Here is a 117841-nt window from a genome sequence, read left to right on the forward strand (position 1 = left end):
TACTGAACAAGCTGCCTTCTGAAGATTAAAAGGGCTTTAAAAAAATAATGAATACACCTGGGCTTGTGCATTCAGTTGAGTCTTAAAACTCAAAGAATCTGAATTAGCCTCATTTCCTCAGGGAAGATAATTTTTTATAAGTGTAGTTTATACATTCTAGAGACTTAATCTCTCACCTGCAGTGCTGTGAACCAATTCCAGGGACTTGTACACGAAAGGCTGGGGAAAAAAATATCTAAGTGAAACAGCCTTTCAATACCTCATTTCTGATTGATTGCCCTTGAAAATACAGAAAGTAAAGAAGAGCAAAAAGGAAAGAAAAGCAAGAAAATCTTCATATGTCCAGTCTTACTGGTAGCACACATCAGCATTTCCTCACCTTTACAGCTTTCATTGCTATTTGCATTTTTATTAGTTTTGCATGGTTAATTGCACAGTGAGGCAGAGAACTCCATAGCATCCTGATCATCAGACGTTAATCCTAGGTTTATCTGAGAATGTAGGTAGTGAAAAATAAATTCACCTACTAGCACTGCAATAAAACCTACAGAGAGGCATTATCTGATGCATAATCAATTGCAAAAGAACTGCCCTTACAACTAGAGGGACACCCTGTGCTGTCCACATGGAGCAGTCCCACATATCTTATCCCTTGACTTCAAATGGTCATTTTTTCTTAGAGATGTGCATGCTGCAAGTCACCCTGTGCCACCCATCCCCTGGCCTCCCTGCCTGATCTATGCTCCTGTGCCAGCTGGCCCAGTACTTAGGGTGCCACAAATGCCAAAGCACAGACATTATTTGCTGTTACATGCTTTCTGCATTTCAGTACCCCTTTTGCAAACTACAGACCCCCCCGACATGGTGGCCCTGGGACAACACCCTCCCAACCCCCCAGAGGAGAGTTCCCTTTCTCACCGCAGCACCCACTGGGCCTCACTGTGCTCCACCTGTGGAACTTGGTTCTGGCTCTGCCCCATCCCTGCAAGAAGCACATTTTTGGAAAGATTGTTTTCTACTTTCCTGTGTCAGAAGTACGTAGCTGTCACTGCCATCTGCACTTTGAGCTTCAAGTAGTCTTAAGTCAATACATACTCTTTCTACAACACAGAACACGTGTACAAGAAGTACACAAGAAGTGAAGAAGTGTCCTCCTTTACTGAGTGATGCAGGGTTTAAGTATGATAGTAATGTAGCTTTCATTCAGACAAAGCTTTCTAGCATTAATAGCATTTCTCAAATATACTACGTTGACTATTTCTATGTTGCACTGACCCTCAGTCTTATCTTCATTTTTCAGTTGCCTTCCTCCTTGCTACTGCTCCGTTTCCCTCCCTAAATTTTCAACTAAATCCAAGCCATTGATGTAATTCAGGCATCGAAAGACAAAACAAAACCCACTCTTGATCCAGAAGTCTTTAAAAAACAAACTGAGGTGAAGACGTTAGGATTGCTCGACTGGCCAGAGGACCATGTGGAAAGAGCACCCGGGTGCTGAACAGCTCAGGAGAGAAAATACTGTTTCTTAGACTACAACACCTTCTGCTTTAGCAGTGAGGGCCTCAGCAGCTGCCAACACCAGTTGCTAAAGATGTCTCAGTCTAACATAGCAAAGTGGGATTTCACTTGTGTAACGCTTGTAGAAATGAGCAAAAATAAAATCCTAAATACCTCTCACTTCAAAAATCTATGCATGAACAAGCCTTAGAGGTTTAAGCTCTCTGTTTCCAGACAATTCTGTCCCTTCCTTCATCTAAAGCAAAAATAAAACTACCCTCAGGGACTTCCCATTTGACATTTGTGAGAGATTATCAGCACTAAAGCCATAATCTAAACTAATGCCAGATTTTAGGTTCAAATATTGCTGGTCTCTGCTTGTGTCTGAGTTTTGAATCTTCAATATCTGCCTTCAGAAAGATGTATCCCTGATGTTATTATTACTGGTTCTCCACTTTGAATATGATTTGAGCTGTTATGGAATTAAAGCTTGAGATATCTGCCAGGAAAAACAACAGAGAGCAAGAAAAGCAGAAGTTAGTGTTAAGAGAGAATCAGAAAATTTGTAATTGAAAATAATAGCATCCAACCCACATTATAACTACATACCCCAACTCCAGAAGACAGCACTATAGAAATTTTTTAGTATCTTGGCTATGAGCAGGATTATATGCACAAAGCTGTTTATAAAACGATTTGAAACAGCAGCATTTCAGTAGTCTCAGATCTCCAGTGTTACTTGCAGATTATCTAAACCTGCAACATTTCCTGTTTTAATAATCTGTCAATCTTTGCTTTACTACCTTTAGTAATCAGTGCAACACCAGCAGAAATATTAACCTTGAAAATTGCATGAAATGCAAAACTAGGCATATATTTTGGCAGTTTAACTGCGATTTACTCAATGCAGTTAAATAAGCTATGTGATTTCCATCTGCTTTATGTGACCGGCATGCTGGAAAGATGTTAGAACAGATCTTTTCTGCATCTGGTAGATGCATTCCCTGCTTCACCCAGACACGAACCAAGGTCTTAACCAAAATGCCAATAGTACTTTGGCAAAAAAAGATGGCTGATAGCAGGTGAGCTAAGCTACTCTTGGCAGAAAGCAGATCTTCAGGAATTGTTAAATTGCTAAAAACAAGAATGACAATAATTCAGAATTTCATAGATTACAAATTTGATCCAAGGAATAATGCTCTTACCTGCAATTTAATGGAAAAAAAAAAAAAAAGGAAGTTTTTCTTATTTATGTCTTAGGAGCATCTTCCAGTTACGTTTACTGAGACTGCTTAAACTAGCAAGCTAAGATACTCACTGAGCATGCTGTTAGCTGGCCGTGTTACAAGCCCATGGGATGCTTGCCAGTACTCATTCAGAATAAAGCAGTCAGCAAATGCAGCTTCAGACATATCTGTCTGCATCTTGGCGTGACTCGTCATCTGGATTCCACTACCACAATGGGGTAAGAGACTGGAAAAAAAATTGTCTCAGGAGAAAACAGTGGTTCCACCAAGCCCAGACACTATCTCCAACACTCAGAGGGCTAAAAGACATCTGGGCCCCTTGGCAGCCTATGCTGCCCTCAGCTATGAAGCCCTTTATCCATTAAAACTGCTCTCTCACTGATGAGCGATGTTATTCAGTTATTCTCCAGAAATCCACTGCAACCCTAGAAAGACCTGCATGCTCACAGCAACCTGCAGCTGACAAGCCATTACTGTGATTAACATCCAGATTTTACATTACTATGCTTTTGGTGCAGAAGTGTTCAGCTCCCCACGGGTCACGGTTGGGCTGGAGGCAGTCAGCAGAAAAAACAGCCAGACCCTGCAGCAGCCTGACCCCAGCCTGCTCTGCCTCTGACACAGCAGCATCTCCCTCCATCAGCCCCACCAACCGTCCCTGCCAACAGCTCCACTCATCATTTGCCTGCTCAGGCCAGATAGAGCCCAACCTTGTGTCATGTGTGGGAAACCAGTCCCTACTGTGTCCCCTACCCCAGCTTCAAACCAGAAAATAATGAAAGGACAGAATTTTTGTCATGACAACTTCCACTTGAGATTTCACTCTTACTCAAAACAGGTTCCTTGTCAGTTGGTTTTAATGTGATACTAGTTGTTATAGTGGTGCTGTATCACATCATACTCTTAACTGCTCCCAAAGATTGAGAAGCTTTTATCTCCCATTGCTGAAACTGGGAAAACGTGGATGGAAATTTGGAAGTTTCCAGATAACTCCCTCAGCTCTGTGCTAACCTGTTTCAAAAAATCTTAAGCAGCAAGGCTTCACCATCACCAGAAAAAAAAGATTTTCCACTAAGGAAGGATCAGGTCTTTACCAATGATGATAGATTGATATCACCAACCTCCTGGTGATCAAAGGCACAGAGTCTAGTACCTCTGTTGTACTACCGTGATTCCCTGAAAATGGGTCCAAGTCACAAGTGGCTTCACTTAGAACCAAATCAGCTCCCTAAGCATTACAAAGACTACATTTTCAGCAGTATTTTTTTTCTCCTCAGCTCTGTATTCAACAGTCTAATCTTCTACTGCTGCTGGAGCAGCTTGTCTGGTATGAATACAGGCCACTGGGAAAGTCCTTACAGAGCCATTAATCTGCTAATGTATCTTCCAGACCTCAGAGCCATTTGCTCTTCTCCCTGCTCCCCAGTGCCTCTTATCAAAGTATCTTACCCCATGAGACTCAGTTGTAGCATCATGGTTATGCTCTAAGGGATGTGTTATTAAGCACCTAGCTACTTCTCTCTGAATTTCACCGCTTCCTCTCAAGAGGCAAGATGTGGATTCATGCTGGCTGACTTCAGATACTTCAGTTCTGCTTTTGCACAGCCCTGACAGTGTCCTGGTAGCAACAGCAGTGACCCACCAGCACAGCCTAGATCTGCTCTGGGTGGCAGCTATGTTGCCTGCTGCATAACTAGACAGGCCTCATCTCCTGGGCAGAGGGCTCCTCTCTAACTCCAGAGAGGGGAGCTGACTACCACACAGAAGGGACTGCAGATCGCAGCGTTCATGCTGCCTCCCACAGACTCACTTCAGTCAGCTTCCTCATCCCTACTTCACCTTTTGAGGCATCTGATTCTCCATACACCCTCATTGCAGCACATTTCACTGTGCCAGACCTAAGCTTTAGGAACTGCAACTGGCACCAGCTCAGCCCTGCATTCCTCATTTGCAAAACACAGATATTCTGTTCACACCACAGAAGCCCAGACACCAGAAAAATGGGAGCCATTACTTGCCTTCAGCAGATTGCCACAAAGTCTCATACATCGCAATGGATTACACCAGCCTGCTTCCCTGGAGTGTCACGGAGCTTCTCTCAAGTGTTTTGTGCTCTGAAAGGCTTGCTTACAAGTACTTTACTTTTAGCCAAGAAGTATGAATTCTGTTTAAAGAGTTACTCAGTTATTTGAAGTGCATTCTCAAGCTACAGGCAGACAAGCCATTTCAGCCACCACAGTAAGCTACAGGGGTTCAGGAAGAACAAAGAATTTTGATTCTAAATTTTTTTTTGAAGCTATAAAAAACCAAAAGCCAAAGAAGATCAATGAGGTTTTCCTGATTAGTACTCCATCATGCCAATAAGACAACAGGATTTGATGTGAAGGAAGCAAAAGGCAATGGCTTTGTTTTATAGCAGCCTTTACTTCCCAGGTGAATAGGACTGGGAATAGAATATGAAAATAATCTCACTGGCCTAGGGACCACTGACAGCACTCAGCAACTCACTGGGCACTGAAGCTGATACAGTGATGGTTCCCAGGGGTGGCTTAAAGGGTTATGGCCACGAGAAAGGACCAGGCTTTTGGAGAGCAGTGGAAGGGTCTTCTTAATACACAGGGGGGAAGAAAAAAAAATGTAGCTATAATTAGTAGTGCATACAGACTGAAAGGGAATACAAGGCACTAATAATCGTATAACAAACATTCTTTTAAAACATGATCAGAGTATACCTAATATATCCTTATATTTATAAAGGTAGATGCATGCTGGGGTTACATTGAACACAAGATGTCTGTCCACATAGGAAATGATTTTCTTAGCATCTACATATCTCACTATCAAGTAAACGCACCTCACCAATTAAGTGTAGGCATTCATTTCCTACTGGGCTATTCAGCAGGAGTACACCATCAGAACAATTCCAGGATGCACTGGAAATGATGCAGTACTCTGTGATGGAGGAAAACCAGATCCAAGCCAAAACTCTCAGTAGGTTTTTATGATACTTAGGTGCCTGCACCACCTTCTACCTCTCAGGGAGGGAGGGACAGAAATAATTATCAGCCATCCAAACTCCCTGCTACACAGAGGGCTCCGATGCTCTTGTCAGCTATGACAACAGCCAGTACTCTGTGGGCAGTGCCTGCTTTATTTCCCTGCCAAACAGCAACTGAAAGAGGCTGGTTTCACCAGTCTGCCTATACTGGCATGGGCAATGCTCACGTAGATTACAAACTGTAATGCTCAAACCAAGGAGCAACTTCTGAGCAATCCCTAGAGCACTTTGGAGAGACCGAGCTGATGACTACCAGTCTCAACACTTACATGCACAACCTGTAGAGATCAGCTTGTGGGATCACATCTGGCCAAAGACTGTCTGTCAGCAGACACCTCCCAGCCACCTCTTCCCAAGCACAGCACAGCAGCTTTGAAAAGAAGTTAGAAAGGTAGGATTGCTGTCCTTCCCCCCGTGGGCAATAGCTCTGCTCTCTGAAGTCATGGGATGGCTGCATCCAGCCTCAAGAAGCAGCAAAAGCAGAACAGGTGTCTTCACTCTGTGGCCACAGATTTCAGGAATCAAGTTTCAGTCAACTTCAACAAGGGCAGAATGGTTTTTTCTTCATCAGTTTTTTTTCTTCCAATTGAAACAGGTGACAGCAATTTGATTGTCAGTTTTAATTAGCATTTGCATTATGTTCTGCTCTGAAGAAGTTGTTCTGTTTTGACAAACAAGGGGAAAAAGGTTTAATACATAACACTAGCCTAGAATTTAGGATGTCAACATGAACGGGAAAGTTAATTAAGATGCTCCACAGGAGATCCCAGCATTTCCCACAGACACCAGTGACATGATGCTTGAGACAGGCATTCTGTACATATGTATATATACAAACACATCCAAATAGTCAAGGATTCACACAAGGAAAACTGACATCAATTAGTACTAGCAATGGAACAGAGCCCGAGACTTGCAGCTAAATTCAAGCCTAATAATACTGGATATTGTTGCAACAACACAGCAAGAATAAATCCCTCTTTCAAATAACAGAATGTTATTTGATAAATATGTGAAGAAAGCATTACCATCAGCAGCTAACAAATGGAAAACTGATACAAAAGTACAGATTCTCCAGAGCATATTTGGTTCATATCTCCTGCTGTAGTCAGTCAGTATTTCATATTGATATACCTCCAGGGACACCAACAGAAATATAAGCATAATCTTTTAAAAAGTTATTAGACTTATTATACTATTTATTTGACTCCAAAACAAGACAAAATCAGTTTTTTCCTTTTTTTGGAAACATCTAACTTAACCAAACTTGCAGGAGAAGTTTGCAGCCAGGGCAAACCCATATGCAAGTACTAATTCCTTTGTTTAATGTTTATTGCCATTTCTGACACTGCAGAGCATTGCTGGAAGCATGAATGATGTAGATCATCAAGGAGCATCACTGGAAGAGTCACTGCCAAAGCATACTTGGAGGTTCTTCACAGGACTTCTCCAACCCTTCTCCAAGAAGCTTCTCAGCTCTTACAGCAGGAAAAGGCCCAGAATGTAGGAGACATCTTCAGTCCCAGAGCAATATTCAAGGTTGCAGTTGGGTTTGGACTGGCCATAATTTAGATGTCACTTATGCTTTTAAATCTAGATGAAGCGCACACAGGGCAGCTCTGCACAACAGAAACAGGCCACATTCCCAGCAGCATGTATTCCTCTCTGCTCCATCCCCTGTTCCCAAAGGCAGGAAGAGACACTGCTCCAAGCAAGGCTTCCCACAGGCACAGGGAGGCAGAGCTGCCCAGAGCACAAGAGCTTAATTTCTCCTATTTTATACTTCTGGCACTACCTGGCCTGGAAACAGAACCTGACAGCATTAACTAAGGCATGAATAAAGAGAGATGTAGCAACTTTATTGAAATACAACAGTGAGATAAACACATTGAAAATGAGAAAAAGCTACCTAAAATGAAAAATAGTGCAACAAAAACATTGACATACCCGGGGAAGTTTCCATTTTGACTGGAAAATTAGAAGCACTAGAACAGCCTTGTAGGAGCTGGAAAGGCAACAACATCCTTTCTGGGTTTAAGATAGAGTTTGTTCTGCTTATGATAGTCTGTGTGACATAGCTGGCTGCAATTATGAGCGATGGGGACACAAACAGGATCCTCCATGACAGAGTAGCCTCTTGAACATTCCTCCTGCTAACAACAACTGTTTACTTGCTTGCAGTATGCATAAATTTTGGAAGGAGTATTGGGGAAGGGCTTGGAGGGCTTGGAAAGGAAGAGGGAAGAGAAGGCATTCATATTTTTAAGACAATTCCTCAGTTTAACAGGACAACAGCTATTTGTTTTGCAGGCAAGTTACGAGACTCCTGGGAATGAAAGTTTGTACTGAAGTACCATCTGGCCTTTGATTCCAGCATTGCGAACACTACTGCTCTAATAAATCACCAAAATCAAAGCTGAACAATGCCATGAAGAGAAGATTGCAGAAAGAGGATTTGTTTTGTTTGGATTTCGTTTTTTGAATAGCTGTGACCTGATCAGAATCAATTAGCCAAAAAGCAATTTTTTTTTTTTTTTCCTGAAGAGAACAGGAAGAAGAGTGCAGACAAGAAAGGTAACTCAGAAAAAAATGGAAGCATTTGGGTTAATAGAAAGGATGGAGTGTTTCAGTGAAAGAGACAAAGTGTTTTGGTGCATCTTCATCTTCTGCCACTGCCTCTCCCCTCAACATCCCACTGTGTTAGGACCAGGGCATGTCAGACAGAAGACATACTCAATGACACTGTAGGACTAAAGCACCACAATTCCTTCAGTAAAGGCTCTCTGCCTACCTCAGTGGACCTTGCCCCTGCAGAAATCACCAGGTTTTATGTCTCCTGCCTTTTCTGAACCGCTCTTTCCCTTTATCTAGATTCAGTTATAGTGCTAACCAACAGAGGAATTCAGCCTACTCCAGGGATTTAAATCCCTCCTCCCCAGAGCTAGAATAAACTACTAAAATTCAAATATAGGCTTATAAATTTGAACACATGAGAGCCAATATGATGGCCAGAACAACCACTTCCATCTCATTTGTCAGATGAGATCATATGACCCTCCAAGATTAGACTCTGAAGATTAACAAGACAACGCCTCTGAAGAACTCTGCTGGGCTCTGTGACCTGTATTTCAGTAAAGCTTTCCTCTGGACACCTACATTATTTGTAATTGTGTGCACAAATAAATCAAAACTGAGGTGCTGAGTTGAACATCACCCAGGATGGGATCTGCTCCAGCTTCCTGCTAAGTTAACAGCACGACTTCCCATCATGTCTCAAGAGCTCCGTGTCCTCTATCATATTTACAGGAGGAATCTGCACCACGATGAGGATCAAGCATGGCATGGTCCCATCATCTTGTTTTAAAGGTCTTAACTGTGCAGAACAACTTCACATGAATCAAGTCCATGCTATCAGTCTGTTTTGAGTTAAACTTCCCTAAATCAACACAAAATAAAGGAGGCTTAAAAATCTCACCAGGCTCACATAAATGCTTCTTTTTCACCATGAAATATTGATGTTAATATAGAGCATGAATAATTGAGCTTCTGATCTTTTTGAAGAGTCTAGCCTTACTGAATGTTACAGGACATGTATTATTTGGATAGTAGAGGAAATAAATGGTTTCACCTCCTAACCCTGCCTAATAGACAACCTTAAGAACACCAAAGTAGAGTAATTGCTATAATGGCAGTTTGCCCAATTTAAGTCTTAATAATGTTATAATTAAAAGAGTCTTTTTGACTCTTCTTTTTACGATTGATTCACCCTAAAAAGTAATCAATAAATGCAATTTTTCACCTCCTCACTGCAAATACCTGCTTGGTATTTCTTAACATTTTCTGCACTCAGCTTTGCTGCAGTCCCACAACAGTAAAGCCACCTGGTTACTGATGCTCCAGGTACCCCCTCAATCTGGAACTGGCCAGAGACAGTCAATAGAACAGAAGCAGAGACAAGAAAAGACTGAAGCAGTAATTCTGGCATGTTTCAGTCTTTATTCCAGACTCCTTAGACCCTGTGTGCCATCACTAGAGTCCCAAGCATATTTTTGCTTGACAAGAAAAGACCTAAAAATAAACATTGGATGAGCACTGACCAGAGTTTTGCTGGCTACCAAAGCCTCTTCCACTGACTTTCCCAAGCAGTGCTGTATGCTTCAAAGGACTCTGTGGCAGAAGTGCATCCCACAGGCCAAGCCTTCAGTCCCAAGCCAGGAGGTTGGTGCTACTGGCATGATTGCAGAGCTCTGGACTGACCAAACACGTCGATCCCATGACCAGGGAGCCCTCAGAGCAATCACTGTTCATCTTCAGCTTCGCAGGCTTTATTGGTGTTACTTTTCCCTTTTGACTTATACCCTCTAGTGCTAAAAGAATAGAGGGCATGAAATGAAAACCTTCATTTCACCTGAATTAATAACTGATTTAACCAGCTTGTTATTAGAAATACAACAAATGAAGAAGTGATTGCACTTCCCTTCACAGAAAGAAATATCATCATGCTAATTATTCTTTACTGGCATAACAATAATATTCTGATATCCCAGTTAGAGCCAAAGGCAGTCCAGTGGGAGCCAGGCACGTGCTCCAAGATGCCTTGCCCAGCCTAGTCCACTGCTGAGGGGGTCTCTCAACTCAGGCCCATTTTCTCAGGATTCTTGCCTAACACCATTGGAATATAGCCTTTTAGGGCCATATTTGAGCACTGAAATCACCCATGCCCCAGTGACAGGGCAAGGGATAGAAGCAGGTATCTAAGACACGTGGCAAAGAGCCAAAGAAGTCACTGTATGAATGAGCTGCTTGACTGAACCTGGCAGTAATAAAGACCAGGCACAGGGATTTAAGTGGAATTCCACACAGCTGACTATGGTCCTTTAAAAGCAGTTAAATCATTTAGGAAAGGATGGTTACAAACGCTCCAGGTATCTTTCTGAATGATGAAACCCAGCAGGTAATATAACTGAATATTTAATTTCACAGTAGCTGTGAACTTGTCTGCAAAACATTTACCCTTTGTGTGTCTGCCCTCTGGGCTAATGCGTTTCCGAAGGGCGACCTGAGGGGAGGAGTGGGGGCTGTGAGGAGGAGTTGGGAGGGGGACACGGCTCCCTAAACACCCAGGCCCGACTGGGCGAGGAGGAGGAGGGCGACGAGGCAGTGCTACCGGAGCAGAGACTCCTCTCAGCCGGTGGTGAGAGTGCGGGCTGTCCCCCTGCAGCCCGGGGAGGTCCCAAGTGAAAGCTGTGCTTTCGTTCCCAGCTACAACACAGTTTGTAGTACAAGGAAATATACGCGACACAGTCCTTCCTTCCATTGCGTTCACTTGTTAGACATAGACACAGGAAAGGGAAAGGGCCTTAGATGGTGTCAGAGGTTTTAGACCATTCGTGGTGTGGAGAAAGATTCTTCCCTGATGAGGAATGCCATAGTCCAAGCAGGCAACTGGCTCACAGCGAGGTGGAAGAAAAACATATGAATCCAAGGAGATGTTCCAGATGCACTGGGTCATTCTCTTGCAGGTCAGAGCTGGGCAGATGAAGTATGCCTGAACTCAGTTGCATTCATCAGTTCAATCTGCTTTCTTGGAGACAACAAAACCCCAGCTGTTGTTCAAAACATTTGTTAAAAAAGAGCTACAAGTGGAAAAAAAAAATCAAGTGGTCCAGTGGCAGATTTATTACAGTTTTAACAGGTAAAGGGAATGAATCTACACTGTGAACAAAAACAGCAATAGGAAATTATACTGAAGGTTTCTTAATCAAATGACAAAATGGAAACAGCATATGCAGTATATATTTATATATAAATATACTGGTTACTTTCTTCTTAAATAAACCATATTCATTAGCAACAGCCAAAAGTATATCTTTGTGGCAAGAGATTCATCTTTCTTCACAGCAATACTGCCTCATCATAAATTTATGTCCACCTAGACAAGTTTAGAGTTTGGGGCTAGAATAGGTATTTAACACCACCATGTCAAATCCAGAGCAAGTGATTTAAAACTAGTTTATAGGAGATCTCAGTGTTATTTCTAAGACTTAAGGCCAAGTATGCAACAGGTGGAATAGGCAGAGCATTATTTAATTGGTGGGATCTCCTTGAAAGCTCAAAGTTTGATTAAAGCTAGTTTCTCAATGGGAAACACTGACACTGCTCAGGATTCCCAGTTTAAGACACACTTCCCTTTATCTGTAAACAAATGTTAACAAAATAAACTCTCTGTACACTGTTAATGATTTCTTAACATAATAATAAGGAGCTGCTTGGGTAGTTTTAAAATAAGTCAGTATAAAAATCTCTCTTATCCTAAGCACCGCCCTGCAGGGAGCTGCTCAGGACCCACCTCAGCACGGCACGTACTCAGCCTGTCCCCTTCAAAGACCTGGGCAGGAGTCGAGTTCAGACCCTGCAGTGGAGGACGAACAGATCCCCCAATCATTTTGCATAGTTTGGTTCAGCAGTGACTCTCTGTGAGTCCTGGGGAGATGCCCTATCGTGCTCCTGCTGCTCTCCTTCCTACCAGGTACTAGCAGAGACTCCCACAGCTTGCCTGTTCGGGACCTCTTTGGCTTACTTTGTTTAGTTCAAATGCTCGCTGGCTGTTACTTTGGAGCATGAATGAGAAATAGTGCAGATATAAGCTTAAATAAATAAAAAAAAAAAAAAAATAAACACATTGCCTTCACTGATCATTCAGTTAAAAAGACAAGGATCCATAAAATGAAGCCCCAGTTGTGGGGTATTCGAGATACCTGGCAAACCTGTACAAGATTCTTCATGATTGAAAGGAGCATGTTTGGCTTGGCACTAGATGCTTAAAATTATTTGCTAATGTGATTCTAACTAACACCATTGTGGCTAATTGCCACAGGCTTTGAAGGCTAGTCACAGAACACAGGTCATCTCCTTGGCATGACAGGACAAACACTCGGTGCAGTTTTGGATTCCACAGTGCTTTTCTTATCCAAGTTTGACTAAAAATTATTTCGTTTGCATGGAATGGTGTGAATTCATCCAGGCTGGTTTTGCTGGAAGGCAAACGGACCACATTATTTCCATGGGTCAAGATACCTTTATTTGGCCATGCTCAGGCAGATTAAGAGGCCAAAACAGAACTCAGATTGATTCCTATTATGGGAGGGTGGCTGCAGTACATTTTAAAATAATAATCATGTGAAGTGGCTATGTTCAAGTCTGAAACTTCATGAAGTGCCAGTCTGCCCTGTAAATGCAGAGACACCTCCCCCTAATCCCCCCTGGCCACTGAAGCAATGCACCATGCAATGTTTCTTGCCCCACTTCATAAAAGGATTTCATTTCACTGAACTCCTCTTCCCCCAACCCAAAAATCAGCAGAAGTATCATTCAGGAACAAGCTGCTTTCAGCAAGCAGTGCACAAATGGCTTGTTAACTTCACTAAGGAGTAGCACTTAGCTCAGGGTTTTTGTAAATCCTACATACCACCATCTCTAGGCACATACATGCTATTGCAAAGTATGGTTCTTGGTGTTTCAGGGTTCAGCCCTGGGAACTAGTCCTGCTTTGACTGATCAAGGAGAGAGGACTGCACTCTGATTAGAGGCAGGGCTGACTGCTACCCTCATTAGACCCACAGGGCTCAGACCTCCTCCTCTCCATCACTCGGCTCCTGCTGTGCCTCTCCCACCAGCATCAAACCAGGTCTGCTAGCTTGAAGGTACAGTTGCAACCAGGGGAGTTTTACCTGTTGATTTTATGGGACTGTTTCAAAGCAAGATACACACATTTAAAACCATAAGGAGATGAATTCACAGTGAAGTGAAGGAAAAAAGAATTCATGTTTGCAGACAGCTGCTGTCATTCTCCCTCACACTCCATTAAAGAAACAGCATTCTCTTTGCACATGTTCTTGTTACTAATGTGATACTGGCCTTCCCAGCACTTCAGGACATTGTTTCCAATGACACAGACAACATAGTTCAGGCTTTAACTGAGAATTGATGCATGAATATGCTTAAGTAGCTTTCCTCTCCCAGCTTCATGAATTAATTATAAATTTGTACATGCATAAAATGGAAGAAAATTCTCCACCTTTTTTCCTCCCTGTGAAATTCATGCTATGTGGTAGGCAAAAGGAGGTATGTTTGAAACAAACACTTCCTTCTCCTTCTCCCTTTGTCTGCAAGGGTAAATATTCCTGGAACTTAAAAGCCAGCATCTGCATTAAACAGATGGGACTCTGCTATGCTCATCTTTTTTTATGATGTTCATGTAGCAGGGACTTCTGAAAGGCATTTGGAATGAATGCTGGCCATGACAGGATACTACCTAAATTAGAATCAGGCTCCAAGTATCTTTTCGCAATCATATGTTATATTCTTATTCATGGGCTGGGAAGAAGAGTGCAAGGGTACTTAATATCTGTAGATATTAAATTAAAATGAGTGCATTAGACACTCACTAGGTCTGGCTTTTTCCAGCCTCACATTTAGCCAAGGCTAGCTTCTAAACCTTAGGAGAAAAGAAAAAGGAAAATGAATGCACACGCAGTGGAAGTCATCAATGCCCATATGTAGGCCTGCTGGCTAATACTGTTACATAACTGAAAGCGTAAAAAATCATGCAGTTTACATTTTGTTTGCTATAATTTGGGTTTTGTTAATGCTAAAAAAATAGAATTCATAGGGAGGGAAAAAAGGTTTGTCTGAAATAAATCGTGATTTTACCAGTTCTTAAAGGTTGCATTTCAAGCATAACTGCATTTCTCTATGCACCCTGTACACTTCCCTTTCCAAGAGTATTGGCATGCTTGTGGCAAAAGCAACCAAACCAATTAATTAGGCACATGGTGAAAGATAGCATCTGAAAAAAAAAAAAAAAAGATAAAGATCAGTCATTTCCATTCTGAAAATCCTTACTCAAAGCCTTGATGTCGCAGCAATAAGCTAAACATGAAAGGTAGCAGACTCCTTCCTTGCATGAGGGGCCCAGCAACACTAGCTGTGAAACGCACATGTAGAGAGGCTCTTAAATATACAACTGAAATCCAGAATAAATAGTACTGTTCTGACTCATAAGTGTATTTCAGCTTGGTAGCTGTTGTTTGTTATGGCTGGAGATGGCTTGCTTTTCATCCCTTCTGTCCCACCCTTAGACACATCAATGAACAGCAACCTGGGAGTCTGGAGTGTCAGCAGTATCCTTTTATACTCCTTCCGGAAATTCTTGTTAAGAAGCCCATAGATCACAGCATTGAGGCAGCTGTTAAAATACGCCATAAAATAGCTCAGGACAAAAAGCCATTCTGGAATGTGTGGCTGCACTTTTAAAGGATTAATTGAAACAGCAAGGCCAATAAAGTTTAACGGTCCCCAGCACACAGCGAAAAGAACAAAAACGACAAACATAGTCAAGAAATTCCGGATGTCAGCTGCTCTGAGCTTCTGCTTGCAGTCTTGTCTCACCCGGTGTTTGACTTGAATCACTAAAATCCAGATCCGTAGGTAGCAAAATGTCACAATGGACAGTGGGATAATGAAGTGAACCACCACCACTATGATGGTGTATGATGTGCTCACTGTCTGGGCAAAGGTGCAGGAGTAAATCCGGGGATCATACTGCAAGGAGCCAACGAAAAAGTTTGGCACAATTGCCACTACTGTGAGTATCCAGGTCAGGCAGAGATAGCAGCAGGTGTTCTTCAGATTGAAGAGTTTATCATACCAAAGGCTGTGACAGATGTAGCAGTAGCGGTTGATTGCAATCACTGTGATGTTGAAAATGGACCCGATGACACTTAAGCCCATCAGGAACCCGCTTATCTGGCAGTGAACATTTCCCATAGTCCATCCATTGTGGAAAATAGCACTCAAGATCAGAGGGTATGGATAAACTGCAACAACAAGATCTGCGACAGACAAACTGACGACAAAGATGTTACCTACAAAAAAGGAGAAGATACCGTGAGAGATTAGCATAGGTCCAAATAAACAACTCCAACTCAGAACTCCTCTTTAGGCCTAACTTTTCTCACAGGCTTCACTCTATCCTCTATTTGGAATTTAAAACCCTAGAAAATAAGACTTTGCTCTACTCATGACAGTAATGGAGAATAACTAGGTATGATTAACCTTCATATTCCTTCTTAAGAAAATTCTAAACTGGAAGCGTTACCCTTAACTTGGCTATAGCTGTGGGTCAGGTTCCTGTATTCCTCTAAGTTGTGCAGGAGAGAAAGATTTTGCTTGCCTTGTTAATCAACCAGCATGACTGTAGTCACCAGGCAGCCACTAATGTTTGCTGTCCTGCAGAGAATTAATTCCTTTAAATGCTATATAGGACACAATGCTTTCTGTAACATCACATAGTGACACATAACATCAGCTCTGTCCATCATGGGCCAAAGAACTGGGGCAGGCAGGTTAAGTTTTCAGTGGTTTATTCATTGCACTGACAGCAGTTGCACAAGGAAGGTCTTTTGCATGTGAACAGGTATATTTTCAACAGAATTTCTGCAGTGTTCATGCTATGAAGCATTTCTTCTTCCAGGAGCCATGGTGCATCCAGCCTTTACGTGCTTATGTTATTGAAAGATAGCCACATTCAGTACCCAGTTCTGAATCAGGCAAAGAAGAACAAAGCTGGATATTCCCTACTTAAGACAGCACATCAGTGGATTTCAAAGCTTAGCAAAACCATAGGGAAAATTATTAGCCTCACCACATCACTGCCAGCTGCTGGGAGAAATGAGTGGTCTCTGTCAGTCTTCCTTCACTAACTCGAATAGTTAGGAGGAAGTCAAAATACAGGGGGGAAAAAAATTTATAAAAAAATATTCACAGGATGGACTTAGTAGTTTGTATTCAATCCAAGAGCACAGTATTGTGTGTATTATTTTGACACCACTTCATTGCATGTTGCTCCAGTAGCGAGAAAATGAAATGGTTTTGTCAAGACAAGAATAATCTCCTCCTTTACTTGGAGAGCAAACCTGCCATCCTCTGCTCTGTGCTTCCACCTTGCAGTCTTGGGTCTCCTGTTAGCTAGAGGGCCTGTCGCCCTGGCAGGCTGTCAGATCCCTGAAAATAAGGTCAGAAAGGTTCACTTGGTACTATTTCACAGAAACAAACCCATCTTCCCTTTTATTTGGCAATGTGGTCAACTTCATATTTTTTTTCTGGTGAGATGACCATGAAGGTCAGACTAATATAATAGCCACTTGTTAATCAGTCCTGAAAATCAGTGCATTTTTAATGACTGAATACTAAAAAAAGGGAGCATACTGCATGACTCCAAAGCAGAACATGCCCTTCAAAGTATGGGAACTGGCTGCTGACTAATTATTAAAATAAAAGTAACTTGAGTTAAGCTTTGCTTCAGCTTGGCAATCCCTGGTTTGCTATGAGACCACCACGCACACAGCCCTGAGGCCCAAGGCTCGTGTCCTTGTCTGCTGTAGGATGAGAATGGACCCTCAATCCAAAAAACAGTGCAGGATGGAAAGCCACCTAATGTGTGGCTTTTAGGGAAGGTAAAGAGCAGTCTCCTGCCAATGATCTTCACTACTGTGTATTTTTTTACATTTTTCTACTATAAAACAAAGGAGTATCTGCTTCTGTGAAACTATTTTCAGATGTATTTTTTTCTCTTTGTTAGCATGTAACTATATTTCCTTATTAGCTTTCACATTTTCCATCCTGTTTTTAACTTCTACTTAGTATAGCTTGGTTTGTGTGCCACTGTGCTCTATCCCCCCAGTTATGGAGTCATACATGAAGAAGAATGAGAAAGACAGTCTGTTACAAGCACACTGGTAATACAGACTTGGCCACCTTTTCAGAGAAACTTTAAATCTTTTTACATTACAGAGGTCCAACAAAAAGCTATAGGTTTAGAGGTATGATACACTGTTCACAGTGTAATCTACAAATTGTTTGGTCAAAAAAAAAAAAAAAACCACAAAACAACCTGAAGCCCAGCAGCAGAGCAGATTATAAGCATGTGCAAGTAATAAAAAAGGGAATTTATCCCAGAATGTCTTCTGCCCTAGTACTCCTGTCTTTGAGTTCCCCTCCTCCCTCCCACACTCCTATAATCCTTTTCCTGATCACTACAACAGGCTGCTCCTGTTCCTAGCAGTTCCTTGGCCCTGCCTCTCATTTTGCCCAGATTATCCAACAACACAGACAATAAATCTGAGGATTTATTGTCAAGTTCTGGTGCTAGGAAATGTGGAAATACCACAGTGAGTTCTGCAAATCACTAAACTGCATATGTAAAGGTCTTCAATGACAGGCTGCCTGAATAGCACCTGACTTTCATACAAAAGGACATCATTCTTCTACAGAGATTAACTGAGCATCGCTATATAAACACAAGGGTCATTGTCCCTGCCTGCCTCAAGGGGCTCATGGAAGTCCTTTGGTGCACAAGATCCAGCTGCGGAGATGTAGCCTCTCCCTGCTGTTTCCACACAGCAGCTGTGGGCTGTTCTCTGCCCATGTGTGCTAGGGGTTTAGGTATCTGGAACCTAGACATAGGGTTAAGAGGTGGAAGGGGGGGCAGGGAAAGAAGCGAAGGAGATAAAATATTTTTCTGAAAACTGGATATTTTTCTACATCTTAAAATTTCCAAAGCAAGTACCCAAAACTCCTGTTATCCGTATAAAGGTCTCTTACACTTACATTCCTTGCTGAAATATCACAGAACTGTTTGCTTCAGGTTAATAAGATACAGATGCTCAATGCAGCCTGAAGTTAAGTGTGATCTGTAAATCCAATGCTGAAATTGAAATGTCCTGAGTGACAAGAGTTGCACCAAAGCAAAGAGGCAGTTTTGCAGATCAACTTCTGCTCATCTGGCAGAGTCCAGCTGCAACTGAGGAGGAAAAAGGGCTTCACTGTCCAGTTTGCCTCTTTCTGCCAGCTGCCTTGCAGGCATCCGAGTTGCTCCCAAGTAGTCAGTGCCCAGCACAGCATTTTAAGGCAAAACCAAAACCACATACAACGGCCTCAAGGCCAGCAGATGAGAAGCTGACCCACAAGCATGATGGACATGAGTGCCATGGGGGCTCACTGCCTGACCAGTCCCCCCACTGTCCCAGCCTCTTCCCAGCAGTGAGATCAGATCCTGGCACCTGTCTGGCTGCAGCCAGAATAACTGACAGTTGTAGAACAGTAGGTATAAAAACCTATGTTGAGAAAAACATACTAAAATACACAATGACATAAGGCTAAGAGTTTATTGGGGTGACTGGTATGTTTGTGGTGATACCTTATTATTTGTGGCTTATAGTAAAAAGCAACTTGAACTTTATGTTTGTCCTTTCAGGTTTTGTGAAAAACTCAGACTCATGTCTACAAGGAGATAAACTGGAATTAAGACTCACATCAACCTTACAGATATATATAATAAGGTTCAAGAAACTATTTAATAGGCCATGACTATAAAATAAGCCTCTGATGAGCACTTACCAGAACGTAATACTCTGTTTAACCTTCCAAAGTTTATGCTCACTGCAAAACAGAAACAAAATGTACTGTTTGCCCCAAGCAAAATGATAAAGTCATAAAAACTTTATTCAGCATGCAACAAGACTATTAGCTGTGATAGCCTCCTTTTCTTGTTTGTTACCTGCCACTGTGCGTTTGCTTGTATTTCACTAACCTCCAGTCTGCAGATACAAAGTGTGTGCTTAGTTCTGCAAACTAAGTGGCAGCTCATAGAAAACTTTTTCAGCCCAATTTTATTCTTTTTAGAATATAAAGATAGCGTTGAGCATGTGCAGTCATATTGATCATACACTGCTGTAATTTAGATGGATAATAAAACTGTGATGTTGGGGGATCCTAATCCTGCAGCCCTCTGACAAGAATTTCTTACATCATAAATTCTAAAGGATTACTCTGGGAAAGACAGTGTTTACCCCATCAAAGAGCATTAAGAACCATCCTTCTATAAGGGACTACGACCCATGTCACTACTTCATGCAAGCTCTTGGCTTCCAGGGCACAGTGAACACCACACACGCAGCAACAAGATGGCCCATGAGAAATCCCAGACTGTTAATTGTTGTCACTCTTCAGCATTCTGATAAGCACTGATCCACCTGACATGTCCATAAAACAGCCCAGTGTGTACTTACCCATTTTGACAACTGTAAATATTTGACAGGGGAGAACAAGTGAAAACCAAAGAAAGTCACCCTGAGATCCAGGCAACCGGAAAAAAAACAAAACAAAACTAAATGTCTGTTGTTCAATTCATTAATCCACAAATTTTAATTGAGGATTTTATTTGTGTATTTTGGGAGTCCGTTCAAAGAGAGGAATAAACAAAAGAAAGGAAAAAGCATTCAATCAATTATCTGTTATCATTACCCCATCAGAATTCAGAGAGGGATAAAGTATGGTTTCCTGCAGTTAAACAGACAATGCAGTTGGCTGCCAGCTGGTCTCAAATTCTGACTGTGCTGCATAAAATGACACCGAGGGTAATGAAGAGACAGGACAGACGGTATTGCCAGCTCACAGCATCCTTATGATGTAAGGTTAGAGAACATAGAAATATCTAATTTAAGGACACCATGAAGGTCCTAAAAACTTGTAGTGGTTTGAGCCAGGTTAACAGCCAACCACCACAGATGGTCACGAGCAAAAGGCAGACTCGTTAGGGGAAGGAAAAAAAGAACATACATTTATTACAGACACTAACAACACATAACAGAGTAGGACAGTGAGAAGCATTGCCACATCTTGAGAACACCTTCCCCCCACCCCTCCCTTCTTCCCGGGCTCAGCTCTGCTCCCGATATCTCTACCTCCTCCCCTGAGCGGTGCAGGGGCAGGGAATGGGGGGTGCAGTCAGTGCTGCCGCTTCTTCCCTCTTTGGTGGGGGGAGCTTCTGGAACTTGTTCCCCTGCTCCATCATGGTCCCCCTCTCCCAGATGACAGTCCTCCGCAGGAGTCTCTCTCCCACAGCTGCAGCCCTTCCCGAGCTGCTCCGGCGTGGGCACCCCCGCATGCTGCAATCCTCCCAGCGCTGAATTACAGCAGCAAGGTCTACTTTTTCCCACAAGACCCCGGCCTTCTTCGGGCACAGAACCTTGATCAGGCGAGCAGGAGCAACAGGGCATAAATCAGTGTCTGCTCCACCGTAGATCTTCATGGGTGGCGGGGGGGGCCGCCCTGCTGTCTCACCACAGGATACAGGGGGGTCTCTGCTCCGGCACACCTCCCCCCTCCTTTCTTCCTCCGTTCCTCCACTGACCTTGGTGTCCATGCAGCTGCAGCAACTCCTCCTCACAAGTCCCACGGCTCATCACCACGTCCCTTCTTAAATACGTTATTGCAGAGGCGCAGCTGATTGGCTTGGTTTCCAAACAGAAGTGGAGCTGACTTGGAGCTGGGAGAGCTTTGAGAAGCTTCTCACAGGGGGCTGCCCCTATAGCCCCCTCCCCCGCCACCAAACAACAACAACAAAAAAAAGCACCACTCACTCAACCCAGGACAAAACTCCAGAATAATTTAACTTTTTCCTGGCAAAAATCTTTCAAGATCTCTCATCACAGTCTCTGGCACAAAGCCAGAGAACAGCAGCATGCTGCGGGCTATCAACCATTACCTGGTTTACTGGCATCATTTCCTACAGGAAAACTGGGCACTTAGTGCTGCTCCCCGCCTTGTGCCAGCCCTGTGTCCGTGCAGGAGCAAGGCAAGGCAGAGTGGGAGGCAGTCTGCAAAGCGAGCTCTCGGCCTCCTCCCTGTGCCCTTCTGTGACCAGACGTTTCATCATCACTCTGGCATCGTGACCACAAGCTTCATTAGCCACCTCATCGGTATACTGCCACGGTTGCGTGAAAGCTGCCTTTCCCCCTGGACCTGTGAGAAAGAGTTGCTTCCAGGAGGAGGAAAACCTCACAGTGTTTACTGAAGTAGAAAGGACCAGCAGCTCCCTAGCACTTCAATTACATTTATTTTATTATGCGCCGTATATTATTTTGGCTGACAGTTAAAGAAAGGAATTGCTTACACTGCCAGATGGAGAACTAGATTACTGAATTTTAGACTAACTTTTAGGTCATGACCTTCTAATTGTATTGCTGTCAAAAACATCTTTGAGCCATGCCTTCAGCTGCTCTAATTGAATGCAGTGAAGGGCAATCATTTGCAGTGTTTATACCCCAGAGATTCATAACTTCCATTTGGTTAAGGCCAGCCTGATTCAAAGTTGTATCTGAGCTCTGAAGTCTGTAGATGGGCAGGAAATTCGAGACCAGCCCTGCTCCCATGATTTCATATCTTTCCTTATATCACCTACCATTACATTGGAAACAATGTAAAAAAGGTGATTTTTGCATTGGTGTGATGCAGATGGTAGCTGGACATTCACTTTCAACGGAATAAAGATTATTTTAATTACATCACCTTTTAGACCTTTAAAAAGGGGTCTGACCTCTTGGCACCAGTGCAGGGCGACTTCCCCATTTTCAGAGTTTCATATACTTTCAAAGAAAAAAAGAAGTTTTAGACTTCCCAGAGAAACATTGGCAAGCTTTCCCCTGCTATTCCACATTAATCCTAACACATCCTGCTCATTTTAGGCACATCTTCCCAAAAAGATAATCTGAAGATATTATAAGGAAAGGGAAAGTAAGTAAAGTTGATGTTTTACCCAAATTCAACAATTTTCAACTTTTTCAAAATACCATTTTATGTTAATTTATGTGCCTTTTAATGACTTCTTCCTGGGTTTTCCTGAAAGTTCTGACCCTTTGCATGAGGGAAATCCATGATGCCACAATTCTTCTGTATTTCTAGACTTAGCTCTTGTTAGTGTGGTATTTTTCCTGGATGCAACTATGGCAACTGGATCTGCTAGCAACGGAGAAGAAATAAGTGGTGGTCTTGATCTGGATCTTAACATATAAAAGTGCTAAAAAATACCCCTTCTGGTTACACGCCCCAGACTCCTGTCATTTAACTCATATCCATCAAACTCATAGCCTGCAGTAAGCCAATCGACTTAAAAACTCAGTTCTTCCCCGTCTCACTTCCAAATGCTTGGGGTAAAGATGGGCTTGGATACACCACCTGCCTTCACCACACACCCCAGCAAGGCTGATGGAGAGCAAGTATCGGAGGCACGAGGCCCTTGGGGCCACCCTCCGACTTGCATCGAGCGAGAGCAAGCCTCAGCACCTCCATCAGTGCCAGCTGAGCCCGCGCAGCACCGACTGCGGTATCTGACTCCACAGGGACAGCACAGCTGACAGCTACCTATTCCCTATGGCAGCTTCTTGTGGGAGACAGCAGGTCCTTGGGAAGAGTCTAAACAAAACCTCTTGCAGCCATGAGACAGAGAGTCCAGGTACCCAAACTCCCACTTGACACCTTGGCTACCTGTGCCACTCTCTGAATCCCAGCTGTTTACCCTCCTTTCCTGCCTGAAATCCCTCTTGAGTGGTACTATGTGTTTTTAAGCAGCTGTCTAATTCCATCCAGGCTGTGTAGGGAGTGCAGACTGATGCCCTTACGTTTATCCTCAATCATTGGCCACACGAGCACAGAGGTGAGCTCCACCAGCCCGCATTAACTCCAAGCCCATTATTTATCAACTGGCTTGTAAAGTGCTCTGAAACAGGAAAGGCCCTGTATAAACATAAATGTGAATTATTACCAGCATCCATTGAAATGACAAACCAGCATCCATCCTCTCCCTGTCCCAGCAGCTGTACCGACACCATTTGCCATCTGTTACTATTCTTAAATAAAATCTGTGAAGTCAGGCTTAATAGATTTAATAATGCTCTTTTGCTACTCATGCTGGTCAAAGTGCAATTCTGACCTGGAGAGGAGTTACGTGCAAGCAACCGATTCCTAGTCATCTGTCAGGCAGAGTGTGTAGTCAGATCTGAACACACAGCTGATTTTAGTGATAAAAGTCATGTCCGACTGCCCTGGTGAGCCCTGCCCGACGAACACAGCTGAGCCCAAGAGCTCACTCCTGCTCCTCCTTGTGCTTCACCAGCACAGCTTGTTACCTAAACCTCAGTGACAGCACCAGTCATTACACCCTTGGACCTCCACTGCAAGGAGCACAAATAACCACAAATAAGCACCCTGCCACAGATAACAGCTTCTTTCAGCCTCCCAACCTTGCAGTCCCAGGGATGAGTCTCTTCCAGTCACAGCTCTTTCCAGTTAGTTGGCAGGGATGGAAAGCATTTTTTTTTCCTTATAACTCCTTTGAATTGTATATGGAAATAATGAAGCTATTAAAAAAAAAAAATTACTACACAGAAACATCTCCATCAGTGAAGGACGTTTAGCTTTTAACTCATTCTAGACTGTGAGATGGGCTCGTGAGCCCAGAGAAACCTTATCCGCCTTTCCCACTCCAGGTTGGCCTAAGGAAGGCTGTTTCCCTTCCCAGCAAGTCTTGCCTCCGCAAGGACTTCATGAATTCCTGTTCTCCACTGCCAAGACAGATTAGGCTGTGACATGCAGACTATTTAGCTGAAATTCCTCTCTCATCTGTTTTGGAGAGAGTGAACAAATGCCATTCCTTGAACGAGAATCTGATCTCACATAGGTGGGGCAAATCTGAAACAGAGTGCAAGTAGCCTTGTCAACCTGCTACCTCTGCAAGATGTCTTGAAAACCATGAATTTGCAGTTGTACTGGCTTGCACTTTTCTTACAGTATTATATGGCAAATCTTTGGTTTATTAATTAAGAAAAACTGTCCTGCAAGCACGTATCAAAGCCCAAAGAAAGGGCAGTGCAGGGATGTAAGGAAAAGATCCATCATGCAGAGAGCTGCAGGATGCAGAACTTGCAGGGGGAAAGCAGACTTGCTCACAGGCAAATTAACACTCCAGTTTGCTGTAACAGAGCTGCATTTAATTTGCCTTAACTGTTAAATCTGTCTTCACTGTAATTACACAGCACCCTTCTCCTCTTGCTATCAACAATGTGTTGAGTAAACTTGCTGAAAACGTGGCTGGTAGGAGATGGAGAAAAAACAGGCCTGCTTCTCTCCATCTTTACTCTCCCCTTGGTGCTCTTAGGTATTCTCCAGACTTAATCTACTTGTAGCTTCCTGTCTGACACGCCAACTTTGCACCCTGACACCCCATGATCTGATCAGTCAAACGCTGGATACCTTCCTAAACCAAAGCTGACCTTCTAAAGTCACTCCTCGATTTGGGCTTGGGGTGAGGAATTCACTGGCCAAGCAAAGACCTCGCTGACCATGACTCCGTGGGCAGGGGTCAGCACACCCTGGTGTCAGTGGACATGTGCTAAGCACATACCAGTTTTCTCATAAATGGCCTTTTTGCCAATCACTGTAACAAACCAGCTCCTTTCTGCTCATCTTTTCAGCACTGAAAACAGAGGGTCTGCTAGTTAAGTACTGAACTGAATAGAGGTTACCTAAATAAAAGCTCAGGTGTTAGAGCAGTAGCAGGGTGATAGTCAGAGTAGGACATTTATTCTGCTTCTGCACAGCAGTTGCACTAGAGTTAGGAAAAAGAAACGTAATTGGGATCCCATTTATCTCCAAGGTGATAGCCTCATTGTAGGCTACAGCATGGTCCTTGTATTCCTTACAGTGCCGCACTCCAATTCATTGTTTTTTCTTCTGATGACTTTAATGTATTTTTTCAAACATCTGGTAGCTGGTGTTATAAAAGCAGGTCATACAAAAAAAAATCCCATGGGGGTAGATTTAGTCCACATAACTCCTTCCAGTCCATATTTTTTTCTCCTGTGGCCTCACACTGGACCTGCCAATGAAGCAGGTATTGCTACAGTATGCACATGCAGTGAGGATGAGGCTGGAAGAGAAATGGTACCATGAGGGACAGGAAAGGAGCATGTCGGGGGAGCTACTTACACTCTGTGCATAGTCAGCCCAGAATCCAGCTGCATGGCAAGGAAGAAGATTGAGCTACCTGAACTGCTGTTCATCCAGCCTTCACAATCGGCTAGGAAGAGGAGTAACATTCCTTGCATTACAGATGGCAAAAGAAAGAGACCCAAGGTTTGATGGCTTCGTCAAGACCACGTGAACTATGAGAGAAGTAGTGCATGTAGGTAGGAGACTAGAAAGCACAAGAAAATATATTCCGGACCTCCTGGCTCATTTACTAATCCCATTGGAAATGGAGAGTTACTTTCACCTGAGAACACTTCAGGGACTCTGATACAATTGCATCAGCAAAAGTCCAATATATACAGTTGACTCAGTAAGAGTAATAATGCTACTGGAAAAAATTACCTCAAAAAAACACCGCATGTCCTAAAGGACCTTTTTCATTTTCACAGAAATGAGTCCAAAAAACAGTGTTTCCCAGAACATCAGCAAAAGCTTCTCTCCAGATATTCCACAGGGTTTAAAGGACTCATGTCAAGGCTGAGTACAGGATGGGCAACAAGAAATGACTGATGATATGAGAAACTTGGACTAGAGAGTCCCAAATGTATTGCTGGAAATCATCTGCTTCTGTTTTCTTCCTAATGACTTTTGAAACTTAATCATCTTTGAGGTGCAATGTGTGGTTATACTAAAAGAGAAAAGATGTTTTTGCAGTAAGTCTACAGTAAACATGTTATGACACAAGCCTGTGCGAACAAATGGTTGAAATGGGTGTGTTCTAACACTGATCTCAATAGGGAGTCTAATATCCAACTGGCTTGAAGAAGAATAAGGTTTCATGGGAATGACACCTAAATTACTGGAGGAACCTCTTGAAGAAAGTAGTCATACTTCTAGGCATAAATACACATATTAAAAGGGAGATATTGCACTTCTGGATCGTAACTGACAAGGCCAGCAGACACCTCTGCCATCGACAGCTTCCAGTACAAGAGCATCACTGGATTCTGGTCTTATACAAAAAATGTTTTGCCCTCAGAAAAACCCACCAGAAATAATAAAAAAATGCTGGGGGAAAAAAAAAAAAAAAAAGAAAAAAAGAAAAAAAGGCCATCCATGTAAGCCAAAGAAAATCTGATGTACTTAGCTCAATTGCCTAATGCTGAAATATCCCCAAGTCCTACTTTCTTGTCTGTAGTGATAAGGGCAGGCCTACTTTTAGAGTTGCATAATCACCATCAGTTGATGGTGCTTTTAGTGTCTCCTTAAACATTTTCCCCCCTTTCCCTTTTTATCTCTATTGAACTTTTCTTAGCAAGAAATAAATCACAGAAATTTCTTCTCTCTGAAACTACTTAACATCCATACCAGGACACTTCAAAGTGCTAATGTATAGCTTGAGCCTTATGACTCCTGTTAGGTGCCAGGGAGGCGTAGAGGGCTGCATGCAACCCTTTAAATGCTAACCCCATTGGTGGTTGGTAAGGGAGACTCTGCTTCCCCCTTCTGTGTCTGTATGGCCAAAGTTATGACTATGAAACCCAAAAGCAACAACAGAGCTGGAAGGGACCCTGGGAGGTTGTTTGACTATATCCCTCAGCCATAGTGTCTCCTCCTAAAAATTACTGACAAGAAGGTGCATTTCTAGATCAACATTGTCCTTATTCAAATACAAGCTGCTTTCCATCCTGCTTGCTACAAAAAAAAAAAAGTTTTAGGTATGTGCTGGTTGAGCAAGCTCAGAAACAAAGGAATAATTCAACAGCACCTTAAGTCAGCATGAGACCTACCCCAAGCAGGAGCAAAACAGAGGAAGAGCTATGGCTTTTCACACTACCTTTTGCTGCTGAAGTGCTGGAATTTCTATCAGTTTTAGAGGCCACACTTTCATTTGCCATCCTCTCCAAAGACAAGAGAAATGGTCAAGATTCATAAATTTATAGAAGAAAAATCTCACTCCCTCTGTGCAATTTCTGAAAACCCCTCTTCTCTACTCTTAGACTTTATCTAACAGCAGCATTTTTTAAAGAGCTGTCATTCGTTAAGCATAAGATATTACTTCCAGCCTCCCAGTCCCTCCAGAACCATTTGTGACCCTCCATTTCCTCTCCTTAGTAGGATTCACTGATATTTTTCATTTTAGTGCTGAAATCTCATGTTGTTATCTGTCCCCAATTAGTATTTTTGTCTATCAACAAACTCCAAAGTAACAGAAGATTTAAGAATCAAATGAAGCATGGGCTTAATACAGAGTCTTCTAGCGAGAAGTCCTTGTGTCCAAATGCAAACACCGATGTCATACTTTCATCGTGAAATCTTAAGGGTATTTACAATGTCACAAATCAGTAAAAATAACTTCCTGAGAGGGGGTTGATTTGACAGGGTTAGAAAGGACAAGAATTTCTACTTCTCAGCAGGAGTGTAACACAGGCATGTCAAGGTAGGCAACAAAAACTTACAGCATGTTGCCCACCTTCTTCATAGGGAGCCTCAAAAGCAAGCTGTTAGAAACACAGGACAGAGATATCTAAGGTGATCTTAGCATGTATTACAAAAAGCTTTGCAGAAATTCTGTCCAAAAGTTTGCTTGGTGCATTGCTAGAAATGGGTAAGAACTTTGCATGTTAATGAGAAACGGAGCAGAGTCCAGCAAATGCTCTCTGCTTTCTGAACAGAGCTGGCAGCACAGCATGATATGGTGTGCATTTTCTTGTCAGGCATGTGAACATGCCAACATTGGTTGCACATTCAGTTAGGCACCTCAAGAAACACCTCTGAGAGCAAGGAGGTCATCTTCAGTCCATCAGAACTGCCCTTTCACAATGACATGAAGTTTTTAACAGACTCAAATATCTCAGCAAAGCATCTGCATATATTCTAAGGAATCCAGGGAGATGTTTGTAACGTCAGAGCTAGAAGGAACCAGTATTTGCAGCTTTAGTAACAGATTTACACAAAATAACCGAGACCAGCTCTTGAAGCAAACTCGCCAGTCCGAAACACCCAAGAAGCTCCCTAGGGGCACATCGTGCCCAGGCTGCCACGTCACCCAGCTCTGGCTGTCACACCTCCCCAGCTCCACGGCGGGGAAGATGCACTCCAGGGAGCGTGGGCCCATGCCTGCTAACTCAGCAGATGTAACAGACTTCATTTGGGAGCACAAATGAAGCAACACACAGTGTTGACTTCTTGTGGATTAAACCCAGCCATCAGCCAAGCACCAAGCAGCTGCTTGCTCACCCTCCCTCCGCCCCCGAGAATGGGAGAAAGAATTGGAGAGGTATCTCATATGCTGAGATAAAAACAATTTAATAATTGAAATTATACAAAATTATTATTATTATTAATAATAATAATAATAATAATAATAGAAATAATATAATATACAAATGAGTGATGCATAATGTAGTTGCTCACCACCCATTGACTGATGCCCAGCCCGTTCCCAGCTAGCGATCGCAGAGGAGGGAAAATCCTGAAACCACAACCCCATAAGAGAGCAAGCGTCCCAGCCAAACTTCATCTATATACTGAGCATGATGTTACATGATATGGAATATTCCACTGGTCCATTTGGGTCCAGTGCTCTGGCTGTGCTCCCTCCCAGCTTCTTGTACACCTGCACGCTAGCAGGACATGGGAAGTTGAAAAGTCCTTGATTTCTTAGCAACAACTAAAAACATCAGTGTATTATCAGCATTCTTCTCATACCAAATCCCATACTGAATACAAACACAGCACTATTATAACTACTAAGAAGGAAAACTAGCTCTATCCCAGCAAAAACCAGGACATGACTGCACTACAATGAAAAACAAACCTGGAGCGATTGCCGGAAGCCATAATCTCAGCACCAGGAGTGCTGGGTGTGGAGTTCAACTGCTAATTAGGACAAGGCAGTGTAAAAGGGCAGAACAGGGGAAGAGGACAGCTTTAGTTCCCTCAGGAGTTCAAAGTCTTTCCCAAATTCACCTACATAACACATCCATTAAAAGGAGAGTGATGGCTTCTTTTACGTTAGCAACGAAGTAGAAACTCTCGTGCCAGCACTGTCTTCTGATACTAACTGCCCTTTTATCATTTATTCAGGAATAAAACTGCAATAAGGCAGATTTATATCAAATGACAAATAACAGCTGTGGGGAAAAGAAAAAAGTGTTGCACTTCATTAGAACTCTGTAAGACTCTGACAGCCAGGAACAACTGCCAAAGTAGCAAATACAGCCAAAAAGACAAGACAGAACTCACAGCAGCTGTTAAACCAAATGGGAATTTGTTAAAAATAAGGGCCATTTTCCCTCTTTCATATTTAGTCTCAAAACACTGTGTAAAGAAATTCAACCTCTTATAAAGACAGGCTGAGTCATTAGCGCAGAAGTAACACTAGACCTTTGCAAAGATTTCAGATTAAAAATTAACTGTTAATACCCAAGTGGTTCCTAAAACCCTATGAATACATTAACCTGGTATCAGCTGGAACCCTCCAATATTAAAGTAATAAATCTCACCAGACCACATTTTACCGTTATTCACTTGGTGCTACAGTATTCCTTAAAAACATGCAAGCATTCTACATGGAGGATGCTGATGGGTCTGTAGCATCAATAACAATGCCATCCTGGACCAGACCAAACATTTCCTTCTTCTTAGACAGGTCGAGGCCATACCTGTCCCCAGGTATCAGCACTCTCAAATTCTCTACACCACCAGGCACTGGTTTGACCCATGAAGGCTGCTGGGATTGCCAGGAGGGAACAAGAGTGCACAAGGCTTACACAAGTCACCTGAAGTTGATTTTGTAGAGGTACGACGGCAGCCACCAAGAAACGCTGGGGACTGAAAGGTATCGTGCCAGCCAAGCTATACATTTTGCTTGAAGGATGCTGATTACCAGAGGGGAAGAGATGATTCTGCTTCAATCAGGCCCAAAATAAACATTGAAAAACCAAACAAATTAAGCATATAACCAACCAGCCAGCCCCAGATTATCCCATAGCATGAGGGTGCAGTGCTCACAGGTTTTATTCTGTATTTCTTTAGAGGGCAGGAGGTGATCACACTGTGCAATTCTGCATTTAATTAGTCAGAGTTAGTCCCATATTGGAGCAGTAACTCCAAGGACAAACAAGACGCCCATTCTTGTTTTGAGCAAGGACTTTCCCAGTTAATCACCATGTAGCATTGAGCAAATCACTGTATCTGCATGTTTTCGCTTCCTGCTCTGCCAGCAGATCATCTGCCTTCATTGCATTCACTGATTTTTTAAAAAAAAATACAAGGATGTTGTTCAGTGGAAGGCAGAATAGAAATAGAAATTAAAATATTTTTGACGTGCTCAACTTTTGGAACTCAGGCAGTTCTCCCAAACTGAACACTTCATTTTGAATCACTTTGTGCAGAACAATCTCAGGAGCCTGTGATATGCAAGAACCACCAAAAGAAGGCTAAAACTGGCAGAATCACAGCCCTATTTACCTGTCCTGGCATATCCCTCAATCCCCCAAACCGGGAGGGGTTTAGAAGAGAAATGCTGAACTGCAGCACATGCAACTGTAAATTCATTAGGCAACAATCTTCCCACACAACTAGATGGAGTTGTTACCCCACCATGGTACCAGAAGCACATTTTGCTGCTTAGAGGTGCTGTGACTGGAGCTGCTGGGCCTGGAAAAGGACAGAGCTAGCTGGGTTAACACACGAGTAGAGATTCACAAGTGTGGTCTGAATCAGAAGAGCCCTTGACTAACTCCTAACTTGGACTGCTGCATCCAGCAGTTATCCTGCAGCTTCCACTTGGAAATCTTTCATGCTCTAAGCTGGAGGCAATTGAATATGGTTATGGTCCATTCCTGGACTGTCAATTCTTCCATGCTTGCAGTCTGTGTCAGTTTGCAAAGTGCTTGATCTTTTCCAGAAAAACCTCACCAGCTGATTTCTAGGGGATAATTGGAAAGGTCCATTGTAAATCACACTGCATGAGAACAAACACACTGTTATCCTCCTGGCAGAGGGTAGAAGCTGTCTACAGCCTTGCAGGTCAGCATCTGAGAAAGCAGTGATGCGGCTCATGAGTAAACTATGAGTGTTACCTGTTTTAATTTATGCTTGTTTAGGAACAGAGGTGGTCACACACAGCCTGCAGACAATTCCCTCTTTGTAACTGGAGCCCAAAGCTAATTCCTTGTTCTCAGAGACTGTGGTCTCAGGAACTGAGGTCCAGTCTTGGTTTCCCCTTCAGGCTCCTGCTATCTGCACATCTACCAGTGGGTCTCACTTAACAAAAAGCTCACACATACCTCCTGGCTTCCCAAAACTGAACATTTGCTTATATGCCATGAAAAAGAACTTTGCCGTCTACATACAAGAGCATGGCTTTATAGCCCTGGACATTACAATATCACTATTAATAGCCAAGAAGACTGAAGCAGCTAGAGCTACCAGCAACTGTACAATATATTGCTATATGACTGCAACATCTACTCAGGAAAGGAACATGCAAAAGCCATTGAAGTACTAAGAGCAGAAGCAATGAAATTTTAAGCAAAAGAACAAAATGCCCCCTATGCCTCCTGATACACATGCACAGCACAACACACTGCAGGACCCTGTTCCCTGGGCCCAGCGTGGGAACATTTAAGCATATGTGGCAGAGTTTCAAAAGCGATGTGGCTCCATGGCAGCGGTACTGACTGAAGTGTCTGCAAAGAAGCCTTTGCACCAGAACAGCTACAGCTGCACTGTGGACCTTGGAGTGTTTTGTGACAGGAACACACCTATGCACTTTACTCCACTTTATTATTTAGGTTTCTTTATCAACATTTCTGTACAATCCTCAGATGGTCTGGTATTTATGGAAGACAGAGCACTGGGAATCACTGTTACGGTAAATGCTACAAGTTTCTCAGGCTGCTTAAAAGACAGGTGTGGACTGAAGCGTATGCAGAGGCTGCTTTGGGATAACGGCAGCATTTACAAGAAGTCAGCTTCCAGCAAGTCAATTCTGGTGATCACAGAATCACATTAAACAGGGCTAGCACCTTCCTCCTCAGGAGACAGGGAAATATCAAGAACAAAGGTGCACGCCTTGGAGACTCCAGACACCAACAAGCTGTTCTCATGAGCTCCATGAGCTAAACCACCCTGAACCTCCACACAACCATCCTGACTGTTCCCCAAAAGGCCCTGTGTTGAGGTAGACATGAAGTTGCTGCTACATCATTACTACATAAACCATAAATTACAAATATTCCCAACACATTAAGATGGCTTTCACAGTAAAAGGACCTACCAATGACAGCTGGACACAAATACATTTTTCTCTCATAGGTATAAACCTCAATATCAGTGCTGCTCTTCTCCATTTTTCACCCTGGTTTCCTGGAGAAATTAAGCATGTCTAATCACATTGCCTGTTTTCCCCCAGTATTTTTTGTTCCTGAATGCCAACTTCATTCACATTTTATAGATCAGATGATTCACATGGGAAAAAAAAAAAAGTAGCTACACAATGGAAACTGGTTCCCAGCAGAGCAGGGGTAGTATGAGTGACCACACTCATTAGAAAAGGTATAGGGTGGCCTCAAGTTTTCCAGAAAACTGGGCAATTCAGTTGTTACAAACCCACAGACTGGAATGAGTTTCAGTCAAGTTCATACTCATACAGTGCAGAACTAGCCCATGGGAAAACATTTTGATGCTCAGTATCCTACTCATTTATTGTACAAATGATGCTAAAGACCAAGAAAATCAGAGGTAATATCACAATACTGTTGAGACATTGCTGCTGGCTTCAAGTCAAACTAACTCATCTTCCATGTCTCAGCCTAGAAGAGGAAAACTGAATATCTGTGGGTAAGGAGTTATTAGCAGAAGTCTCCTCTAAACCAAGACTTTTTCCACGAAGTCCTGGCTGCTTCAGCAAGACTAACAAAGGCAGGGATAATAGTTGGCATACATATTTCTTGGTAGAAACTGCAAAATCCAAGACCAGGAAATTAGTAGATGTCCTGGTTGGGGCTGGCCTAGAGTTCCCGTTGGTCTGGCAGCGGGAGGAGCTGCAGCCCCCTGAGACCCCAGGGGCTCCCCAGGGCCCAGTGCCCTCACCTGTGTGCGGGGGCGGGGGGAGCACAGCTGGAGGGCTGGGCTGGGATTGGCCGATATGCCGTGTCATGTGACATTATGCTCACTATATAAAGGCAGGAGTGGGCCGGGAGGGGCTCTCACTTCCGGGAGTGTGGCCATGGGGCCTTGTGTTGGGGATCACTGGCCGGGAGCAGGCGGGTGTTGGTCGGCGGGTAGTGAGCAGCTGTATGGTACACTACCCGTTGATACTGCTGTCAGTGTATTGTTCTGTCACTGTTATTAAACTGTTTTTATCTCAACCCGCGAGTCTCCCTTTGCCTCTCCAATTCCCTCCCCATTCCCAAGTGGGGGGAGGGTGGGTGAGCGGCTGCGGGGCGTTTAGCTGCTGTATAGGCTCAAATGACGACAGTAAAGAATCCACAAAAAATAGACATTATAAATATCCCATAGGTGGAAACAGTCTCTGTCAAAGGTTAGACTTCAACTGATACCAGAACCTCTGCCCGTGAGGCTCCAATCAGTAGGAAACTAAAATGAGGAAAACAAAGACTGACAAGAAAACTACAAGCAGGCCCAACATGGAGATGAGAAACAGGTCTCCTGAAAAACGAGCTGACACTGAATAATAATGGACACATATACATGTGCAACTAATAGAGGCAACTCCTTTATTGCAGGCATATTCTGCAGTCGCCTACAACAATTAAGATTGCGTATTCCCAGAAATTAAGTCCCATGAGTTTTCAAATAAGCAGTACATTCTCATAAGAAGAAAAAGTTGCCATGAAAAAAATAAAACTAGACTAAATCTGCTTAAAAAATGTTAAGAGGGCAGGAAACCTAGTTTTAAGCAGAGCAACCATCATGTAATGCTGCAATACAGCAATGAGATTGTGGGTTACCTAAATTGCCACTGAAGGGAAAAAAAAAAAAAAAAAAGGCAAGACAGAGGCTGAAATGGTGTTAGCCAACACTGATAAATCGGTTCACTAATGGATTTATGCTGACTTAATCTTCTTACTTGGCAGTGCCCCAAACAGCCTGCTCTTTTTGCCTTCTCTTACCTAAATGAAATGAACCCATTCCAGAAAATTAAGAACAATTTATCAGACCACTGAAGGCTGACTATGTGTTGGATCTGGATCTGTGTTATTCTATCCAAGAAATAAAAGAAACTTAGTCATTTAAAAAAACTGAAAATGGGAAGATTGGCAAAGTGTCTCATCTGGATTCTCACTGCTCTTTCCTCATGTGCTTTCTGGCTGCTCAGCACACACCAGTATACAGGTTGTACAAACAACCTTTTGTTTGGAACAAGAGTGTTTGGCTCCTGCTACAACACAATTTGTTCTTCAGTACTTCAGAAAATTTAACTTCCAGTACATTGACTAAGAAGAAATTTCTGAATTAACAAAATTGCAATAGATTATTTCACTGTGATTTCAAGATCTTTTACTTTTTTGATAAAACTGAAGTGGTTTTATTTCAGATAAAGTTTTACATGGAAACCTTCTCTGAAGATGTCAAAAAACACTATTTTATTCTTCCTCAAACCCCAAAAGAATTGTTTTTTACAAAACTAATCTAGGAAATGGATGACTTCACTTTTCACCAACTAGGTTTTCTACTGTAAAACATTATGATCTTGCACTCATGTTTGAGGACATGCAGTCCTGCTGTTGCCCACTCCCTGGAAGGAAACACAAACACTTGCATCTCAACATTTCAGAAGTCTCCTGGGTTTGAAAGTCAACAGGAAAAAACCTAAGAGTAAGAACTGAAGGCCATATATTCTTCAAGTATTAACTGGTCGTATTCTAAAATAAAAGCCAAGAAAGAAAATTTGCCAGAAGAATTGGCTGGAGCCAGAATGCTCCATCAAGAAGGAAGCCCTCTCAGGCAGAACTGCAGTTTGGTGCATCTTTCTTCCCAACCTTTGAGATCTGCCTGCAGGAAATAGTAAAAATAAGCAGTTATCTGTAAAACTCTTAATAGTTATTTTTAACTTTTTAATTCTTAGGAGATGAAGTTGTACAGGAGGAAACACATACAAGAATAACAAGAAGACAACATAAAGGTTTTAAGTGAGAAAAAGCCTGAGGAAAACACTAGGTGCACAGTGCATCCTAGCAGTACAGCAATACAACTGTCTGAGTGGATTTCCTACTTTTTTGCAGTACTCACAGATGTGACTGCAAAGGCTGGCATCACAGATGAAAGCAATGGGAGCTGATGAGTAGTGTCCCCTCCTACTGTACTGCCTTCCTGATGCAGAGCCAGCAGGACAATTCCCTCTCTAACATAAGGTTGTGTTCAATGAATAGAGAAAAATCAGGAGCAAGAGCAGGCTGATGCTGAAAACTGCTGATAGTTCATTTTAAATTCAGAAGCCACCCTCAAATTCACTCTATGACGGATGTGACATCAGGGGCACAGTGCTCCTGCCCTCCTGGGATGGCTCCAACCTGCAGAGCTGAAAGAAGGAAAACGATACCCCTCCCATTTCTCTCTCCATTGGTTGCATGTAAGATTGGTCTGAAGGAAGAGCAAAAGCAGGAGACAGGTTGTGTGTGAGGAAGGGAACAAAGAGGGAGCACGGGGGAAATCGAGCAGTCAGGGCACTGCACACTCCCTCTAGGAACCTAAGAAGTACAGCTTGCTTTCCACTTTTGACAATTTGAACTATGCAAGAACCACATAAGCAGCTGTAGAAGGCTCAGTCCTGCTCCTGTGGATATCAGGGTGAAGCAGAACAGCACATCTGCATTTCACGTTATCCATTTAAGCCAGTATTCACAGATTTATTTTTTTTCTCCCCCTCGGATTGCCATGTCATAGGAAGCCAAAGCCAGTTCTCACTGAACCTCTGCAAGGAGAAGCAGCGGGTGTTAAAACACATGCTACTTCATTTCCCCATAAGCAAAGCTGGAAATTAAAATGCTCCATTCACAACAAGCATCCCTGAGCCAGGGTAAGATGCTAGAGACTGCATGAGGACAAGCCCTTTAAAAACAAACCCAAGTTTGCTGTTTCTTGGAAGTCCAGCACCTTTGGGCAAACGATGAGAAAGATGTTTTGTGCCTTACCTTGCCACGCTGCATCCTACAACATGTCCGTAGGTGTCCATATCATACACACACTAGCTTCAGACTATGAGAGTACCTTTTTCTTCTCTGAATGTTTACCCTCCCCCGCTTGTACATTCTTCTGCAGTGTGCAAATGGTTTAAAAATACATCAGGATTTAGTGGAATTATTATCTGTGTAGAGGGTTTTGTTGTAAAGGAAGGTGAAACTGGCTCTTCTCTGTATTATGAAGAAAAGTGAAAACATGTTGGGAAGGTAACAGTTCTATGCTGATGCTATTTAAAGTCCAGGGAAGAAAAGCCCTACTTCATTCTGCAGCAAAGTCTTCTGATCATTTACAGATTTCTTTCCATGGATGTGGTCATGTGTTTACATCAATATTTGCAGCTGCTGCAACAATCACACAAACACTGAGAGGACACAATTTCAAAAGCTCAAAAAATGACATGCCTATAATTATGATTAATGTTCATTACAAAACATCCAAGAACTCTTCCAGTCCTTAATAGAGGGCAAAACAGAATTCAGAATTTACCAGTACTCTGGAAACTTGAATGACATAATGTGAATTACCCACATAATATCCTGATATTGCTGTAGGCAAGCCCATCTGCTTGGTACTTCTCAGTACTGACAAGTCTCAGAGATAAATCCCCTCTTTCACCTTTCTTTGCTACTTGGGACATCCTTGACAGGGCTGATCCTGGTGTACTGAAGTGAGCGTGAATGCTCTCACTGCTTTTGTGGCAACATCAGGGGCAACACTTGAGGAAATGGTTTTGAAGGATGTATTTAACGGGGGTTTGTAGGCAACACTGCAAGTTAAAAAGTTGCTCCTGGTGCTTTTCTAGTCTTTAAACTCTGCCTCATCCCATCCCAAGCCATGAATTGTCCTGTTTTCAAGTTTTAGGACTATAAAGTGCATCAAGCACCATAAAAAAAATAAAAACTGCAGAAAGTACTTGCTCATAAAGTAACTTTAAATTCTCCCTCTTGATTGGGAACATACTTGTATAAATCTACAATGGATTAATACAAATAGTTATTTCCAACATAATAAATAACAGGCTTCACCAGAAATGACATAGAGCACTAAGGCAAGGGGTCACAATACACGGTATCTTGGACAAGCTGTAGAAAGCTTATATTTTGATTGTTTTTTCTTTTGCTTCAGTTCTCTGATTTCAGCTCTCTAAATAATGTCTTGGACTTTCTGAGTGCCGCTAGAAGCAAAAGGTGTTCAGAAAGCCAAGTAAATAAGATCAGTATTTACCACATTGAATTACTCCACAGAGGTCTGTTATGGTAACGCTTTCTCATACCTCATGGAGATCAAAGGGTTGATGAACACTCTCAGCACGAGAACAGCCACATCGAAGCAGACCTGAGGGTCACCTTGTTCCGTGCCCCATCGCCAACAGCTGCCTGGAGGAGCTGCCTCAGAAAAGTTCAAGGAAACGTGTATTGGGCAACAGGGAGATAATGTGCCTTAACCGAGCGCTCCTCCCTGACACACAGCCAAGCACACCAGAGTCATATATAATATTAATAAAACATAGCAGCTTTTCTAATAAGAGAGTTCAGTTTTAAGCACTGCCACAGTGAATCTGTAAGAAAATCTTACAAGACAGTTGATGCACAAAGCTTTCACTTAACAAGTTACCTAACTGGAGAAGAAAATATGCCAGAAAGCAGTGGCTGAGGCTAGGCAGGGAGGGAAGATGCTGTGCCTGGCACAAGCTGATGCTGTAGGAGCCCTTGCTTGAACGGTGGCCAGAAAATATTTAGGACATATTCACAGAAAATGCATGCTTGCAAATCTGACAGATCTTTACAAGTCTCCTCCAAGATAAGCCTACGTCATTTAAGACTAACTTCCCGGTTAGCCCAGCGATCTCCAGGAAGGCCACAACTGTGCTGCCTGGGGGAGCTGCACCGGGCACGAGGCTCCAACAGGTGACAAACAGCACAACTGGTGGAAGAAGACACCCATACTTGCAGATAACATAGTGTTTTGACAAGCTGGAATCAACCTTCTTCAGTCTGCAGGGAGTTTTGACTTTTCATTCCATTTCCAAGCACCAAAACCCAAATCTGGATGTGGCAATTCCCCATAGAAGTGAAATTAAGAGTCAAAGCCATTCTCTTTCTAAAACAATATACAAGGCCAAATTTGTCCTTTGACTTTCCCCATTCAGCACAGGGGAATAATCCCAATGGCATATGTCTGATATGATTGCTATGGAGAAATTAGAAACCTACATCTAGAGAAGTGTAAATCCTGCATTACTGAAGTTTCCTCGGCTGCAAGGGAAAGAAACATTGCCTCCTGGTGATTAAGAATGTAATTATTATTATTAATTCTGAAACACTTTGAATTACATGATACATTTTCTTTAAATTGGCACTTTCATTAGTGCAAACTGATTTGAACCAATGATTTATTCATGGCTTAATAACCCTGCTTGTTTCATATGCTCAGCACATTTTGCTCAGTATATGGTATTACTGTCTGGTTGCTATAAACACTCCGTTTAAATTTAGACAGAAGCTTTTGGAAAAGTTCTATTTAGCTCAGATACGTGAATTAAAACACTTACTACATTGATCAGTAACTACTGGTTTCTCCTAAACTCTTAACATTTCTGTGTGTGCATTAGGATCTCCAGAAAGTTCACAGGTAATCTCTAGCTGAAGTTCATTCACATTCAAACAAAGCTTTCTACTTGGACTGATTCCGATTTGAAAGTCAAGAGGAAGCCTGCCAGACAGCACTGCCAAATTGTGACATTTCTGCAAATAAATTAGAATCAGGCTTCCCCCATGATTGTGTTAATAAAATACCTCGAGCCTTGCCAAGTAACCTGCAGTACCTTCCTCCAGAAGTAAACATGATGGTGAGATGGACACAAACACATCTTCGCTTCTTCAAGGTACCACAGCTCTAAATCTCCTTGTCTCAGACAGAGAGAGCAGCACACAGTGGGTCTAAAATGCATTCATCTAGCAGCAGTCCCCTGGAAAAGATGCTTCTGTTACAGTCCACAGCTCATCACCACACTAAATAAATCACATCTTCTGTCTTACTTTCTCAAGTGTGAAGGATAAGAATAAAAGTTGCCAGGCCCAGTTTGGTGGCAGGGATATCAATAGCATTGGGTTTTATTCCCAGCTCCCCACAAAGCCAGCATGAGAGTTTTCTAACTACTCACACCCTCCACAAGAGGAAATTGAAAACCATTTTTGACAAATACATAGCCACAAAGATCACAGGTGGAGATACACTAAGGGGGCTGTATTCAAGCAAAAGCTACTTTCATCTCTTTTGCAACTGAACAATATTTCAGCTTCAGGCTGTCCTTCTATCAACTCTGCAGGGAATTTCAACTCCCGTTTCTCCTGTTGCTATTCCTGTGCCACTTCAAGCCCACCCCAGCAGATACCTCACCTGCTTCCAAGTCGGCACAAGTCAAAACAATAAAACGTGCCAAATCAGAAGTCTTTCATGCTGTATCTTTTTAGCATGATTGCAAAGTACCTATCTTCCCATTACAGCAGAGGTGTTCAAGTATTTTGAGCTCTGGGATGCCCAGAATGGAGAGAGTCATTCTCTCTCCTGAACCCACTCTGTCTTCCCCCACTCTCCTCCCCCCTAGGAACACACAGTGCAGCAGAACAGGATGGGTGCTCAATACCCTCTACACAGACATCACACATTACATGCATCACCTTTGGATCCTGGCAGCAATGTGCCAAGCTCTGCAGTCCCCATTGGTGGGGCAGCTCATACATCAGTGCTCCACCACAGCGATGCTCCAGCCTTCGGGTGGGGCCGTGGGGCAGCCAGCCCCGCACACAGCACCAGCACAGCAGCCTCCCCTGGCAGCCTCCAGCAGCACACACGGCCAGGACTGTCTCCTCTCTGCAAGACCAGTGCAAGCAGGGACAAACGTGTCCTCGGACCAGCACTCACTCTAACTGCATTACTATTAGAATGAAAATGTCAACACTCATGCTCGAGACTCACAGGAAGCCATCTGTTCCTCTAATGCATTTATGCTCTGCTAGCAGCCTTGCAGCCAGGATGCCCCAGCAAATGCAGCTCCGCCACAGTTACTTATGGTCTTTAGTGGACAGCCAATTCAAATCCCACTCAATTACTTTAAAAAGGATTCAGCACACACTGAGAACCCTGCTTCGAGGAAAGACCAAGAGTTAAAACAGACCCATCAGAACAAAAAGGGCTGCTCCGTTTCCAAAGACAGAAGTGCAATAAGCTGCCAGGCACCTGTCTGCGCTGGCATCCTCATCCTGCAGTCAGCAATCAAACACATTTAGATGTCCCTGACACAGCACCTTTCCCCTCCCTTCTTGGTCTCCCCAGTGAAGGAGCAGTCTCAGCAGAATTAGAGAAGCAAGGGTGTGTGGAAGGACATGCACAAAATTAATGCTTTGCAGGAATTGGCTTCTCTCACTATTCTTCTTTTCTTAAAGAAGTGCTTTTCTTGGATGACACATTGCAAAATAACCAGCCAGCTTTCTATTTCAAAATGAACTTGTCTTACATGTCTATGCAGAAAGCTAAACCTGACAAAGGACTGCTCAGCAATTTCTCTTCGTTGATGTGCTATATCCTTCTGCCCCAGTTTGGAGGGGATTTTACCACACGTAAGGACAGCTCACGGCTAAGGGCTTGGCCCAACAACTCACCAGTGTTGCAGTTAGGACCCTTACAACAGAGGGATGTCACCCAAGTCCTACAGCCATACAGCAACAAACACAGGACCACAGTGCAGAACAACTTTGCAGCACAACCACCCTCTCCTTAACACCAAAACTACCTTCATGCTAGTCACCTCTCTGCCAACTTTTATCTTCTGTGAGCACAAATCTTTAAAACCTCATAAGCAAACCTCACCAGCAAGATAAACACGTGTGCATGCCCATTGACTGAGTATCCCACGTGCATATTAAACCATAGGGTAAAATCTACTCGGGGAAGAGAGTCCCTTACAAAGTAGCATCTACTATAAATCAGTGAGAGCAGAGGCCTGACACATTCATGGCACTGCAGGAGTCCTGGTGGCATGGCATTCAGCAGCACCCTCACGGGAGAAGCTTCTGCCACATTATAAACGCTATGGAGCTGGAAAAGGGGATCACAGTTTGCCATCTGAGTCACCTCTTTGTAGCACAGTTTTGTTGACTGCTAGAAATTGAAACTCTTTTAAAAAGAGGGGAGAAGAAAATAGAAGGGCTGATTACAAACCAGGATCACATTCCAGAAAAAAAGTGCCAGAGTTTGATCATTTGTCTTTATTCCACCTGGGAAGAAAAGTGGGTATCTTTTCATGTTTGTTGCAAACGGGCAAAAGAATCACTTTCAAAGGTAAGAAAAAACTGTGAGAGACTGGTTCATCAAAGCAGTGTGAACAATCCAGCAGCAGCAACTGTTTTTGTAAAGCTAACGATCAATCAGAAGAAATTCAGCCTCTCCTGGGAGAAGTTTGTCTCAAAAAAGAAATAAATGAGAACTGCAGTCGAAATACCAGTAAGGAAGAACAGATGCTGCCACAGGAAGGCTGAAACACCCTAGGCTCCTTGTAAGACCTGGTTGTTGCTTGCCCAAATGCTCTGCTTCCGTATCTGTGTAATTTATTCCAAAGCAAATTTATTATTTTAAAGACTCTATGGAGAAGGCAGAGAAGGCTGTGTGTCTACTAAAGAACACAATGCTGGTGTTCATCCAGTGGTTATTTCTTGCTCTCACACTAATCTCAAAGGCTTTGTCTAGCCTGGAATTTAGCAAGACTTTTAATTAATGGCTTCTGATGGTACATCCATACAGAGAAGGCTTTTCTCATTAGCTAATTAGTCTATTGTCTTAATTAGGCAGTTTTACTCCGTCATTGCTTTGCATGGGAAACCCTACTTTTCCAACCTAGGCCTTCCCTTAAGTCAGTTCCCAGCTCTTCTTTCCTGACTTGCCTTTCAGAAGGACTTAGCTAACTGGTGGCAGACAGCATCACCTCACCTCTCAATACTAACCTAGGCCAGGCCAGCAATGTTTTGTTCACTGCAGCTGCCCTCCTGAAAGCAGAGCCCTCTGAATCTCCCAGCAAGGTCTTGGGTCATTAAGAATTGGCTGGTCAGCATCTGTCAGGAACAACATAAGTTCATTGCCTAACAGGTTCCCTGTTTTCCTATGAGAATAAAGCTGGTGTATCTCTGAAGGACCAGAAGACCACTGCATATGCCTAGATGTTCACTCCGCTCCTAACCTGGGTGAGAAGCGCCCTGAAGGAAAGCACCTTGCAACAGGCTGGGTTTGTTGAACCCTTAAAACACAGGGTCCTGTGCAAGGACACAGCTGGCACGTGCAGAAAGGCCCTGCTCTGCACCCTGGGCACCCAGGTGCATCTCAGCAAGAAATGCAAGCAGATCACCTGCGGAGCTGCGAGCTTGGGTCTTGTCTGAAGCAGCACAGAGCTGTGACTCCTGCTGCTCCTCTTTGCTCTAATTGCTGGCCATGATAGCTCTCAGCAGGCAGGACTGCCTGCTTGAAGGCAGAGCTCAGCTTGATAGCCTCCCACTGGACACATCCTTCCTTCTCCCACCGCACGGGACTTTTTCTGTGAGTCCTTGCACCACACTTCTGACTTCCCTACAGAAACTCCCATGGAGGAACACAGGAGAGGCAGAGCTTGCAATCCATGCTGCAATATCTGATCATTTCAGAGCCTGTCAACTGTACCTACTCTTAAATGGTTTTGTCAGCAAGCTTTCAAGTTAGTGCAATTAGTTTTGCCTAATCAGTTTTGATTAGTAGAAAGACTGTTTAAGATGTAAGAACTCAGACATAAAGGGAGAGCTTGCTGCTGACTTAGCACATCTTAGATATGGTAGAAAAGGTTTCTTTCGTTTCTAGTCTTCCCTTGAAAAAGCCAAGATACAACCTCTAACTTGACAACATCTACTTCTGCATAAAAGGGAACAGTATACTTTATTCTAGCTTAATTTCTCCCTGCAAAGCAGAGAACTGAAAAGTCCAGAAACAGTGCCAATACTTTGGAAAAGGACAGAAAGAAAACAGGCAAAACTAGTGATGGAAAGCAGGGGGTAGCTAACTTTTTTACTCATCTTCATCTTTGCTGCTGCTGTTTATTGAGATGCTGAGATCATACTGGCCATCTGTAAATAAGCTAATAGTGCAAACCTCAGAAGAAACAGATGTATTTTCAATCAGATATTAGCAGATACCATTAGTGTGAGCATCATCTGTCCTCCACCAGGAGTCAGAATAGTGGAGGTGGGAGGGAAGCATGAAAGAGAGTGTGAGAGAAAAGCAAGAATATTAATTTTGTCAACTCCAGACTGCTCCAAATGCTACTGGAAGCCTCTTCCAGGGATATTTTATGTTGTCATGTCTTGCTTTTAGTCTCTATACCAGGAACTGGAAAGGGTGTTTACTATGCCTAAGATACAGTTAATGCACCTTATGCCCATGTCCTCGTGTCACCATCAGCCAGACTCTTCCTGAATTTCAGTTCTGACCTCCTCTCCAACCACACAGAAAAGCCTCAGGCTTGGCCTGGAGGTCCTGTAAGGCTGGACTACCTCACTTGGCTGGGGAATCCATCGCAGGAGCCAGGGTTTGATTCTATTTGGGCTGGCTCAAGTCAGTGCTGCAAAGAAGACACCAGGCCAGTGCCTAGAGGCCTCCACCACCTTTCCAGCTCCACCACAACTGAGGTAACTTCCAAAAAGTTCTACAGCATCTCAGAGTAAAGGATGAGAAGGAAGGACCTTGACACATAGAGACCAGAGAACAGACTCTTTAGGTGCAGAGACTGAAGAAAAAATCAACCTGGAAAAAGTGTAGTCCTAGAGGAAGGCTACCCAGCCACTCAGGCCTGGCTCTGCTCCCCAAGGTGACTCTCTAGAGATGTCAACACAGAGGTAAGACCCAGGAAACTTCTGTGAAAAGCTGCAGGTAATGAATGGTACAACACATAACTGTTGTCCTCAGACATCACAGGGCCAAAGCTACTGACACAGGCTATTGTTCTCCCCTTCTATTCAAAAGAGTGATGACTTGCATGAATGTTGGCTTTGGAGTACATGTTTGGCAACCCCAGCAGATAAACAGACAGCATTTCTATGGAATACCATAAGGTTCTGAAAAAAATACATTTAAGTTATTTTCACAATATTAATAAATCCAGGAGTGAATATTTTGAATATGGTATAATCCATTTTCCTAGGAACCAGCCAAGAACAACACTAGGTTTTGCTTAGAAACTGGCAGCAGTGTGGAGGAAGTGCCACCACGCTGCCTTCCCTGCCTCACTGTTCCCTTGGGGACACAAGCAGGAGCCCCACATGCCTACCCCAACATCCCCAACTCTTCCCTCCTCCATCAGCATACCACAAAACAGCTCCCATCAGCTCTTCCCTCGCCTGCCACATGGGTGAGCCCCGATCCCTCCTGCCAGTGCTGGTGTGACTCTGCTCTCCTCCCGGCCAGGGACTCTCCATTGGTCCAAGGAAGCCCCAAATCCAAGTGATGACCAACACATTGGGAGGGCAAATGCCAGGCAGGAGTATTTCAGCAACCTGCAGTTGGGACTTGGGGCCAAAGAAGTGGGAGGACAGCGAGATCTGTATGGCTCCTGCCACTGGAACTGGCCAGCAGATACAAGCAGGAGAATCAGTAGGTGGATTTGCTATGTACGGAAGAACCAGCCCTGAACACAGATCATCTCCTTCCAGTCTCCAGCAGTTCCACCCTAAAAGCAGAGCCCAAACCCATTCCCATGCACCAGGAACTCAGTCTTTTACTCCCTCTTATCTTCTCTACCTGCTGCCCACTCCACAAACCCTCCTACGCTATGTTTGTATGCAAGTCCCAGGACTGGCTTAAGCTGCTGTGGTCACCTAAATCAGTAGTCTCTGCTCACCCCACTGCATGTAGGAAAGCATGTTAGTTACCCTGCACAAGTCATTGGAAAATCCTGGACCACATGGAGAACATCTCCTTTTCCTAAATCCCTCCTTGTGAACCTCCCCACAAGTAGGACAGAGCTAAAGCCACAGGAGAACCCTGTGCCCCCCATCTTGGCTTGTGGGGGCAACCCATGCCTGGCAGGAGCCAGGCAGTGGGCACAGCAAAGAGGCTGCTCCCTCTCGCCTGGCTGTCAGGCAGCGTTCCCCTCTGGCAGCACGGGCCAGGGCTCCAGTTCCTAATACATCCAAATGTGACTCTGCTGTGGGTTTCACTCACCCTCTAAGATTCAGTTTGCTCTACTTTCTACTGTAATATTTGCAGAAATAAAACTCACAGATGAGATCTGAAGGCCAGAGTAAAATGAAATGTGTTAGACTCCATTTAACCTACGTCTCATAGAACCCATGGGACTGCAGGCTGTGTGCCTGCTCAGCACCCGCAGGGCCAGCTATGTTCCTTCCCAGAAAACATCAGGGCCTCTTGAGCCCACCTATCTGTACCATCAAGCACAAATGTCTGCAACAGGCAGAGCTGTCAGTTCTCCCCACATTTCCCCTCAGGATGGGGAAGATGCACAGCCCAGTTAGTCTGAGAATCCTACTGCCCACCCTTGTTCGCTTTTGGCTGTGGTTGGCACATCCCACCACCACTCCTCCTGCTGCAGCCGGATTCTCACTACTCCATCAGCATGGCCTGAACCCCCACCAAAGCTGGAGCACATAAAGGTGATGCTGTCAGAGCTCTCCAAATCAGCTTGGCCGTGGGGCTGTGCCCTGCGGCTGTGACACAGACCAAGCAAAGCACCATTCCTCCGTGTCTCACTATGCAAATCATCTTCCAGGAAAAAACAGGTTAAGACTGCTCTTCACTTTACACTGCTATTATACTTAAAGCTCACATTTTACCTTAATCCAAATTAATTTTCTCACAGGTTTTATCCCACTGTCACTCCCACTTCTCCCACCTCCTGCGGCTGGTGGCCCCGCTCCAGCACTTGCCTGCAGAGCAGGGGGCTGCTGCAGAGGGACACAGGGAGGGACCAACACATCCCCACTGCCATGCCTGCTCCAGTGCTGCTCAAGCCCACTGGGTGCACTCGGGTACAACCCCACTGCTCACCCAGCAAACCACTTCCAGCAACTCCTCTGCACCAACCACACAGCCCGTGCAATCACCGTGCCAAGCCCCAGCCACAGCCGGGCTTCTCTGGAGCAGCCCTACCCTGCAGTTAACATTCCCACGGCTGATGGCACAGGGAGCGACTCTGGCCATCCTCCTGGTATGGCAAATTCATCACCGGCCAGCTGAGTGAGTCAATAGCAAAGCTGAGAGCAAACGCTGTCATGGATTATTCCCCACCAACAGCAGAGAAACAACAGCCAGACCGTTTGTCAGCATCTCACCCATCTGATGTCACAGGCCTCCAGCTCCGTTGGAGAGCAAAGAGGGGGGGGTGAGTGTCACCCTTCCGCACTAGAGGACCTGGGAAGTGGGGAAGGGGGTGCAGCTCCAGGGTCCCCTAGAGACCCAGCAACCTTCAAACTGTTTCATCAACAAACAGCACATTTCCCTCAACAGAGGCCACCAGAAAGCCAAGACATCTCCTGCAGGGCCCCCGATACTTCAGAGGGTCAGAGGCTGAGTAAATCAGAAGCACCGGTGGGAGCTTGCTGTAGACAAATGAATCAGCGGAACAGATGAGCAGCTCCTGAAGCATCTACTTGCAGTGTACAGAAAGAAAAGATGTGATTTCAGGCTTGTGGCAGATGCTGGAGGATTTTCAGTGCTAAAAATAAAAAATAACTTTAAAAATAATAATCTCAATACACCTACCTATAATAGACAGCTTTCTAGGACAAGGAAATCCTGCAGTAGCTGAAAGAAAACCAATTACAGCTCTCAACTGCATTTGAGATAAGGAAACAGAACATGGTCCAACACAATGTCTCTAACAGTTCAATCTCCCAAAACTAGAAACAATCAGACACAAAATAATTGAGAGAAAACACCTAAATATAAGCAAATGTGACAATGCTTACTGGGAGGTGTTTAAGGATGCCTTAGCAGAGCCTTCTTTTCGCCCCCAAAAAGCAATCCTATATTCAAAAAGAGTTTATTTGCCTTAAAATAGGAATTTTTTTTAAGATGAGCCAAATTGAAAAATAAATAAAAAATGTAATAAATAAAAAATCCACTATAAAATTAGCAGCTAGAAATCAACACATTTTATAAAGCAAGCTAAAAGATATCAGAAAACCTAATGGCAATAGGTATATCAGGAAAAAAAGCAACAATATTTCAATACAATAGGCTTGATGCTAAAAAAGTACAGTGAAATTATTCTGCTACAGAAGATGTAGAAAGTATAAGCATTACTTTTTGTCTTTGCACATAAGGATGACTTAGATCTCAGCTATAACAAAATTTTCAGAGAAGCATGTTGGGAAGATACCCAACACCATTTGCTAACCATTTTTCACATCTGTAACTAGAAAACCTGCACATCAGAGTGTATGAAGGAACTCACCCAATCCCTAACACAGACGTTAAAGAAAAAAAAAAACAAAAACAAAAACAAAACAACAAAATAGAAAAACATGTCCCAGGCCAGCCAGGAAGTTCCAGAGGTCTTGGAACAATAAATTCAAAAACCCACTCAAGCAAACAAAAACTTGGGGTTATGCCAATACTTTCAGAGGGCAAATGGCCTGACCTGGGAAGTGCAGGCTGGTTCCCCTACCTGCGGTCCCCAGCGGAGACAGGGAACGGGCAGTATTCGGAGGTGGAAACATGGTTAGTGCTAGTCAACAGTTTTTTGGTCGGAGGGCTTGTCAAACCGATCTAGTATTTCTTCTAAGAGTACACATTTGGCTGACAAAGGTAACTGTGTTGACATAATACATGCAGACTTGTGTGTGACACTTCACTTTGGCTGGCGTGACAGTCTAAGAACAAAACCCCCCGCGCTATGCAGACATCAGTGTATAGTGTATATCCGGAGGATTAAAAGCTGGTTGAGCCCAGTGACCTCATTAGAGTTATACCTGCACTGCCTGCCTCCACCGAGGTTTTGGCTCCCCAGAGAGACATTGCCATGAGAGAAAAAGGCCCACAAGGCAGCAGAAATCGCTCTCTGCACATGAAGCTCCAGGCAGCACTGGTGGGAAATGTGGGTTTTCAGTGAATGCACGTTTTGGCTGTGTGCCTCAGTTTGCAGCAAGTTCGGGAGAGCTAGAGAAGGGTATTTCCAGAGCCTCTGCCCAAAGAGCAGGCTAACCCATTGGAAAAATACTGGCTGTTTTTAGTGCAGATGTTCACACTTGTAAAGCTAGCAGGACCCACAAAGGAGAAGTTGTAGACTCAGCCACACCAGCAGACTTCAGCTGGCCATGATCCTGCACTGGCCATGTAACACACAGCTCACTCTATTTCCAACACGGGTCCTAATCTGTGCTCAGCACCCTGAGCAACTTCCAGCAACAGCACAGCACACACCAACACCCACCCAACATGCCTTACACCTTCCCAGAGAGAAAGAGGAGTGGCGTGATTTCTCTTGGGAAGTTTTAGAGGTCAGGTCTTTTGCTTTTAAACCACACCAGTGTAGGGGTAGCAGGGTGGCCAGGTTTGCGAAGGCTTTCAGCTGCCAAAAAAATTCATCCCTTCTCACCTGCCTCCCATAAAGACATCTCTCCTGAAAAAGGAGCAGAGTTCTTCCCACACCTTTCACCCTCAACCATCTAAACGTCCTGCAGTGTGGACATATGGACCAAAGCTTGGAGTTTTGTTTGAAGCTCTCAGACCATACGAGCAGCTGGATGTTACTGTAGGAAAGCTTCATGCCAGCAGTTCCCCAGCATGACTGGCTGAACAACCAGCAGTGGATCTGAACCATCTACCACAGAAGCAGCCTGGGGCTTCCAGTGAATCTGGATTTCCTCTGTCCACAGGCATCACTCGCCTCCTTCTGCTCATTCGGCTCCACATAACTGCTGATCTCCCCGGGCAGCTGACCACACCAGTGAGGGTACTCCCTGCGAGGCCCTGCCTGACAGCCACACTCGACCTCTGCCTGTTGTAGCTGCAGGCTGAGCAGAGGTGCTGGAGTGTGCCAAGTACTGCAGAGAGGTCCAGTGGGGTGGACCAAAAACCCCACCCCCCCAACAAGAGATCACCCAGCACAGCTACTGAAGCAGTGCCAGCTGCACATCCCGGCCTGAATCCAGAGTACCCCAGCAATACAGTTTTAGCTCCAGCTGGACGACCCTGTAGCTGGGCTCTTGCTATGTTCCCTGCGAGTTTGCTCCAGAAATGGAAGGCTTGGTGCTCCCAGGGTTTGGCAAGAGCTGACACATCCATAATGAGTGTCCTTTTCATTTATTGGACTGGCTTAGTGTAGGTCTGAACATAAACAGAGAAACTCCTTGTCCAAAGGACTTCAACCTGGCTGCTGTGCCCCAGCTGAGTCCCCCTCGTCCATAGTGTTGCTCACATCAGGAAGAGCATGAATTGAGCTGAAACCCCTGACTTCTCGTTCTGCATCCAGGGAAGCAGACAGCCCCCTTGCTTCCCAACATGGACAGATGCAGAATATCGTCTCAACATCCTAAACACACATAACCTTTTCAGCAGAACAGGATGACACCATTTAGATGCTGGTTAGACGTTTTACCTTACTGAACTTCAGACCATCACCATCAGTCCGACCCACCTCACTTTCCTGCTGCTGAGTTGTGACTCAGCAAAGACATTCCCAGTTTAGGCTGTTGACTGAAGAAGGAATGATGCTCAGGTCAAGAAAGCAGGATGGCGCTCTCGACACCTACCACCGCTTCAAAGTGTGTAACACTGAATTCCCCACTAGTCATGCTCAAGTTATATGTGCAACGAGAGCCACCTTCCCTCAAAGCAGGAGGTTAAGGACTTCCCTTGTGTTGGTTTTACTCGTACATCTCGATAGCTTGTACATAGAGCAGACAACAGGCTACTGACAAGGATTAAGATTTGGAAAATATCTCCATGGTCACTTCAAGGGAAAGCTGTTCTTTTTCACTTTTGCAGGAACTTGAACTCAATTCACAGCACAAGCAGTCTTAAGACATGAAATACATTCAAGTGGATAACAATTTGAAAAGTGATAAAAGCAGCTAAATAGTTTCAAATCTGCTTGCAGCCTAACCAGACAGATAACATAAAAACCACTTTCTTGGGGAGAAGGGATGGGGGTCTCTATTTGTCTTTCCCAGAACTACGAGCTCACAGCACTCACATTTTAAAGCAAAGCTGAAAAGAATAGAAAACCGCTTTCCCTACGATATTAAAGTTCTCATAAACCCAGCACAGCACATTGGTTTATTGTGGATACTCTGGGCCACATTTCATGTGCCAGTTAGAGAGAACTCACTGGTCGAGATCCCTGCATCCAGCACCTGCCCAAGCCAAGAGCTATTTGTGTGCTATTGTTTAAAAAAAAATAAAAAATAAAAAATCAATCAAATGTTAAAGGCACTGGGAGGAAATTGTCCCATCAGTCTTACCCATCAGCTACTTTTACTGAACTCTGTTGAATTACTCCATATTTACAGAAGATTGTGAGACACAGAGAGAGATCAGCATCTCCAAAATATTTACGACTTTGTCTTACACATTATAAACACCGGAGATATTTCATTAAAACCATTCTACAGGTTGTAGAACTAAAGGTCATTTTATGTCTTTTGCTGTAAAAGTGGGCAGTGGTGTGGTCCTTAGCAAAACATACTCTACGGTACATTTTAAGTGCACTACATTGACTATCTGATACTCCTTCTAGAGCAGTTCATATCCAGTGTTATTTCGTTGCTAAAATAACAAGACTTTGAAAACAAAAAGAAATTACACCCTCAAAAACCCCAGCCTTCTTAAAAATGGTTAATATCGATATCAACTTGACAATTTTCCTAGATTAATCCACTAGGGAGGTCAACACATAAGGCTCCAAAGCAGACTTTGAAATTACCCGTCGAAAAAACATTGAGTATCTTCACTCTACTCTCAGTTGGTCATATAAAGCAGCTTCAAGATTAAAACGCTAAAACACACACAAGGCTGGGACCTAAAAGCAAGTGTCCAGCGCTGCAGCGGGCTCGTCTGAAAACCACGAGCGGTCAGTCGTCCCCCGCACCCGACCCCGGCACTCGGAGATCCCCTCCTTCCCGCCGCGGCTCTGCCGGGGGGGCCACGGCCGTTACCTGCGTGGCGGGGGGACTTCGGGCTCCTCCGTCTGCGGCTGCCTCGGGGACACGCGCGTTCCGCGGGACGGGCGGAGGCGAGTCGGGACCCCGCGGTAGCTCGGCTCACCGGAGAGGAGAGACGAGCGGGCGCTCCCGGCCCCCCGGCAACTCGCCCCCCCCCCCCCAACCCCCCACTTCACCCGCGGCTCCCGGGGCAGCGGCGCCCTTTACCGCTCCGGTGCTAAGAAGAGCGGCCGCGGTTCCCTCCGCGGCTGTCGCCCGCCGACCCCCGCGGGCTCTATGCCCCGCCGCGAGTGGGGAGCGCTGCCGTGCGGGGGCCGCGGGAGCCCCGGGCGCTTGTGCGGGGCCGCTCCCCTCCCCTCCCCGCTCACCGGCGTTGCGGAGCTTCTTGTTCCTCAGCACCGAGAGGATGACCAGCGCGTTGCCCAGCACGTCCACCACGATGGTGAAGATGAGCGCGGCCGCCAGGACGGTGGCGGCCCGCACCGACGGACCCCGCTCCGGCCGGCAGCCGGGGCAGCTCCCGTTGCTCCCCGACCGCTCCATGCGCGCCTCCTCCTCCTCCTCCTCCTCGGGCAGCCCCCGCCGCCGCGGGGAGGAGCGCAACCCCGCGCCTCTCCCGGGGGGGGCGCAAACCGCCCCCTCCCCCGGCGGGGCCGCCGCCCTGCCCGCGGGGAGGGGGGGGGGGGGGGCCGCCCGGTGCGGGCCGCGGGGCCCCCGCCGCGGGGCCCCCGCCGCGCTCTCCGGTGCGATGGCGCCACCGCGCGGCGGCGGCGGGAAGCGGCGGGGCGGCCCCGGGGCTCACCCCGGGAACGGCCGCGCCGAGGGGGAAACCCAGTCAGGGTGAAGGGTTGTTTTTATTTTCTCTGTCCGAGGAAGGGGTCGGGGGCAGCCGCTCCGGCTCGCACAACCTCGGCCGGCACGAAGGGGTGCTCCAAGGCAGGCCCCGGGGAGGCGGGCGCCGTGGCTGCCCCACAGCCGCCGGGGGGGGGGGCCACACGCAGCTCCTGCCCCCCGACAGGGCGACCAAGGAGGAAGAAATTACAAGGTGAAGTCTTGCAGATTTTTTTTGTTACAGAAGTGCTTGCTTCGCCTTTGTCTCCCGCTGCAACCACTGACCCGTGGCTCTGTGGCCAGCACGCCACCAGCCCCCCACTGCCAGCCCCCCTTGAACCAAACCCATCCTCACAAGAACTTTTTCAACCAGTTACGTCAGAACAAATGCCTTCAACTGTCATTATATCACTTTTTACTGCTTCTAACGCGTGAAGAAGCAGCGCTCAGCGGGGGTTGCCACCTCTTTCACAGCTGAGGCACCCAGGCACCTCAGTGCTTTACTCCACACCAGCACTAGCAAGAAGAGACCAAGCCCCGGTGGTCAGATTGTGGCTGCAATACTGCAACCGCGTGAATTCTCAGCTTTATTTAGAAAATAAACACAGAAAATAGGTTTTATGGGCTGTGGACATTGGCTGTGGTGCTGTGCTAGGGCCTGGGTGGGGGCAGGAGGGAGGGCAGGGGTGCGCTGAGGCAGCCCACCTCCCCGGGGCATCTCCCCTGGCTCCAGCCCCACGCCACTTCTCTGTGTGCAGGTCAAAGTGCCCGAGCCAACGTAAAGGCTGTGTCACAGTCCAGCCTGGGGGTTTTTACAACTGCCTGGTTGAGTGAGTCAAGACCAAAGCTAAAAGCAAACGCTTTGAAGGCTTATTCCCCGTCAGCAGCGCACGAGCAGCAGCGAGGCAGAGCCAAAACGAGCAGCAAACAGGGTCTGCCCCAGCCTGGTGGCACAGAGTCAAAGCCAGACCCGCATCTTTACCCTTTCCCCATGAGTGAAGAGCACTCAATTTTGAAACAAAATGGGGCTTTTTTTAAAATAATGATCAAAATCATGCATTTTCAAATTGCCAAAGAGAGCATTTTGGCTTGAAATCTGTTTTTTTTTTTTTTTTGGTCTTAGTTGACACTCTGCACTGAATTCTGCATAGTTTTGCAAATATTTTCTCTGTGTAAACCAAATAATTTTGTTCACAGACTTTCAGCTGGTCTCTGTTCAAGACATACCTGCAGTACAGGAGCCGGACAGGAGCAGCTCACATCGACGCACCCTTTCACACCTTTCACCTTCATGCCACTGTGCTCTGCCACCTGTTTGCACCATTTTTAAGCTGCTCTCAGATGTACTTCAGATGCAGAAAACTGGGAGGTGACTTCAGAAGACCTTCACTTTATATGCAGGTGTCTTGGACTTGCTAGTGGAAACATGGTTTGAGACTAATTAAGATGATGTTTGAAGTCAAGGAAAAAGCTTCCTTTCCGAGTTCTTTGCTGAAAGCTGTGTGCAATGCTATTGCTTCTCCCCTGGCTCTGGAGGCTTTCAAGAGCCCCAGCAGACCTGCACTCAGAACAGCTGTCTCCTGTTAGGACCAAACCTGCTAGTGCTGTCTCTTCCAGCCCCTTCCATTGTGGAAGCCACCAAGCTGGGACATCCCACAGGGAACTGGTTTTGCCTAGTGATAGCAAACAGTAGTCGATTGCTGAATAATGGGAAGGGTATTAATGCAAACTCTGCTGAACCCCACTGACCCTACACCAGCTGCAGGGCAGGGGTGATTGTACTGGTGCTCTCCAGGACAAGAGAACTGATAGGAGCACCAAAGCTGCCCAATTATGATTTTGGCCTCACATTTAAAAAACCCCCAACTTTCTAGCACAGCAGTGTGAGGTAGAGGCAGGGTCACATTTTATGAGACTGCTGCAACCAAAAAAACACAAAAATGCCTTCTCATCTGGTAACTTCTTTTGGTGCATAATTTATACCTGCAAAAAGCAGTCTTTTTCCACGGCCCAGGGCAACTGCCCTAGATGAGAAGGTCTACATAGCTCTACCAGGCACGTGTGCATCTGTATAGTTATAGCAACTAATCTCCCGTAAGACACTTAGAAGAAATTATGATAGATGTAGTGAGCAACTGTTTTCATCGGTGGAGTGATTTAGATGAATGATTTTCAGGCTGTTTCCTCCCGCCTTTCTGCTAAATGGACTCTTCACTGCTTCAATTAAGAAAAGGCTAGTACTCTAGGAAGCAGTGGCAAGGAAAAAAAATGAAGGTAGGGGTATTAATAAGACCTTTTTAATTACACTTTACCGGAACCTCTGACGTAAATCATACTGAAATAAAAATATCCCCAGTGTACTAGAAGAATTTAGGCTCATTTGATTGTGCAAGGGCCATAAACGTGATCACAGGAGTATGCAACTGAATTAGGGTAAGAAACCACAGCCCTTCAGTACCCAATCCACAGTGGGAAGGGCATGTACATGTGCACAAACAGGAAGACCAAGCAGAATGCAATCAGTGCAAAATATTCAAGCACCACAAATTATTTTCAAACACTCCTTTTGCAAAAACGTATTAGCTTTACTAACGGTGAGTCTGAGGGGCAGCACCTGGCACCCTCCTGCCGTGTCACTCGCACCCATCGCAGCAGCCACGTGCAGAGAATCACTCGTCCCTCGCTGAGCGTGGAACACCCCCCTTCCCAACCCTACCTGCCAAAGCATGCAGCTTAGTAAGAGTTAATCCAGGTAGACTATAATAAATGAAACTTGCGTAATTGAAAAATAGCTGAGCTATTAATCTTTCTTCCCGGTACCTTGAGTCCTCTTTAGAAAGATTATTTTGTCTTCAGAGACAGCTTTAATGCTACTTAGTGAATCGCTTATAAATGAAGGATTTCTACCCCACACCCATCAGCCCCATACAGGGACAGGCTGACTACTACACTGATTTTGTCAAAGAGACAATTAACTTTTGTCAAATATACAAAGGTAATGGAATTCGGCATATTTAAGGCCAGTTTGTCTTGTTGTTTTGACTGAGCCTGCTTAGTGACAGTGACATACCTATTCCCTTTAGCTGGACCTGGGGAATTCCTCATGCTTACCAAAATAATTAGAAGCCTCCTGAGCACCCCCAGGAACAGGTAGGTTAATGCTGGATAAGGAATACCAGGCTGGAAAATTCAGAATCCCAACACAAGCTCGTTCAAAGATGTTCTGGTGTCCAGCTTCAGAGGAGGGAAGTGGCACAAGAAAGGAAAAGAAACATAGAAAACCAGGGCACCGGGAAACCTTCCCCTGAACTTCTACGCTGAATGTCTCAGTTGCAGACAGGGTGCAGGCAGGTTTTCTTTGAACCGTAACTCCCTCCCTGTAAAAGCAGACACCGGGCAGGACCATGGGTCAGGTTAGTCATTTCCCTGATGCAAATAACCCCCAGAGAGCTGCAAAGGCAATTTTGTAGCATGAAGTCGCTCCTAACACAGAGGTTCCCCAGCAGAAATACTCAGTTGTCTCTTGCCTGGGTCCCACTGAGCTCCTGCTCCCTTCCCTGCACCCACACACGCAGCGCAAAGATGCTGAATGAAGCTGAATCCCTCCTCTCCCACCACACCAGCCTGGCCGAGTACACGTATTTATTTCCAGAGAGAACAACAGGCAATAAAAGTTGTAATTTCTTAACAAGTTGGCCTTTTGACTCAAGCAATGGCCTTTGGGAGAGACACACAAGCAGATGCAGAAACCGGGCTAATAAATCCTTTGTCACATGGACTACTGCTACGCTGTTTAGCTCTGGACAGGATGCAGAGGAGCCCTGCAGGGCTGCTCCCGGTGATGGGCAGAGCAGGTTTCCCCCATCTCTGAGCAGACCAGATGGGGGTTTAGAGGTACCCCCTGCCACCCATATCGATAGCAGCAGCCTGCAGCAGTTTAACACCCCCAGGATGTGGTGCTCAGCCGCTGGAGAGCTTCAGCACGTGCCTTTCCAGCACAGTCTGTTTTTCTTGTTTAAGATTCTGGTCTAGACCCCAGACAACAGCGGTTCATTCTCTGGCACGGTTTTAGACTCCTTGAGCTGAAAAACACAACTAAAATAAGCCATTTAGTCCCAATGTGCATCATGGCAGTTAGTTTCAAAATAAGGACCAACACCTTTTTTACCACTCCTTGTCTCAATTCTGCCCTTAAATTCAGCATGTGGCCAGGAGACAGAGTTATTTCCAAACCATTACCAAAGGGGGAATCACCATTCTCTGCCCACAACTCTCTAGCCAAACACATACAGTAGTAGTTCCTCTTTTCCAAACTTTTTCCTTGTCCATTTAGGACTAAGCAGCTATTTACTGCAGAGGCAACGCAGCTGTACTGTGCATGGCATAAGAGAATCCCAGTCTTGGGAAAAAAGCACTAGTTGCTTCAGCAATAAATAGATGAATACAGCAGCTTGCCCTGAGCTGCCATCGCAGAAGAGATCAACAAACAAGCGGCTCTATTTATGCCATCGTGCTTGCATAAAAACTCCAGACAAACTAATAACCTCGTGTTCAGCCACTTCCCCTCTTTGTCCCTGAAGCAGTAGCCTCACGCAGAGCGCACAGCTCACTCGCCCAGAACAGGCTTTTTTGTTAATCGCTCAAAAAGCTGTGGACACAGGCCTGTTCATTCAGCTCAACTGCTTAACACTGCAATTTAAATAAAAAGGAAAAGAAGGAAAACTTTGTATTCCTTTCGTACCCTGAATATTAAATGACACCATCAGTGTTGCCTTGGGATGCAGCATCAAACCACTTCCTTTGCTCCGAGATGGGATTTAAGAAGAATGACTTTGAGGCTGACTTGCTGTTTCAAATCTCCCATTTTTTCCCCATCTCAAACTCGAGGATGCAACATGAATGAAATCAGAATTAGCCTTGTTACAAACAAGCAAGGGGGGTGACCTAGATTCACTTTGCCTCTCCGAAGGAAGTGATGGCAAAAGTTTAAAACCCACCATATGGGGCTGCCAGTGGTGGCACATTTAGGTCAAAGTTTGTTGCGATCAGATCACGCTTTCTGAAAAGGCTTTTACTAGCGGGATGATTTGTATGGCAGTGGCTGAATTATGCATGGGATTTGTACAACCTCTGCTAGCAAGTAACTCCAGCCCTTCCAACATGTGTAGAGAAACTCAAGCTCTTCCCTGCAGCATCTTCAGTGGCTGGAACCCAGCTCGGTGGCCCTGGGGATACACGTTGTGCAGGGGTGTCAGCGTAGTGCTCGCCACCAGCCACATCAGGGAGCATCCCGTTCCGTGCCAGGCTGGAGCTGGTCTTGCTGCAGGTCTCGAGGTGCTAGAATAAAATGTGGGGTTTTTTCAGTGATCTTATTGAATCTCACCCAAAAAAATCCAAAATCAGAGGGCCTGCTCCCAGCGAAGGCAGCCTGGTTGCTGTGCGGGCTGCCGGGGCTGCTTGGATGACAGCTGAGTGGTAGCACAGGATTCTGCCCAAGTGACAGTCACACTGAAGGAAATACATGGAAATGATCAGGCTGGTGGGGTTTCTTGTGATGCACTGGGAAAAAAACCTCAGAGAAGGCCACAACTGTTTACCCCATTAAGCCAGGAAGATTCAGTATTTCATGGCTAACAAATCCTAAAGAATTTTAAGTGTTTTAGTATCTGAGTAAGAAACTCCTATATTGCCTAACAGGCGGCAAGTTACTCAAGGTGCTGCTAGCTCAGTGCTTGTCAGCAAGGCAGTGAATCTGAAAAAAGGAAAAGCAAAGCAAAGAAAGGAAAGCTGATTCATGACAGACTGGTCCCTCCAGACAGGGGTCTTATTTGTCTTCAGCATCTGCCTTTAACATGAGCAAAAGAAGGAGCTCATCCTCCTCACACTATCCCCACAGAGCATGTGCTCAAGCAAGTGTGGACAAGACTTTCTGCCTCCCTTACACTGACACCTCCTGGGGCCACAGGAGGGGAAAAAAAAAAAAAAAAAAGCACTTACTGGTTTTCCCATTGAGATTCCTCATCCAGTCCCTTTTTCTACCAATGAAAACCAACATCAAAACCACTCCTGATCTTTTCAGGTCTCCTTTCAGCAGTCCCTTTCCAGTCCATCCCTTCTGCCCCGACACGCCATGCACACAGGAACCCCCCTGATCCCTCAGCCTCTCGCCTCAGCACCTGCAGGGATGCTAGCTGGGTTGCTCTCAGTTTTCCTGGTACAGCTCTCACAGCCTCCCTTTCTCTCCCCTTTCTTTATTCCCGGTCCCCAAGCCTGGGGTTTATCTCAGTTAGGGGTTAGCTGGCGGTGGGGGGTCAGGGCAAACTTTTTGACACACCAGGGTATTACCCAGTTTAACACTGCTGGTATGCAGAGAAGGGACCTAAGCTTATCATCTGGCTGTGCTTCAGTTCCAATAAAAAGGGCTAGTTAGTGCTTCACAAGAAGGTAAGACTAGTTGCTCCCCTGAGAGCCTGGAGAGAAAGCTCTCCACTCCATGCGTAGTGCCCAAGCAGAGGGGGTTGCTCTTTTCTCCAACACCCCCAAAAGTTTGTGCAGCATCTCAGACATTCAGCACTGCTCACCAGGTGCCTGTCCTTGCTGTGAGGGGACCAGTGTGAGATGGGAACTTCCAAGAGGCTCTGGGGACTCTCCCCTCCACACTCCCCCCCCACTCCATCCCCAGTTTGCATTGCAGTTCACCTAGATGCACACCCACCTGCAAGCATTTTGCCCATGCCCACTCTGCTGGCCAGCACTATGCCCAAGCTGCTTTTCCAGCCGGGGACAGCATGAGCCCAGCAGGACACGGGGCAAACCCAGCTGGGCTCCAGCCAGTCCAGCTTGCTGGTGCCCGTCGCCCACCCAGCCGCACTGTCGCTGTGAGGACACTCACAGTTGATGCCACTCTTGTCAAAATCACTCCATTGCCATTGGCATCTGCTTTCCAACACTAAGGCTGAAATTTCCACAGTTGTCCTCTGCAAGTGGAGAAATAACAGTCTTAAGGAAGAAAACAAGGATACTTCCCTCCCCTGAGCAGCCCCTCCTGCAGCCTGACTTGTGGGAGCTGCGACTCAAGCAAGCTTCAGGAGCGCTTGGCACTAACTTGTCACAAGCCATCGGCACAGGAAGGACAGCACAACACACCGTACTACAAATATTGAGCTCTTAATTACACCCCAAGCAGCACCTCTGTGCCTGCGGTAATGGGGGCTCAGCTACATCCGCGGCTGTTAGTGAGATCCTGTTTTGCTTCGTCCTCATTACAGGAAATAGCCTGCTTGGATCCAGCAGCCAGTGGCGATGTTTCCTCTCGTGAAGTGGATTGCTTTCTCCTGTCAATTATGAGCAGAGAGCTCGACAGCCTTGCACAAATTACTGGGTGAAAGCATAAATAGGAGTACACGGGAACCGATTACAGTCTTGGTGGCAGGCTTGCTTAAAAACGGCTGATGGAAACACAGAGGTCAAGAAAAATAAAAAGCGTAGAGGTGATGGTGGACATGGCTGGCATGGCAGTGCCATGGAGCTGTGGGGACTCATGGCCCCTGCCTGCCCCTGCAGAATCACAGCCATCCGCAGTGCTGGTGTGTCAGGAGTTAACAGATAGGCTGCAGCAAGTTGACTCCAAAAACAGCTTTTTTCCCAATGCAGAGTTTCCCTTTTCTCAGGCTATTGCTTTGGTATGTATCAGCGGTGTGTATCCCACAGCTGGGAAACTCAGCACCCCTAGGGGAAAGGGAAACGATTCCCCCCTCTCACCTTACTCCTACCAAAAGCCCCAATTCCACCAGACACTCCAGCAAAGCCCTGCAGGATTTCAAAGGGATGAGTGGCCAGGTCTCTGGGCTGAGGTTGTGCACCAAACCTTTACCCAGTGCACAGCACCAGTGCTCACACTGCCCACAGCAACTGCCCTTACCTGGGGAAGTCCAGGGTGGTTATATTTCAGCTGAGCATCATAAACAGACCCTTGTCCTGATGGGTTCCCATTCCAGAGAAAAGAATGAGAAAGTGTGCGTGCATTTTAACCAACGGTCTCAGAGATGGTTTCTTCAGCCCTACAGACTTGCTGGCTCTTCCTGGGCCAGGTTCACAGCCCCCACTGCCCCTCCAGCGTCTGCAGCTTGCCTTTACTCCCTCCTTTGGGGAAAGAGGTAGCAACATCTATTCTGCCTGTAGGTCAGCCCTGGTTTGGGGTCGGTTCAGCAAAGGGACATCTTTCCTGCCTGTTGCTGACAGCAAACGAGGTGAGTGCCCATCTTACAATGCTCACCTTGCTCTGCCCTCCAATACATTGCTGCTCATCAACTGCCACTGGTCTTCAACACACTCCCCATTACCTGGTCTGATCTTCAGCTGTCCCTGGACCTTCAGGCTGTCACCATAAGGTCCGCACCAACACCCAACAGAAGTGAGAAGCTTCACTCATGTTTGTTCCCACCCTGCCCATCTCTTCAATAGCTCTATCGAGAAATCTCCTACTCAGCATCAGCTCTGCACACTCACACCCGTCAGTATTTTTGCAGGCTCTGCAGAGGGGTATTGATTCCTGCTCATAGACCAGTTCTGCCTGAAGAAAAGCCGTTGTGTTTGCCTGGGTGAGCTTTGAAAGCTGGCTCTTCTATGCCATGCAGACCCCTTCTTCACCTTTCCACTCCTGCTTCCCCACAGGCCCGCTGGGAAGTGGGGTTTGTTCACCCGCCTCCCCCCAGCTCCCTTGCTTTCCTTCTAGATTCCGAGCTGCCTATGATTTATTTCCTTGTATTTAATACTGCTAAGTCAGAGGCACCAGAAACCTGCAGCTGGCAACTTCAGGCTTCTTTCCAGCTCCTCCATCCAGACCTGCCAGCAGACATTTTCAGTTTTGGTTCTCAGATCTCCATTACAGTCTGGTCTCAAAACAGCAAATCCACCAGCCCTCCAACTGTGCACATTCAACTCCACAGCCTCAAAGCTGTTACAAACGAGCCGCAAGTTCCTCACGCTTCTCACGAGAAACGGGTATCCCTCCGACGCGTCTTTCTTTGGCGGAGAGCGATACCCTTCAGATCTCTTTAGCACAGTTTGGTGCCTGGTTTTCCCCTCCTACCCGATTGTAGGCTGGTAAGCAAAGACAGCTCTCCTCAGATCTGGCAATATTAAAACTCTTCTTGATCAGTAACTCCACTTACCTCTGTGACGAGGTGAAAACTGTGCTTGAATTTTTGCTGCTTTCCTGGAGAACTTAAGCCATGATGAACTGTAGGTCCTCCTGTTGCCTTTCCCTTGGGTCTCTGCTCCTGAGTGTGTTTTGTCCTTCCCACAGGGGTTTCTGTGCCCAGGTTTTATTTAGTCATAGGGTAGAAGTGAGAGCTGTGGTTCATAATTCATAAAAATTCACTTCAAGTTGAACTAATAACTTGGGATAAGAGAAAAGGGAAGAGAAGAGAGGGATTTGCATGTCTCAGGTTCACCCCACTCTTGTAAAATCTGGCTGAAGAAAGCAGATTTGGAGATGTTAAATCAGTTATGATATTTAACAGGGTTGTATACATTTAAAACAAAACCCCCAATAGTTGGAAAGAATCCCGCGGTCAGGGTTTGTCCCTGCTCCTGGCTGGGGGCTGAGTGTTCTCCCCAGGCGGAGGGGACTCGAGCCTGGCATGCAGCATACACAAAAGAGCCCAAAGGAGAAGGCAAAGCTTCCTGAAGGAAAGCTGGGTGTAAATCCTAAGGAGCAATACAGATCTGAAATACACAGAGCTTGAAATTAAATATAAAATCAACAATGAAAAAAGTTGCCAGAGATATTTAGGGTTTGTGTATGTATGTTACATATATATACACATACCCCCCCACACACACATATATATAAAGACCAACAAATCCTATCTGTATGCAATGTGAGCGAGATGTTGCTATAGTAATCTTAATTTTACATTCCTTACATTAAGAAGATTGCAAGTTGTTTGGCACCCAGACTGTCTTTTTGTTATAGCATGTGCTGCATTTAACCCAGTGGGGCTCTGTTCTCTGCCTCTTGGAGCTATGGAAATAGAAATAACTGCTAACAATGATATCATCACTACATGGCAGCCTTAGATTCAGTTTCCCTTTAGAAAAGGGAAAAAGAAAGAAAGAGGCAGGCAGAAAAAGAAACTGCCCGTGCACGTTAGCATTGAGTTTAAGCTTGGACATGGACGTGTCCTCAGGGACTGGCAGGGACACGGGGAGCAGTGTTGGGAGCTGGCAGAGGAGCAGGATGGAACAGGGGTGTCCTGGGTGGGAGTGGGCGAGCAGAGGGCAGGAGGACCAGCGTCTGCTTCAGATTTCATGTGACACCAGCTGTAAATCAGAAGTGACTCTGCCAAAGCCAGCAAGGCACAGGGGTCCCGAAAAAGACAAAAAAGCAAAGTGAGGCACCCACACCGCAAACATGCTGCCCGCGCTGCAGTGGGAGGCTTCTCCAAAACCTGATGTGCCAGCATGGGACAGGGGTTTTCTGCCCATGCTAAGGGTCTCCACCTGCAAAATGGGGAACTAAAGCTAAAATTCAAACCCTTTTCTCAGAACATTGTCTCTCTCTAGTAGGAGCTCAGCTCATCGGGAGGTGGTGAGGGGGCACCCAGTGCTGATGCTGGCTGCACCCGTGCCAGCTCCGCACAGCCACGCAGGCAGAGGCCCGGCTGTGCCCGTTTTGAGCACGCGTCCACCCATCACTCTCACATGAGAAAACTTTAAGCAGAGACACAGCCATGTTCAGGGCTCTCTGTCCCCCAGGCAAGAGCTGAACAGCTTCACAGGGCTGGTACAAATCTCCAGCAGAAAGTGCCAAGGAGCCGCACCCAACACCAAAATAGTAACATCCTTCTTTCATCTCCCACAAAGAGCAAAAGCAGGTGGTGCATTAAGGCCACCCCTCAACACCTCTGCCCTGCCACAGCTAACCCCCACCTGGGCTCTCCCCTTCCTGAGAGGGGCTGGGGGCTGCACAGGGGGCTACTGGCCTCCAAAAGCCGGGGACCCAAGCCTCCGGGGGAAGAGGAGAGGCAGCGCTTCTCCTCCCTGGGTTTGCTGGAGCTTCGGGTGGCAACAGACTCAGGGGACCCGAGGTTGAGGACCCACATGGCCCATGGACACGTCCCACGCACTGCAGAGGCAAGCACTGCCTTCAAACATCCTCACCCGACATCGGCTCCCAGGCACATTTGTTTTTTCCAGATTGATGATGTTTACAACTCCAGGCGTCTTCTCAGTCATCTATGATCTCTGGCCATGAGCAGGTCTCTTTGGGACACTGAGTGACAAGTATTGTTACAGTGCCAAGGAGATGGGACTCTCAACTGCCTGTGGCAGGCAGATTGCTGTGAAATCATGATTTATCCAGAGTTAAATTAAGTTATGTCTCCCTTCCCTGCCTGCCCTGGCAGTGGCTGCATACAGGTGTGCTGTATTTCTTCTTCTAAACAGGAAAACACGGGGCCATTTACCAACGGCTGGAGATCAGAAGGTGCCTGAATGTAAACTCCAGGACAAAGCTCATCTGAGCATATTTGAGGGAGGGAGCTGACAAGTGACAAACAGCCAGAGCTGAGTTCGCTCTATTTTGGCTTACGCCATTGCTTGGGGAATCGTGGGAAGGGAAAACAAGTGAATTATTGTCACCTCCAGACTTAAACAAATGGAGGTTTCAAAGAAAATTGCATTGCTTAGACATTCAGAGGGGGAAATATTTACCTCGTACAGAAATAAATGTTATAGTTTATGAGTCATATAAAGCCTTTTATGCTGAAAATCCCCCTCTGGATGAGGATGGGGATATTTCTCATTGTGGTCTTGATCCATCCAATTTATTTGCAGAGCAAAAGGATCAGTGAGGTCCTTATTCTCCAGAAAATATGGCAACCGGAAAAGTTTTTCCAGTGGGGGCTGGATGCCCATCTAGGAGAGGCTCTGGGTACCTCTTTGCACCAAGGGTTTTGGAGTTGTGGTGTGCCCAGCTGCAATAACAGGGTTGCTCTGCCACATGGCTGCTCCCCAGGGCCAGGAGATGGAGCAGGGCTGCAGCACCTGGGGCTCCTCCAAAACCCCATGTTCACAGGCAAAACCAGGCTTCAGTGGGGCACAGGGCCGTGTTCGGGGTGCATGAGAAGCAAAGTGAGGTGGAGCTCAGGGGCAGGCAGGGTCAGCAAGAGGAGGGTGCTCTCTTTCTGCAGCCCTGGGTGCCTCACCTTGCTGGGATGCAGGACCACAAACACTGGCACCTGATCCTCTCCCTTCAGCCCATTACAGAGATGTGTGTGCACGCCAATATATGCATTAACGGATGAGCTGAAGGTGGGTGACCCTAGCCCTTGGGGTGCACGACGCCCCAGCCGCTGGAACCACATCCCAGGGAGACAGCTGGCAGCAGATCCTGGGAGCAGCAAAGGTAGGAAAAATGCATTCGGTGTGCAAGGGTCTCAGGGCGACTGGCAGTGAGTTCAGGCAGTGCAGCAGTGCAGAATGAGCCTGCCCCAATTCCTCTGCCTTTTGGGAAAGACGTTGCTACCACCAGAGCCTCATGCCTTCTGGAAAAGCACCATTCCCTCCGTTGCTGATGATTTATTTGGGAAGAAGCCTCATTTTTCACTGATCATATTAGAAGCACAGAATGGATTACAGCATGGAGTAACCTTGATAGCTGAGAAATTCAGTGTATGCAAATGTGAGCCTTAAATGACTCTTTCTGTGAAAGATTGCCTGTAGCGGGGACGCCTTTGTGATATGGCACCAATGAATACACTGATATTTAAAAGCAGAGACTTTGCCACAAGCTACAAGGTCTACTGACATCTACAAACAGCAGCATTTCCCTGTGAGCACAACTTGTATCTCTGCTCTGCAAACCTGCTCATTTTGCTGCAAAACCCCATGCCCTTTGGGATGCCCAGTATACCCACACACATGCACCAAGGGATGCCAGGCTGCTAAAAGCAAACCACTAAGTCACCTGCAGTATCCACGAGCTCCCAGGCCCACCCATACCATTCCCTCACACTTAAACTGCAGCCCAAGGGCAGCCAGGAGGGAGCACCAAGGGCCTGGGGCTGTTTCATCCTCTCCTGCCTCCTCCATCCCCTCTGAACTCGGGTGTTAGAGGGGAGCAAACACAGGTATGAAGAGGGATGAGGTGAAATTTGCGTTTTCCATGGACTGATGCTGCCTGTTACCTGGGGCCAGGCTGCAGCAAGCATCCTCCCTTGAGCATCCCTTGTGGCACCCAGCCTGTACCTGCCACCTCCAACCAGCACAGGGATGCACAGGGATGCACAGGGATGCTGTGCAGTGTGTGGCAGCTGCCTGAAGATGGCAAGCCAACACTGTAGTTTATAATACATGCAAATAACCCTGCTGGAGGAAGAAGGGGGCTCCCTACAAATAAGAGGGCTATATTTTCTTCGCAGCCCATGTAATGCCAGGGCAGAATTTAAATTGCAGTGTTTATCAAAGAGGTCTGAGCCTTTTTTCTTTCCTCCTCTTTGTTAAATGCTACCCGTCTCACTGAATTTCAAACGGTACTCCTGGTACTGCACCAGTCCTCAAGCCCAAATGCAAAGTCTGAGGAAGAAATTGCAATGCATCCTTTGGCACCAGGGAGCCATAGAGCTAGTGTGTGCATGCAATAATTTATCCTAAGCCTTCTAGTGGCATTTTATGTCTTTTTGCTGTAGTGCTATTACAGCTTTGATTACTCCATTTTTATGTTTGTCAGCACAGCATATGGGCAAGATAATTTGTATTCAAAGTATTAAACTGGTAATGTAAATTATTAAAGACCCAATTCATAAAAGCATTACACACCATATGCAGATTCCTTCCCCTGAACTCTCCCCTCCTCCTCCTCCTTCCCATTTTGCAGACCTGGCTTCACACAGTTTGAGTGGGACCGGGCCTGCTGCCAGCTCCCACCCCACGGGCACCGGTTTATCTGAGCGGATGTCAGATGAAGACCCAGCACCTTCCTCTTCCTGCTGCCCCCTGCACAACTCATTTATCCCCAGGCGCCTGTTGCCCATCAGCTCATCTCATTTCAGCATCTCTGAAGACATGCTAGAGAAGAAACTATTTTCCCATTCTTACCCCAACCCCGCCTTGCTGCAGAGCACCCTCCAAAGTACGTCCCCGACTGCAGCCACTGCAAGGACGCGTTGGAGGGGGCGCAGGATGAGGAGGTGAAGACGACTGCTGTGGGGGTCCCATCTCAGTGCCCATCTTGGGTTCTATGTACGCAGGATGATGGGAGCTTGCCTCTGGTTTTGCGACGGGGCTGCCATGCCTGCAGGCAAGCACCCAGCCCTCACAGGCAACAGGTCACCTCTCCCCGTGCCCAGCTTCAACAGCATCCCAGCAGCTGCTCTGAAGGGCTGGGGGTAGTGAAACCTGCCAATCCTGCAGGGAAATTAGGTTTTTCAGCTGTAACCCCTGCAATAACGGGCAACTCATTTCAATAGCTGTTTACCAGACCATCATGTTGAGCAGATGCCATCTTCTGTTTTTCTCATTACCAAGATTTACCGTCTTATAAGCTTATTATTGACTGAGGCTTTAAGCTTTCTTCAGGGCTAAGGCCAAGGGGAATGCAAACGCCCAGCGGCTCCTGTTTGCAGGAGCATCTCCTTCCAAAGCCATCAGGACTGACCTGGTGCTCGAGGCTGCCCCCTCAAACCTGGATCCCTCTACCTTGCAGCAAAGGCTTTGGCAGCCCAGAAGGGTAGCAGGGAGCTGCAGCGAGCCCTGTCCCTGCCATGGGGTCTCCCTGACCCCCCAAGTCCCTTGGGTAGCCCCCCAGGCTCTCCATTCGGCACAGGTCAGTTCCAACACACAGAGCTGCCAGTGCTTCTGAAAAATGGCATTAAAACAGAGCAAGAATTAGGGCCATCATGCTTAACTGCACTTAGTCTGCATAAAATCACCAAGTCTCCTAACCCATAGTCCCCCAACAGCACACAAATGTTTCTCTGGCCCTGCTTTTTGGGAGAAACATACTCCTCCTCCCATCCTGAGGGGGAAAAGAGGATTTTGTAGCCAGCTTCCAGAGGTTTGGAATCCAGAGGGCCCATGGGTGACCCCTCCAGACCTCCTCCTCTCCAGCCAAAAACTGCTGCTAACTCAGACCAAGATGCAGGCTCTCCAGTATGCTGGCATTGAGCAAAGGAGCTGCTTTACCTGTGGATCCATGAATCACCTGGCGCTCACAAATCACTCTCAGCACCCGCTCCCTAACCTCACATGGAAAAAATGTAGGAACATCATATTTCAAACCCAGTAGGACACACAAAGGCACCCAAAAAGTAAAAATGCTGCTGGTACCCACTAGGACTCAGCTTTGCTCCCCTTAGGTCTCTCCAAAAAAAGAAAAGGTAGTTTTGCCCCCAAAAGACAGTAAAACAAGGTAGCACAGCAGGAGCTGCTGGCCACTGGTACCACGCCGAGAAGCCCACAGTCTGGGTCAGTGTGTGCACAGCTAGCAAGAACATTCCACACAAAATACAAAAAATGGAAACTTGGTGCTTTTCTTTTCTCCCTCAATTGTGCATGTCTTTGACAGGACACGGGCATGTCTCACCAAGTCAGCGCTTTCAGCAGATGCTGCCACATGGCTGCACTGGGCTCAGCCCTCAGTCCCACTTTGAATTCCCTGGAGCATCGTGTCCGGCAGCTACTGGCACGTATCCTTCAACCACCCTTTACTAATGCCTCACCTGGACCCCTGCTGCCCTGGTACCTGCCTCTCTTCTACAGAATTGATTGTTTTTTTTATTAAAAATCCCTTTGCTTTTATCATCCCAAGCATGACCCAAAGTACCGCCAAGCTCTTATGCATTTGTGATGCATTTGTGCATGGAGGTCCCCTCTTCACCTTCTCCTAAACCATTTCACTTTGGCTTTGCCAGAGATGGGGCAGGGTGGGAATTACACCACCCACCTGAACAAGGCACCTATCCCAAACCTCTTGGTGCTGGCTTGCTCAGCACATTTCCCCCCCTGGGAGTAGATGTGATGCTGTTCAGGCAGCAGTGGATATTTGGTGGGAGCACTGCAAGGCTCCAGCTGTGCACAGCTGTGTTTTGGCATGTAACAGCTGTGGCCAAAACTGAAGCTGCCAAGGCAGGTTGTCCAGGAAGGGGATGGAAACATGAGCAAAGCAAAGCGCTGGAGATGGAGGAGGAGAAATTGAGCACATGCTGAGAGGCTGGTAAAGAAATGACTTCTGAGGGAAAAACAAAAGCAAAACAAACCACTATTTGGTTATTTCTGTTCACAACATATTCGGAATTCCCTCTCCAATACTGTGTTTTCAAAAAGGCAAAAGCAGTTTTCAACTCACATTTCATCATCAAAGGAAAAAAAACCCACTCATCTGTCCCCAAGTCCACCCACGGCTCTGCACCCTGCGCCACGTCCCCGTGCCCGCAGCGGGATGGGGCGCGGGGCTGGGCGGGGGGCAGCAGGACGGGGGAAGGTGAAGCTGACCCCGGGTGGACAGTGCTGCCCACGGCAGATGCTGGCAGCAGCAGAAGCAGCCCTGTGCTGTAACAATGGGCTAAGCCGTGGGACAACTTGGGTCTGCACACAGGAAGGGTTCAGAAGCCCCAAGTTTGGTTTCTCTCCTCTCCCATACGTTTTCTTTTTTTATTGGGCTCTGCAGAGCTGCACCTGCCCAAAAACACAGGGAGCACCGTGCAAGGGAGAGCCCGAGCATCCGCCATCTGTGTAACACTGTCTATGGGTGCATGCAGTTTCTACCAAAAATCTCAAAGCAGTAGGCAGAGGTGAAGCATGCAAACAGTGCCAAAAAAACCCAGACGTGACCCTCCAGCTTCAGAGGGTGAGCTTCTCCTGCTCTGCTTGCGCTGGTGGTTGGGTTTGCACTGAGTGCACAGAGCTCTGCTGGGGACAGTAGGGTGTTCTGTAAATAACAACAGAAATTGTTATTTCAGAATACATCCACAGAGAGCAACCGCGATCCCAGCACGCTGTTCATTTTCGGTGCATTTAACCCATATAATGAAGACGCAACCCACCCCAGCAGACAAGCTAAACAGCAGGCTTCCAGATGTCCATCCCGCTCACCCATCTCAGACTCCTAATCCCCTACTTTGTCTGAGCTCTAGCTCATTTCTGATGCATTCAGATTATCCAGCGAGCATAACTGCTAGTGAACATCTGAATATTTCCCCCCTCCATCTCACATTTCACCTTGGAGGAGAAGCACTTTACAGAGCCCAGGCCCTTCTTTATCAAGCCAATTAGGGTAACACAAAAGCAGTGAATAGGACCAGGCAAAGCTCAATGGCCTGTAAAATCCTCAATATTTCGAGATGGGCTGAGGCCAAATATAACTGTTTTTAAAAAAAAAAAGAAAAGCCAAGGGTGAGTAACCAGAGGACTGGCCTTTCCAACTGCATTAAAAAGAAAACCCAGCAAATTCGTCTAACATCCAAGCCAGATCATGTATCATAAAGGAAAGTTTACAAACAGAGCAGCTATAATTCCTTCTATAACATTGGAGGACCAAGGTTTGCGAGGAACAAAAGGAAATGATTAACAGGGGAAATATGCATGGTACAAAAAAGACTTTTTAGTCCAAAAAGGGATGTCCATATTTAGAAACACTTGATTCCTGTTGTCAGGGCCCTGCTTTTTCCTGAATGCGTTTCTCCCCCGTGAAAGAGAGAAGTCACAAAGGGAGTTTGTGCGCAGCCATGTCACATGCACACAGGGCACCACTGATTTTTCTCCAGGATTAAGGGAAAAATGCAAAGATTCCAGAGCAAGCAAATAAATAAATAAAAATAATTGTGTCCATATTTAGGAGACGGCTTCTAGCAAACTAGCAGCTCCTCCAGTAGGATCCCCTCTCCCACCACGGGCACCCTGAGCCCTTGTCAGGGTGGGCTGCCCCCATGGGACCCTCGCCACGGGGCTGCCTGAGCACCCACGTCCCCGGGAAGAGGGCGGCCCTGGCCTCCGCTGCGCTGCGGGGCCGGAGGCAGTCCCGCTCCGGGGAGGTTTGCAGCTCTGCTTTGGGAGAGGCTGTCGCCTGGAAGCTCTGCAACACGCTCGGGCACAGCCCTGCCACCTCCTGCCAGAGCCTGGAAGGGGGTAAGAGACCCTACCAGAGCGCCTCTGAAGGGCGGGAAACTCATGTTTGGCAGGATTAGAATATATATGATGGTGCTTCCCATCCACACGTTAATTAACACCTTATCTCACCCCACAGCAGCCTGTTCCTGTTCCCTGCCACGAGAAGGTATTCCCAGGCCAGCCCAACAAGCACGCGACAGAAACGCAGTACAGCCTAACGTATTTCACTGGCCATAACCACCTCCACGAGAGACCCAAGCACAAGCAACAGCAAACATTTCTGAGACCACTCGTTCCCTTTCATCTATACTAGCTGCCGAACCCCATCACGCAGGCCCGGCTGTGAAATACAGCACCATATGGTCCCCGACACAGAGAGAGACCCTGTGGGCTGGATGCCGTCTGCTCAAGACCTGGAGACCCGCATCTCTCAGCCGCCTCCCGCCCCCGTTTCCCACCTCCACCGCCGCCGCTCGGCTCCACACGCGCCGGCCGGTCCGGCTCGCTCCCAGCCAGCGGCGGCTCGCGCATCGCCATAGCCTCCGTCCTCGCCCCGACGCTGCCGTGAGGAACAGAGTCTCGGGGGAACAGCACCGGTGGGTGATCCGAGCTGGCACAGAGCAACAGCCCGCACCGGCTGACGATCTTCCCTAAAGCATCCGGCTCGCGGAAAAACGTAGGCCAGTCCGCTCCCAAAATTGGGGAATAAATTACACCACCTCAAATAAAGCATTGGGTCCGATTTTCTGACCACAGCTGCTTCACTGGGCAGAGGGAGAGCTGGGGCAAGGAATGGGAGGAGAGAAGGTAAAAAACAGGTGAAGAAAAGGATCTTTAAAAGCTAAGAGATCTGCGAAACAGCACTGAAATTAAGCACTGTGGGGGCATTTATTTGGCAGCTTTGGGGTTTTCTTTCCACTTCACACTCGGAAAGATCAGCCTGAACCACTGTTGGTGAGTTGGCTTCTTAAGATGTCACCTTCCAGTAAATGAGGAACGTCAAGGGTGATCTTCCCTGGGTCTGCACGAGTGTTTCGTGGTGCTCCCCCCAAGGTGAATAATCACATTAGAAGAAAAGGTGAAGGGCTGAGCCTGTAAGGGAGACACCTTCACTTTCTCCCCAGGCAAAGCACTAAGAGGGGATGGTGGCACACTGCAGAGACGTACAGGGAATGGCAGAGAACAAACAAGGCCAAAACCATCAAAGGCTTTTGCTAGTCACCCTCAAGGTTCAAAATACCAGGCTAGTCCAGCTGACTTTTTTGCTAGACAACTCTCTCTGATGGGGAATCACCAACGAATGAAACATGAGCAACAGTGAGGAGCGAAAGATCTTTAGATAGTTTAACGCTATTTGGTCAGGTTTTATTCCATTCTAGATGAGCCCCTGGAAGAAAGGGTTCTCTTTAAGACTTTTACTGACACCTTGATCTTTGAGCTTGGTTTGAAAAACCTCCCAGCAGCTTGCAAAAATTAAGTTACTGTATGAAGCAACAAAATAAAGCAATAGAAGACCCAGTGCATGTTTCCTTTTGCTCTCTCTAATACTGGGGAACAACATCCACCAGGAGCGGCAGGTAGCAATACCTTAAATAACTGCAGAAGCCAAGCCCAGGAAAGATTCCCAGCCTGAGCTCCAGAGCTAAAGAGAACAAAATTTGACTAATATTTTTTAAGAAAACTGGAGACCAAATTGCCCCTCCTTCCACCTTTCTCAAGCTTCTTTTGCAAGACCATGAATTATTGCTGGTACATCCCAGGTAACACACAGTAAAAGAGCAATCACACAGTAATTAGCAGCAGGCAAGAGGCATTTGTCTCAAGCAATCCCGCAAACCACTTCACCCTTCTACACATATTAATTTTCTAAACTAACATAAAGCAAATCTTAAGCTTCACAAAGAAGCAGTTAAAAACACTTACAAATAATAAGCCCTTAGAACAACAAAGTCAGGCCATGTTTGATTAATATTTTTAAAAAGAGCATTTTTCTGCTTTGAAATACCCAAGGGAGCTTTACAAGGGGAGGGGCTGGGAAGAAAAAGCAACTCTATCACTCGTAGTATCCTACCTGCCTCTCTCCTTACACAGGCCTGGCTACAGCAGCGTGCACAGGCATGCGACACCCATGCAGGGGGGCTGCTCCAGCTCCTCGGGTGTCTTGGAAGGGAGCACCCAGACAGAAGCAAGATGGGGTAGCAGGTATGGGGGCAGAGCAGTGGTACTCTGCACTTCAGGGGCTCAAAAGTCAGTTGCAAACACCAGCAAAACACCCAGTCCCACAGCAAGGCTCAGTTCCCAGCTGTGATTTTCCTGGCTGCTGGATTCAGCCAGGGACATGAAGTCAACTGTGTCAGGGGACACAGTTACAGGGCAGGCATCCCCTTACCATGGTTAATGCATTTTCATCTCCCAGCATCAAGACAAAGATTGCTTTCATACATTCCAGCCTCCAAAGGTCTTAACCCCACCACAGCACCAGTTTGTTGCTCCACACAACACCCAGTCCTGGGGAGGTCACTTGCCATCTCTGTTCCAGTTTAACAGAAAGACTAACCCTGGTTTAGCTACTTCATAGGCATTTCTGTGAGGCGATACCGCAGCCAGGAACAAGAAAAGGAGGTACTCACCACCTGGGAGACAGAGCTGTCAGCTCTAGCAGGGCTGTGGCTGCTTCCTCCTGCCTAATTTAGGGATCCAGGTGCAGGAGGGTGCTCAGGGAAGAGCTCTTAGCAGTGGACAACTCCTATCAAGATCTTCAGCACAAGCAAGGAGCATCTACATCCCTCTTTAGCATGTACTTATCAGACCTATCAGAAGGATGTTTGCAGAGCGCTTTGAACACAGGTCGTCAAATGTTGCCCAAGCAGAGGCAGGCACACGCCACGCTCCCACCAGAGCGCAGCCTGCCAAAAAGGGGTGAAGACACCTTGTAGGGCATTAAACCCTCTGCCAGGCATTCTGGTTATTTGGTTCCTTCTCCCCTGCAAGCTGAAATACATTTAGAGAGCAACCATTTGGTAATGGGGTCTCCAGCACACTTTGTTTTGCAACACAGCTGCAATTGGCAATTCAGTTTATTGCATTAAAATGTGGTGTAGCACTAGCAGAAAGAAATAAATATGTCAACTGTCACAATTCATCCTATTATCTTTTAGAGGAGAGCGAGCTTGGGCTACATTCAGAGAGGGGAGCATGGGGCTTGGCAGAAAGCAAACAGGAGCATGTCCATAAATGCAGTGTGGCCATAAATGCAGTGTCCCACTCCTGCCCCAACAAACCAGCGGGGACGTCCCATCCCGGCCACTTCTCCTGGTCCAAGCCCTGCTTCCCACAACCCTCAGCAGAAGAGGGCTTACTTAGGGGACGTTTCTCTGACTGTGAAACAACAGCCTGAGTGAACAGAGGGAAAACATAAACTCGAGGCAGCTGCCAGAATTGTGCTGGAGGCTGGAAGCGAAAAGCCGTTCACCTGCCACCGCCTGAGCCAGAGCCAACAGAAGCCCTTGCACAGCGCTGCTGTTCCTGCAGGGCTTATTAGGAGTGAATAAAACTATATAAAAATCAGCCATTCAAAGAGAGCAGATAAGAGAGATGTTTTGACTCTGCCTGTATACCCAGTACGATCCCTAAAGCAGACTCTCACCTTCCTATGGACCTCTGTTAGAGCTGCAGCCGTTCTCTGCTAATTGATTCAATATGCATTTGGACTAGGATTTTTAATTAATTTTATTACAGAAAAATTAATGCACTTCTTCCCCACAGGTGCATTAGGATACCAACACAAGTGGTAGGAAACTATCCTGCAGCACAGTTTTCCTTACGACTGCTTGCAAGGAGCTAACCCTACACCCATGGTGGGGCTTCCCCACTGCAGTCCCTCCCCGGGAGCCCCCCCTCTAGTCTAAGGGCTCACATTCGGCTCACACCACATTTCAACTGAATTTAGAAATGTATAGGCCACAGAGCAACAGCAGAGCATTGCTCCTCTGCCTCCCCGGGTCATGCTAATAGACTGCCAGGCTTGTTTTCAGCAGAGGCAGGCTCTGGCCTGCACAGACCAGCTCAGCAGCCCCTTTCATCCCCTCGACCCCCAGCTGGTTTGATTTCCGAAGGATGTGGTGCATTTTGGTAGCAACTGTGTTCTCCAGACTACATATAGTTCCAAGTGCAAATCAAACAGTACCACCCAGGTGAAACAACCTGCGGGACGTGGGTCAGTGCTGCCAGGCGGCACCCTGTCTGCCTCTGCCCATCTCTGCCCCCCATCAGCACCAGCAGATGCTCTCCCTTGAGCAAAAGCTCTCACACCTCTGCCACTCTTTTAGGCACCCAGAGGGACCACGCCACCCAGTCGAGCCACCCTCTGTCTCCCCAGCACAGCAAGCAGGCTTTAGCAGCTGCAGTACCAGCACCATCCCTTCTTTCTTAACCAAGCCCCTCATCCCCACAGCCTGCCTCAGCCTGACTTCAGCAGACATGGGGGGGATGCAACAAATCACGTTTTGGGAACGCGAGCAGACTCGCAGTCAGCTCTGTCAAATTCATGAAAGGAAGAGCCTCTCTTCATCCCTCCCCTCCCTTTCCCCAATTCTATTTTATCATTATACTTCTCCACATATAATGGAGTTAATAAAAGACATATTTATTCTGCTTGGCTTGGGACTAAAGTTGAACTAAAAGTTTTAGCTGTGCAGCCGCCCAAAGCACAAATGTCTGCTCGGAAACACCACAAGCATTTAAAAGCAGAGAGAAAGAGCATTTGGAGGGTGTTCCATCAAAAAATGGAGCTGGGTGGAATTAAGCAGTTCCCAATATTTGAGATGACATCTCAGAACACAAAAACCAGTGGTGGTGGTGGGGAAATCATGTGTTATTTATATACATTCGCATTATGGTATTTATCAATGGCAGAGTATTGGGGGAAGAAACATCATCACTACATCTGCAATATCCAAATCAGAGTCCCCAGAGTCCTGCACTAGCATTGTATTGAACAGCGCTCCCGAGGCATGCCATATTTTAGAAATTTGCAGAGCAGGAGTAGGTAGTGCACTGTAAGGTCCAAGACCTTAATCAAGCCCTGCAACTCGATAGATTTCCAATATAACGAAGACAAAGAGGTGTCAGCTCTAGTTCTTATTTGCTAATACTATCAATAGGGGCTCAGCTCACTAGCAGTTAATTCAAAGCCAAGCTCGATTTGCACAGCAGTGATCTACACTAATTCCCATATGTGGCTAAGGGGAGATTTTGCCAACTAGACAATAGAAACAGTATTACAGCTCCTGAAATGATGCCATCACTTTTCTCTTCTGCTCCACCACTTCCCCATCAAATTACCACGTGCTGGAATCTCCAGTTGTCTTCTCCCTTGCATCAGAAGACATGTGGAAAGGGTAGCAAATACAAAAAGGTACCTATTTCTTCTCCAGATGCAACTTTATTCAGGCTTTTAAATGCAACTTCCCATAAAACGAGGGCCAATTTCACACTTGTTTTTTTTGTGCATTAAAGACACTAAGAATTGCCATAATTAAGCAATTATAGAAGTACTTTTAAGTGATCCAACTGTAACTTAGCCTTAAAAAAAAGTTGCTACATGTCACTATGTCTCATGAAGGTTTATTAGCTTGCTTCATCACATACCAAGTTTTTGCTTGGTTTTGCTTTCAGGTTCTAGTCCATCTCAACACTAGATCTGACTGTTTTGCCAAGATACTATGGTTGTTGAGAAGTCACAGGAAGCCAGATGTGCTACCCAATTAGGCAACAAAGCACTTTTATCCACATTAGTAGTTACTGCCTGTAAGCCTGGCCCTCGTTAATCTGCAGTTTGGCTCAAATGAAGCAGTGGCAGCAGCCCGTACCCACAGTTTACACTAATGAGTTACCCCATCCTCTTAAGTCAGCTACACACGGCAGCCTGCAACTTTGACCTGCTATTAATGCAAGTATCCTCACACCCCCATCTCCTCCTTGCTGCCAAGCAAACACTGACTGCTAACTACAGCCAGGACAAGGAAGGAATTCAAGTATAGCGAACGGGTGCTGCAGTTTTCCCAGTTTGTGCAGTTTCCATGCTAAGGAAAAATGAGGTTAGTTGCCAGCTAGAGACCAGGTATTGCCTTTCCCTTCCAAGGGCTGCAAAACATCCCCAGCTTGAATTTGGAAAGACATCAAGACTATGACGCAGCCAGCTGGTCGCCAAAGGGGAGAGAGAGACCTGCGTCGCTCCGCCAACCCACCTCATAGCACCCAACTCCTGTTAAAACTTGTGTCATGAGAGAAAGAACACAGACTAAGTACCTGCGCCACGCTCCTACTTCAGCAGGGAGTTAGACTAGGCGCCTGGCTCCTGCCATGAATCAAGATGCTAGAAAAAACCACAAGTCTGAAACAGTTTAACACAGGACAAAAAAGGCACATTTTAATATGTACAGCAATGCATTTGGGCTATAAATTTACCCAACACAACTGAAAAAAAAAAAAAATCCAAACTATGCTTTTATACTTATTCCATGGTGTCAGCCTCATTCCTAGCCACCTACCTTTCTCTGCATCTCTGAATGCTGCTATATACACACACAAACAAACAATTACGTCATGAATGTTCATTTAGGCTCCCAAGTTCAAGTAATAAAGTTCAAACTTGCATAGCATCTTATGCCACTCAGCCATAAACAGTTACGATTGCATATTAGCTGGAGCAGCCATCTCTTTCAATTCAGCCAGTTTTGGCTGGCCACCATTTATTTTTTATTTTTATTTTTTTTTTTAAATCCTTGAGTCAGAATGTTTCCTAAGTCACCAGCCCTGAGGGATGCCACAGACTTCAAAATGAACTTCTTGCTGTTGTTAAGATCCTTTTAAACCAGAAATTTAGAGTGTTGTCAAGAACAGTTTTAAAAATGTAATACTGTTTATTTTGCTTCAAAAACATTTCAGCATTCTAAACATACAAAAAAAACAGAACGTTGCAAATTCGTTTAAGTACAGAGTGTTTTTGAACTTCAGTTGCTGCACTGGCTCTTCACTTAGTTGACGATGAAGAGATGTCTACAGTTTCAGTTTAAAAACTACCGCACTTAACTAAAAAAATCCATACACTTCTCATGCCAGCTGAACCCCCTTCCACAACTAAGAATGGCAGCAGAATGCTATTTCACTATATACAGAAAGACAACTTTAAGCTAAATGGACGCCCACTGTAGTGTAAATAGATCTACCCTCACAGTGCATGCTTTGGGCCATGGCACCCCGGGGAACGTACAGCCTTTCCAAGTAATCACTGCTCCTCTAAGGCATCATAACTCTAAGCATGTACCACAAGAATCTGTCTAGTTTTTACAAACTATAGATATGTACAGTTTATAACCCAGGATTTTCTAGCCAATAACCATATAGTAACACCACCTTACAAATTAAAAAAATGCTTGAAACATTTTTAAATGCTTTGTTACACCAACAGCAAAGTGCACAGAGTTAGGAGAACACTAGAGCGCCTTTTCATTTTAAAAATGTTTGGAAATATGTACAACTTTGATACAGTTTCAGGGTGCTCACTACACCCATGGCCACTTCATGTAAACCAGTTACAATTTCTAGAGCACTTTTAGAAACTACAACGCGATCGGAATCCAAATTTTTTTTTAATTAAGCCTAATAAGGGCAAGAGACACCATCTCAAATAAGAGGTGCTTCATTTATGGTGTTTCCCCTACTCTATGGTATTCACATGGAGACAAGTATTGTACAGTTTTATTCATCATCATCATCTTCATCCTCCTCTTCTTCATCCTCCTCCTCCTCTTCGTCTTCTTCCTCTACCTTTTTCCGAGCAGCTTTGGTTGCTGCTCCCTTTGCGCCATCAAACTTTCCTTTAGACTTGTAGTCTGCAACATCCTGCAAAGTCAAGGGGATGTCTTAATTTGCTCTAAGCAGCAAACACACACAGCATTTGTACAGCAGCGGGCATTAACGTAAAGGGACTGGCATTCCACAGCTGCACCCCCGAGCGGGGAAACAGCCAGCGCCACAGTACACAGGTATGCAGACACCTAAGTGTGTTCAACTGCCTCCAGATGACAGAGGCCTTGAACCCTGCGTTCATGGTTATTTCTTTGAGGAGGAGAAGACAGCCCAGCCTCTCAAGAGTTTCCTGCTAATGGGACAAAGCTCCTCTAACAGCACAGCAAACCCTTTGCTGGAGCAACACGAGCAGCCACTGCTGAGCATCCCTGGGGGAAAGCTCTCCCTCCTCGCTGGATCCACGTGCAGCTCTCTAACCTACTCTGTCCCAACATACGCAAAGTTTGGCTACGTAGCACAGTGACAACAGCTCTGTAAGCTGGAGATGCTCGCTAGGCTGGGGCCACCTTAGCTGGGTGTAACAGAAATCCATCAACACAAGAGCCAGTGTGGAAGAGGCACAAGTGAAAACTAGCCTTACCTTCTCGTACTTCTCCTTCAGTTTAGCTGCCTTATTATTATAAGGCTGCTTTTCACCATCACTGAGGTTGTTCCACATTTCGCCCAGTTTCTTTGCTACATCCCCGATAGATATGCCAGGGTTTGTGGACTTGATCTTGGGGCGGAACTCTGAACAGAAGAGGAAGAAGCCAGACCTGGGGGAGAAGCACCAGAGGACAGTCAGCACCACAGCAGCAGACCCAGGGAGCAGCCCCTTCCTCCATCCCTCACCCACAATATTCATATGTGCCCTCACACACTGAGTAGAAACACCTTTTTCTTTTTCCTCACTTTAAAAAAAACACCAAACCAAACCACAAACCCAAACATGTTTTGATTTTACCGAGGCCCAGACCTACAGCCTTCACCCAATGCCTTGACTATGTCCCCAATGAAATGTCATCTTAGATACACAAGTCTCACTGTGACCATGTCATTTCCATGTCTTCCATCACTACAAGTTAAAGGGTACCAGGTACTGACAATACCTCTTAGCGCCCTACATGCTCAGGATTGCAAGTTGCCTAGAATATCTACAAGGCACTATCAGTAAGCTCTGAATACCGTGCCAATACAACTATACCAACAGTATACCCCATCTACTTCCTTTATGGAAACCTATCAGCTGTGGTACAGAGCATGAAAACAAACCAAAATACTCTTGCGTTTAACACCTCAAAGTTACTTACGGTGGTCGTTTTGGGGCATTGGGGTCCTTCTTCTTCTTGCCACCCTTAGCTGGTCCATAGTCCTTCATTTCTCTATCATATCGTACCTTATCAGCCTTTGCCATTTCATCAAATTTAGCCTTCTCCTTGCTTGACATGGTCTAAAAAAAAAACAAAAAACAAGACACCAAACCTATGATTACCCAACTGTTCAATACCTGGCAAACTTTAAGTAAACAAGCCAACACATACTGACTTGATAGGGGAGTTTCAGAATTTGTTTGTTTTCTAACTGGACCATCTTGGGGACGAAGGTCCTGTACCAGGGGCCGCAGCCACAGCTGGCATACACAGCGAGAGGGCAGCAACGGGAACAGGACCAGCATAGCCAGAGTCCTCCTCGAGGACACAGGCCTGGAGAGGGGTAGCTGCTGAAGGGCACTGCTCAGAAACAGAAAAAAGGCCAGGCTGTAGCAGAAGCACCTAAATGGGCAGATGCACTGGGCTAAAGCCTTCACGATCATTACAGGCATCAGCAGCACCCGATCAATGGCCGGGCCAGGCCGCCTTGCCAAGAACAGCAGGCACACACACACACGTCAGCCCAGCAGATACCGTAACAAGTTATCCCTTGATGAAATTACAAACTAAGGTACCTTCCACCTCTCTGAGCACTTCTTGGAAAACTCTGCAAAGTTGACTGGAACCTCTGGGTTCTTTTTCTTATGTTCCTCACGGCACGTCTGCACAAAGAAGGCATAGGCAGACATCTTGCCCTTGGGCTTCTTCGGATCACCTTTAGCCATCTTGAACTCTGTAGGAAAGAGAGGAAAAAAATAACAAGTGCATGCATGTATGGATGCATGTGTATGCATATATGGTGTGCATATATTTATATATGCACACACCACCATCCCCTGAATTGATGTCCCACCAGCAATGCAACTCTTTCTTCCCCCCCAACGCCTCTTACCATCTCCAATACAGAGACTTAAATTATTCTTCTATTACACTTGGGTTGCAGACTTAAGCCAAGCGAAACCAATCACCGGAATTCAGTTTTACATTGATATATATTTACATCATGTCCAAAGACTGGAGACAGGCTATTAAATACACATACTTCTGCCCATTGAGAGTTATGTATGAACTAATATAAAATATGTTTTAGTTGGCTACCACACTGGGGCTCGAGCAGCATGCACAGGGCCAGGCTATGACTTATCCCCTTAGTAGCTGGAGTTCACTTTAGCAGCTGCTGTCCATGTAAAAAGGCGGAACAGCTTATTCCCCCCCCTAAAAGCACAATAACATTTTACGTATAAGAAGGTGTTCAAATAAAGGCTAGTTTTAAACACAATAGGACCCGTGGAGCTCTGCGAGGTGAGCAGCACTTGCTCCACCAAGTGACACATGTTCAGAGGCATAGTGGTCAGTGCAAAGATGTGATTAGCAAGTCACAGAGAGGATGATGCTAACTTTCGGGCTGTATTCCTCTCCCCCTCTTCCGTATTATCTTTTTTTCCCCTCAAAAAAAAAAAAAAAAAAATCCCGCAGCAATATTTCCTATTTACAGCTCCTCAAGCATCTGAAAATTTAATTTTTATTAGCACAGCGTTAATATTTAATTGTGTCTATTAACCCCTCCATGTGCAGCAAAAGTGACTTTAAGCCGCCCTCTCCCGCCCTGGCCCGCTATCGGAGCTCGGCGGGATTCCCGTCCCCGGCCAAAAAGCGCTCCGCAGGAGCGGAAAACCCGCGGAAGCGGGGGCGGGGGGGGAGAAAGCGGCGAGGCAGGAGCGCGGAGCGGGGCCGCGGCCGCCGCCTGCTCCCGAAGTTGGGGGCGAGCGGCCCGCCGCGGCCGGCCCGGCCCCCGCTCCGCTCCGCTCCGCTCCGCTCCCCTCCCGCCATCTTCTCCCCCCCAAGGTCACCGCGGCGGCCGGGCTCCGCGGCGCGGGCACCTGCGGCGGGGCCGGGGCCGGCGGGCGGAGAGGGCAGCGGCGGCTCCGCCAGACGCCAATAATTCATCTTCCATTTTGTGAAATGCCTCCCGATGAAAGAAAGTGCCCCTGAAATGCGGCGGGGCGGCGGGCGGGGGGCGCCGGGGGGCCGGGCGGCGGCCGGGGGCGCGGGGCGCCGGCCCGGCCCCGGGCGGCCGGTGCGAGCGGCAGCGGGAGCGGCGGCGGCGGCGGCCGCGCTCCGCGCCCAGGGCCGGCCCCGCTCGCTAAGATGGCTTCTCCCGGCGCCGCCGCCGCGCCGCCGAACAAAGCCGCGCTCCCCCCTCCGCCGCGCTCGGCCCCCCGCGCCCGCCGCCCCCGGCCGCCGGCCTCGCCAAAACGCCGCCCCCGCCGAGAAGGGGCTCCCCGCTCGGCCCCCCGCCGGGCGGCGGGGGCGGCGGGGCCGGGGCGCGGGCGGGAGGCGCCCCCCCCACCCCCCCCCCCCCCGCCTAGCGCAGCGCTCTCTAACAAAGGCTCCCGTGCAGCCATTATCGCCGCCGCTACGCTCCTCCGCGCCGCCAGAAAAAGAGTGCGGAGAGCCTCGGGGCGGCCCCCCGGCGCCCGGCCGAGGGCGCGGGGCGGTGGGGGGAGAGGAGCCGGGGCGAAAGCGAAAGGTTTGAGCCCCCTGCGGGGCGCCGGGAAGGAGATTTCCCCCGCCGCGACCCCCCTCCCCATCCCTCTGCCGCTTACACGTCTTTCTTCCCTTCGCCGGGGCTCTCCAGCGCCAGCCATATTAATGCCCACAGCACGGGCGGCGCGGCGCGGGGAAGAGGCGATGCGGGGCCCCGCCGCGGGCGCAGACCCGCCGGAGACACCTTCCCGGGCAGGGGAAGAGCGGCGGAGGCAGAGGCGAAGGGATCGGGGGAGTTTGGAGGCGGCGGCGGCGAGAAAAAAACTGCTTCGCCGGGACAGACGGGCGCAGCGCGCAGGGTTTATCCCTGTCAGATGCTAAAGCGACAGCCATATTAATGCAGAATAAACAGCGGGCACGGCATTGCGCACGGCCAACAACTTTCCCACCGCCGCCAGCCCCACCGAGCCCACCCGAGGGAAGGGGGCAAATAAAAGCCGAGGGCGCCGCGCGTTTTGCCGTGCGACATTAGGAGGCGGCAGAGAAAAATCCCTGTCCATGCGGGGGAGAAGAGGAGTTAGTCCCGGTGTAGTTGCTGCACCAGCCATATTACTCTCGGCGGCACGGGAGCCCAGCGCGGAGAAACGGGGCTGCACCGGGGACAGGTAGCCCCACCGCGCCGGGGGGGCTCCCGGCGGGGCAGGGGAGGAGGACGGGGGGCAAACGCTGCGCCTCGCCCGCTGCCCCGCCAGCTGCGCGCAGCATCTGCCCCAGCACCGCCGATCCCCTTGCGAGAAGGTGAAGAAAGTTTTGGGTGATTTTCCCGATTTTTTTTTTTTAATTAAAAAAATAAAATTAAAAAAAAAAAAAAAACTCGGAGGAATGAAGGAACGGAAAACAAAAAAAAAAATAATAATAATAAATTTAAAAAAAAAAAAAAAAGCTCGGGGCTGGCAGAGCAGATGGGCGAAGGCGCGGGGGCAGGGCGGGGCGGCGGCGGAGCGGGCAGGGGGCAGCCGCCCCCCGAAAAGTTGCGGCGGGGCTGCACGTACCTGTATTGTTCGCGGTAGTGTGGACAGGAGCTGGAGCGCAGGGCACGACGCGGGGCTCGGCGCGGCGCGGCTCAGCCTCGCGTTGGCTGCCTACGAGAGCGGCCTGATTGGCTGCGGGGCTCTGCCGTTTAAAACAACCTCCTCGCCCGCTCATTGGCGCGGCGCCTCATGAATATTAAGCAGCGCCGCGCGGCGGTTGGCCGGCGCGGGTGAGGTCATTCATTCAAAACGAGCGCCCGCCGGGGGAAAAGGGGAGCTCGGCGGCGCGCGCTGGGTTTTGGGATGGGGGGGGGGGTCGCAAAAGTTGGCGCGGAGGGGGGGGTTGGGTTGGGTTGGGTTGGGGGTTGCGCGCCCCGCTTATCCTCCGCCCCGGAGCGCTGCGACCGCTGGCCGGGAAAGTGCCCTCGCCACGTGGTTGCGGCTGCTCGGGGCAGCCGGTTGCCCCGTTCACCGCGGAGCGGGTCGGGGCCGTGCGCGGAGTCGCTGCGCGGCGTGCGGTGCTCAGCCTCGCCCCCTTCCCCCCCCAGTACAGACACCCACACACCCCGCGCTGCTAAGCGGAGAACCGCGGTGACGGGCCAGCGAAGGGCGGCTGGTGGCCCTGCACGCCGCACACCTTGTCCCCCGCTGAAGATGAATGAGATCCGCTGCGAGAGCAGGGGGACGCGGGGAGCCGCGGAGCCAGGGGAAGCGGAGCAGAAGGGACGAGGGACAGCTACGGCAGCATCCCGGGGGACAGGGCGGGAACCCCCGGCCGACAATAGCCCTTTATTGCTGATTTCTGCCCTCAAGCCGTAAGGGCCGGATTCCCCTTTCAATGGCACTGTTTGCAGAGCCGGTTACTACTGTGCAGAACAAGGAGGGAACCGAGCCCAAAATAAACTCCACTGACAGTCCCAATACGCGATGGAGGGGAAAGGAACTACAGAGCAAGAAACTGCGTTGTTGGGTGCCAGGCAGGGGGTAGAATCAGAGAGTTTTACCCATCCATTCATCAAATGAAACACCAAAACAATTAACTTGAATTACTATTTCTAACCTACTTCCACAATTTGTTTGGTATTAACTTTCTAAGATCTGGTTGTTATTATAGAGGCTGGCTGTATACAAGGAAATCTGTAAATATGCCCTTCTGACTGAAACCAGCCCAGCGTGGCTCTGGGGCCAAGGGCTCCTTTGGCTCTCTTGAAAGAGCTATTTCCTATAGGGCAGCTGCCAAATGGTTAAACTGGTATTAGTGGCTGACCGCAATTGTTGGTTGGCTTGGAAAAAAGGGCTGTTATTTTAAGGCTGGAGTGGTAAGACTCAGAAACCACCGCATACTGTTATGGGCTGGGCGTAACTGCCACCCTTCTTTTATGATAGCCAGAAGAAACAGTTGCGCTCTTTAAGGAATAGATAGTGGAAAGAAGCCTCCACCCTGGGCTGAGACGCTGACAGGCAGCGGGGTTTACCAGATACTGCTCTGTGGAAGCACTTATGGGTATAACAACATATGGTCTCAGGTTGCCTTTGCTGGAAGAGATCAAAACAAAACGACTGATGAGGCATAGAGGAGTGCCAACCTCCTGCTGACAGATCCATGGGGAAGGGTGCAGAATTTCACCCAGGTTTTTAGCCAAAGTCCTGCCTGGATTTCCCCCTTGAAGTACACCTCAGCTGGTCTAATGAGTGCCCAAATCCAATTGTCACCCATACACAGCACCACTGAGGCTTATAGAGACATCATACCGGTGTCCTTGGGCTTTCCAAAGTATATATGGTAAAACCGGCCTTGCTAGCCTCTTGCCCTATTTCTACCTTCTAAAACCAAAAGCATAAAACAAGGCGTTCATTCATAAACATTAATGAGGCTACCTGAGGGACTGTATTCTGTAGCATCATCATAAAATAAGACAAGTGATACTATTGCAGGATAATCTCTTTGTAGCTGACAAACATCCCTCACACCTATTTTTAGGGATACTTTAAAGTGTTTCAAACTAGTTGAATAATTAAGGCTTTTTTCTTGGCTCTGAAGTTGTACAATTGTTTGCGCAGAAACATTTTCTTCCTTGAACCATGATCTCATCCTACAGAGCACACCAAGCTAGGAGCATTACAAAGGCCAAGGGTGGCAGCCCAGATGGACGGGCTTGCTTAGGACAGGCACTGGGCATCGAATGCGCAGTCCTGCTAGTCATCTTCTCCAAAGCATCCCTCCCATTTCTCACATGCTAAGGGAAACATTTCCTAAGATGCGTCTTCAAGGAAGGCCAGGGAAGTTTTGACAGCTGGTCAAGGGGCAAAGGAGATATTTTGGTAGCTGAGAGACAGCTGGGTTGAAGGTTTTGTCCTAGCACTCACAGCATGGTTTTGAAAGCAACAGAGGGGTAAGTAGCAAATGGGTGAACATAACCCCCATAGGGAAAGCTTCTACTCACCCCCAGAACTGCCACTGCTGAAAGAAATCCTCCTGCAGTGCCCTCTGCCCTGCACATTGCACCTGGCCCCCGCATCCGAGTGCTTTCCTGTGGTGCACCAAGAAAACAGCCTAGAAAGTTGTCTGAGCAAATCTGACCTTTTGCTGCAACTTCTTCCAGGCCATGCAATCCAGCTTCCTTCCACACCCCAGCTCTGGCCTTCACCTGACCCCTCTGGGAGCCAAGGCAGCTCACTAACCAAACAAAAAGTAAACAAATAAAGCCCAAAATTCAAGCTCCCTTTTTTTCTGGGTTAGTTTTCTGCTGGATTAACGGACTACACCAGTGTACCAAGGAGTCAGTCAAGTACCAGAGCCAAGGCAAAGGAGGGTGCAGAGGGTACAGCCAGGAGCCAGGACACATTCCTAAGAAGTGTGGGTTTGGCAACTGTTAGGGGTTTTGTTTGTTTGTTTCAATATTACAGATTACCATGTATTTATGCTATAGGAAGCATGAGAAGAAAACAAAAACTGCAAGAAGTTTCAGGATGCCTGCCTCTTGGCACAGAAGGCAGCAAGGCTTTCAATGATGCTCGGAGAGCACAGTGTGGGGTCTTGTACATTTCCTTCAGAAAGTTCTGGTCTGATCCCCACCAATATTGCTACAGGTGAGATTTATTTTGAAAATACATTCTATGCTTTTAAGCAGCTGTCAGACATACTCTGCATCCCACAGCAAGGACCCAGGCCAGGAAATACCTTGAATATAAGGATTAAGGCATAAAATTTGGTTTAAGGTCCCATAGCAAGCAGACAGCTTCCAATACCTGCAGTAGCTTGTTGCTGAGAAGATTGACCACAGAGACCTGTCCCAGCTGAAGTCACCAAACACTGAAAGCTTCTGGCCCATGTACATCATGTTGGTGCTGTCCAGGAAGTGGCAGAGATGCAAACAGCTGAGGCCACATCATTACCTGCCAAGATTGAATGACATTGCCTCTTCAGCTAGAAATGATAGAATGGGGAGGCTGTCCTTTAACAAGGGTCTTGATGTAGAAAGTTAGTCTGACATTAACTTGTTCTTGACCTCCTGCTAGTTTCACTAGGCATTTGCTCAGCACTTGGGAAGATTTCAGCCAAACAGTTGATTTGAATTGTTGTTGTGTCGTTACTGGGTTTGTCCAATATTGGTCAGAGTGCACTGTGCTTGCTGTGTTGGCTATCTTGATCGTGGGTAGCATCACCTACTAACAGCTAGTAAGAGGCTGGTATGAACTCACATGTTGAAATTTCAAAGTATCTCTGTGAATTAGAAACATACCCGTCACGGAAAAATTACTAGCCCTCAATGCAACGGTAGGTTCCCAAACGTACATGATCATTTCCAGGAGGAATAAAACAGTTACCTGGTTCCCATGTTGGAGGGTCAGCTCAAATACACAGTGCATTGCCAAAGCAGTTTCCTTACCGAGGAGCTTCTTGGGCTCAAATTCAGCAACATCCCTGGGAATAGCCACAAAAGTTCTTCTGGACTGCAGCATACATGCTTGGAGATGTGCTATTTCACCCCATCAGCCTTTATTTTCCAGTGCTGATACCCAAGTTTCCACCTTTCTATACACCAGCTGATGTAGGTATCAAAAAGCCAAGAAAGTCGGGGGGTGGGGGGGGGGGGGCAGGGGGGAAGGGGACAGTGGCAAATAATTGCAATGAGGTATTGCACACCAATACATCAGTTCTTTTGCTGTTTACCCAGCTTTCGAATATGTTAAGCCCATGACTCTATGGTTAAATTAGGAGCACCCATGTTGTTGAGCTCCTGACCACTGCACTGGGGAGTCTATTTGAGGAAAGGAGTACTGGAGGCATCAAGAAATCTCACTGGAAAGCCTGGGGCCATCTGCCTGCTGTCTTCTTTAGCTAAGAAGTAATTTTCGGAAGGCCTTCTAGGCCACAGAATGCCATGGGTCACAGGAAAAATAGAAGTTTCCCAAGAAGAAACATGCTTGCTGTTCACAGGCTGAGGAAGTTTGGGAAAACATTTCTGATATTCAGTTCTATCAGGTATACAGATGAGTTCCCATGAAACGTTTTTTCAAGCAACCTGGACATCCAGTGTCAGCTCGCTAAAGATATGCTCAAGGCCCTGGTAGAGACACCAGAGAGGGGGCTACCCACCTCTGTTGCAAGGGGTGAGGTACAAGGCAGGTATCAGCAGGAGGGTCCTTTCCACCAGCCCATTCACAGCCCTTCCCCGAGGCCAGGACCGCACCGGGCTCGGGTGCTTCGCAGGCAGCTGAACTGCAGCACACCGGCTCTGTGAAATGGTCCTAGCACTGACACAGCAACCCCGGCACATCATCGTGTGTTCCTCACAGCAGCGTACCAAACCATCCTGCCCTCAGCAAAGCCAGTTATTCCATTGTGGTCGGTAAGCTGCAGTTTAAGCAGTATAATTACAACTGCATTTGGTGCTTCCACTTCTGTCTGGATCGCATCTCTTCACAGCCCTTACCCACTGGCAAAATTCTCTAGTGAAGACTTGACCCTAATGAAAAGGCTGATATAAATACATCCGTAGGGTTCTGCCAGCAATTAGGAAGAAGGGCGGGGGGAAATCCCTCCTAGGAATCTAACAAAGCCAGGAAACCTTTTTAAGCAGAACCAGCCTATGAGAGTGACAGAGTTGACATTTAAGGTTGGATGGACAATAGCGACATGAAAAGTGTTAAATGACCTGTTCATCTCAACAGCATATTCATTAGGCTAGTTAGGGGGCTGTTTCAAAAGCCTTCAGTTCGGACCTAGCTTCTCCCATCACTGACCTTCTGTGTTAACATGCAATAGAGACGAAGAGGCTCAATTAACCCTTCTCTAACTGGTATAGTCAAAAGCTGTTTGCAGAGGTTTGATTTACAAGTAGAAGAGCTTTTTTTTTTTTTTTTTTTTTTTCCCCTTAAAATCAAGAGTTTGACTTCAATAAAGATGAGGATGAATCCCTCCCTATGAAATCCTTCCAGCCTTACAACACATGGGATTTCCACGCATGGATTTTTTGATGCCTGTGGCCTGAGATTGAAATGTAAGTCCAGTAACTATAGCAAAATATTTGTAATTGCTCACTGGGATATCAGCCAGTGAGAATGTTTCCTCTTTAACCTATGAAACAAAAAGAGTTATCTTAAATACATGCTGAAAGTAGAAAATAAAATTAGCAATGGTGTTTAAGGAGCTTGCCAGCATGCAAGTTCAGAGAGACAGAGGTTAACCTGATCCCAATTCAACTGCAGGAAACCTAATGTTCCAACAATTAAAATATTAGTCCAGATGAACAGGTGACACCCCCCCCCCCCCAATCCTCTAATGGGGTGGCACAGCCTGTTATCCCCTGTAGCCATATCCCATTAAGCTGACACCTCTGCAGGACTAGGATACACTCCCAGTTGCACACACAAAATTAATTATTGTCGAATGCACTTCATGGGGACTGAGGTGAGAAATACAAGTTAAAATAATTGACAGTCATATTAGGCAGTAGTTCAAAACCTCCTTGCAGTATAACCACAGGCAAGATAAACAGAAACTCACAGTTAACCTCACAGGTGGGGTCCCTACACTTCTCGTCACATTGTCCCCATTCCTCTTGGCTTTATTCTTCCTTTCTCTCCCTTCTCCCCCTCCTGGATTTGCTTCCCTTCACACCTCAGCGCTGGCTCTTTCCCAGCACACGCTGCCAAGCTGCCCAGGGGATGGCAGGCAGGCAGTTTGCCCCTGCACACCTGCTCCAAGAGATTTGCCACCACAGTATAGCACCTCCTACGCTACCAGACTCCTGGAAATTGCATGCCCCCTACATACTGCCTCCTTACATTCCCGGCTTGTCTCTGCTCCCTCATCTAACACATCCTTCCTGCCATAGCACACTTTTTTCAGGCATCTCCTTCCATGCTCAGCTACCACAGGACCATCTGCCTCCATGTATCTTCTTTTTAAAGAGGCATTATCCCAAACCTTGTAAACCCCAAGCGACCTGGCGTATGAGCAACAAGGAAAATTCAACTTCAGATGGGTGCTTCTGCTTCCATTTTGCATGCAAGGAACCATACTCAAAATAATCAAAGGCACTAAAAACTACCACACCAAACCAAATACTAGAAGTAGGAAGACAGGGCAACTGGAAACAGTCTCTGCAAGTTTCTCATAGCCTTCAGAGGAGATGGAATCTAGACGTAATTTCAAAGGTGAAGACTGTAAGTGTTTTCCTTGCACTTTAATTGGCAAGTAATCAAGACCACATTCAATGCAACACAAGTTCTTGCAATCACGCTGTGACAGCAGACCAAGAAACTCTATTAGGAATCCAATGCAATTACAACCCAACAGCAGTCCAGCAAAGGACTAGATATAAAGGGAGGCATGACCCCACATTAGAAAGAAGCTGGTGATGATATGGCTAAGGTGTAGTTCAGACACCACTGAAGTGTCACTAACGGAAGCAATCAGAAGGACTGGAGGTGGGACAAGAAAACTGCGACTGTATACTTCTTTCACAGTCTTGAAATGTTGCTATAGTCAGAGCTGCTTTCAGATCATCAAATACCTGTTTCCAAAACCATTAATACCCGCCCCTACACACCCACCCACCACCCACTGAGCAACATCTGAGCAGAAGAGTGTGTTTCTCTTTGGCCATCCTGCCACTGTCCACGCTTCAAAACAGGACTAGGGCAGCACACAGCATACAGACAAGATGATACGTTCAAACCATACGTGCAAATGTTCTGCAAAAAGCATAATCTTGGTGCTACGCTATCTCACACCATGTTTCTGAATAAATCTTTGGGTCTGGCCATGGTTTAACTTTTAAAGACATGCTGCCTGTCTCCAGATGCCTGCGTCAATGTTGAGGGGTGATGCACAACGTCCTTGACTAGAGAGAAGGAGGAACAAGTTTTTTTCTGCAGGAACTGGGAACCAAGTGCTCGGGCTCTTCACTGCCCAGTCAGGCTGTCGGGATGATCAGCTGCGCGAGTGCATTGCGCAGACCAGCTGTTCTGGTTGGCATCTGAAGTAGGTTGAAGGTCTGGGTGTAAGAAAACAAGGAGAGCATTGGGTGATTCCAGCCTGGTGGGGAAATATGCTGCTAGCATAACAGGGCTTTAAGAGGGGTTAAAAATCTAATTGTCACAAAAGACATAAACGATATAGGTCCTGCAAAGGTGGAGGCTAAAGCAAGATTTCTTGCTCTGTGACCTTCACTACACTGCTGGGACATAAGATCTCCAAAACTGACTGTAAAGCTAGGAAATTAATACATTGCCCATATGCATGTAGACTCCCAAAAAGCAAGGGGAAAATGCAAATTGAAATTATAAGTATTTACGGGTTAGGAGAACACTTAATTGGTTGTGAAGAAACCCTACCAGGGTGACACTTCACAAGATGATTCTTGGATTGTCTTTAAAGGGTTAGGTGGATCTTCAGTTAAAAAAGAATGAGAAACACTGGCTCAGGAAAGCCCTCAAAGTCCCTTAAGCTTCCTCTACTCTTCCCCCATGACCTGTCTGTCCCCTATACATTTTTTCTTCTCATAAATCTGTTCAGAAAATACCACTTCCTTTTTGGTATCAGTTTGGTGCTGTCACTTCACCATAGCAACAGACAGCAAACAGCAGCTCAAACAACTGGAAGTTGTTGGCTGACTCAGGTAGGTTCTCCTGCAGCAGCAGGCTTGGGTGACTCTGCTTTTGGAAAAATGATCAGTTGCATAATTCTAGATTTAATTCCACTAAAAGAGAATATATACAATTAACTAAATGCCACCAATTAATCTATCAAGAAGGCAGGAATATTTTCAGTCACTGCACTTTGTATGCAGCTACACTGTAATCAAGGTATGACAGCAGCTCCTGTAGACACACCAAGCTCCTCTTAAAGCAACTATCGCAAGTCCTGGAGACAGACACGGACCACAAACCCCACCAGGGCAGCTGGGTCCATCCGGGGCAGTTCCCCGGCACACACCTCTGCTGGCACGGGCCAGACCGCCGGCAGTGCCCGAGCTACCAGAGCCCGAGGGTGAGATTTTGTGAAAGACCAAAAGTCCAGGTCATTCCCAAGCAACACCCAGCAGTGAGGATGGGTCTGAGCTCAGACACCAGAGCAGGAACTGAAGCAGATGAGGCTCAATCCTGCTGCTTGACCATGGAGGTATTGCACTCAGCAGGACAGCAGGGAGATAAAGAAGTCAACAGGATGATGAAGCTATGAAGGAGAGGAAGGGGAGTGCTGCAACACATGGTTGGGACTTACATGAATTTCTTTACTGAAGAGCATAGTAGAGTTGTAGACTGTGACAACATAACCAACTCAGGTTGCTACGACCAGGTGCTAACATCCATCCTTGATGATGTGGAAGGAAAAATTTATTTGGGGGGAAATTTAATAATAAAGGGTGTAGAATTCTGCCGAGTGCTCCTGAATTATTTTTCTTGCTTTACATTCATTGAACATCTGCTTTGTTAACATATTTAATCCCTGTTTTGCATAGAAGTGTAGGAACATTAAAATCAGTGAATAGCAAATATATTTACAGTAAAATTGTTTTTAAGATTGTGTAATTTGTGTGCACTTATTTTTTAGAGAGACACACATACGTATACATACATTAAGAATCACTTTACAATGAAAGGAAGGTAAACTTCCCCCCAGAAATTTGAAACTATTTAAATTTTCTTTTAGGTTTGTTAATCTATTTCAGGTCTAAAAGACATTGTCGATTGAGATGGGGGTGTGTATTGTATACTTATCACCACAGATTCCACTGAATTCAATTAACTTTTTTTTTTTTAATTACTTCTCATATCAAGACAAAGGTAAAATTCTCCCAAAATGTCTCAGCTTTGTGCTTTTCCCCAACTAAAAGTAGATGCCTTTCAAATAAAAACTGCTTCAATCCCAAAAGAAAGACAAACAGACTGAAAAGATTGAAACAAAATAAATATCAACAACCTGCCAAATTTCCTTCCCTGTATCATCAGAGACAGCACATTTTTAGTATAGCAGCAGCAGCATAGTGTATCTGGCATTTAAAAATATCCAAATAGTTTAGACCCTGCACAGCCCTTGCTGTTCTTTAATTTATAAACTAGTGTCCAAATCCTGACCTTCAGTTACAAAACCCCACTGAATTCACTGGAATTTCATAGATGAAATTCAGGACAGATTTCAACTTTGTGTTGCTTGAGTATAATTGGCCCTTAGTATATTGGTTGGTGGGAGATGTTTTTTTCCCACCGCTGTATAAACTGGTGAGATAAAAATTTAGTAACTAAAAATGTTTTTCAGAATCCCATTTTCCTGGGGGGGAAAAAAAAAAAAAAAAAAGGTGTAATTATATCGAAATGGCAAAGTTATTTGGTCTTACTGTGAACATGGTAACTGTGGTTTCTGGGTCGTCTTGCGCTCTTTCTGTCCTTCTAGCAGCTCATTTGTTTTCCATGTGGCTGCTTGTATATATACAATTGTCTCTGGTTATCATATGCTGAACATGATTGCTATGCGCTCAGATTTATTCCCAGCATGAAAATTATTTGAAAATGGGTGGAATGAGGGGGGAGAAACTCAGCCATCATTTGAGGAACTCACACAGTAGAGTGCTCGAGAGCTTCCTTTCAGATTTGCCTTCCTTGCCAAGAAAAGGCATTGTTGCAGTGACAGCCAAGAGGCGTGTGTTACAACAGGAAAGTCATATGGGATACAAAATTAAAATCTCAATCACAGGTGAAAAATCAAGGCAGCAGAGGAGTGTATGTACAGCACTGCTCTTTTCTCCCTGACTCCTAGAAAACTTTGCAAACGCCTTGTCCTTACTGAGGTGATACTGCAAGGTGGCCAATGCCTAAAGCAGGGTAGCTCAGCACCCAGCCAGCACCACATCCTTTCTCAGTACCGTGTAGCCTTGGGCTCCGTTTAGAGCAGGAGAGCAGCGACTCTCCGGCCACCGGTTCACTTCAGTGCGCCGAGCCCTGCCTGTGCTCACCCAGCCCAGTCCCTGCTCCTGGCAGGTCTGCAGCTCTAGACCAGCTATCGCCCACTGGACCAACTGCTTGTCTCCCAGCTCTTCCACACCACGCAGGAGTGGGGACCGGCGTCCGCAGCAGGGGCGGCAAGCAGAAGAGGTCACCCCTTTCACCGGGGCAGCCGCCAACAGCCCCTTCCAGCCCCGAGCTCACAGAACACCTTCTCTGCCAGCACAGCCGGGCCAACGACAGGTCCTTACCACTTGATCCCATCAAAGGAAGAGCACAACTCCCCAGTGCCCCAAGCCAGCACGGCCACAACCGGCAGGATTTTGCAGCATGGCTCGAGCACCAGCGTGACTTGTACGTCATGTTACAGTTTCCACAGAGGAGTGCGGGGGCCAACACCCACGCTCAGCTGAGGATTTGAATTGTGCCCAATGACAATTTAAGACAAACTTGTCAAACCCATGCAGATCCAGATAGAAACCATGTGGGATTTCTCCATACTCAGACCACTGTATTTCTGAATGGCAGATTACGCTCCTCAGCTTCCTCTACTCCCAGCTACTCAGCATTTCTCCCCTGTTGTAGTAATTCTGGCCAACAACGCTCACTACTACTTACCCTCTTTGGATAATCACACCCTTACAGTACCTCTCACAGCCTAATGTTTTACAATGAAATCTGAGAAGGTCTGAATAATCCTAATAGCCATTCGGCAGCAACACTCACACAATTATTATATAAAAGGTAAGTGTGCTCCTACCAGCTCTCCATTTAAATTTATAGTGATTAGTTCCATACAGTAACATGGTAAATGAAAAAAATCCTCCAGCCTTCATTTACAAGGTTTATAGTAAATAAAAAAATGCCGAGGGTTGTGAGTTGGCCCCCAGTCTGTCAGCTCTCTGTGCAGGAAGGGGATTCAGGCTCCCTTTCCTAGGCACGCATAAAATGCCGGGTGATATACGGCTCTGCTCCACGAGGAGCGCGGCTGCAGTGAAAGCCAGAGGAACTCAGGCTGCTGGTCCTAAGGAAACCTTCCCTGCAAGCCCAGGCTGGAAGGGCCAAGGCAGCAATCACTCATGCTGTCCTGCAGCTTGATTTCCCAGTGACATCCCAGCATCTTTTCAGGGTTTGGTGATGCACCATTTCCCAGGTAAATGGCAGTGTGGAGTTGAATCCCTGATTAATTCGGTACGTAGCACCCTTACTGTATTGAACAAAGGCTGGCAACTGTCAGATATGGTGAGTATTGGCTGAATTATTTCTTCCACAAGAAGCACAGACCTTGAGAAGGTTTTTAAACTATCTCCAGGGACTAAAGGCTGCTCTGTTGTTCTGAATTCAGACTGCAGGGAAGACAGGTCTTCACTCATGAGATTTTAATTTCAGTAGCTGCACAAGTAACTTTAGAATATATACCTTGGGTGTGATCCTGACTCTTACTGAAGTCAAAGGCCACGATCCTGTGCAACTTAATGGGAAGAAAGGTGTGATTCTGCTACACAAAGCCAAGCATCTGGAGGATGCTCAACCCTATTCTGATGAGAAATTCATTGTTCCTGGATAAAAACTCCAAGGCGCCTGCTCCGCCATGTTCCTCCTATCTGAAGCAACCCTGACAGCCTGCAGGCTCCCTTCTGCCCCTCACCAAGAGACCCCACACCACAGCCTCAGGGGGAAGAACAGCCAGTACAAGCCACTCTGTCCCCAGTTCATTGCATACGTGGAAGAATTTGGAAGTACTGATCAGTGAGAACTGCCCATGGCTGTTCCCCCCAGACCAGCTCCAAGAAGGGTCTTGCACCCGAGTCAATGAGCACAGGCACCAAAGAGGTCTACATCACCTTTACATTGCCTGCATTGCCTTTTTGCTGCCCAGACCTTCCTCCCTTGTCATGAGCCTGCCATCTCTGCTCCTGGTGAGGGAGAAAGGGCAGATCCTTCAGTTTTTCACACTTCCAAGTTGTTTCTCCAACAGCACTCAACATTCTTGCGCTGCCACAGTGTCTTGACCAAGGGCACTTCCCAATGGGCTCCACCACTCAGACTGGCTGCAGCAGCTGGATGGGATGTCTCAGAAACTGTCCCTACATGGACCTGACCACTCGGACCCTCTCGGCAGACCCCCCAGCTCATGTGGGAGCTCTGGACTATGTCAGCAGATGATGGGATCAGCTAAGGGGAACTTGCTCATTGTCATCAGGGAAGACAATTCTGTCACCAAGACATCCTGTGCTGTCGCAGAGAGGCACATGGGCCAACAAGGACCAGCTCAGCTACAAGGAGCCAGAGCTGAGATGAGGAATCCATTAAGTACTGTCTGGGAGAGAGAACCAGCATATCTGACTCCAAGAAGCTCTGTTTTTCCACTAGTTTAGCAACTGCAGTAGGTCCCTGGTTTTGTCTGAAGCTGCTCCTGATGGTGGTAGATCAGGGGAGATGCTGGCCTCTCTTTCCTTCCTTCTTTCCTTCACCACAACTCTGAGATGGTGCAACCAAGAGGACTAAGAGTCATCAGCCACCCAGGGGCCACTCTCTCCAGAGCAGTGGGGTTACTGGAGCATCCCCCAGACTCTGCTGAAGCCCTCCTATGATGACTGGCACAATGAGTTCTCACAAATGGATACCATTGCAGTGGTGTGGGATGAATCATTCCAGCCAAGAGTACTCATCCTAATAAGGAGGAAAGAGTCTCCCCTGGATTCCCCTCATGTTCCTCCCCATCCGTTTCCTCCTTAAAATAAACAAACAAACGAACGCACTGCTGGCTGAATCCTGACCCTACACAGCCCATACTACTCACAGGTCCCTGCTGGTCTCCAGCAAGACCCCTCTCCCCCAGAGCTGTCAGACACAGAATGCCCTGACCTGCCTCCCTATCCCTAATGCAGCCTTTTCCCTTGCACACCCACAAAGAGGATATTGCTTGCTTCCTAATTTCCTGGGATTTCACAGCAAGAAATGAATGCCAATGTTTCTATGATGGGGGAGACAGTCACCAACCGTGCAACATCCAGTGACAGATCCCAGCTCCTGGCGTAGCCAGCCGTGGCTGGCGTCTACCTGACAATCACTTCATTAATGCATTTCAAGACTCACCCCATACTTGGAGAAATTCTCCCCTCCCTACAAGAGGATGCAAAGTAGAACTGGCCAGTTTGCATCTCTCAATGCATACTGGGGGGTCAGTGGTGAATCCGAGTGCAGGAAGGGGTCTGCAAAACTGCACTTGTAAATCCCTCAGTGGGAAAAGTTATAGTCCTCCCTCCCCCTGCTTACAGGATCTCTAGCGTCAGGGGCTTTACACTCCAGTGGCACACTCCCAGTGTGCCTTGCACATCTGCTGAACTAAGGTAAAACCGGACACTGCAGAGCTGTGATTTATATCACCAGGGAAAGGCACTGCTGGAGAAGTCCCTCCCTGCTGCAGTAGAAATATGCACTCGCTTCTTCTTCTCTCCTCACACATCCTGCCCTTGCGATCACTGCATAGTTGCAGAGAAGCCTGTTATGAGACTGTCACCACTCCTGCTCCTTTTGTAGCATCCAGAAATCCCAAGGCATGTGGCTACCGTGCTACCCTGCAAAGGCACCAGGCAGAAGCAAGGCCCAGGCATCCCCCACAACAGTCCCTGCTGCACAGTGCCCCCAGACCTCAGTGCTTTGGAGCAGCATAGGGAATTTTACCTTTCACAAGTGCTAACCGGACACTTGAAGAGCTCCACCAGAGCTGGACAGCTAGCTTGGCTGCAATAAGAGATAACTCAGTGGAAGAAGGCAGAGGAAAAGTCCTTTCTTTCTCTGTTTGTCAGGCAACAGGTCACACATGCTTGCAGACAGATCCCAAAGCCTGTCTCTTCTCTCACATTTCCTCTCTTCCTTTCCCTGACACTTTCCTGACACATCTTCTTGTGCACTTTGCTCAGCTTTCGAAGTAACACTCCTCCCTGCTTGTTCTCCTTCCCACTCCTTGTCACTGGAGTCCTGCTGCTGTCATCACACTCCCATCAGACTTCTCCTTTCAACTGTGCGTTTCCACGCTGTCTCTCCCAACTGTCACATACGCTTCTGGTTCAAACATCTGTTCCTCCCCCTCCCAGAGAAGTTACTCCAAAACATGCTGCTTTCTGTCTGAATGGCAGGAAGGATAGATTTGGTTGTACACGTGGCACTACACAACCATCCATGCTGCCAAGTGAAAGACTCCTCTTCTGTGATTTGGTCACATCAATTCCCAGGGCTACAGGCTCAGTCCCTTCTTATTCTGCCAGAATAAAGAACAAAAAGCCTGTTTCGTGCATCCTACAGGCCTGTTGCTCAGGGCTAACAGCCTCTGTTGTTCAGGGAAGCAAAGGAGAGGGATACACAGAAGGAAGGTGTGCACAACCATTTTCTGTAATGGGGATAAACGGATGCCCCCGCAAGAATGACTCAACTCAGTGGTGGTACAGGGAGGCCATGCATTTCACTGTGCCAGCAAGGGACTGACTATTTACAGGAGCAACATGACTATCCAGCACCTAATAGCTAGTGTTGCCCAATGGTCTCAAAGCGCTTGCACTGTTGCACGGTGGCCTGGTTTTGGCTGGGGTTAAACCACGACATATGGTGAGACTCAGGCCAGTGCTGAACACAGATGTAGGGTTTAACCCAGGCAGTATGCCCAGCAAGATGTCCTGCACAGTCTCTGAGCATCTCAGGGCTCAGAGGCAGTGCGTGTTTCCAGGTCTCTGCGGCAGGCCACAGCAGCCCCTCTGCCTGCATGCCCACTTCTGCTAGCAGCCCTTGAGCAGCCCAGCCCCACTGATGCTATGGGGAGGCAGGAGAGCGATCATGGGGGGGAAGAACAACTGGTCGCTGGCCTCCTCCTTGCTCCGTCCCTGTGCACTGGCTGGAGGCAAGGCCATCGTGCAGGAGCAGCATGCCTCAGCAGCATTAGTTTGTCTCTGTGCTTGGACAGACAGGAACCCAAAATCTAGTTCTGCATAAAATCTCAGGGTAGAAAATGATGTTTCAGTCCTTGGGTCCTTCTGTCTTTCTCCAAAGCATTTGGTGTCACTCAGCAGAGACAGCAACTGGAGCTGTGAGGGGTCTCTGATCACACTTCACCTAGTGATCCTCTGCTTTTCAGCAGAGGGAGGACTGCAAGCCCACGCTATACATCTACCATCAGACCAGCGACAGCTCCTTCGACACCTCAGCTCAGCCACCCCTGCGGGCTGGGTGTCAGCTGCCAGCATGTTCTCATTCACCAGGCTCACCACATGCGAGTGCTCGAGGCTGCTCCATACCCACGACAAGCTTCTGAACAAACGGTGCAGCTGGTCATGAACAACCCAAGTTAACACAGGTGAAGTGTCAGTTCCTCTATTAGCACAGACACCGAAAGACCCTCCTTTCATAGGGAAAATTGGTCTTTTGTGGGCTTCAGGCACATCCCCAGATCAGGTGTCAGAATTTAGAGAAGGAGGTTCAGAGGATTTTTGTTACTGATGGTAAGTTCTGCCCATAGCTGCAACCTCAGTGAAGAAACTGAAATGTAGTTTCTATTCTATTCCCTTTTCAGCTGCTTATAAGTTTCTCAAACAGATTCCTATTCAGGGTGAAATGTTCAGTGCTTGGTCTCAGCTCAGAGATGATTTCTTTTATTTCCCCCTGCAGGAACTGTGAGCAAAATACTAAATGCAGTAGATTTGGAGTTTGGGGAGCATGAGCAATCAGATATTTCCCCCTCGTTCCCTCTGATACCATATGTTCCAATTGGAAATTTTACACTTGCATACTGGTAACTCGTAAATGGTGGAGATGATAGACTTCAAATGTTCTCATTGAGAGGCAGAAAACAAACCCAGATTTAACAAAATAATTGGTTCAATACTGTTAAGATGAGTTTAAAGAATTCTGATAATGCTTTTCCCCTCCCTGGTGTCCCAGGAGGGACAAGAACACAAGTTTTATTTTAATCTATGTCCTATAATTTTAAGGATAGCTGACACAAGGTGGTCTTTGTTAAGATGTATATATTTGCTTTGAAATCCAAAGAAGTTCAGCACTTACAGGCTGCCAGAAATCACAGACCTATTATTCAAGGAACTTTTGAGCTTTGCTATCAAAACCATCAGAAGTCTGTAAACTGAACAGCTCCCATTCAATGCATTTTTGTGCTCATTTGCAAACTCTGTGGTGGAACTGCTTGGAGCTTTCTTCCCCTCAACCCCAAACTCACTTAAAACTAAAGGCAAAGAACTACAATGTTCTTGTAATGGCATGGTTGGAAACCCAGCCTTCCAGAAGCAATGGCAGCCTAATCATCCTCACCCACAATGTCAGCTAAGTCACCTTACACGTCGCACACTTGGGTTTTTATACCTCAGAGTCAGCCCTGCAAACTCATGCAAGCTCTGGATAACCTATTCACACTGTATATATTGGTATAAATACATAAGTTATAAGACACAGCCAATGAACTTTAAACACAGGTACTCCCTGATCACAAGTGCCCAATCATTATCAAATTCATGTATGCATGAAGATGGTTATCATACATTATCTTTTCCAGGGGCAGGTTTACTAAGGGGATGTAAGAAGGCAATATCTCTCTGTCCCTTCTCCCATTACCACTGCATGGCACAGATGTCCTTTTGCATGTGGCTGGGGAGTTACTGAGCAGCTGCCCAGCTCACCTTGCTCCTCCTGCTCCATCCATGGTCCTGGTTACAGCCGAGAGAGTCGCTACTGACAGCTCACATGTATTTAACAACTTGGGCAGCTGATTACTACCAAAACAGACTAGCACATTGTGGCATAATAAAACAGCATACAAAGTCACCCTTTTGGAGCAAGGAAGTCTCATGACCTGAAACTCACCACACACAAGGGCTGGCAGACCACTGAGGAAGCAGATGATGGCTCTCTTCCAATTCCCGCTGTCCAAAGTGACCCAGTAGCCACCTAGAACACAGCAAGTGATGAAGCCTCTTTGGCATGCAGCTCCCAGCCCGTTCTCTACATCCACAGCATCTGGCGCAAGCTAGTTTCACATCCAGAGCTCTTGATCACTTTGATCTCTCAGATAGTTATGTACCTTAATGATTCATGATTGTTACTCAAGTCTCACCTGCAAGGAAGGAAGCCTCCACACTGGCCTGCTAACGTTATGGGATAGCTGTGGGCTCACTTCCCCAACCTCCTGGGAGCTACTTCGTTATACCAGTCTCACAGCATGGTGATTCTGTTAAGTGCTGTGGAATTAATCTTGATTTATGCCAGTGGGAGGGAGAGAATAATCAAGTCCTGGGTCCTCACCTTCTGAGCTACTGGTACTGCTCTGATCTTCTTCATACTTTGAAATGCGTTATACTGGTCAGGTTGGTAGAATTACTTTGCTTCTGTATCCTTAAGCTCTGGTCATTCTTTGCTGTAATTCCTTGCAGCGGCTTCTAGAAAGGTGTTTTTCTCTCTCCACTCCCCACAATAAATGAGTTTGTCACTTGAAATATACTGCCAATGTGTTACATGTCCCACAGTGTTTGTGGTTATATCAGAAGTGTTTGTTTATAGCACCATAATTCAGCAATATCTTGATTACAGGAGAGATGGTGTTGTAACTCACTGTGGCTAGAGAGAATATTATTTTTCTTTTCCTTTAGAATAAAATGTTGATTTTCAGTCAATACACTGAAAGAAAAAAGTGCAGTTGTTGCCCTAGTAACCAGCTGCCTTGTAAACCATAAGATGTTAGGAGCACAAGGTGTTAATTGTTCCAAGTGCTGCTTGTGGTCAGGGATAAAAGCTAGAATGGGAGACATCATAAGAAACATCTGGGAAGATAAAGTCAGCTGGTTCTGCTTGGAGAAAACCTAGACAACAGCAAGTAGAGAGACAAGGCAAGAAGTAACACTGCCACCAGAAGAGCAGAATGAACTGAATTGTGGCTGTGTGTGAAAGCATCCCTGAGCAAAGCCTCCAAGAGCACAACACACCTCTGGGAGCCTGACAGGTTTTCACCAAGCGCACTCCAAGTTCCGCACCTCCACCACCAGATGTAGCAGCTTTTCCTGTCATTGCTCACTCCCTCCTCCTCACCAGACCTGTCTTCATTTCCCCTTCTGCTCCATGTCCTGGTTTTCTGTGTGTTGTTCTCCAAGAGGCTCCTTCTCATGTGCTAATTCAGCACGAACTGGGGCCTGTCCTGCAGAAGGTGCCACCACCTCTCTGCAGAGCATTTTCTCCACCAGAGCAGTCCAGGACAGGACACCTCCCTGTCACATACCTACCTGTGCTGCAACACAACTTCATTGTCCTGCTGAGCAGCTCTTGCTTCCAGGCTCCTTGCACAGCACATCAGCATACAACATCTCCCCAGCTGCTCCCGCCGTGCACCCGTCCCGGTCACACTGTCTGCTGGAAAGGGGGGAGCAGTTGATTGCTCAGAGGGCAAAAGCATCTGCATTTCTACCCCAACCTCCTATGAGACAGAGCCCCTCAACTCCAGCAGGCTGCACGCTAGGGCTGGGAAAGCAGCACCAGAAGGGCTCCTTCTGCAAGAGGCCTCTATGGGAGAAAGACTGCATTAGGGCTTCTCTCCCATGTCTCCCCTCCCTCTAAAATGAAAGCAAGCTGGCGAGACAGCAGCCTCATGCTCTGCAGCATCTGCCACTTCTCTCTTCCCTCCCCCCACTCCCAGCCCCTGCAAACTGGAGAGCAAACATGAATACTGCTAGATCAGGAGGAAAGTTTCCTACTTTAGCCCTTTCTAGCCTGCTCTGGATGCCCACCGAACCTGCCAGTATCTGCATTCCCTTAGGAAATAAAGGCAAGGACCACAGAAAAAAGCAGCATATTTATAAGCCAAGGCCCTCCCAGGAGCAGGGTTACGCTAATCAGGGAGCCTCTGTCCCAGCATGGTACATGGATTACATATACGCTATAGTAACATATGGAGAGGAGGGCTCACGTTCAGCATGCTGCTGCCCTCCCCGGCACGCATGGCTGGAGGGTTTCACGCCATGCATTAGCCACGGGCACTCAAGAACAGAGGGACAAGGCCAAGCTCCTGCTTTGACCTGAAGAGGAAAAGGATGAGACACCATGATTGGTGCCCCCTTGGGCTCCAGTTTCCAGGGATATGTTCCTGATGTCTCATTAACTTCTGGAAGGAGTTGTTTTCCCCTGTTGTTTTTATTTACTAACTCTTGGTGTTTATACTTGGTAATAAAGCCATATATTGCAGTAAGCCACACTACAACGCCCGATATGCAATCTAATGACATGTCACACTGGTGATGAAGACCACATCTAGCTACACAACCTTCATATAAAATCAGAGGTTTATTTTCTTTCTCTTGCTCTCCTGATACAGTTGCCTGTGATAATGCAGCCATCCCCATCTCAGCAGAGCCTAATGTAGACCTCTGCCACTGGCTGGGACTGGGATTTCTGCCATGCATCCTTTACACTAAAAAAACACAGTTTGAGTGAATAAAGCTGAGAAACCGTGAATTTTTCCAAGTGGAGAGTGCCTGGGCAGCACTTCACATAGCAGAGCTGCATTTAAACTGGGGTCTGTGGGTAAGACCGAAAAATAAAGATGAATGAGTTTGGTTGGGTAATTAGATAATAAAATTGAAAGCCCTGGAATTTAGCCCAGGAATATAATCCAGTAGATGTGGCTGGCTAGCCTGCTCCCCTTCCTACTGCTAGCAGCGCCGTCTTGGCCTAGCAAGGAGATCTGCCCTTCACACGGAGTCAAAGGACAGAAATGCATTGAGTAGCACAGCCCATGTACTAGCACAGGATTGGAGGCTCAGGATCAATCCTGCCCTCTGTCACTCCTCCCAGCAGCTTTTGCTTTTTGGTTTTGTTCCCCATGTGTGAGGCAGGGCTGCAGAGAGGCGCTGCAGGACTCGAGGTGGGCCTGCCTGCTGCTGCAGCAGGACCCATAACTGCACAGCAGAACAACCCCCATTCCCGGGAGGGTTTGGAGGAGGCTCAGTGTTTGGTAGGAGCACAAGGTAGGCGTTTAGGGGTCGGCAACCTGGCTGATAGCTTGGGGGCTTCACACAACTCATCTGGGCACAGGGCAAGTCATCCCATGCATGGGTGCGAGGGAGATGTCTGCTCAGGACCCACCAGTGTAAAGCTGGTGCAGGCTCAGAGATATGTTTGAAAGAGCCAGAGCTAACTCTCACGCATACCTCGTGCCAGTAAATACTAACATGGCTATGTAGAGGGTGGTGTCTAAGGGTGGAAAGGGCAGCACAGCCAATCCGGAAGGAAAACTGAGGTTGGTTTTGCATTCTGGAGCAACTTCTTTCCTACATTCAGCTTGCAAATTGCTGCAAAACTGAAAAGCAAAGCAGAAGCAAGTTCTCTTTGACTTGGGAAATCCTTCAAAAATAAAGCAAACCTGTTTTGAAAAGCAGACTTTGTCAGCTGCCCTATTTTTAGGATTGACTCCTACAGGTCCTTTCTTCAATGATAGCAGTTTTGCCTGAGCAATGACTAGGGACCGCAGGATTTAGGCTTTTAATAAAGCAATTGTGTAATTAAAAATAAATGGGTCTCTAGTGTCACTATTTAAAAGAAAAGAAAACTTAGATCAAATAAGGCGTTTCTTTCTTTTTGGTTTAGTCTGCTTGGATCATGCAGAGCTTTAATGACGCAGTCACAAATGTTGTATTTAAAAGGCCTCTTAGTTGCTGAGAGGAGCCCCAGGAGAGGGCTATTAACTGGCCAAATTAGGCTATTTATTTTTGTGAGTTTTGCAAGTTTGAAAAAGAGAGGCACATTTTCACTTAGGAGAGTGATATTTCAAATAGGTCACAGGAAACTCTGGCAGGCGGGGAGCGAAGCAGAGCGTCAGTAGGAAAACATTAACCAGAGACATTTTGCAAGTGCAAGTCGACATTTGGGTTCCTAATGGCTTCTGAAGTCCATTCAAAAATCTTTCAGTGGATGTAAAATAGGGGCAAGGCACCACAGCTGTGCAGGAGCCCTGGCCTAATCCTGAAAGCCTTTAAAACGGCAGAGCTGTGCCTGCGGGTGCTGCTGCGAGAGAACCCGGTGCTGTCAGCACAGCCGACAAGCTCGGCAGTAAGTGTTTGAAGGAGATGGACTGTGCCTGTTGGTTAGGAGATAGCTGATGCTTGCACAGATGGCCGGTCAGTCCTGAAATTTCACTACAGCCTTCCCTCCTCCAGCTTTCATTTTGATTCTTCAGACAATCAGTGAACTTCATTTTCCTCTCACATAATCAAAGCCTGGAGCAAATCAGGAGCGGCTTCGCTGAATCCCACAAAGCAAGCTGCATGCACACCTGAAGAATCAGGTCCAATACTTCCTACATCTGTGAGGTTGGTTGGAAAAGGTCCCTCCACACCATGGGCATGGCACATGCTCGCCAATAGCACACCATTTCCTCCTTTTCACATTTGCAGACAGAATCAATTAACTTAAAGTCCACTCAGGAATGATTCACGTGAAGTTGCTTTGAAGGACTGGCCCATCTCCCACTGACTTCAGCAGCTCAGGATGAAGCTACTCAGGAGCTAAAGGAGCCTCTGGGGCAATGCTGGGCTGTCACTGGGTTCTGTCCTTGCTCCAGCAAGGCTGGAGTCCCTTGAGCAGCTGCCACACAAGTGACAAGAGCACCACTGCATCTACATGTGATGGAAAGGCTTTGCAGGATCAGGATCAAGATGAGAAAATAGATTATATAATAAGATAATAAAAAGCAGTGTTCCTAGAAAGTGGTGTCTGATGGGTTCCTCTTGCTGGATTGTAAATCCACCAGTCATTCAAGTCATAAAAAACAAAGTTAAAGGAAAAGTAACTATACACCTATTAGAGTAATCTTTCTCTTCCTCATTTTTTTTTTTCCTGTATAAACCGGTTAAATGAGGACTCGGAGGATTGGTATGTCTGAGGATGTGACTGTCGGTCATATCAGTGCTTTGGTCAGTAAATAACAAATCTCTATCAAAACCTTTCTGTGACTGTGGCAGGCTGGGCTGTCAGTACCATGTTCTCCTCTGGCTGGGTAACCATGTGGAGTTGCAGGGGCTTTGTGCCCAACATTTCCACAGGACTGCAGGTTTTTATGGTGCAGATGAATCAGGATTTCATTGGATTGGAATGAGGGAGCTGGCACTGGAGTGAAGGGAGCTGAAAAGGAAATACAGAGCACACAACTTCACCAAAAACCTTGTCAGCCAATACACAAAACGTCAAACGGACCTGACCACTGGCTTTATTCTTCCCATAACTGTTGTACCCTGTCCTACTAACATAACACAATCCATCCTACCCTGCAGAAAACCCAACCAAAGTCAGGAGGGATTTCTGGCATGGTGAGGCTATGGGCTGGCCTATGAACACCACTGTACACTCAGTGAGAGAAAACCAGGGGTAGAGAGTCCCTCCAGCTGTGCCACAGAAGAAACCTCTGCTCTGACCTGTGTCACCGGTAGCATGTGACAGAGCAGGCACTAAAGCACACGCTGTTTTGCAGAAGTGAGGAGGGAATTTATAGGGACAGGGAAAGGACAAACATGTTGCTTGTACATTTGGCATGAAAGGAGCTATAAATATTGTGATAATTGTCTCCAGCAACCCAGGACAACCTCTGCCCTGACTCGCAACCACACACTGTCCCTTTGGACTTTACTGAAGCTATTCAGCTGCAAGTCACCAGCTCAGCTGACTCAATTGTCTGCTATTCCCATTAAAAATGCCACAGCAAAAGTGGCCCTTTCCAAGGAGGTACAGAAGCTGGTTCTCTGTCTCAGAGAAACCTGCTGAAGCTCCAGGTTTGCTCATCGCTTAGTTGTACAGTGCTGTTCTCTAGCTGGACCTTGTGTCTGCTCCAGTGTGGTAATGCCTTCAGATCTACTCTGCATATTAGCTTAGCCCGGCAATATTTATTTAGCAGATAAAACTTTGATGCTGCTCCTGTGGAATAGTTTGCAATATATTAACAAGGCCATAATATTAGTCAAAAGCATTTCTCACGTGCCCTCAAATGTTTGGCATAAAAGAAGCAGCAGATGCCAAAGGTCACAAAGCAAATTGAGTCCTTATGAGAAGTTAACCATTAGATAAAGGAGCAGGGCGATGTGGGGGTGCCGTAAACTACTCTTTCCTCTAGGGCCTGGCGGCTCACAGTGTGCTGTGTATAATATGTGCAAGGTTACCGCTTAAAACAACTAAAGATGATCCCAAGTCCATCAAGACACAGAGAAATAAGTCATCCGTTTCCTGTGGATGGGCGCAAACCAAACCATACCACAGTGCAATCCGGGGACAAATAACTGTTTCTGGATCCATGTGCCTGCATAAACACCCCAACACCCGCCTGGCTGAGACAGGGCCTTCAGGACGACCTGCAGGGGTTTGGGTCACTCTTGCTTTCCCTAAAGCACCAGCTCCCCACCAAGGCACCGGGGCACCCCGTCCCACTATTGCCCTCCTGAGCACAACCACGGGCAGCAGGCCCTGGCCAACACCAGTCACAAAATGGGACCTCCTGGCCCTGACACCGTGCCGGGGGGTGAGAGGGGAGGCCTTGCCGGCGGCCAGGTTGCCTTCCCCAGCAAAGGGCAAAGATGTTCCTCACAGCAGCGGGGGGGCTGGCGATGCCCACTGCAGAAACCTCTTCTTGGCCTGTTTTCTTTTTGTCTCTGTTTCCCCATTCAGGAAAAAGCTTCTGTCACAACAGCTGCTGATTCATTTTCTGTCTTGGTGCCGAGCATGCCAGACATAACATTCGTTTACTGCCAAAGTGGTAAAAACAATGACTTACCAGCTCATTTTTCTTCAGTTGATTATGTTGGGGGGGAGAGGGGGAGGGGGAGGGAGAGGAGAAAGGAGCTTTAATTAAAATTAGATAAGGAGGAGAATAAATCCACTGAGATGCTCTGTAAGGCAGGAAAGGGGAGAGCATCTGAGGCAGTGCAGAAAAACCCATCACCAAACAAAGAAAACCAAAAGGGTCCATGGTCAATGGAGAGGACTCTATGGTGACTCTCTGCCCTTCACCAACTTCTCTTTCTCTCTATGCTTTCCACCTTTCAGGTGTCGACAGCTTCCCAGACCACTAACTCTCAGATCCAACACGATGCCTTCAGGACTAAGGAGAGAAGCTGCCCAAAGATGGCTCTGATAAGGGCAGACAAGAATACTGGTCCTTCCCATCTCCCTTTCCTGACTTCTTCCTGTGATGAAGCAGTCCCACCATCAACATTTATTTGCTTCTCAAAACACTGACTAATGATTTGCCCAGCAGACAGGATCCACACCCAACCCACATTTTGGAGGTGCTGAGGACAGCAGTGCTTGGACTGAGACTTTGGCTTGCCTGTTAGACATTAGAGACAAAAGAGCCAAGTGTGGACATGATGAGTGAAGTCTGACCTGATAGACTCTCCAGTATTTTTCTTGGTATTTGACAGGGTGCTTTGGACACATGGGAATTAAGCTGATCCATATTAAGCTGATGCCACAGGTCATATTTGGAAAGAGCTCATCAGGTCACTAACTCTAATGGCAAACATCCAAGTGAAGCTTAGATGCCAATAAAACAATGGCACACACAGCCTGATCACAGTATTGTCCTACTGATGTTTAGCAACAAATTAATTTCATAACAGACTGGCCCATCTACAACCAACACAGAGGAAACAACACTGACCCAGTTCTGCTGACCAAAATGGATGGACAACCACATTAACTCACATATCTAAGTTCTCTAATATTTCTATTAGGAGTTAGTGTAGAACATAGCACAGTGGAGTGCTGATGCCCCACCCTAAGGCTTTGGCTCCACTGTCTTCAAATAAAGGCCAAACCAAGCTGCTGCTCTCCTCCAGGTGATTCATTCCCATGAGGTTTGTTTCAGTTCTTATTTGGAAAGCAATGGGAGTCAATCAGTGCAAGGAAATGTAGAAGAGTCATGGTAACCAGTGCCACGGTGAAGACCAGCTATGAAAAAACGAACCAAAGCCATTATCCCAACCATTACTATCAAATCTGATGATAAAGAAGAGGCTAAGTCATTCAGAGCACCAGAGGCTTCAAGAGAGATTTTTAAGGCAGCCAAAGAACAGTCATTCCACAGGTCTCTAGTTAACTCTGTAGTGAGATAATATGATTCAAACCAAGGACTCATCAAGGACTACTTATCTAATGCCCAGTAACCAATCCAAACATATGAAGGGGAAAAGCCTTACCTTTATACTTAGGAAGCACCTACATTCTTTGTTTTGAATGATTGTTTGCTCTTTACTCGTGGGAAATACAAAGAATGGTTATCTGGGAATGCAAAACCAAAGATCAAGAAGTCATTTGTGTTCACCAGAGAAAATGAAATAAACATTAGATAATTTCTTAAGCAGGAATGAAGGATTTTCAAGAATGCCAAATGAGGCACCTAGTTACCACCAACAAGCCATCGAAAAAGCTGTCCATCTTCTTGGAATATTTTTGGAAATCCACCTCATTATGTCAACTTCTATTCAGAACCTGAAGGGAATATTTTCACCACCATCCTCTCACAGAATGGAGAAGAAGGGATTTAAGAGATCTCTTACGTTCTCCGCTCTTCTATCTGCTACATAACTAAATTAATTTTTGCTTGACTGGACCTACCCACATCATTTCATGAGGGCTTGTACACACTGTCCCTTGGATGACATTGCTAAATAACTTTGCTATAACAAAATATAAGTATTTAAGAAAATCTCCAACTCAACCAACAAAGTTATGAGAACACCCACCAAGAAAGATTTCTCCCTCCCGTTCCCTTTTGCTGATTCAGATCCTACAGAATGCAATGCTGCACTGCAGAGCAGTGCTCATGCTGTGGATCAACATATTTGACTGTCCAGAGATGCTTTGCTCTTCTTGGCTTCAGTTGGACCTGTAATTTCTCAGCACCTTTGCAAATTAAGCCTAGAAACTAACACATTAAATTGTATTGCTGCATAAGGACCTTTATTTCCAGGCTTTTATCTGCAGGAATTATATTGCCATTCTATACACTAGACCTGTTTTTGTAATACTACGGTTCATCAGAAGTTTTTATGTTAATACCGAATCAGAAATAATACACATGTGATTCATAATAATCTAACTGAATGGCTGAACTGAATGTATTGTAAGAAATTGTGGTTAGGAAAGAAACTCATTAAAGAAATAGTGACTACTATTATCCCACTGCATATATTGTTCTACTGGAAAGTTTCCTTGAGTAGTTTCTTTAATTAGCAATTTGATATTTTGAAATAGTGTGATCTCCACCACACACAATTTGTAGAACAGACTTGGATGGCAATACAGAGGAAAACAAGCAATCTTCTCAGAGTTTGCATCTCTAGGGCATATCTTGTCATTTTCTAGCTATTCAGCTGCTGTATATATGTGTATAACACAGTGACACTGTTCTTGTGGGATTTTGATTCTTAAAAGTTACATAGATAAAGAGCTTTTTATTGGAACAGAATATATTGTCTTTTTTTTTTTTTTTTTTTTTTGAGAGAGAGAAAATCCACATAAAAATATTTGCATAACTTTGGGCTATTCAAATAGAAGGTGTTGACCCCAGCTGTGTTCTACTGAATGAATCATTTATGTAGGAGCTCATTGCACAGAACGTATGGTATTTTATCTTTGCTGGTTTTCTGCCAAATACAGTCTGTAACAATTTTTCCCCTTTGCCACATTTGCCGCTTGATATCCTTTAAAATATACCAGCTCCAAGTGTGAGAAAGCAAAACAGATTCTGGACCCACTCTGGCTGAGAGCTCTTTGTATGGATACTCCTGTGCTGTGGCACCAAGGCGCCCTTGGCTTTTGGAGAACATCCATTCCAAATCTGGGATCTCCTTAAACTGAATGCTTTGAATCAACATTGATTTAAAGTTCATTTACATCTGCAAAGTACTGCAAAAGCCCAGGAGCAAGCACGGAAACAAGGATCCTCTTCATACAAAATAGGAGCTGCCCCAAAGCAGAGGGACAAACTTCCACTACCTCAAACATCCTAAGGTCTGCACCTGCAGGGAAAGCCTGAAGGAAGGGAGGATGTTTCTCAGTTATGACTGTCCTCCAGGTATCACTTAAGTGGTATTTTGGCAAGACCTATTTCTACCCTCAAGGGCATGGAACAAGATTATTTCATTAAGTGACCGAGGCACTGCATGGCCAAAGCCACTATTACACTAGGTTTGATTTGAAACGGTAAGCGAGAGGTCAAACTCTCTCAACACTGATCTCCCAGGGGAGAAGAGATAAGGTAGAGCGCTAAGATTTCCATGCTTCCACATGAGTAGATAAGGTCTGAATGAGCAGCCTCATCCATAGGCTGCTTCCCTAAGCATTTTTTTATAGCTTACACTGGAAATCCTCATACCTCTCTACACTGAGTCACATAATTATGGTTTCCACAAGAAACTCAGAGCAGGATCTCCTCCCACAAAATTTACTCTCACCTGCACTCCTCTCATCACTGAAGATGACTGTTTGTCAGCACTACCTCTGCTGTTGAGAGAGTTCACATGCAGCTCAATTTAGAAACTGACGGAGGCGAGAATATTCCGCCATGTGCAAGCTTCTAAGATGCTCGTCTGTGATTGTGTGTGGCATGAACATTTCCACGAGGAACTCTTTGTTCAGGACACACTTGCAGTTGTGGTGTGTTGTCCTTGCTAGGCAAGGAACTACTTTCACAACAGACAGCCTCCATCATCGGGAGGTTACCTTCCAGTTTCCCAGGCAAGCCTTGCTCAGATGGAGATATTGCAGATGGGATGCAGCCCCATTAATCTCTGCCATTCCAGCTTCCTCATGCCTGACCTGTTCCCCATCACAGGAGGCTCCCTCTTCATTATGCCCTTCCTTCCACATGCAACAGAAACATAATAGCCCAGGTAAACCTGACCCTCAGTAAACACTGAGCACAGGCAAGACACTGCTCTGAAAGTCACCAGTTAATTCATCATTCAGAAGCAGATTATTTCTGATGTGAAATGCTTGCTCCCATCCCCTCAAATCAGCAAGCTGGGGTTTATATACAGCTCTGCAAAAAGGCTCTTCCTGAGAGAGTCACCCAAGAACTTATACTGACACATGTGCCAATGTTATAGGCAGAGTTGAAAGCACCACAGTAATTACAGTTGACTATTGTATAACTCCAGTTTTGGTTGCTCATAACTTCATCCATAATTAATTGTTTGGGCTGAAAATTTCTCCAGCTGGGTTTGGCCTCAGGCTAAACTTTTTCATTTCAGCTGAAATGGCTCAAGTCTTTTCCAAGAGTACGTTTAAGAAAAAAGACTCTCTTTTGCCCCTGTTAAAAGGATCTTTTTGTCATTTACTGAAATGCTCTCACATCTCCGTGCTTCTAAAAGCAGTACCTTGAAATACTGCCAGACTCGACTGCTGTGAAATACATGTCTTTTCATATTCTCAGGGGGAAAAAAAGGATTATAATTTGGCTGTTTTCAGCCTCAGACTTTATATATATATATTTGCTGTTTACACATGTGCAGCAAAGACCCAGCAGCTACTTTGACTGTCCTCAGTGCTGAGCAAGCTCCGTGCCCCACTGTGCCAGACACACTGGTGAGGTAACACGTGCAGCATCTGACCGTGACCAAGGATGCTCCTGTGGCTGCCGGGTTTGGTAGGGATTTCATTGCAAATGTGCCCTTTGCTTGCAGAACCTATGTGGCACCAAGACAGAAGAGAGCTGGGAGACAGTTCAAGCTGAGTGAGGATACAGACACTACATCCCAGTGAGCACTGGGGAAGTAGCTACTAAAAAGAGCCTGTGACCAGCCTACCTTCTGTAGACAATGAAGAAGACCCTGCGTGCACATGGAGCAGCAAATACAAGCCAAAATATTCAAGATTTGTTCAGTAAACGGATGCTGTCTACTCTGGTTACCCAAAGAGACAGAGGTGGAGGAAATCAGTATGAGATCACTTATTAAAAAGAACACAGCACAACTCAACCGGCCTGAACGCAATCTGCATGAACAACCTTAACCTAATGCTTCCTTCTGGAATATCTGAACTTGAAACCTTATGACAGACTAAAGATGTTGTACCCACTTTCAGAGGGAGTACACACCCATTGACTTCTGCTTATGCAGAAAAACAGGCAAAAACCACATTTCACTACAGAGAACAAACCCCAGAAACACAGGAAGGGAAGTCTTGAAAAATCTGAATGAAAGAATGTGAACTACTTCATTGAAATCTGTACCAACTCAATAGAGTCCAGAGATGTCATTAAGAAAGAAGAAAACCCAGCGCTCAGCTGCCTAGGAACGAACAGAAAAAGCAAAATGGGCCCACTATAACACAGAAATTAAAACACTTAGAGACAGTTCTTACTACTCTGTGAACATGAGTCAGTACAAGTGAAAATGGTGCACAGATGGGCCAGCACAGAAGCAACAGAAGTGCCGTGATATTTACAAGGGGAAAAAAAAAATCTTCCCTTACAAGTGTAAATATACCAGAGAAATCATCCGCTCACAGCACAAACCAGGGCTTTGATGTAGCAAACACTCCCACCAGGGACAGCACTGGCTCCGCCGGGAGGAGTAGGGATGGTAGACGTTGCATCTGGAAGGCAGTAGGCTCGCAGCACTGAGCTTACCCAAGGAGTCACAACATGCAGAAACATGCCAGATGACATGGACCATTTTGTAGTCTTTAGGCAACCCAAGCAGCAAGGGGCCAAGCACTGTCCCAGGCCACGGAGAGGTGCTAAGGAGGGAATATCTGCAGCGAGTGTTTGCTCTAAGACCTGGCAGCAGCAGCGTGAGAGCCCTGCCAGCCTGGGCTCCAGCTCACCCAGCCTCGTGCTCAAGGCAGGCCACAGCCCCTCATGCCACCAGCAATGCAGCAGCTTAGAGACAAAGCAGTGCTGATCCACATGAAGCCAAGCAGGTGGCATTTTGGGGTGCCCTGGCCTCTCCCAGAGCAGCGATAACACATGGGGTCTCTTTTTCCAGCCTCTCCCAGGTTGCCCCATCAGCCAAGCTGCTCAGTTCACAGTGCAGCCACGGGGCTGAGCTCTCTGGGCAAATCACATTTCTCCCCACCTGTCTTCCCTTCACCTGTAAAACAGCAGTAACAATATTTACACTTCTGCAGTTGGCTCAGGATGGGGGAATGAAAACTTAATTATTTGCCAAGGAACAGCTCACGGCCTGACTGTGGCAGGAACGGCAACGGAGTCCAAAGAGCAGGCTGCGCTCCCAGAGCAGAGCTGCAGGAGATAGCACAAACCTCACCCCAGCGGTAAAAAGGTCTGACAGCTTTGAATGGGAAAGAAACAGCTTCCCCATCAATTAGGAACTTGCTTACAGTGAATTATCACAGAATTTCATAATGGGTTTCCAAGTGGGTCAATGAAACTCCTTCCCATTCAGCTGCTCTGACCACTGATTCCGCAGTGGCGCATGCACGTGTCCTACAGGAAAAACATTTTTAAACAATAAAACCAACTTTCAGAACCTCTCACCTCCCCTGGGTCCCTCTAACAACTTCTGTGGGTTCGTGTTATATTGTCTCACTCTTGAAGACTTTTTTTTTTCCCCCAGTGTTGTGTGAAAGACCAGAGCACAGCAGGAGAAATTAATTAACTGAGCAGACAGCAATTCTGCCATCAAATGAACAAAATGAAAGAGTAACAGAGACTTACACTTATAGTCACCCCTAAGTGTTTCACATGACAACAGCAGTGAAAACACAGTCCAGACTGTTGTTTTAATGTTGATAATATTCCAAAATCTGCAGCGCTTACTAATTTCTCAGTGGAAATAAAACCTTTGACATCAGTCAGGATTCTGTCTGGGCATGGAAGTTGGTTGTTACATTACGGTCTAGCAGTAAGAGTCTGTTTTGATGGTAAGATCTTCAGCACAAAGATAGTTCCTCTCTAGAGCACCTGGACTGACAAGCAGAGGACAAAACTTCAGCATTAGACCTGAATACATCCGAGCACACACATGCTTTCTGCCAGCGCCTGTGCTAGTGGAGAGTCCGCTCTGTTCTTTGCAACAGGCAGGGTTTATACTTTGCAATCACCTGCCGGCAGCCGGAGGTCTGCCCGACGTGTCAGCCTGCTCTGCTGGATAGCGTTTGCTCTTTGCATCTCAGCAGGCTTGTTACTGCCGCGTGCATCCCGCTCGAACGCAGACTGGCACTGGACGAAACCAGGCTGTTAAATACCCCTGAAATTGGGAAGATGTGAAAAAATATAGGAGGTGAGGGTGGAGGTAAGAGGTGAAGGAAAACATTGTTATCACAGCAACAGTAAGAGGGAAAGGAAAAGAGTTAAAATTAAGGCAGGAAAAAAATTCAAAGCCATACAAGCATAAAATGGAATCACTTCAGGCATGTGTCAAAATAGTGTCAGATCTTTTTCTGTTCATTAAGTCAGCACTTAAACACCCACCAGCTCCCCTTTTTGCTAGCCCCGGAGTTTTGCTACACCTGGAGATCCACTCGATGGTATCAACAGTAGAAACAATGGGGTTTGTAGGCAAATAACCTCATTTAAGAGCGCGTTGAGTGAACTCTTCCACAGTGACTCGTGTCACCACGAGGCCCACCAGCAGGGGTCAGGTCACATACTCCATACGGTGGAGACCAGCCCAAGGGTTGGGACCAAAGCACAACAACAACCATGGGAAAAGGGCCTGAATTGTATAGATTTTTTTTCCTATTTTTAAGTCACATATAATAGCACTTAATATAGTCCCCGGGGTTTGATAAAATCACCCCCTATAATACTAACTTAAACACATCAGATACATATCTATCCAGCTAATGTGGTAGAGATTACCAGCCAGTAGTGAGTCTGAACAGTCCCAACAAGGGAACAACTGTGTACTGGCCTGAGAGGAACTGGTCCATCTCCAACACTTGGGGTTTTTAACCCTCTCTCACATTTACAGAAGAGTCACAGAGAAAGTAGCAGACATATGAGCATGTTTCTATAAGGTTTTGAGCCTGTAACAAAATTTAATATAAAATCACTGCCCAATTACAAAATTTGATGGTATGATTAAAAAAAACCTCAACAACCCACACACAATAACTTAAGAACAATACCAAACTTTTCAGATTTTATAAGCATTAGGGTTTTTTCTGTACATAACTTCTGTTATACTCGATGGAACTTTTCCATTACAGGTAGAATGATGAGTAAACAAGCAAACGCTTATTTACAAAAGAGGGGTAACATTGATCAAGACAGAGTGCATATTAGATTGAGACCACAGTAATTTCCTAGGACTGTATTTACATGAAAGTCTGGGGGTTTTAGTGGTTTTGGCCTCAAAACCCTTCCCAAGGGACACGCACAATTTAGCTGTGCTAAAAGTCTCCTTCAGGTTTAGGAGCCAAGACAACAGTCATCTCTCTCCTCCAATGGCCAGCATCCAGGATTTGGCAACAAAACTGCTTTCCTCCCAAGCAGTATTAGCCCTGAGTTGTACCCGCTCTTTGCCAGTGCCCACCCCACCGTTACACTAACCCAGCCACATAGATCATGCTTGTCCAGTGCAAGGGAAAAAAAAAAACAAGCAGACACCTCAATTGCCTGACACTACCTGTTCTGCACTCAAATTTCCACACTTCTCAGTCTGCATAAGGCTGCTTTATGCACCATTTTATTACTGCAGGTAATACTGCACACTCTCAGCAACAGGAACAAAGATTTTGGTGAAAGCAAGTTTGTTTGTTTGAGGGTTTGAGTTTTTTTCCCCTTAAAAGAAAAAATTCTCCCCGTTTGTAACTACGAACATTCCTCGCCAGTCCTCAGTCAGCCAAAAAACACATGAGGTCTTTCTGAAAAACTAAGTTCTGTGCAACAAAGTTATTAACTGCTGGGAAAGGCAGGAAAACTCTTTTACAGCTGTTCATTGATCCACTAAACGTCACCTTACACTCTGTAGCCCCTTTTGGATTCTGCAGACTTCTGGAGTAGGCTGAGAAAAAAATAAAAACCTTGGCCAGAGTAGTTACACTGCTTCTTGAGACATGTTTTCTTTGGGTTCAGGCCTCAAATTCTCAGCCAGCAATTTCTGTCCCTGGTGGAAAATTTAAAAAAAAAAAAAAAAAAGAAAACACCAGGTTTTTCTGCTTTTCAGGAATCTAGAGAACAAACATGAGCTTCTAATGCGTTTGCAAAAGATGTGAATTGACCCCCGTGCCCCAGTGTCCTTCCATCTGAGATCACAGTTATTCTGAGGAAATAAAGTCCCGACCGCCTCTGCCCACGAGTCCTGCCAGCGGGAGAGCCGCGCACCCCCAGCACTGGGCCAGGGCGCTCCCAGCGACGCGGCGCTGGGAAGCGGGAGACGAGGTGGCCCAGCCGTGCCGGCTCCCGCTCGGCACCGGGGACCCCCAGGGACCCCGCAAGGCACAGCCCTGTGCACGCCCCGGTCGTGCTGCCACAGAATGGGAGAGCCCGGTCCACCCAGTGCCGAGGTCCTCATTGCCAACGCTCGAGCGTGTCCACACGACGGCTTTAATGACTCTCAGAAACCTTTTACGTAGGCACTGTGGCTTGTGTCAGTTACTCCGGTTTCAAACAGGTGCACTTAAGCCT

General features: G+C 46.4%; 2 protein-coding genes across 3 annotated transcripts; both read right to left on the reverse strand.

Annotated features, from left to right (window-relative positions):
- Positions 1-7603: 7603 nt before the first annotated feature.
- Positions 7604-52622, reverse strand: GPR50 (G protein-coupled receptor 50). Its single transcript, XM_032996124.2, has 2 exons — positions 52448-52622; positions 7604-15728 (listed from the first exon to the last, which is right to left on the reverse strand). Exons 1-2 carry the CDS (start codon positions 52620-52622, stop codon positions 14860-14862), a joined length of 1044 nt encoding a protein of 347 aa, XP_032852015.2. The 3' UTR covers positions 7604-14859.
- A 25302-nt stretch (positions 52623-77924) lies between these two features.
- On the reverse strand, positions 77925-83895 carry HMGB3 (high mobility group box 3). Of its 2 annotated transcripts, none has more exons than XM_032996088.2 (5): positions 83782-83895; positions 80818-80975; positions 80183-80322; positions 79474-79648; positions 77925-78926 (listed from the first exon to the last, which is right to left on the reverse strand). In XM_032996088.2, exons 2-5 carry the CDS (start codon positions 80965-80967, stop codon positions 78783-78785), a joined length of 609 nt encoding a protein of 202 aa, XP_032851979.1. In that variant the 5' UTR covers positions 80968-80975; positions 83782-83895; the 3' UTR covers positions 77925-78782. The 2 variants fall into 2 exon arrangements, with proteins under 2 accessions (XP_032851979.1, XP_042663305.1); XM_042807371.1 differs by lacking the exon at positions 83782-83895 and adding an exon at positions 82123-82146.
- Between the last annotated feature and the right edge of the window lie 33946 nt (positions 83896-117841).

This window comes from Tyto alba, unplaced genomic scaffold (genome assembly GCF_018691265.1).
Source record: "Tyto alba isolate M040663 unplaced genomic scaffold, T.alba_DEE_v4.0 Super-Scaffold_5, whole genome shotgun sequence".
In the NCBI taxonomy this organism is placed as follows: domain Eukaryota; kingdom Metazoa; phylum Chordata; class Aves; order Strigiformes; family Tytonidae; genus Tyto; species Tyto alba.

Coding starts and splice junctions, on each gene's coding strand:
- HMGB3 (XM_032996088.2), bottom strand. CDS start 80,967: ATGGCTAAAGGTGATCCGAAGAAGCCCAAGGGCAAGATGTCTGCCTAT. Junction 79,649..80,182: donor AATGCCCCAAAACGACCACC/GTAAGTAACTTT, acceptor CTTCTCCCCCAG/GTCTGGCTTCTTCCTCTTCT. Junction 78,927..79,473: donor TGAAGGAGAAGTACGAGAAG/GTAAGGCTAGTT, acceptor TTGACTTTGCAG/GATGTTGCAGACTACAAGTC.
- GPR50 (XM_032996124.2), bottom strand. CDS start 52,622: ATGGAGCGGTCGGGGAGCAACGGGAGCTGCCCCGGCTGCCGGCCGGAG. Junction 15,729..52,447: donor CAAGAAGCTCCGCAACGCCG/GTGAGCGGGGAG, acceptor CCTTTTTTGTAG/GTAACATCTTTGTCGTCAGT.